Source organism: Catharus ustulatus, chromosome 10, assembly GCF_009819885.2.
Source record: "Catharus ustulatus isolate bCatUst1 chromosome 10, bCatUst1.pri.v2, whole genome shotgun sequence".
Classification (NCBI taxonomy): Eukaryota; Metazoa; Chordata; class Aves; order Passeriformes; family Turdidae; genus Catharus; species Catharus ustulatus.
The window spans coordinates 25,449,881-25,584,818 of NC_046230.1; the positions used below are offsets into that span (position 1 = coordinate 25,449,881).

At 49.6% G+C, this 134,938-nt stretch overlaps 5 protein-coding genes across 6 annotated transcripts; 4 read left to right on the plus strand and 1 right to left on the minus strand.

Annotated features, from left to right (window-relative positions):
- Nucleotides 1–6,322: 6,322 nt before the first annotated feature.
- Nucleotides 6,323–33,287, minus strand: GMPS (guanine monophosphate synthase). The gene is made up of 16 exons (XM_033068897.1): nucleotides 33,166–33,287; nucleotides 27,511–27,692; nucleotides 23,535–23,649; nucleotides 22,372–22,469; nucleotides 21,324–21,427; nucleotides 20,485–20,678; nucleotides 18,271–18,436; nucleotides 15,854–16,005; nucleotides 15,317–15,490; nucleotides 14,513–14,618; nucleotides 13,872–13,987; nucleotides 12,876–13,001; nucleotides 12,082–12,197; nucleotides 10,607–10,737; nucleotides 8,943–9,115; nucleotides 6,323–6,858 (listed from the first exon to the last, which is right to left on the minus strand). The coding sequence occupies exons 1-16, from the start codon at nucleotides 33,190–33,192 to the stop codon at nucleotides 6,757–6,759; spliced, it is 2,082 nt and encodes a 693-aa protein (XP_032924788.1). The 5' UTR covers nucleotides 33,193–33,287; the 3' UTR covers nucleotides 6,323–6,756.
- A 1,114-nt stretch (nucleotides 33,288–34,401) lies between these two features.
- Nucleotides 34,402–44,371, plus strand: SLC33A1 (solute carrier family 33 member 1). Of its 2 annotated transcripts, XM_033068904.1 has the most exons (6): nucleotides 34,402–35,125; nucleotides 39,098–39,288; nucleotides 39,871–40,055; nucleotides 40,461–40,578; nucleotides 41,313–41,528; nucleotides 43,166–44,371. In XM_033068904.1, exons 1-6 carry the CDS (start codon nucleotides 34,402–34,404, stop codon nucleotides 43,331–43,333), a joined length of 1,602 nt encoding a protein of 533 aa, XP_032924795.1. In that variant the 3' UTR covers nucleotides 43,334–44,371. The 2 variants fall into 2 exon arrangements, with proteins under 2 accessions (XP_032924795.1, XP_032924796.1); XM_033068905.1 differs by lacking the exons at nucleotides 39,098–39,288; nucleotides 40,461–40,578.
- Nucleotides 44,372–45,592: 1,221 nt separating this feature from the next.
- On the plus strand, nucleotides 45,593–50,935 carry C10H3orf33 (chromosome 10 C3orf33 homolog). Its single transcript, XM_033068935.2, has 5 exons — nucleotides 45,593–45,688; nucleotides 45,777–45,836; nucleotides 48,252–48,405; nucleotides 49,088–49,248; nucleotides 49,826–50,935. Exons 1-5 carry the CDS (start codon nucleotides 45,593–45,595, stop codon nucleotides 50,087–50,089), a joined length of 735 nt encoding a protein of 244 aa, XP_032924826.1. The 3' UTR covers nucleotides 50,090–50,935.
- A 2,567-nt stretch (nucleotides 50,936–53,502) lies between these two features.
- Nucleotides 53,503–109,827, plus strand: PLCH1 (phospholipase C eta 1). Its single transcript, XM_033068936.2, has 25 exons — nucleotides 53,503–53,517; nucleotides 63,524–63,658; nucleotides 82,885–83,031; nucleotides 83,329–83,572; nucleotides 84,773–84,902; nucleotides 86,453–86,623; nucleotides 88,138–88,231; nucleotides 89,811–90,014; nucleotides 92,119–92,239; nucleotides 93,019–93,190; nucleotides 94,589–94,696; nucleotides 95,240–95,401; nucleotides 96,477–96,548; nucleotides 99,076–99,170; nucleotides 99,795–99,892; nucleotides 100,866–101,045; nucleotides 101,134–101,241; nucleotides 101,731–101,855; nucleotides 102,295–102,379; nucleotides 102,869–103,015; nucleotides 103,414–103,493; nucleotides 104,732–104,791; nucleotides 105,263–105,623; nucleotides 106,401–107,842; nucleotides 108,095–109,827. Exons 2-25 carry the CDS (start codon nucleotides 63,580–63,582, stop codon nucleotides 108,887–108,889), a joined length of 5,280 nt encoding a protein of 1,759 aa, XP_032924827.1. The 5' UTR covers nucleotides 53,503–53,517; nucleotides 63,524–63,579; the 3' UTR covers nucleotides 108,890–109,827.
- A 19,553-nt stretch (nucleotides 109,828–129,380) lies between these two features.
- STRIT1 (small transmembrane regulator of ion transport 1) lies at nucleotides 129,381–132,489 on the plus strand. The gene is made up of 3 exons (XM_033069284.1): nucleotides 129,381–129,452; nucleotides 130,979–131,106; nucleotides 132,194–132,489. The coding sequence occupies exons 1-2, from the start codon at nucleotides 129,440–129,442 to the stop codon at nucleotides 131,071–131,073; spliced, it is 108 nt and encodes a 35-aa protein (XP_032925175.1). The 5' UTR covers nucleotides 129,381–129,439; the 3' UTR covers nucleotides 131,074–131,106; nucleotides 132,194–132,489.
- The last annotated feature ends 2,449 nt before the right edge of the window (nucleotides 132,490–134,938 follow it).

A 134,938-nucleotide genomic window follows, 5' to 3' on the forward strand; every position in this document is an offset into this window, starting at 1 on the left:
TCTATCCCTTTCTATCCCTTTTCTATTCCCTTTTCTATCCCTTTTCTATCCCTTTTCTATTCCCTTTTCTATCCCTTTTCTATCCCTTTTCTATCCCTTTTATATTCCTTTTTATATTCCTTTTTATATTCCTTTTTCTAGGCAATCATCTGTTAATATATGACATAATGTATGCATTTCTAACTTTCCTGCACACTGTATAAATGTACAGAATCATCTTTTAGGAGCTCTCTACCTGTTCTGTATTCCTTTTCTATTCCTTTTCTGTTCCCTTTTCTAGGCAATGATCTGTTAAATTAATATATGATATAATTTATGCATTTCTAACTTTCCTGCACGCTGTATAAATGCACAGAATCCTCTTTAGGAGCTCTCTACCTGTAGCTCATTGTGAGTTATAACTGACTATTGTATCCATAATGTAATATTATGGAACATTTATTTATTAATAAATTATGCCAGGTTTTGAAAATTTTTTTCTCTTCTTAAAACACTTTCTAAAATCTGATTTTTATTCCAGCTGCAGTGCCCAGGGCTGGAAGCACGTCCTGCCCAGGGCTGTCCCAGGGCATTTCCAGGGGATCCAGCCCAGCTGAGGGAGGCACCGAGGGGTGCAGAGGGACAGAGCAGCTCCAGAGAGCTCTGGAGCCCCCAGGGCTGTTTGTGCAGAACATTCCAGGAACACCCAGCCTGCAGCCCCCAGGTCAGAGCTGGGGATTAATCCATTTTCTCCGGCTCAGGCACCCTTTTAGCCAAACCTCCTGTTTTCAGATGTAAATAAGAGAAGCTTCTAAACCCCCTGCAGCAGCTGTTTTCTGCTCGGGGAAGCAGGAGGTCGCCTGGATGAGTTAATGCACTGCACACAGGGCCCCATTTAAACCTGGCTTTGAAATCCCCTGAGAGCTTTTCCAGCAGGATGTGCTGCTCCAGTGACACCTCTGTGAGACCCCAAAATGTCACTCACAGGAAGCCCATCCTGACTTTCTGAACCACAAATTTATTTTGGCAGAGTGAGGGAATGGTTTGGGTTGGGAGGGACTTTAAATCCCACCCAGTGCCACCCCTGGTGTGACAGGGACAGCTGCCACTGCCCCAGGGATCCCAACCCCAATGTCCAGCCTGGCCTTGGGCATTCCAGGGATGCAGGACAGCCAGAGCTGCTCTGGGAATTCCATCCCACCAGGAATTCCTAATTCCTGGGACACTCCAGGGATCCAGGGGCAGCCAGAGCTGCTCTGGGAATGCCAGCCCAGCCAGGAATTCCCAATTCCCAAATTCCCACCCATCCCTGCCCTCTCCATTCCCTGTGTCCTGTCCCTTGTCCTCAGCCCCTCCCCAGCTCTCCTGGAGCCCCTTCAGGTCCTGGTAGGGCTCTGAGCTCTCCCTGGATCCCTCTCCTCTCCACTGAGCACCCCCAGCTCCCCCAGCCTGTCATTGCCTCGTTCCAGAGTAAAGGAATGCAGGACACACAGCCAGATCCTGCAACTCCCAGTAATTCCACTAAAACTCATCCACTCCCTCTCTTACAGTGCTCCCCAAACCCACCCTGGCTCTGCAGCTCCCAAAATCTGCTCCCCACATTTTCCCAGCCCTGCACAAAGCTCAGCTCACACAATGAGCAGCAGATCAAAACCAGGAAGGGATGTTCAGAGGGATTTGAGCAGAGCACCACAAGCCTTGCCCAGGTTTGGGGTTGATTTGGGATGTGCCTGTCAGGGATCTCTGAGCAAACCAAGGAGTTTGGTCCCACAGGAGCACGGCTCTTCCCAGCTCCTGATCCAATCAGCCACAGAGCTCAGGCTCTTCCCAGCCCTCCTCTGCTCCAGGTAATTGAAAACCCATCAGGGAAAGATTCATTAAGGTGTTTAATTGGGTTTAAGTGGCTCACCCTGCTCTGGCAGCACACGAACCTGTGCTGAGGTTCAAAGCTGCTCCCACAGCCTGGAATCCTGGAGCCAGGCAGCTTTTCCCAGAGCTCTGAGAGCACTGTGAGTCCACCTGCCCACCCAAATCCCAGAGCAGCCCCTGGGAGAGCTCCCAGCTCCCTCCCTGAAGGGCAGAGGGTCACAGCAGCCTCACTGAGCCAATCTGCTGAAATTAAAACCCGAACTGGAAGTGCCTCTCTCCAGCCTTTCATCTCATCCAGTAATTTCTCGATGTGATTGTGGGGCCAAAGGCCAGTCCCAGCACACCCAAGTGAAGGGGAAAATTCCTGGTGTGTTAATTAACTCTTTTTTCCCCCTTGGCTGGGTTCAGGGAGGTCACTCATGAGCTGCTCTTCTGGGCTGGCTCTGAGCTGCACCAAGAGGTGACCAAGGAACCCGTGATGAGAAAGGGGAAAGTTTTCCAAGGCCAAGGAGAATCCAGGCACTGACTCAGAGCTCTGTGCAGGCACTGGCTGTGCTGGGCAGGGGCTGCAGGAGCCCTCTGAGCCTGATGAGCCCTGACCTGCTCAAACAGCCCCACAAGGTGCAGGAACACCCACACGGGTTCACTTTCTGCATGAATTTCAACCAAAGGCTGAGCTGCTGTAGCTGAGCAGGTGAGTGCTCCCAGGATGAATTCAGAACAGTGCTGTCATGTTCCTGGGCAGGTGAGTGCTCTCAAGATGAATTCAGAACAGTTCTGTCATGTTCCTGGGCAGGTGAGTGCTCTCAGGATGAATTCAGAACAGTTCTATCATGTTCCTGAGCAGGTGAGTGCTCCCAGGATGAATTCAGAACAGTTCTGGCCATGCTCCTGGGCAGGTGAGTGCTCCCAGGATGAATTCAGAACAACTCTGGCCATGTTCCTGTGCAGGTGAGTGCTCCCAGGATGAATTCAGAACAGTTCTGGTCCTGTTCCTGAGCAGGTGAGTGCTCCCAGGATGAATTCAGAACAGTTCTGGCCATGTTCCTGGGCAGGTGAGTGCTCCCAGGATGAATTCAGAACAGTTCTGTCATGTTCCTGGGCAGGTGAGTGCTCTCAGGATGAATTCAGAACAGTTCCGGCCGTGTGCCTGAGCAGGTGAGTGCTCTCAGGATGAATTCAGAACAGTTCTGTCATGTTCCTGGGCAGGTGAGTGCTCCCAGGATGAATTCAGAACAGTTCTGGCAATGTTCCTGGGCAGGTGATCCCTGCTGGGCAGGTGAGTGCTCTCAGGATGAATTCAGAACAGTTCTGGTCCTGCTCCTGGGCAGGTGAGTGCTCCCAGGATGAATCCAGAATTGTCACTCAGAATGGATCCTGTTCTGTCCCTGGAGGGTTGGTTTGGTTTCCAGAGGCTGGCTGGGAGCTGCAGCCCCACCCTGGAGCAGACAGGAGCTGTCATCCATCCCAAGCAGGGCCAGCAGCCCCGTGCCCACCCCTGGATCCTGCTGTGCTGTGGCATTGCCATGGCAATCAGCACCACACAGGGACTAAAAATAAACCCCAGCTCTGCAGAGCACAGAGATCATCCCAAATCCCAGCCCTGACTCAGCCAGCTCCCAGCCTGGGGGTGTGTGCTGCTGGCTCCCTGCTCCTCCCATTGCCTCTTTTCCTCTAAAACCCCCCAAATGTGATTCCTCCTGCATGCCCAGTCCTGAGCAGCATCCCCACCCCGGGATCCCAACAGCTGGGGCAGCTCCAGCTGTGGAGTCCTCATCAGGGACCTGGCCCAGGTCACCAAACTGCCACCAAGGTACTGCCAGAGCAGCACTGGGAGCAGTTCTGGGGGATAAAAGCTGCTCCAGAAGAGCATTCCTGGGCAGAAACCTGACAGGAGCCCTGCAAAGAACAGAGACCCTCCTCAATTAACAGACCCCACTCCTTAATTAACCCACAGCTCACACTTGGCTCTCCCCAAAGCTTCATTTACCCCACAGCATTTTTTTCCCACCCAAAATAACATCAAGAAAAGGAAGAAATCCTGCAAGCAGCTTTGTACTGATCTCTGTATCCCAAACCACTCTGGGAAAGGAGAAATATTCCAGCTCTAAAGGGGCTCTTCAGCAGACATTTAAATCAATTACATCCATAAAAACTGCTTGTTCAACCCAAAATACTGTCCCATTCACATAAGCCCTTAAAAAAAACCCAAAACAGTCACACCAAGGTTCAAACATAATATTTTTATTTGTGGATAAAAATTAAGGCTCACAGTACTTTATCATTTCACAAGCAGAAAAATGTTAAAAATTGAGACTGATGGGGAGTGCCCCAATACAAATTCCTCTAACTGCTGACATGTTTTACTGAAGACTCCAGGTGAACAATTGTACAGGGCAGCTACAGGTATTAGTTTGTAAACTAGGTGCTAAAGATAACTGGTTTTTAAGAAACGTGAACAGAGTATGGTGTTTCTCTCCACTCTGGCTGTCCAGTACCCAGGGACTCCCAAAAGCACCCAGGAGTGCTGGGATGAGCACAGCAGCCTTGCCAGAACAGCCCTGCAGGGCACAGGGGCTCAGGGGCACACACTCCACTCCACTAAGACATTTTCATTCATAGTGCAATAGTTCACTGCTCAAATGGTCAATATTCAACTTCCTGACCCAAAGGAGAGCACGGAGGTGCTGCCCAGCTCCAGAGGGAAGCAGCCCAGGGGTTCAGGGATGGTGACAGTGCACACAGACGTGCCCAGAGTTGGGGTGCAGCTCCAAGGAGGGTTTTTCCAGGGGTGCAGCATGCAGGGAACAAAAGGTTCCTGCCCAGGAGAGCTGCAGGGGGGTGTCCCAGGGCAGCACCTCCCCTGCAGCCCCCAGCCCTCCCTGGGAGAATGTTTTACCCCAGCAAAAGCTGCAGCTGCACAGGGACAGCCTGGGCAGAGCCCAGCAGGGGCTGGCTTTCAGAGCTCTCTGCATTATTTGCATTATTTTTAGTGATCCTTTCAGCTTTGCTTGTTTGCTGTCAAGGCAACACAGCCGTGGCAGCCACGAGGACGAGCCTGTTGCTGTGAGAACTGAGGGGGCTCTGCATCTCACCAGAGATTCAGCTCCTGTCTCTGCACCCTCCTGAGTGAGACACCACCCAGAAATGACAGCAGTGCCCTCAGCCTTTCCTGACCACAGCTAAATGCACTGGAATTTCACTGGGCAGCTCTCTTTGCACCTGCCAGGACAGGGGCTGCCCCAGCAAACACCCATGTGCAGGTTTAACAACCACAGGGCCCCTCCTGCAGCACAGCAATCGATAATCACTGACAGCACTGAAGCTCTGAGAGGTTATGACAGGTGTGGGTGCAAATCACCACCCCCTGTTGGGAAGGAGGTGGCTGAGTTATCAGTTCAGCTGGATTTGCCCACATCAGCTCAGCCTGCCCAAGCTGCAGAGCCCTCCTGGAGCAGGGCTGGAGGGCAGGCAGAGCCCCCAGCCCCAATTCCTGTCCCCACTCTGTCCCCAGCAGCCCTGGGAGCACGGCTGGGACATGGCACCTCCTCCCCCTGCTGCAAAACACCCCTCATGACACAGGCAAAAAAAATACATTTACACCAGTGGGCCATTTCCTAGGAGCAGAAATTTCCAAACCCAATTTCCATAACGTGTAGGCAGGGAATGTAAGAACAGGAAAACGTGTGCAACCAGAAATATAGAACAAACACTTTCAGTATTATTCCAGTTCACAAATCCAGGCAAGGGCAGAGAGGAGCTACAGCCATGAGACACTCCATGTTACTGAACAGTTTGAACAGTGTTTTACCCCATAATACTACAGTGATCTCACAGCTGAACAAAACACAGCTGCTTAAACTGAAGAACCAGGGCTGAGGGATGAGCCTGGATCACAGTCCAGGTGCCCCAGAGGGGGGAACCAGCAGGCACCCAGCCCCTGCTCAGGTGAGAATCCAGCTGTTCCTGTCCTGGGACAGGAGTCTCAGGTGGATGGAAATGGCTTTGCCTCAAAACATCAGAAAGCTCCTGTCCAGCAACCACCTCCAATTATTGCTTGACTACCAACAGCAGAACACGAGTGACAGGAGGGCTCTGGGGTGGGGAGCTCACCCCGAGCCAGGACTCCACACTAACACCTAGAATGATCTTACAGATGGAGCTAAGCACAACACACCCCAAAAAAACCCCTGTCAGAGCAAACACGTGGAAAACCAACTGTCCTCAAGGACAAGGGAAGCACAGGGGCAGCACTGGGACCACACAGGGCACAGAGCCAGGAGCTCTGCAGCTCTCCCTGTGCACTGCCAGGTTTGCCCCTCTGCCAGCCCAGAGCAGAGCTGTGCCCCAGCAGGGACAGACACACGGACACAGCAGTGCCAGGAGAGGTCAGCACTGCTCACCCTCACTGCAGGGCACAGAACAAGGGGACAGAACATACACAGCCACTCCACGACTCAACAGTACCCACTACTCCATTTGGCAAAATATTTATTTATAATAAATCCGTCCCAAAGCGGTTGGTCACAAAGAATTAACTCCTCTTACATGTTTGGGCTGTAACAATGCTTTTGGTAGAAGTAAAGAAACTGTCTCTTTTTCCACAGTGTACAAAAACAAAGAGACACCGAAATGACAGGTAACAGAACACGGGGGGAACTGGAGAGACAAAGGCAAAGCAGAGGGGCCTGGCCTGGCAGCACTGCCACCATCATTTACCCGTACAGTCCTCAGCCCCACGCTGCTCCCATCCCCAGCACAGCTCTCAGCTGCACGATTATGCTCCAGGAGAGGAATCTGATGCCATGTAGCAGCTCCAGTCACTCTTTCACAGTACTGCATGTCAACACTGGGAATGGTTTCTGATATGGTTTTGACTGCACACAGTACTTGGGTAGGAACAGTTCATTACTCCCACTCCGTAGTTCCTGGGGGCTTTGATGTCAAGTCGTACATCACCCGAGAGATGCCAGGGATCTTCTTGATCTCTGCCACCATCTTCAACACAACCTGTGGTGCAGGGGAAACAATATCAGAAAAACTGTGTGTGTGGAACAGACCTGATGAAAATCACCCCAAAAAGCTGGAGAACAAAGGGTTCCCACCAGTTACAGAGCAGAGCACATTGCCAGCAGGTACAAAATCAGCTCAGCTGAAGGAAACCCCTGCTCTCCAGTCAGAGCCATCTCCCAGAGCCCACAATAACCCACCTCAGCAGGAATATTCCAGGGAGAATATGATTATCCTTACAAATTCAGCTTCCTTAAAAACCCCCCAGTTCCCACCAGCACTGACACTGGTTACAGTGAAAGCACAAACTAACAGTGCACTGCTCTGTGCAGAAAAACATCATTATTTCCCCCATAAATATGGTTATTCTCTATAACCTCTATTATTTAGTCACCACACTACCACCTAGCCTTTCAATGACCATTTTTCATTTAGAGGAATGCAGGGTTTTTATTTAGGGGTGGGTTTTGTGGTGTTTGGTTGTTTGTAAACACAAACACTGAAGTCAAATGAATCCTCATTTTATACAGTGGGTAGTTCACATGGCAACCTGAATTGTTCTTTTCATGGACAGCCTGCCTTAAAGTAGAGGACTTCAACTGAGTACAATTACTAAGCAATGCTCCTGAAGTGTGTTTCAAATAAAAGGTCAGTCCTATTCCTACAGTGCATTCCCAGAGGGACAAAGTACTTGACTGGACATGGATAAAGTTTCCCTTTAAAAAAAATAAAAAAAGCTTGAACCTGACTCCCAAGTCCTTTCAGTGACCTAAAAAGCAAACAGGACACTGAGATGTTAAACTGCAAGTCCCAGTAAAAGTAGAAGTGCCAAACAAAGGCAATTCCTCACACCAGGAAATTTCCAGTTACTGATGCCAAAATTAATTCCAAATCCCAGGAATGGCTGGGGTTTTCTTCCTTCTTTACTTGCTGACATTTTGGCTCAGCTCTGCTGGAAACCCTTCAAGTTTGTTGTACCCATCTGCCACCCCCTCATTTTGTTAGGATTTTCTTTTTTTTTCCCCCAAACGCCATAACATTCTTTCTAATGACTATTTATAAAAGAGAAAAAAAAAGGCAAGAAAATCCAAATGAAGGTGGTGAGGGGGAGCTGGGTGGAGGGATGATTGCAGGGCTTGTTTTACTTTTGTTAAATTATTAGTTCTTGTGGTCAGTTTACTTATTAATATTTTTGAATTAGTTTTCTTTAAAACCCCCCATCCTGTTTTTAATATTTTAGTTAAGATATTTTTTATTTTTGAAGTGCGTTTATTTTCTGTAGTTATGCCATTTATTTTTAAAAGGATGTGTTTAGGAAGGAAGCACAGATTAGTTGTACTTTGGAGACATTAATTTGTATTAGCAATTTCCTATTTTTGAGAGATTACTTTGGATTAAGTAATAATCGTTGTTGGTTTGTATCTTTATATATAGATTAACTTTATACATTTAGTTATATTTATTATTTTATATATTCATATAAATATATTTAAATATATTTTTATTTACATTTATTTTTAGTCTTTTTTTACACTCACCCTTTTTTTTAATACTCCCCCTTTTTCTTTATACTCCCCTTTTTTCTTTATACTCCCCCCTCTTTTCCTATACTCCCCTCCCTTTTTTTCTATACTCCCCCCTTTTATTTCAAAATTCCCATTTTTTTTTCTGTACTCCCCCCCTTTTTTTTTTCTATACTCCCCTTTTTTTTTTCTCTATACTCCCCCCTTTTTTTTTTTTCCTACTCCCCCCCTTTTTTTCTCTATACTCCCCTCTTTTTTTTCTCTATACTCCCCCCTTTTTTTCTCTATACTCCCCCCCTTTTTTTCCTCTGTACTCCCCCTTTTTTTTTCCTCTACACTCCCCTCCCTTTTTTACTGGGTTGTGCAGTTTGGATCTGAGGGCTTATCATTAATTCAGCTGCTGTAATGCACGTAGCTGTTGTAGGGCTGGTATTTACTTTCAATTTAAGTGAGAGCTGGCCAGCATTCATAGCAGTATTTATATTTATAATTTATAATTATAATTTCTATTTATTTCTATTTCCAGTATCTACTATAACCACATCAGGGTGTGAGGCTGACCTCCTCGGGCAGCTCGCTGCCCGGCGTGGCGGCGATGCCCGTCATGAAGTCGCTGGTGAGGAAGGGCCTGATGACCACAGACCTCTGGCACGAGGGCTGCTTCTGCAGGGGGTCCCGGTCGAAGTGCAGCGGGGTCAGGATGATGGGCATCTGGCTGATCTTCCCAGCATAGCCTGCAGCACAGGGGCACACAGGGGGTGAGCTGGGCTCACAGAGCTCTGCACAATTCTCACCTGTGCTTCCAGCTCCAAAGCTGCTCCTACAGCACTGGGATCTGCTCCCTCTGCTGCCACAGCACTGGGAGGGCACTGCTCAGGCTCCCAGAGCAGCTGTGGGTGCCCCTGGATCCCTGGAAGGTCAGGCTGGACAGGGCTGGGAGCAGCCTGGGATGGTGGGAGGTGATCATGTCCCTTCCAACCCAAGCCATTCTGAGATTCTATAAATTGCCACTTGAGATGATCCTCAGCCTTTGCAGGCACGCAGAAAAATCCCAGCTAATCTCTGTTATCCCTGTAATTCACTGTGCATCAATTGAAGAGTCACTTCCCCTCTCAAATAACATAAAACCATTGGGTTTTATCAGTCCCCACATCAAGCCCAATAAAGAGATGCTCCCAAATAAACCTTTAAGTATTCTTTGCAACACTCAGGAGAAAGCCCTGCAGTGTCCCTGCCTGGTGTGGGTAGAACACTCCAGGCAATCACATCTCACTGATTTTCCAGCACCTCCTCCTGCAAGGCAACGCACAGCTCCCCAATTTCCCTGCTGCAATGAGCTGAAGGTGTGTGGAGCTCACACTGCTCAGGCTCTGTCCCTCTGCCAGCCCTGGCCTGAGCTGCTGCACAGGGAGCTTTTATCACTAAACCACAACTCCAGGCTTATTTTTAGGAGCAATTCATTCACACAAAGCCAAGTGTCACCAAAAGTTAGCAAGACACAGCTACAGCTTTACCAACACAGCCAACAGTGTTATCTCAGCCTTCTGAGGTTAATTCTGTACAAATCCTGCTCCTCTGCAAACTGAACATGGATCCTCAGAGGGATCCCTTGTAACTTGATTTATACCAAATGCAGGCAGGGCTGATGCAATGCTTCCCACACAGATCACATCTCCTAAGGTAATTAAGTAAAAAACTAAAGAGGCTGAACCTCAGAACTATTTATTCCCTGGCTCTGCTTGTGCAGCACATCCAGGGGACTCCACACTGCCTGGCTCTGCAGGGTTGGGCTTGCAGCTTTGACATCAAGTTGAGAAATCTGAAACCACCACAGGCTGTGAGCATCACCCCCCTGAGGAGCCTGGCTTTCCCCAGAAGCAGCACTATTTAAAAATTATGTCAAGTTTCTTCACCTCAGCTAAACACTGAGATCAGCAAAGAAGGGATTTGGGTGACTGAGTTACCTGACAGTGGAGCACCACAGCTTTGAGCTTTGTGATGTGTTAGAAGTAAATCAGTCTCCCAAATCCCCTAAAATTAATTCCTGGCCTTTAGCTATCAGCTTCCACACCTTTTCACTGTCATTCCACTAACTGGTCACTTTTTTGGAGATACTTTCCAGATATTTCTTGAGATATTTTGACAGTACCACTGTGATTGCACCCATTGGGTTTGAGGGATCTGGAAACACAGGTCTGACCCCTGGGAGGGGGTGGAGCACCTACCAGACTCCCTGAGAATGTTGTGAGCCTCAAAGTCAGCCTGACGTAAAGTGCTGAGGACTCCTGTGGTCAGGAAGGTGGGGGTGACATCCGTGGGGGGCTCCTTGACAGGGGGGCCAAACACATACACGACTCTGCAACACACAGAAAAAAAACCAGATTGCCCCCAGCCTGCTCCTGCAGTGCCACAGGGAGAAAACACAGCTAGGAAACAGCATGGTGCTTTATTCTGCTCACCATTTTAACAGGAAACCACCCAAACCTCCATTAAATGCTGCACATTATTGTTAATGAAGGGTTTTCAGCACAGGGTGCTAATTGCAGTTTATAAATCTACAGAAGTCAATCTGCAATAAAACATCTTCTGCATTCAGTCACATCAACTTAATGTTTTTAATCCTTCATTCCTCGTGTTTCAGATGCTGCAGAACAAGCAGCAGAGTTTGAGTGGCCTCGTGCATGGATTCACCAGAGAGTCTCACAGCAGCCCTGGGGCTGCAGCCACAAACCAGAGTCCTTCTCTAAAATCCAAAGCACACAGACCTGCCAGTTTATTCTGTGGGGATCTGTTTGGAACACAAAGGCTGTGAGCACAGCTGGGCAGGACAGCAGCTCTGCCAGTGCCCTCCTCAGTGTCCCTGGAGTAGCAGTGGAGCCTGCAGAGACCCTGGGGACAGCAGAGCTCCCAGAGCTGTGGGATGTTCCTGTTGGATGTTCAGGAGGGCAGTGTTAAACCCAGCAGAGCTTCAAGAAATCAGCAGTGCTCTGAAGCCAAAAACTGGCTTTTATTTTCATTTTTTTGACATGCTCCAGAACTGCACAGGCAATCCTGATTTATGCTTCTTTTGTCCCCTCTGCACTTAATTTAAACAGGTACCTTGCAATTCCAGGGCTCACCTTTCAGAGTAAAAGCTCTGTCAGTAGGTGTCACTTATGTGAGAAGATGAAGTTTTGCTATCAGCAATTCTAAGCAGTTATGGCAGAAATCCCACAGCCAGGCAAGGAGGGTATAATTCTCCAGAGCTGATTTCATGTCTAAGCACCTTCAGCTGCTGGAAAAGTGATGGACTCGAGCAGGTAGAAAATGTATCCTCAGAGAGCTCAATTAAGATCAAACTGCCCAGCTCTGGAGCCCTCCCTGTGCCACCAGAACTGACAGCCCCACACAAATCCCTTCCTGACACAAAGGCAAACCAAACTGCAGCACATCACAGCTCAGCACCAGGCTGGAGCCTTGCAGGAGAGATTTGCATAAATTATAGTGGAAGCTGTCTAATCCAAGGATATAGGCCAGCAATTTCTTTTCAAGCTGGAAATAAATCCATATTTTGATTTATTATGCTTTTGTGACCTCTGCATGATACACCTGTCCAACATATAAAAATACAACACCCCAGATTAAACAGGGGAATGTTTGCACCTGCTAAACTTCCATATATGAATTAGTTAATTAAAACTGAAGACTGTTCAATACTGACCTGTTGATGTTGTGGCACATGCGTGGTATGAGCCTGGCAAGGAACATCAGGGACTCCCAGTGTGGAGCATCTTTACTGGAGATGCCACAGACGTAGCTGTACGAGCGGCAGTCACCCTGCAGAGCACAAATAACCACACTGAGCCTGAGCTCTGCTGCCAGAGCCACTCACAACTCCTTCCTGCCCACCCTGCAGGTGACAGGAGCACAGCTTGGCCAACATTTAACAGACACTGAGCTGGTGACACCAGCGAGAGACTGAGTGGGTGAGAAAATAGAGAGCGAGACGACAGAAGTGTAAAAGGAAATATTCACACTGGGAAGACTCATCTGCAGTGGCCAGTGTTGGTGTTCTGGTGACAAAGCACAGAAATTTGCTGAAGTGTGCAATATCAGATGGTGGAAAACTTAGAATTTGGGGTTTTAAGATATAGTAATATATATAAAGCAAGAAGGAGGTTTTAGGGCAGAGGTTTGTCCTTCTTCCCCACCTTCTTCATGAGTCTGGGTGATCTTGTTTAATTGGATAGAAAAGCCCACATTGCAGGCCGTGGGTGTTTATTGGGTTAGAAGTAAAAATAATTTCAGTGGCTTTTCTTAATTGGGCAGTCTGCCCTTAAAAGGCCTTGTAGAGAGAGATGAGGTTCCATTTTTAGTTTGTTAGCTTGAAGTGCTGTAGAACTGACTGTAATACAGATAAGAATTAATAAACATCTGAGACCAAACAAGAAATACTGTCTGGAGCATCCAACCCCAACACTGAAAAAGAAGATAAAACACAATACAGCCCTGTACCTGCACTCCCACAGTTTTGATTGGTAGCAAGAAGGCATTCAGTGAATGTAGGCTTGTGATCTGCATCAGCTTCTCCTGGTCCTCCTCACTCGTGCACGCCTTCACCCTCTGCAGCAACGTGTGAGGCTGGCCAAGGATGCAGAACAACAAACTGGAATTAAACAAAGCTCCCAGCCCTCAGACAGAGCTTGCACGGCACAAATAAAATTGTTAAATTGTTATTTAAGTAACTGCTTGCTTAGTGTACATTTGCCCCTTGGAGCTATGTAAAAGATACCTCTCATCTGACAATTCAACATTAGCAAAAGCACTTTTCTGGGACTGCACTGCATTTTAAGCTGAAGGTCTCCAAGGCCATAGGGGAAGCTCTTTTGCTGTGCTCATCTTCTCATCACAAAGTTCACTTCTCAGTTTTACAACACCACAATTTCACATCTTCTAAAGTAAAGGCAGACTGAAATCCCTGCCCTCCAGGATTTACCAAAAAGGTTCTGGAAGTTGTTTTGAACTCACACCTCAGAGCAGACCCCTCCAGTGACTGACAGCCACCACAAAGGTCAGCACAGCTGGGAGATGTGGGAGTCAAACACCACCCACTCAGAATTCCAGGTTTTGGATCAGGGCACCTGGCCAGCACCAGCTCCTGGTTCCTGCACTTGCATTTGCACACCCAGTGATTTCTGGGGTGTGCAAACTCCTTCAGGGAGGGAAGATCTTTTCCTGACACTATGTGAATTCATCTGCATGAAGTTTAACTACAACAGAATTTGTTTATTGTTTGAAAGGTAAATAATGTTCCATTTTCCAGAAATGGTTCAACACTTGCAGCAGTCCCAGCACTAAAAATTCCACTGAACAGCTTCAGCTGAGCTGTACTTGGAGGCAGCACTCCTTAAGGAGCACAAACCAGTCCTTTTTAAGCTTTTAGCAGACTAAACCTCACTGCAGGTCACTACAGAACCATCACTCAAAACTAAAATTTAGGATTTTCTTTACCTTCTTGACACTTGCAGAAAAATCTGCCACTATTTTCAAGATGTTGTTGGTTTCTGGGAAGTCTTTGCACACATAAGGTTCCTCAGCACAGATCACTCTGATTGCTAGGCCAGGACCTGCAAAGCAACATTGAAAAAAGATTATACAAATAACAGGAAGGTGGTTTTCACCTGAAATTGTGGAACAGAGTCAGTTTTTGAGCCCTGTGTATTCTGCCACTGTATCCAAGCTTCAGTTGTCCTAACATCCTCCAGGACAAAAAGAAACCAACCCACAATTACTGACTTTCTTGTTTTCTAGTGGAGAACTCATGTTAGAAATGTTGAGCATTTACTTTCATAGCAGCAAATGTCCCTTGGAAAGGCAGAGTCAGGCAATAATTCCAGGGCAGAGCCACGTGGCAGCTCAGGCAGAGCTCAATGCACCTACAGAGAACTCCTTTGGCTTCTCCCAAAGCCAAACAAAGGTTCAATTATAAAACATGATGTGTATTTATCAAGCTGCTCTCAAGTCATCTTTTCCTGAAAGATTGTGGTTAAGTGAAAGGCTAAATCAATTTTTTCTGTGTTTAAAGATCAGTTTTATACTGCAGTTATTCCAGATCTGCTGAAGAACACTGCTGAGATCCAGCAGCTCCATACCTGGGAAGGGATGTCTGGAAACCAGCTCCTCAGGGAGACCAAGCTCTCTTCCCAGCACTCGCACTTCATCTTTGTGAAAGTCTTTCAGTGGTTCTATTACTTTGCCCTAAAAAGAAAAAAAAAATTTTAAAAAAGCAATTTACACTCCAGCTCACATATCCAAACAAAAAGCTTCAAATGTTTATGTTCTGGCACCCAAACTGGCCTGACCTCACAGGATCAGTGCCAAGGATTCCATAAACACTGGAAAGGAATTCCATGTGAATGTGGGCTTTGTAGAGCAGCTGCAGGACAGAGGGTGAGACCAGGAAGCCCCAGCTTGTGCCAGAAGAATCTGTGGCTCCAGCAGAGCAGACTGAGCTGTAAGGCCAAGCTGGCCCTGCCTGCATGAATTCAGACCTTTCTTTTCTCTGCTGGATGTTCAAACCAGCCCCAGAACACTTTGTGCAGGTATCAAGATTAGAAATGGGGATTGTTAGTTCTCAGAGTTGGTGGCACCTTCATTTTGCTGGGTGAGGTCTCTCTCCTGTGCTGGTTCTTTCTTAGAATATAACACAGATAACTCACCATTCCAATGCCAGAAAATCAAACCAGGCAGTGTCCCACCTTTGCTGCACATGCTAACACTGAGCCGTGCACAGACAAAGCTTTTCTGGGCTTCAGATGAACAGCAATTAAAGAAATGCAATAAACTACACATTACAACAGACTCAGGGGCACAGCAGGCTCCTGTCAGTGACAGCCACAGCAGCAGCAGTTTTTGGTTGTGCTGTTTGTGCAGAGGCAGCAGCGTGGTGCCCTTACCTCCTCGCGCAGCTTGCGGATCAGCTCGGTGTCGTTGTGGTGGGTTTTGATCACCTCAGCCTTGCCACTGGCCACCAGGGAAGCGCTCTCAATGAGGTCAGGCCTCAGGGTGCCCTGAGCAAGAAAAACCTCCTCGGGTTTCAGGTTCATCTCGCCGATGACCTCGTTGGCAATCTGCAGGGGGGGCACAGAAAGGAAGAGTTCAGCACTCCTGGGGTTGGCAAAGCTCTCAACAAAAATGAATTATTGTCTGACCCGTGGCAGGGAGCTGTAAAAGCACAAATGACCAGCAGACTAACAATGCCACTGTCCCCCTGCTGAAACACTCCTGCAATCCCATCTTTTGATGAACAGAAAAAGGCAAAAATGTCTCCAGAGTACAGGAACATCTGTTAAACACTGTCCCTGTCACTTCCCAAAGAATTCTGGGGTCACCCACAGCTCTCACAAGCACCAGAGCCATTGATTAAACAGTGAAAGGTGTACCCAGGAATCACAACATTTAAAAACTTCAACCCAACAACAAATAAACATTACCTTAACAAAGGTGTCACCAATAATTTTTCTCTTTTCTTCAGGACTTGTAGTCATATTTAAGGTCTTGCTAATTCTTTTACGTGGAGTTCTGTCCTCATCTGAGATGGGCAGAGTTGTTGTGCCATTATAGAATGAATGGGCTGCATTCACCACTGCAGGAAATCACAGGGATTTAATTTTATATATTTTTTTTTTACAAAAAAGATTTTCATGCAGGTTGCAAAACAAGTTTCACTTTATCGCTTAAAAAAATCCAACCAAAAAATAAAAATAATTTCCTTTGACTATTAACTTCATTGCATAGGGCTGCTCAATACCTTAATTTCAACAAGAGCCTTTTATTTCTCTTATTAACCTCTTACTTCCTCCATACTGTGAGATTAGACAGCCACATGCAAGTCCAGTTCTCGCTTCCCTCTCAGACTATAATTTACTTGCTTTAAATAGTTTACAGGATGGTGTTTCCCCAAGGCCCTTCTGCAACCAAAATTAAATGATGCACTATTTACTCATGCTACATTATACCTCTTAATTTAGAGAGGCTCCCAACCCAGAGATCAGCTGGGAGGCTCTCTGGCATCTTTTACCAGCACTGAACTCCCTGACCTACAGAGGAGCATTTGCAGCAAAGGGAATCCCTCAATTTGTTCCTCTGGCTGCCTGCCAGAGCCCAGGTTTATTGCTCCAGAGTGAAAGAATAAGACATGGATTTTCCACTTTAAAAAAAATAAAAATAAATGTAGAAAAATCCAGCTTGTGCTCTTGGCACAAACTTGGTGCTCTCTGATCTCCTCATACCTGAGGTACAAAAATCCTCTGAGCCTTCTCATCAGCCAGTCTGGGCACCTTCTGCTCTCTCAGTTAATTCCTTCACAGAACCACAAAGGCTGGAAAAGACCTCCCAGACCATGGAGTCCAACCTTTGACCAACCAACACCTTGTTCTCAAAAATTCACTCTAAAACCCTTAAAACACACCTTTCAAAGCAAGAAAAACTGCCTTGAAAGTAATTTCGGCTATAGTAGCATTCCATCACCCAAATGAGCTCACAGGTGACAAAGAAAAAGACTCAGGATAAGAAATAGAAGTTCAAAGTGTTAATAAAGATGGTGGGGAAATGGAAATTCAGTGAGTTTTGCAGCAGAGAGGTGACCAAGGCACAAATCCACTGCTCTGCTGTGTCCCACCTGCACAGACAGCAACACCTGAGACGGGGCAGCTCGTGCAGGCTCCAATCAAATAAACAAGGGCTAAATTTCAGGTTCAAATTTTGTGAGCAAGTTTGCTCCAAGCAAGTAAACAAGGCCTAAATTTCAGGTTTAAGTTTTGTGAGCAAGTATGCTCCAAGCAAGTAAACAAGGCCTAAATTTCAGTTTGTCAGCAGGTCCAGGTGGCTTCACCTCACTGACCTGGTCTCAAGCAGGAACAGCAGATCAATGAAACACAACCCTGAGGGTAGAATTTGTGAAAACCACCACAAGCACCAGCCCTGAGGGCAGATTTTGGGAAAACCACCACAACCATCAACCCTGAGGGCAGAATTTGGGAAAACCACCACAACCATCAGCTCTGAGGCAGAATTTGGGAAAACCACCACAGCCATCAGCTCTGAGGCAGAATTTGGGAAAACCACCACAGACATCAGCCCTGAGGGTGGATTTTGGGAAAACCACCACAGCCATCAGCCCTGAGGGCAGATTTTGGGAAAACCACCACAACCATCAGCCCTGAGGGCGAATTTTGGGAAAACCACCACAAGCACCAACCCTGAGGGTGGATTTTGGGAAACCATCAGTCCTGAGGGCAGATTTTCGGAAAACCACCACAGTCACCAGCCCTGAGGGGAGATTTTGTGAATACCACCACAAGCACCAGCTCTGAGGGAAGATTTTATGAAAACCACCACAACCATCAACCTTGAAGGTGGATTTTGGGAAAACCACCACAGCCATCAGCTCTGAGGGCAGATTTTGGGAAAACCACTACAACCATCAGCCCTGAGGGGAGGTTTTGGGAAAACCACCACAGCCATCAGCCCTGAGGGTGGATTTTGGTAAAACCCACCATAACCACCAGCCCTGAGGGCAGATTTTGGGAAAACCACCACAACCATCAACCCTGAGGGCAGATTTTGGGAAAACCACCACAAGCACCAGCCCTGAGGGCAGATTTTGGGAAACCATCAGCCCTGAGGGCAGATTTTGGAAAAACCACCACAAGCACCAACCCTGAGGGTGGATTTTGTGAAAAACCACCACAGCCACCAGCCCTGAGGGCAGATTTTGGGAAAAATCACCACAGCCACCAGCCCTGAGGGGAGATTTTGTGAAAAACCACCACAAGCACCAGCCCTGAGGGCAGATTTTGGGAAACCACCACAAGCACCAGCACAGGAGCACGGAGCAGGAGCGAGGTACCTTTCACCTGGATGCCCAGCTTCTTGAGGGCCTCCTCCACGGCCTGGCTCTCCCTCTTGCGCATGAAGCCGTTGTCGATGTGCACGGCCATGACCTGCTCGCGGTTCAGCGCGCGGTTCAGCAGCGCCGTGCACACCGTGGAGTCCACGCCGCCGCTGAGCAGCACCTGCCAGGAGAGGGGAAAGGGGAAAAAACCACAGAGGGTCAGCAGCACCCACCAAGAAGGGGGAAAAACCCCACAGAGGGTCAGCTGGGCATGGGGAAGTGTGGAGGCACCGAGGAGTCCAGGTCGCTGCTGAGCGGCACCCGCCAGGAAGAGAGGAAAAGGGAAAAAAAACCCCACAGAGGGTCAGCTGCACCTGCCAGGAAAGGGGAAAAGGGAAAAAACCCCATAGTGGGTCAGCAGCACCCACCAGGAAAGGGGAAAGGGGAAAAAAAACCCATAGTGGGTCAGCTGGACATGGGGAAGTGTGGAGGCACCGAGGAGACCAGGCCGCTGCTGAGCAGCACCTGCAAGGGAAGGGGATAAAACCCAGAGGGTCAGCAGCACCCACCAGGAAAGGGAAAAAAAAAAAAAAACCCACAGAGGGTCAGCAGCACCAACCAGGGAAGGGGAAAGGAGAAAAACCCCATAGTGGGTCAGCAGCACCTGCCAGCAAAGAGGAAAAATCCCATAGTGGGTCAGCAGCACCCACCAGGAAAGGGGGAAAAAAAAAACCCACAGAGGGTCAGCAGCACCCACCAGGAAAGGGGAAAAAACCCCACAGAGGGTCAGCAGCACCTGCCAGGAAAGGCGAAAAAAAAAACCCACAGAGGGTCAGCAGCACTGACCAGGGAAGTGGAAAGGAGAAAAACCCCATAGTGGGTCAGCAGCACCCACCAGGGAAAAGGGAAAAAAAAACCCACAGAGGATCAGCAGCATCCGCCAGGAAAGGGGAAAAAACCCCACAGAGGGTGAAGCTGGGCATGGGGAAGTGTGGAGGCACCAAGGAGTCCAGGCCGCTGCTGAGCGGCACCTGCCAGGAAAAGAGGAAAAGGGAAAAAAAACCCCACAGAGGGTCAGCAGCACCTGCCAGGAAAGGGGAAAAGGGAAAAAACCCCATAGTGGGTCAGCAGCACCCACCAGGAAAGGGGAAAGGGGAAAAAAAACCCATAGTGGGTCAGCTGGACATGGGGAAGTGTGGAGGCACCGAGGAGACCAGGCCGCCGCTGAGCGGCACCTGCAAGGGAAGGGGATAAAACCCAGAGGGTCAGCAGCACCCACCAGGAAAGGGAAAAAAAAAAAAACCACACAGAGGGCCAGCAGCATCCTCCAGGAAAGGGGAAAAAACCCCACAGAGGGTCAGCTGGGCATGGGGAAGTGTGGAGGCACCGAGGAGACCAGGCCGCTGCTGAGCAGCACCCATCAGGAAAAGGGGAAAAGGGAAAAGCCCCACGGAGAGTCAGCAGCACCCACCAGGAAAGGCAAAAAAAACCCCACAGTGGGTCAGCAGCACCTGCCAAGAAAGGGGAAAAACCCCACAGAGGGTCACAGCTGGGCATGGGCAAGTGTGGAGGCAGGTCGCTGCTGAGCGGCACCCGCCAGGAAAAGAGGAAAAGGGAAAAAAAACCCCACAGAGGGTCAACACCACCTGCCAGGAAAGGGGAAAAAACCCCATAGTGGGCCAGCAGCACCCATCAGGGAAAAGGGAAAAAACCCCACAACGGGTCACAGCTGGGTATGAGGAAGTGTGGAGGCATCCAGGAGTCCAGGCCACTGCTGAGCGGCACCCATCAGGAAAAGGGGAAAAGGGAAAAACCCCACAGAGGGTCAGCAGCATCCACCAGGGAAAAGGGAAAAAAAACCCCACAGAGGGTCAGCAGCACCCACCAGGGAAAAGGGAAAAGAAACCCCACAGAGGGTCAGCAGCACCCACCAGGGAAAAAGGAAAAAAACCCCACAGAAGGTCAGCACCACCCACCAGGGAAAAGGGGAAAAAACCCCACAGAGGGTCAGCAGCACCCGCCAGGGAAGGGAAAAAAACCCCACAGAGGGTCAGCAGTACTCAAAACCTCCCCCTCAACCAAGCCTGAACACAAGAAATTAATGTCCTTTGTGTTTTTAATCCTGACTCTGAGTGAAGGCAGAAGAAAATGAAGGTGAGCCACTAATTAGGGGGTGCAGTTACCCCATTTACACCCAGCCACTGTCAGCTCAGCTCTGACTGCACTCACCAGGACCTTGGAGGATCCCACTTTGTCTTTGATGGCCTGGATGCACTGCAGCTCCCTGTTCTGCACGGTGAAGGTGCCGCTGCAGCCCGCGATATCGTACAGGAAATTCTTCAGGATCATCTTCCCGTTCACTGTCAGGCTCACCTCGGGGTGGAACTGTGCTCCATAGAGCTTTTTAGACTCGTTTGCTATGCCTGGTACACACAACAAAACAAAAATAAATAAGTCAGCTGGAGCTGAATGCACACCCAAGTCAAGCACAAGACTCAAAGTGGTTCTTTGGGATTTGCTAACTCTAGCAGCTTTCAAACCCCAAATTCCAAGGTGCCACGATTTCCTGTGACAATCTGTGTGATGTTCAAGCCCTGCTTTCAGTACCTACATTACTCTTGCTCAGTTGAACATTCATGCAATATTAAATACAGTAACAAGTTAATAAAGCTTTAATAATTAAACAGTGCTTGGCTTGCACTGTTACAGAGCACATCCCAAACCCCACTGGCACTGCACAGCACAGGTCTCCCTCTCCCCTGCCTTAAGGGCACAAATATTGTATTTCTAAGACAAACAACACATGCATGCTTTAAAATAATATAAGCTGCATAAATATTGTTAGCTTCAACCACATTTAAATCAGGACCATTCCTTTTAAAGTCTATTTCTTTATTGCTGTGACAGCTCACAATACAAACACACACCACAAATTGTTAAAAACAATTAATTTATTTGGCAATTAAATAACAAGAGCTATTACTCTGTTCCCATTTGGTTCTAAGTCCTGCCTGCCACGATTCTTTACCAAACATTATCAGAAGACAAATTCAGGATAGGATAAATACCTGCTATGATGTTCCCAGACTGTGCCACCACTTTGAACCCATCAGCTACTTTATCCACACTATCTCCATGCGTGAGGAGCACGAGTTCTTCCTTCTGAAGACCCCTAAACCAGGATTAAAAACTAGAATCAGCTCAAGAAAGAACAAAGACACAACACCCTGCCTCTCCAAGAGATGCCCTGAGGGATTCCAACAGAACCACATCTCCACAGACCAGGACAATGGAAATGTCTGCAGGATTTCCTTCCCGCAACATCCACCTGCAGCTTGGGGATGCCTCCCCTGGGAGCTGCCTAAACCTGTCCAACACAGCCTTCCTGCAAGAGGGAACTGAGCTGAATCCTGAAGGGTTTGTGGGTTTCTCCTTGTAAACACCCTGAAGTCCCCTCTTAGACATGGGAGCCATCTGGAGTCAACCAGCATACTAGCAGTCTTTTTATTTCAACAAAGTGAACTTTTCTTGTTCAAAATTGTGTTTTCAGGACAATTTGAGCACATCAGACAGTTCTGCAGGAGCCCTACAGAAGGAAGATAATGAAACTGGAACACCAGGGATGAGTAAACTGTCAGACCTTCTACAAGGAACTTAAAAGCCATCAACAAAATATTCAAGAGATCTAATTCTGGTTTATAAAACATCACAAAGCAGTTTTAAAGAAAAGTAGAAGAGGAATGGGTTTGGATTTTCTGTGCCCTTTCCAAAATTGGATGAGCACCAACAAATACAAGAGCAGTGCACTGCAGGAGACAAGAGCTTAACTCAAATATTCTCAGATCATGGTGCACTCACAGTGTGTCAATGAGGACTCTGAAGTAAGAGGTTTATACAACACTCCCAGCAAACACACCTGCTTTTTAGAGCCAATTGGAAAGTTTTCCCTAAGTATTTGTGTCAATGAGTAACCTGCTTATTTGTGACCACACTTGTAAAAGTTTTATTAGAAATTATCAGCTAATTTTGCCTTTTTTTTTTATTTAAATAACCTTCCTCTCATCCAGACACAGTTTCCCAGACATATTGCTGTGAGAGCTGGAAATGTGTGAGCACCTGAAGAGTGAGCAGGTGTTGTCCAGGGTGATGCTGAACACTCCATCCTCCCGAACGCTCTTCTTGTGCACCGTGCCTCCAAACACCTTGTTCATCATCTGCAGAGCACAAGGACCCCATGAGAAACCCCCTCAGAGCCTGCACCACTGCACCCCTCACCAGGACTGGCAGCACCTCACCACATTCCTGCTGCTCTCCTAAGAATTCCCTTCAGAATGAATCCCTGCTCTGTGCCAGGCTTGTTCCCCTCTGCTGGGGGAGTGCCACACACAGGGAGCAGAACCCCACAGGCAGAGACTTGCACAATAATCTATATTTCATAGTGTGCAGCTCCTTCCCTAGAAACTCTGCAAACCAGTAGAGTGCCCAAGGCCACAGCAAAAACCTGAATTTATTCCCTTAGTTCTGTTTTGTGACTAACCCGGAAAAAAGGATGCATAGGCAGAAATCATACACCTAATGCAGCCCTTGTCTCCCTGGAAGTCTGTTCTGCTCAGCTGGGATCTACCAGATCCCTGCAGGATCAGCAGTGATGCACAGGTAAGGAAGGGTTATTTCCTTTTTGGTGAGGGAGAGCTAAGCACTGTTAGGAACTGCTAGAAACAGCCCATGGCTGAGACACTGCTGCACTTGTTTCCAGGAGAGGTGCCTTTCTCAGCACCAGCTGGGCAGAACTAGGAGTGACTGACAGGCTGCATTTACTCTGACAAGAACAGGGAGTGTGGCACTCAATTCACAGCACTGCAGCAAAGAAAAACCATTTCTGCAACTGATCCCAGACTGGTTTGGGTTGGAAAAGATCTTAAATCCCCTCCAGAGCCAGCCCTGCCATGGCAGGGACACCTCCCACTGTCCCAGGCTGCTCCAAAACCAATGTCCAACCTGGGCTGGGACACTCCCAGGGAGGAATTTCTCCCTAATCTCCAATCCAAATCTAACCTCCTTCAGTTTAAGGCCATGACAAGACGAGGCACAGCCAAAAGAGGAACACAAAATTTGGTAATTCAGGTTATCAAGGGACTACTCCTGTGGCACTGCCTCTGTTTGGAAAGTAGCTCCTCCAGCTCTGCCCCTTCAGGTCAGGAGGCTGAGGACAAGCAGATTTAATGGCTCCTGGAGATGTTCCCCAAGGCCAAGGACTGGGTGTTATCCCCCAACAGCACCTGCATCCCATAGCAGATCCCAAGCACTGGTTTTCCTATTGTGAATATGGCTGGGTCGAACCATGGGGCATCTTCTGCATACACAGAGTTTGGTCCTCCAGATATGATGATGGCTCTGCAGACACAACATAAAGAAATCATTAATACAAATACACTGCTTACTTTGCAATCTATTTACTTTAAGCACTGGAATTGCCTCATAACACTCTTTAGAACTGATACTTCCTAACAAACATTTTAACACAGATATCATCACATGTAGCTTGACTTTTTGCTGTCAAACCCAGCAGGTTTTCAGGGAGGGACTTCCCCAGTTCAAACAAAGTCAAACACGAACCCTCAGTGCCTGTATTTTAAATTCCTCATAGCCAACCATCAGCTACAAGAGAAGCAGGATGGCTGGGACATGGGGAGTACTAGCACCAAGATATCTATTTTTATATACATATATACACACAATTTATGAAGTCTGACATCTGGAGAAGACTTGCAGTCAAAAAATCCACTCCATAACTCCTAAATCTGCTGAAAAAAATGTCCCTTCATCCATCCTGGTTATGCAGACACGGCATTAGCAACAAGTTGAGAATTACAAGCTCAATACACAGGATCATGTAGGGGTTTGGAGCTAATGCTTCACACTGTAAAAGAAAATTAAACCATCTCAAAGGGGAAAAGAGGGTTTTTGCAAACCATAATGATTTACAAGATCATGAACAGCAGAAGCACCAGTTGGGCAACACTTCTGGCCTTAGCCCAGGACAGACCTTGGACTCAGAACTGTTTGTTTCACAGAGAACACCAAACTTGTTCCGAGCCAGAAACGCAAAGCCAAACGAGACAGAAGTTGCATGAATGGGATTAAATGTATCTAATAATTGTCCCAGCATCAGCTGCATGCAGGTACTGACAAAGCAGAGCTTTTCTGGCTCTGAGCAGCAGAACAGGCACAGTGTCTGTGCCACCAACAGAAAAGCCCTGCAGGACCAAGGTGCAGGAGGGATGGAGCTGCAAGGGGCAGCCTTTGTTCCCCTGCCTGCTCTGGAACCAGCACAGCTGACGTGGGTGTAGTTTTACCCAGAACCATCCCGAAAGCTCCTCCCTGCTGTTCTTGCACAGGCACTCCTGGCCAGCCTGGGGACAGGGTGGATTTCCTGAACCTGAACCCTCTCCATGGCTGCTGTGTTACTGCTCCAAATAACTCCATGCACAGAAGCATTTGCTCAAGTAGTGCCAGATGTACAGAACACTGTGTAATATTAATTAGAATCACAGAACATGTTCCTGGAGCTCTGGCAGCCCTGGGGCTGTGCCCATTCTCTGGGGAAGAACCTTTCCCTGATACCCACCCCAAACCTCTCCTGACAAGGCTCCAGCTGTTCCCTTGGGTTCTAGGAAGGAATTAAAGGAATAAAAGGAATACAGCCACACTTATAGATGGAAAATTCTTATGGCAAGTCAAAATAGTTACACACTGCTCTAGTCAAAAAATAGTCTTTAAAACCTGGGGTTTTTCAATACCAATTGAAAATTTGACACAATACAGAGAGCTTTGCAATGTGCCCAAGCACTGAAGTAAAAAAAAGGGATTTGAGGCTGAGAGGAGGGCTTGCATCTTCTCAGCTGTGCAGGAGAAGTCAGAAGCAGCACAGGACGCAGTCTGTGCAAGAGCACTATGTGATTTCCTGCACACTTGTCTGTTCTGGTATGAATATCCCTTTCTCTGCTTTACCCCAAACCCCTTCCCAAACAACCTAAGCCAGCTCTGGATTACAGGCACCTCAGGAACCCCAGAAACTGCCAGGGGGAAATGTGTGCATTGATACCCCAAGGCCAGGACTCCTGCCAGAGCCCAGACTAAACCCAGAGCCAGGATCCTGTAAATACTCACATTCATGTCACATTCAGGTGACAATTGTCACTAGAGTGTTCTGAGGAGCTGGCTTTTTAAACACAACATGTAAATGTGATTTAGCAAAACGCTGGCTCTTGCTGCCCATCTCAGAGCTCAGCACAGCCCCTGCCATGCAATGTGGGGACCTGACTGTCCCCAGGACATGGAATATGCACCAAAACCCTGTAGGAAAACCACAAACTCCATTTCACAGTGACCACTGCTGCTGAGCTGCTGGTTTGTTGACTGACCAGCGCTGGACACAAACAGGTTTTGTGGACACACAGTTACTGACCAACCTGGGTGACCTGAAAGCACCACCCCAGCCTTGAGCAGTGACCTGGAGGAAGAGGCTCTGCCACATTTTATTGTCATTGCTATCTGCAATGACAAGTCCTACAGGTCTAATCCCAATACTCTGAAGATCTTTGATCTGTTCTGAAGCTCTTCCCACTGCAAACCTGCACCAACACAAATTATTTACTGCTTCACTAATTATCATTGATTGGTGAAATGCACTTCTGCAGCACTGTCTTATCTGTTACAGAGCATAACCAAAGTCCCACGTGCACCGTATTTCTGGATTTGTACCAAACTGACAAGTAAATACAAATCTTTGGTGATTTGTACACTTCAGGGTATTTATTCTCCACCCACAGAAGAGATGTATATCCTAAAAACCCTAACAAAACATGAAAAATTAATGTATAAAGTACTAAGTAATTCTGAGACCTTTCTTTGCTGCAAACAATGAGTGGCAATGTCAACTACAGGGCTTTTTTAGCTGTTTCCCAGAAACATCTGGCATGATTTACCACAACCATCCAAGTTAGCTAGCTTTAAAAAATTAATTAAAAAAAAAAAAAAAATTTTTAGAAGTCCACAAAAATTTCAACAGGTAAAACAGCAAAATTATCTACATTCTTGCAGATATTTAAAATGCAGCCTCTTGAATGGTACTTTAAAATTGAAATTATTAAAATGACATTAAGAAACAAATGTACACAAAGGCATTGAGAGACAAATGTACAACAGGGATCTCCAGCACAGCTCAGGGGTTTCTGCAGTTGTTGCACACAGGTAGAGATATTATAAAGGAAAGGCCTTATTTTAAAAGGGTTAGGCCCTGCTTGCGTCCTCCCATGTGAAAAAAATCATAAGAATGGAAGTCAGTTAGCACAATAAACTCCTCTTGTAGAGAAAAATAGTCTGCACCTGTGAAAAGCAAGGAAACTGTCCCATGGGAATCAGTGAAGAAAATATGTAAACCAACCAAAAATAGATTTCACAGAAATACTCCCTGGCCATTTACTGACCAACAAATGAGTGTCAGTGTATTCTTATCCAGTGGGATCTAACAGTGCCTGATGATATTTCCTATAAATATGAGCTTTGAGAATAAAGAATTGGTTTTTCCTGCATGAAGAGTCCCATCTGCTCGTTACTGCAGCACTCAGGCAGGATCACTGACACCTCTGGCATCAGAGCCACTGCCCAGGAGAAGGCAGGGGAGAGTGCTGGAACCCAAAACCTGGGAGTTTTCAACTTTCTGTGCTTTCTGACACTGATCCCCAGGAGAACACTGCTTTGGATTGGAGAGGCTTCCAAATTTGAGCGATGGAGTTAAAGTCACGAGTGTGGAATCAGAATAAAAGTGTGTAATTTCACATGGTGAAGGGTTTGAAATTTAAGGTTTTTAGAATACAGTGATAGGTATGAGACAAAATTGAAGTTCTTAAACGTTGCCCCAGCTTCCTTTTCTTGCTCCTTCTTCCTAGTTTCAGGTAATAATTTCTGGTTGGATAGTTAGTGCTGCACAAGTGTTTAGTTATTGAGTCAAAAGCATAAATGAGTGCTAGTTCTTTATTAAAGTGTTTAGCTTTAATAAAGCTAAATTCATCTCCATTTTGCTGACTTTTAGCTGGTAGCTAGAAGTGCTGTGGAAGTCTGTACTTTAGACAAGATTTAACAGACAACTGAGCCCAAACACAAAAAAAAATCAGCTCCTTCATGCTTTTAATCTAAAAGAAAACCAAAATAAAATAAAAGCAGAGCAGTAATGAAGGCCAGGGCAGGACGTACCGGAAGCCCTGCTCGCGGATGGCGAAGGCCGGCGTCTCCAGCGGGAAGATCTCGGACTGCACGAAGAGCTCGCGCACGCGCCGGTCGATCACCTTGCCGTACTGAGCGCCCGCGTCCAGGATCACCACGGCGCCCTCGTAGTGGTGCTGCCCATCCTTGAGCTCTGCCGCGGCGTTCTCGGGCTGTGAATGGCACCCGTGTCAGAGATCCCACAGGGTCACCCATACCCATGTCAGAGATCCCACAGAGTCACCCATATCCACGTTAGAGATTCCACAGAGTCACCCATATCCACGTCAGAGATCCCACAGGGTCACCCATATCCACGTTAGAGATCCCACAGAGTCACCCATATCCACGTTAGAGATCCCATAGAGTCACCCATATCTGTGTTAGAGATCCCATAGAGTCACCCATATCTGTGTTAGAGATCACCCATATCCACGTTAGAGGTCCCACAGAGTCACCCATATCAGCATCAGAGATCCCATAGGGTCACCCATACCCATGTCAGAGATCCCACGGAGTCATCCATATCCATGTCAGAGACCCCATGGAGTGACCAACACCCGTGTCAGAGATCCCATGGAGTGACCAACACCCGTGTCAGAGATCCCAGGGAACCACTGATCCCTGCGTCAGAGATCCCATGGAGTCACCCATACCCACGTTAGAGATCCCATGGAGTGACCAACACCCATGTCAGAGACCCCACAGAGTGACCCATATCCAAATCCCAGGGAACCACTGATCCCCACGTCAAAGATCCCGTGGAATCACCCATATCCACGTCAGAGATCCCACGGAGTGACCAACACCCACATCAGAGATCCCGTGGAGTGACCAACATCCACGTCAGAGATCCCACAGAGTCACCCATACCCATGTCAGAGATCCCATGGACTGACCAACACCCGCGTCAGAGATCCCATGGAGTCATCCATATCCACGTCAGAAATCCCAGAGAACCACTGATCCCCATGCCAGAGATCCCATGGAGTCAATGGCACCCATGTCAGAGATCCTGTGGAGTCACCCACACCCATGCCAAAGATCCCACAGAATCACCAACCCCTGCACTGGAGATCCCATCCCACAGAAACACCGTAACCCACTCAGCAATCCCACAGAACTGCCAACACCCACGTCAGAGATCCCATGGAGTCACCAACACCCACATCAGAGATCCCACAGAATCACTGACACCCACTCAGCAATCCCACGGAATCACCAACACCCATGCCAGAGATCCCATCGAGTCACCCATATCCACGTCGGAGATCTCAGGGAATCGGCCACATCTGTGTCAAAAATCCCAGGGAATCGCTGACCCCATATCAGAGATCCCAGAGAATCACCCATCCCCATGTCAGAGATGCCAGGGAATCACCCATCCCCATGTCAGAGATCCCATGGAGTCACCAACACCCGTGTCAGAGATCCCATGGAACTGCCAACCCCACGGAGCCACCCACACCCATGTCGGGGATCCCATGGAATCACCAACACCCACTCAGTAATCCCAAGGAATCACCCACACCCAGGTCACAGATCCCACCGAGTCACCCATCCCCATGTCAGAGATCCCAGGGAATCGGCCACATCCACGTGAGAAATCCCAGAGAATCACCCACACCCATGTCAGAAATCCCAGGGAATCACCCACACCCATGTCACAGATCCCATGGAGTCACCCACACCCACTCAAATCCCATGGAATCACCAAGACATGAGGCTGGACGAGGTCTCTGCCAGCAGCCCAAGTCCAGCTGGCCACCAACCCCAGCACCACTGAACCGAGCCCCCAGGTGCCACATCCACACGTTTTTGGAGCCCTCTCAGGGATGGTGTCCCCAGCACTGCCCCGAGCAGCCCCCCAGTGCTTTACAAACCTTTCTGTCAGGAAATCTCTCTTGATTCCCAGCCTAAACCTCCCCTGGCTTTACACTGACAGCCCACTGACTAAGCCAGAGCTCTTTAACAGCTAACATGTGCAAGGCTTTGCTAATTAGCTGTGCTAATTTATGATAAGAATGATAAACACCAGCCAAGAAATGTCAAAATGGAAAAGAAAATCTTGAAGATTATGAGGACCAGTTGAGGCACTGGCAAGATAAAGGCAGTGGAACCAAGCATCCACCCCAAGCATCCCCAACCCCCAAACCAAACAGGGCACAAATTAGGGAAGAAAAATGTTAATGATCTAATGGAGGCAGAGCACAAGCAAGAGCTCATATGCCCTGATCACCATCTGCAGCCTCTCCATCTTTTTCCATTTTCCAGTTCCACACGAACCCAGCACAGCCCATGAGAACCAAGGCCTTTTTCTCAGGCAAAACAGCACAAAAATCAAACAAAAAAATGTTTTTTCCCCATCATACTGCCTCATATGGTGAACTTCAATTGACATTACCTCCTGGAGGGAATAAAAAGGGGAAATTGAGAACAAATGTCTCTGCTAAATGATTAAAAAAAAAAAAAACCAACACATTTTGAGCGCAGCATTTGAGCAGATTGCACATCAGAACAAAGCAGTGGTTCCCTCTGAGCCCCTCACATCTGAGCTGCCCAGCCAACTTTGGCTAAATCTGAAAGAGTGCTAAAAAACACAAGGCCAAGTTTCTTCACTAAAATAACTTGTGAGAAGAGGCAGCTATTCCATGGAAGTGTCCTTATCAGAGCATTTCCAAGGAAGAGTCAGCAGCCATGCCCCAACACCAAAAACTTGCTGCCTAAAGAATTTATTTCTCTTAGGCTGCTCTTCCCCTGACTTAAAGCTCACCCTGTTTCCTTGCCAGTGCAGTTTGGTGAAGGACAAACTGGGAAGGGTTTTGATTTGGCAAATGCTGCCTCCAAAATTCTTGGAGCTCCATTTCAAGTTTTACTGACGGCGGGTTGTTGTTCTGCTGGTTTGGAGCAGGCAGCAGAACCTCCAGTGTTCCCATCACTGCTGCTCCAGCATTTCCACCTGAGAGCATCGTCCTGCTGGGACACAACCTCCCAGCAAACACCCTGCAAACTTCCAAAGTTCACACCAGCTGCAAGAGGTTTTATTTTAATTAAAGGATATAAGTGGAAAAAAAAGAGTGCTAAATCCCTCAAAAGCCTAAATCCAGGCTAAAATCAGATATTTAATTTTTGTCCTTCAGCTGGCAGCCAAGTTGCCTGATGGGGAGCTCTTAATGGCTTTTAGTCCTGGGTTACACAACAAAAAGTGCACATTTTGGAGGACAGCAGACTTCAGCAGCAAAGACCCATCACACCCTAGTGAGGCAGAGCCACCAGAACTGTCCTCCCTTCCAGTGCAAGGCAGGGAATCACTTTTAGAGTGACTCTGGGCATTTTCACCTGGCAAATTCTAAATTAACAGCTCTTGCAAGACACACCAACATCCTTATTCTTTGCTGAGCCCATCTTGGGGAAAACACTATTCCTTGCAGTGCTGTTTTTTTATTTCAAGTCTTTCATTGTTTCAGAGTAGTAGGTTGTGTCATTTAGGGACAGAGCTCAGCAGCTCTCACACAAAAAAAAAAGATTAAACACAAGTTACTGTTGGTGTCAGCTCAGCTGGACTGACAATCAAGCATCTACACTTGTAGTTAATAAATAAATCTGGTTTTCAGTGCACTACCTCAAATATTTTGGGCAGGCAGGTACAGTTAATGGGGGCATCTGTGGGGGAGACAGGAGAGTGAAAACAGAAAGAGCCCAAAGTTACATCAGGAGTAGTTTGAGAAGCACGGTTAAAGAAGCATAAGCAGCTCTGTGTCCTGAATCTGCACCTCCCTCAGAGCCCAGCAGAAGCAGGACAGCAATCCAGACAAGCAGAACTGTAAGGGGTTTCAGGACTAAGAGAGCCCAACACACACCACCATAAATCAGACAAAAAGGGGAAAGGAAAAAAAGGCAGAAAAGTCATTGCAGGATCTGGTTTTACTTATAGAAACGCACAGTTCCAAGGCTAGAGGTTTTAACCCCAAATTTACCGGGGAAAATCTCATCTGATGAAATCCAAAAAGGAACAGATGCTGCTCATGTGCAGCTGAGCTCTGTACACCACAGGTGTGCCAGCAGAGATTTAGAGGACAGCAGACAGCTCCTGCAGGGACAGATGGGCCACAGGGAGCCAGCACCTCTCCTGCTGGGGGCTCAACAGCCTCCAATGAAAGCTCTTTTTCCTCTCAGTACAGGTACACCTAGGGCTCCTTGTCTGCTGGTCTAGTCCCACAAAAACCTGGAGAACTTGCTGGTTTTGAGACCTCCCGTGGAAGGTACTCTGTCCCAGGCAGGACTAAAAACAGAACCAAAACCACCAAACAATTCCGAGTTCTCCAGTGAGCTGAGGGAGAACTGGAGCCAGGATTGAGCTACCAGCCAAGGACACCACAAATCCTGTTCCTCACCTACCTGCCTAGTGCCTCAAACTGAGTGTGCAGGCTCCTCACAGCCCACTTGTGCAGAATCAGGGGATTTTTCAGCATTTCACACACCCACATGCCTGCAGGTTGGTCATTAATGCAATTTGGAAACCACATTTCCATACAGACCAGTCCCATTCTGGAGCACTGGGAAGGAGCAGCAGCTCCTCTGTCCAAGCCCTGAGCTTTCACCCACACTAGGAACTCAGGACAAGCCTAAACCAGGAGCCTTGATCTCGCACTTTCAAGCCAGCACAGGTTTTACAAGAGTTTAATTGTTTCCCTGTGGTATTAAAATTCAGCAGGTCTAAGAATGCTCACTCCTATTTCCAAATATAACAGGAAAGCAGCTCCCTCAGACCCAGGCCATCCCCAAAACCGAGACAAGAGCCCCCCAAATGATTACAGCAGGGAAATTTTAACAGAGATGATCTGATGCCGGGAGCCAGCCCCTGCAGAACCTGCAGGATGAGCCATGAGCTGCACATCCCATCTCCAGCACTGCAGGGAGCCCCCAGAGCAGCCCTAGCCAGGAAAATGTGCCTCCAAACTTACACAGGGACGAAGTGAGCGCTCAAAAACCCTTCACGGCTTCTGGCAAACCAGATAAAGAGCCGAGAAGAAGGGAGCAGAGGAGCAGAGGTTGTGAACAAGAAAAAGCGTGTCAGAAAAGGACCCAAACACCGAGCACTCAAACCCCTCCAGAGCACGGTTGTGACAAACTGGATAAAGAAACCAGAGCAGGCGATTAATCCTGCTGGAGCAGGCTGGCGGCAGCTCGCAGGGCTGGGCTCAGGAGTTTCACTATCGGAAAGAGCCGCGAGTTCCTAAAGCACACGGGTCGCTCCGAGCCCTTGGTGCCACACGGACACGTGTGTGCCGTGTCGCTGTCGCCGCAGCGGGACTGGGGGCCAGGGCTGGGGGAGCGCTGCCGGTGCCGCCCAACGAACGGAACCGAACGGAACCGAGCGGAACCGAGCGGAACCGGCGGCCCGGCGGGCACACAGGCCGGGCAGCGCGCCGCACAACAGCCGCGCTCGGGGGATTAATCAGTTAATTAATGAATTAGCGCTCTGCGAGCGGCCAGCGCTGCGGCTGCGGCGCGGGCGGTCCCCGCTCGTTCCCCTCCCGGGCCGCGGGGCCCCGCCATGTGCCCGGGCGGGCAGCGCCGAGCCGAGCCGAGCCGAGCCGGGCCGGGCCGGGCCGCACCGCCCGAGCCCGCGGGCGCAGCACTGACCTTGGTGTCCCCGTTGCACAGGGCCATGGGGGCGGCGGGCAGCGCGAAGAAAGGGCCGCGAGGAGCGCGGCCGCGATGAGCTAATGCCGCCCGCGGGAGGAGGAGCCGCCCGGCACGGCCGCTCCGGCGGAAGGGGAGGAGCGGCGGCGGGGTCAGGGGCGGGACGGGGACGGGGCTGCGGGCACGGCGGGGACAGGGGCGGGACGGGGACGGGATGGGGCTGCGGGCACGGCGGGGACAGGGCGGGACGGGGCTGCGGGCACGGCGGGGACAGGGGCGGGACGGGGCTGCGGGCACGGCATGGGCATGGGACACCTTCCAGCCACCAGGTTGGTCCAAGCCTGGTCCATGCTGGCCTTGGATGCTGAACCTGCTGTGCCCGCTCGGTGAATTCCCCATCGGACACGGCAGAACCGGACTGCACCCGTGGAACCTTCCTGGAGTGGGTTTGGTGCCTTTCTCTGAGCGACACTTTAAATCAAGGGAATGGAGCAAGGGGTGAATTAAGGAATTGTGTTAAGGTGAAATCACACACCCGCGTCTGGTTCTGCAACCAGCTTCCAAACAGCGAGGCTGATAGAAATGTACAGGTTTTGTTCAAAATCGGGGTTTCTGGTCTGTTGTTTCTTGGGATGTGTCATTCTTTTACAGTTCTATTTACACTGGCATTCAGGCAGGATCATCTCGGAGCACATGGCACAGGATTGTGTCCAGATAGGTCTGCAATACCCCACTGAGGAGACTGCACACCCTCTCTGGTCTCTGTTCCAGTGCTCGCAGGAAAGATCCTCCTCCTGTCGAGGTGGAACTCCCTGGGCTCAGTCCCTGCCCGTTCTCCTGCTGCCAGTGCTGGACCCCCGGAGCAGAGCTTGGGCTCGGCTCGGACCCTCCCTGCACCGGGGACACCCGGGGACAGCTGGGGCTCCTCTTAAGGCCGAGCAGCCCCAGCTCCCGCAGCCTTTCCTGGGCACGGAGCCGCTCCAGTGATCCCGATCCAGTGATCGCGATCCGATCCCGGTTCCTGATTCCTGTTCCCGGTTCCGGTCCCGCTGCCCCTGCCCCATCAATCAGTGCTGGTGGGCGGAGCCACGAGTGACGTCACCCGCAGCGCACCAATGAGGCGCGGCCACGCCTGGCACGCGCGGCGCGGGGCGGTTCCCTCAGCGCGGCGGCGCCGGGGCCGCTCCCGGGCCGTTCCCGCCCGCGCCGGGGCCGCTCCCGCTGCCGCTGCCGGACATGGCGCCCGCCATCGCCGCCGAGGAGGGCGGGCGGCAGCGCCGCGCCGGCACCCGCCGGCACAGCCTGGACCTGACGGGCGAGCCTCCCCCCGACGGGCTGCCCGGCGACACCGAGGCGCTGCTACCGGCGCCGGCGCGGGCGCGGGGGTACCGCGCGGAGCTGGGCAGCATCCTGCTGCTGCTGGTGCTGTACGTGCTGCAGGGCATCCCGCTGGGGCTGGCGGGCAGCGTGCCGCTCATCCTGCAGAGCAAGAACGCCAGCTACACCGACCAGGCCTTCTTCAGCTTCGTGTTCTGGCCCTTCAGCCTGAAGCTGCTGTGGGCGCCCTTGGTGGACGCCGTGTACCTGCGGCGCTTCGGCCGCCGCAAGTCGTGGCTGGTGCCCACGCAGTATGTGCTGGGGCTCTTCATGATCTACATGTCCACGCAGGTGGACGCGCTGCTGGGCGACGGCCACGGCCGCGGCCCCGACGTGCTGGCCCTGACCGTCACCTTCTTCCTCTTCGAGTTCCTGGCGGCCACGCAGGACATCGCGGTGGACGGCTGGGCGCTCACCATGCTGTCCCGGGAGAACGTGGGCTACGCCTCCACCTGCAACTCGGTGGGGCAGACGGCCGGCTATTTCCTGGGGAACGTGCTGTTCCTGGCGCTGGAGTCCGCCTCCTTCTGCAACAAGTACCTGCGCTTCGAGCCGCAGCCGCGGGGCATCGTCACCCTCTCAGGTACGGGCACTGCCGGGGTGCTGGCACAGAGCCGGGGAATGCTGTGCTTTGGAGGGGGCTCCAAAGATTCCCTGAGCTGGGACACCTCCCACTGTCCCAGGTGCTCCCAGCCCGTGTGTCCAACCTGGCCTTGGGCACTGCCAGGCATTCAGGGGCAGCCACATCTTCTCTAGGCACCTGTGCCAGCCCTGCCCACCCTGCCAGGGAAGGATTTTTTTTCCTAATAATAATGGTTATATATTCCTCAGCATGCTTCTTCCCTGAGCCTGGAGCCCTCTGTGTTTTGGCGTTGGGAACCAAACAGGTTTGGGTTGTCCCTTGCCCCGTGGCCTGCTTGGAGGCTGGCAGAGCCCACTGCTACTGCTACTGAACTTCAGATTTTTCAGATCTGCCTTGTCATCATCTTGGTTGACCTAAGTACTTTGGAGAACTTCTTTTTTTTTTTTCCTCCTGCTTTAATGGCCATGGACTGGATTACTCTTTAAAAAAAGCAAGACAAAGTCTCCATCTGGTCAGAAGGAAGAGGGGAATGAAACAAAAAAAGATTATTGTAATATGATATTTTTTAGAGAATAGAAGTGAAGGTGTTCAGGGTTGAGCATGAGGCCAGTTTCTGAAGGAAGACCTTTTAGTAAATTAAGGGAGATTTGCTTTTTCTCTTCAGTGTGTGGTAATCCAAGCATAACTAGCTGTTAGTGGAGGGATGTTTCTGCTTGCTGGGATTTGGGCTCTTTCTCAGAAAGGTTCTGTGTGGTGGTTGATGTCAGGGGTGTTACCCAGGAGATGTTTTGAGTGCACCTGGTTTGGCTGCAAGTTTGAGGGAGGACAGGCAGCCCTGGCACCACTCTGGCTCTCTCAGGGTGACCCTGGCAGTGAAGAGCAGATCCTCACAATCTCATCTCTTCCCCTCTCACACCGATTGCCTTGCCCTGTCTCAGAGATCAGGTATGCCAAAACAGGCTGGAATTGAGTGGAGTTTTGCTTTCTGTCCTGCCCCTTGCTCAGGGGTGAATCAGGACTGCAGTTTCCAAGGTTGCTGTGCTTTCCTGGTCTCTGCAGCTCTCACCTCTGACTCGCCCTCCTCTTTGCTCCTGTGCCTGGCCCGTGTCAGGGAGCAGAGAGTGGCCCTCCCAGTATCCCAGCTGTTCCTGGCTTTCCCTGGAGCTGTGCTGGCGTGTCCCTTCCCTCTCCCTGCAGTGCACACTGACGTCTTGGCTGCTGATGCAACTTGCAGGCACTGCTGTTCAGGCAGCTTGGCTTGGCTGTACTTCCCTCACTGTTTGGTTTTTTTTCCTCTCAGGGCTGTTGGTACAAATGGATTTGTTACTATTACAAAAGTGCTGGTTTTAAAAGATACTGTCCCAAACCCAAACAGCACCAATGCAACCTCTCTAACCTGCCCTGGAGTACTGATGTGGGTGGGGTAAGAACAGCAAATAACTGACACTGGAGTTGCAGGATATGTTTTTTCAGGTGGTGAAACTGTAAGAAATTTCTGTTTCCCAGTGGTGTGACTGGCACAGTTTGGTGTTTCCCTGGAGCAGCTGAGAGCAGCCAGCTCACCAAGAGCACAGGGACTCACTGTCCTTGTCCTGGCTGCAATGGGCTCCTGATGAGCAGGTTTGGGCAGGTAAAGCAGCAGAAAGCTTCACTGCTGGAAAAGGTGAATGTTTTCTGCCAGCTCAGAGCTCTGAGCACTTTTGTCAGAGGATAAGCTCAGTGCCAGGGAAAGAACAATTCAACACTGCATGATCCAGAGGGGCAGCACCCAGAGGGAGCAGCTGGAGCTGTGTCAGAAGAGGCTGAGGTGGATATCAGGAAAGGCTCTTCCCCCAGAGGCTGCTGGGCACTGCCCTGAGGCTGCCACAGCTCCAGAAGCCTTTGGACAAAGTTCCCAGGGTTGTCTTGTGCTGGGATTGTCCTTGTGAGTCAGTCCCAGCTCAGGATATTCTGTGAGCCTAAGTCGGGTTTGAGTTGTTGAGAAGCAGCAGCAGCATTCATTGTTCTCATTAACTTGAGGAAATAATATGGACAAACCTAAAACCATCATCAAATTCACCAAACCAAAGGCTGTGTTGGGCTGTGTCAGGCTGAAGTGCCAGAGAAGGAAATGGGAAAAACCCTTCTGTGGGCTGATTGTCCTGGCACATCCAGGGGTTTGTTTAGCACTTGCTGTTGTGACTTCTGGTTTTGTCAAAGCAGGGGAAGCTCCCTGGCTGGGTTTGTGATTCCTGCCTGGTTTGCCTGTTCCAGCATGAAGGACAGGGAAGGAATGAACATGAGCACAGGACAAAGGTGCCCCTTCAAGGCCACCCCCACTCCCCTGTGCCAGGGACTGTCACAGTGACTGTGGCACTGCTGTCCCTCCTCCTGGGAGCAGATCCTGCTCACTCACAGCTGTTGGGACCTGCACCACCTGGCTGTCCTCAAGCCTGATGCATCTCTGATCTAGTTCAAAAACTTGTTTTGCCCCATCTCAGTGGTTTATTTTGTTAGTAGCAGTGCAGCTGCAGAAACAAAATAGGGACAGGGGAAGCAGCAGTGGTACTGCAGGAAGTTTATGCTTGAGATCTCTTATGTAAACTCTGATTTAAAAGTTCTTTTGGTTGTAGCCTGTTAGTGACATTCCTTGTATTTGAAAGGAAATGTTCCTTATTTTTGTGTAAACTGCCTACAGCCTCAAAACCCCAAATTTTTCTTGTCTGAATTACTATATATATTTATGGTGTGTTTTTTTCTTTTTTCTTGCTTTGCTTTGTTGCTGATGCAGCCCCTGCAGTGCTGTGCTGCAGCTGACAGGGCTGGCCTGATCAGGAGCACTCATGTGATGATGCTCTGAGCTATTTCTATCTCCATCCTTGCACTGTGTCTCACTGCAGTGATAATGCTCAGGGTTATTAATAGAGAACTCCTCTACCTCCTTTGTAGCCAGCAGCTGTGGTTAATGAGACTCTCAGAAAATGCATCTTTCCTTGAGGATGTCTGTGTAGGACACCTTTTTTAAAGGAAGAACAATCTGACAGTGTTGCTTGTGATGTTTATTTTAGAAAAGGGAAAAGTAACAGAAATTGTGTGAAAAGCATTTTTTCTGTTACCTGAGAGTGGGACACACCTGGAGCAGTCCCTGCATGTTTTCTTGCATGCTTGCTGAGCCTGTTCCCCTCCTGTGCAGGAGAAGCAGGCGATAATGGACTGAACCTTTGTGCTGTCTCTGCCCTTTCACCAGCCCTGCTGCTCCTTCCCAGAGTCTCCCTGAGGCTGCTGGAGCTGCTCCTGACCAGGAAGATTAAAGGCTGCTCCTGTCCTACCCTCTGCACATGGCTCAGTTCTTTCCTGCCTCTGTTATCTCGAATTGACCACTCATTAAATCCAAAAGTTCTCTCTTGGTGTTTTTTACTGCCCCCCTTGAAGGCTGGCCAGTCTCCACTTCAGGCAGACAAATCTGAGGACTCCTTACACTCTGTAAAAACTTTTCCTTGGGCCATCTTCCCGCTGCTAAATCACATTTCCTGCAGGTGGGAGATGGGTGTGAGATAGGGCAGTGAGCTGAGGCACAGAGGTTCCCTGCCTGCAGGGCTGGGGAGCTGGAAGGAGCTCTGCCTCTGCAGGTTCTTCCCTGGCTCCTCACCCTTCCATGTGGTTTTCCTCCTCTATCAGCCTGTGGTGCTTGTGTGTGTAATCCCTCAACACATTAATTTTTGCCTCTGTTCCTCCTCCAAGGTGCTCACTGTGGTAAGAACCCAGCAGACAGCAGGGAGGTGACCTGGTTTGCTGCTGCTGCTGTGCCTCAGCTCAGCAAACACCTCCTTTCAGAGCAGGGCAGAGCTGTGTCACTGTGTGTAGCTCTGTGCTCGTGGTTTGCTTTTGCTGTTGTTTTTATTCCACTTTGATTATTAGGTTTATATTCTACAACTGTCAGTCATGACTGCTACAAAAAAAAAAAAATTTATTTCATTTTATTTTCCCCTCCAGATTTCCTGTTTTTCTGGGGAGCTGTCTTCCTAATCACCACTACATTGGTTGCCTTTTTGAAAAAGGAAAACCAGGAGCTAATACCAGCAAAGGAGGAAACAAAAGGCATCACTGACACGTACAAGCTGCTATTCTCAATAATCAAGATGCCAGCAGTTCTTACTTTCTGTATCTTGATCCTCACTTCAAAAGTAAGTAAATACATTTAAGAATTGTTAAATGCTGGAAGGCTGCTGAGTCCCTGGGATATAACTTAGTTTTGCTTTTGGCTGTCCTCAGAGTTGTGAATTTTCACATGAAATTGGAGCAGAATGGCTCATCTCATTGTGCTGAGCAGGGCTGTGCAGCAGGAAAGCTTTGTGGGAGCATTGAGGAGAAGCTGGGTGACAATGTGGTGGTATTAAACCAAAGTACATTTTTAACAGGCTGTGTAGCCTGCAGTGAAGAGGACAGAAAATGTTTCTTTTTAGCTCAGAATGCCCAGCTCTGTCCAAGCTGGGTTTCCATGGCTCCTGGTTGGACACTGAGGATGCCAGCAGCAGTGAAGGCACAGGAATGAATGGCAGTGCTACTTAATGTTCTTGGAATAGTTTTGGCTCTGATGACAATGAGAGTGTGCAAGTGTGGAACATGTAGAACTAATCTGGAAATCAAATCAGGCAGAAGTGCCTCGTCCTGTATCCCATTTCTCAATTTACATCATAGAGAGTAAATTGAATTTCTAGCCAAACTCCCTGTTCTGCACAGCTTATTTTGTCTCCTTGACATTGCAGGTTGGGTTTTCAGCAGCAGATGCTGTAACAGGACTCAAACTGGTGGAGGAGGGAGTCCCCAAAGAGCACCTGGCTCTGCTGGCAGTTCCAATGGTTCCTTTGCAGATCATCTTGCCTCTGGTTATCAGCAAATACACAGCGGGCCCCCAGCCCCTGAACACCTTCTACAAAGCAATGCCTTACAGGTAAAGGCTCATTTTAGTGAAACACAGTGTGTGCTCAGTTTGTGTGCTCAGATCACCTGGAGGGTTTTGTGTGCAACTCTCTGACTTCCAGATCCAAAGAAGTGTGTCAGGATTGCCACAGTGAGTTGATCTGTGATTGATGCAGTGTCACTGTGTGGAGGCAGAGCATGAGGTGCTTGGGATGTGCATGTACAGCAGCATTAGAGCAGTGCTCTCCTGCTCCTAATTAACAATGTCACTGCTTGACAAATTCTTGATATCTAATTCTGATACTTGATATCTAATTCTGAGATAGATATAACTATTTTAGTGTACTCTCTGTGATTGTTCAGTGGTTGCTTTGTATGGAGGAAACACAGGGGAAGAATAACTTGGAATAATAAATCATCTTTCTCATCTCTCCAGGTTGCTGCTTGGCCTGGAATTTGCTCTCCTGGTGTGGTGGGCTCCTAAAGTAAAGCATGAGGGAGGATTTCCTGTGTACTACTACGCTGTGGTGGTGCTGAGTTATGCACTACACCAGGTAACACTCACTGTGTGGTGAGGGGAAATGCTGTTCCCTGGCTTGTCCTGGGTCTCACTGGAATCCCTCCAAGCCTGACCTGTGCTGAGTGGCAGGATTGACTTCTAATACTCTAGGAATACTCTAGGAACAACACTTGTTCCTCCCTATTCCCTGTGCTCCACTGACACCATCTGTGCAGCTACTGTCAGTTGTCTGTGTCTGCTGTAGTTCCCCAAATTCTTTTTTCCCCAGACCCAGAAGCTCAAATGCCCAGAGCAGCTGGAGAAATCTCAGAACTATGTCTGAGCTTGATAGGCATGGTGATGAATGTGCTGGTTGTGCAGATAAATAAAGTTATGTGATCCTAGTCCTAGGGAAAAAACGTGATTGTTGGAGGAACATCATAGAGGATCTGATCCAAAGACCTGGGAAACAAACACCTGGTACAGCGTGGTGTTTGGATCAGAACTGAAATGTGTGCAGTGCCTTGAGAGGTGATTTTAATTGCAGAAAGGTTGTGTTCAGTGCTATTTTAGCTGGCTGATTGTATTTCAGTTTGATAACCCAAGTCATGCCAGTGCATGTGAGGCTGGGTCTGTTGCAGCACAACTTGAGCCAAGCAGCAATGCCACTCCCCGTGTCAGCACAGGGACAGGCTGAGGAGGAGCTGCTGTGCTCAGGGGATGCCTCAGCAGGGTTTTCTGCTGGGAGTTTGAGCTGTGTCAAACAGAGGGCTGTGTTTGTCCCCTCAGATCACCCTATACAGCATGTACGTGGCCATCATGGCCTTCAACGCCAAGGTCAGCGACCCGCTCATCGGGGGCACCTACATGACCCTGCTCAACACCGTCTCCAACCTGGGGGGCAACTGGCCCACCACGGTGGCCCTGTGGCTGGTGGACCCCCTCACTGTGAAGGAGTGTGCTGGGGCTCAGGGCCACACCTGTGCCACTGCAGCCACTGCAGAGGTGAGTCTGGGGGCTGGGGGAGTTCTCTGCTCGATCTCTCAGCTAAATGGCTTCTTGCAGTATTTTTGTTGCCTTTGAAAAGCTTCACAATGTGTAGCTTGTGCTTAAAAATTCTCACTGCTGGAGCTCATTTCCTGTCTGATAAAATCCAGTCTGTTAGCACCTGCACACTCTGAACAACCAGCCCCTCACTCAGGTTTGCAGCTGCAGGGTAGTGAGCCCTTTCTTCCTATGCTGAGCTGGGGGAAGCAGCAGGCAGGTGCCCCATTCTGTGCAGAGTGAGGAGGCTGTGGCTATGGCTTTGAGCTGTGCAGTCAGGGCCTCTGTCCTTGGCAGCCTCTGTCCCCCAGGGCCCTCCATTTCTCTGGTAGGTTTTTCTTCCTCCTGTCTCCCTGGAGGCCTCTTATCTGCCTGCCTTGATACCTTCTCCAAGATGCTGCTGTGCTCTCTGATTTTGGTGTCCACTTTCCCCATGAAATCAAGTGGGACTGGCAGGCTGCCCAGTTCTGGGAGCCCTGTGGAAGAGAACAAAGAGCTTGCTGTACACAGATCAAACAACAGGACACAAAACTGCTGGGAAAGCAGCATTTCAAATTCACCTCCTCACAGCAAAGGAGACATTTGACATGGCTGAAGAGTGGAAATGTTTGGGTTTTTTTTTTTTGTCTGTGCTCATGACTGAGATTTATTTCACTCCTGAATGCCAGGATGCCTTAGGATGTGGAGGTTCTGTAAATGATCAAAGTGTTCTGGAGTCCAGCATGACTTGTCTGAACTGGAGTTGCAGTTTTTGCTGGTGCAGAGGGGAGGTTGCTGCTGCAGCAGATGATTTCCCAGCCTCTCACTCGTTAGCTTGTCCCTAATTAGGTTCCTTGTGTCTCAGCCTGTACTGAACTTGAGTCCTTCCTCCTTCACTTCACTCCTCTGATCTTTTCTCCTGACATTCCACCACCACCACCACTCCCTTCTTATTCCTAATCTGATCTTGACATGTCTCAGAATAATGAAAATACTGGCAGAGCCTCAGCTCAGAGACTGGATTAATCCTGGGATTAGAGCAGTGTTGAAAGCCAAACAATAGCAGAAACAATCCTGGGCTGTACAATCACCCTGTGAGTGCTGAGGGTTTCTCTTCCAGTTCAGAACCATCCTGGGTGTGTTTCTTCCAGATACAGAATCCAGAACCATGGAATGGTTTGGGTTGGAAGGACCTTACAGCCCATCCAGTGCCCCCCTGCCATGGCAGGGACACCTCCCACTGTCCAGGATTGCTCCAAGCCCCAATGTCCAGCCTGGCCTGGGGCACTGCCAGGTCTGGGCAGTCTACAGCATGGATGGCTATGAAATAAATAATGTTTCTCTCTGAGGTTGGCAGCAGTGGCTGCACCTCCAGGCCCACATGGACAGTGGGGCCATCTGTGTTTTCTGCAGTTTGCCCTCTGGGCTGCTGTGCTCCATTTCCCACTTTTACAGCAGGTTTGGTTCTTTGTTACTTTTCATGCTGCTGATAAGCCCCAAAGCCTCTCTGCCCAGCTGCATAGGAAGCAACAAAGAGTAAACAACTGTCTGTAGTGCTGCCCAGGAGCAGGGAGGCTGAGGGTTGTGTGCTCAGTGCATTAACCTGTGCTCTGTTTTAGCTGTGCACAGCAGCTGGGGGCTCCTGTGTCACCACCCTGGACGGCTACTACGTGGAGTCTGTCATCTGTGTCATCCTGGGCTTTGCCTGGTGGTTCTTCCTCGGACCAAAATTCAAAAAGCTGCAGGACGAAGGACAGTCTTCGTGGAAGTGCAAGAGGAGCAATTGATGCACTTAGGTGTTGGATGGACCAGCAAGGTGGTTTTAGTTTTATTACAAAGACATATCCCATAATCAGCAGCCCGGAATCTCGGAGTTCCTGTGCCACACCAGATCAGTGTGGCTGAGGCAGGGCTGTGTGTGGCACCACAGCACAGGGTCAGTTCAGAAAGGAATGGCTGAAGCAGCCCCTCAGTGCTCCATGCTCACCCCAGGTTCCACAGGGCACCTCTGGGAACGCTCCAGAGGCAGCAGCATTGCCAGCTGAGTGCCAGCTTTTATTTTCACACAGAAATGATCTGAAGGGCAGCTGACCCATGGAAGGATGCCCAGGGCATTCTGACTTGGAGGCTGAGCATGGCACTACGGAATTCCTTGTGGGAAGATCGGTGTGAGATGTCTGTGGGCTTTGCTGCTTCTCACTTTCTGAACTGTAGCCACGCCTCAAAGGATGAAATCTTCCGGAGATTCTTTTAAATGTATTTTCTGGCTTTTATAAGCTTTAAAGATTTATAAGAAAATATTTTTATAAGCAAATTACATTTGTTTAATTTATTTCCGCTGTTTCAAGGCAGTTTGGTTTACGTTCAGGGTACTTTCTTGACGGCACAATGCTGTAAGGTAGGACTGGAGTAACGCACAATCCTCTGAGCCTTGAGTCCTGCAGCTGGAACTGGAGGTGCTTCCCACGGGAGGGCACTTTGGAAGGGGTGAGTGGAGAGAGGAAAACCAACCCATTGGTTTCCCAAACTGTGTTACTACAATTTGAATATCCATCCTGGAAAGCAGTGGGAACACCCAGACTTCCCCCAGCGGGGCTGAGAAGAGTGAGTTGGTGATGACAAAGTTGCCAAATCCCCAGGGAGCTGGTGCAGGACTCGCTGCTGGCGCAATGTGGAAACATTCCCGCTGGATTTCTCCCACTGAGCTCCCTCCTGAGTGCCTTAGGGACCCACAGGTACTGCAGAGGCACTCGGACCCCGCTGGGTGTGTGTGGAACATCGGTATTAAAAAGGAAAAAAACTATTAAACATCCCTTGGAAAGGTGCTCGAGGTTCTCTGCTGTGTTTCTTGTCAATATTTACAGGATTGGGCTGGGAGGGGGTTGGGATCTGCTGTTGCTGTGGTGTGTTTTGGGGGAAAAGTGATACACACTGCCTTTGGGAGGGTGGGTGGGGGCACAAAGGCTCTCCTTGGCAGCAGGAGGAGGACACTGAGGTGCTGGACACTGCTCCTGTCCTCTGTCCCCTCCCTCTCCCTTGGGGCACACACCTCCCACTTCCTTAAAGCACAGCAAAACCACTCCCAAGTGACATCACAGGGGTTGTACTGCCCAAGCTGAACAAAATCAGCATTAAAATATATCAGGTTTATGGCTGCACCCTTCGGTCCCTGTCCCACCATCTCCCCTGCATTAGCTCTGTGAGGCTCTTCAGGTCTGGATCCTCACTGGAGCCACGGGCTGCTCATTTAATTGCATCTCGGGGCTTGTTCCAGCTTTCTTCACTGTGAGGAAGAACTTCAAGTGCAGCAGCTGAGAAATTAAATTTGCTGTGTATCAGATTTGGGTTTTACTTTGCAATTTTTTTTCACTATTTCTAAAGGTGCCAGTGAAGGTGGAACAAGTTATGGTTTGGTGCTTTTAATTTAAGTAACTGTTTCGTAAGTTGGAAATGTTGCTGCTGTGCCAGCCCTTTAGCAGGCTCCTGAAGAGGGCCCATAAAATTTTGATCCTGCTAGTTTTTTTCTGCCAGCTCTGTTTGAAAGTGATTTTGCTTTTTAACATTAGAATTATTGTGGACTTAAACATCTTTAACATTTAAAAAAAAAAACAAAAAACAAAACAAAAAAACCCCAAGAAGAATTAAAACCAACCAAATGTAAAATGTCAAGGAGAAAGGAGGACGTGTGGTACAGGTTTCAGGAGCACAGTGCAGAGTTCAGCCTGGAGAAAGGAAGGCTCCAGGTGGAACTCAGAGCCTGGACAGGGACTGGGACAAGGGCTGGAGGGACAGGACACAGGGAATGGCTCCCAGTGCCGGAGGGCAGGGCTGGGTGGGATCTTGGGCAGGAATTGTTCCCTGGCACAGGGTGGAATTCCCAGAGCAGCTGTGGCTGCCCCTGGATCCCTGGCAGAGCTGCTCGGGCCGATGTCGCTCCATGGCAGGGTGGCACCTGGCTCTGTCCCCCGTCGTTCCCCGTCGTTCCCCGTTGTCCCCCCTCGTTCCCCGTCGTTCCCCGGTGCTGGCGGGGGCGCTCGGGCGCGGCGATGCCGGAGCAGGGCGGCAGCAGCGGCTCGGATCGCGCCGCGCTGGCCCTGGCCCGGCTCTCCGAGTGGGCGGACGCGCACCTGGGGCTGCTGCGGGTACCGGGGCAGGGCGGGCACCGGGGCTGGGCGGGTTCCGGGCCAGGGGGCCCGGCTGGGCCCGGCTGAGCCCCGCTCTCCTCCGCAGGGCCTGATCGCCGGCGCGGCCGTGGCCGGGGTGCTGCTGCTGGCGCGGAGCCTCCGCGTGGTGAGTGCGGGGCCGGGCCCGGGGAGAGCCCGGCACGGCTGCTGGGAACCGGGGAGAGCCCGGGGCGGGCCTGGGGAATGCAGGGGGAGCCCAGCACGGCTGCTCGGAACCGGGAAATGCAGGGGGAGCCTCAGAGTCTGGATCAGCCCGGCACGGCCCCTCAGAACCGGGATCAGCCCGGCACGGCCCTTCAGAACCGGGGTCAGCCCGGCACGGCCCCTCAGAACCGGGATCAGCCCGGCACAGCCGCTCAGGACCGGGGTCAGCCCGGCACGGCCCCTCAGAGCCGGGATCAGCCCGGCACGGCCTCTCAGAACCGGGGTCAGCCCGGCACGGTCCCTCAGAACCGGGGTCAGCCCGGCACGGTCCCTCAGAACCGGGACCAGCCCGGCACGGCCCCTCAGAGCCGGGATCAGCCCGGCACGGCCCCTCAGAGCCGGGATCAGCCCGGCACGGCCGCTCAGAGCTGGGATCAGCCCGGCACGGCCGCTCAGAGCTGGGATCAGCCCGGCACGGCCCCTCAGAACCGGGACCAGCCCGGCACGGCCCCTCAGAACCGGGATCAGCCCGGCAAGGCCCCTCAGAACCCGGGAGAGCCCGGCACGGCCCCTCAGAGCCGGGACCAGCCCGGCACGGCCCCTCAGAACCGGGATCAGCCCGGCACGGCCCCTCAGAACCGGGATCAGCACAGCACAGCCTCTCAGAACCGGGGTCAGCCCGGCACGGCCGCTCGGGCCCGCGGTGGAGGCCCGGGCCTGCCTTGCTCTGCCCTGAGACCCAAAGGGTCCCTTTGTCCCTTTGGCCTGGGTGGTCAGTGGGTCAGTGGTCACTGGTCGGTGGTCAGTGGTCTTTTGCCTTTCCCCAGGGGCTCAGCCTCCCCTCCTGGTGGCTCCAGACAGCCCATTCATCTTGGCATTGTCTTCCCTTTGCCTTAAAACTAAAGATTAGCCAAGCGTGCAAGGTTCACAATGCGATTGCTTAATCATAACGGTCCTGCTGCAGCTACTGATTAACAAGTGAAAAAAGCAGCTAAGTTTATCCAGGTCTTGAGGGGCTGGATATCCTGTCCTGCGGCATTTCCACGGGTTCCTTGTCTCTCCTGTTCCCCTGGGAGAGGTGATGGTCCCTCTGAAAGTCCCACTGTGCACCCTCCCTTGTCCAAACACAGCTGAAACAGCCGCTTGCCTCGAGTATTCTCTGTCCTTCCACACACAGAACTGCTTGTGAATGCTTTTAGCGTCACCCAAATCTTCCCTCAGCCCCAGGATTTTCAGGTCACACTGGACTAACACCACTCTGCTCGCTCCTGGAGAAGCTGAACCTGCTCCCACAGTGTTCAAAAATCACAGTTACCTTCATCTTCCCCCTGCACAATTCCAAGTGGTACAAGGGAACATTTGTGTGGAGTTTTTACTTTAAAATCCTACCAGAAAACACTACAAATTCTTTTTCTCTGTTTTTTGTTTGGTTGGTTTTGACCCGAGGGCCTGTGTATGCATTAACCTGGCTGGTGGAGCTTCCAGAGCAAATGAGATCAGCTTTGAACAACTTTTGTTCCTAGAAACCTCCAGGCTTCCTGCCTGCAAGGTCCCAGATTCCCACGTTCCCAGTGGGAGGCCCTATGGACCGAGGGGAGGTTTGCTGAATAAATAACACACAGCACACACATCTCGAGTTGTGTTTTGGGGGTTTATTTCCAGCAGTTGTACATCAGTGCTCAGCGGGTTTCACAGCTCTGTAGAAGCAGGTCAGTGCTCTGCTAAGGCCTCTTACAGTGAGACCCCAATAAATTAAGACCTCCAAAATTTAAGACACTTCTCCCTCACCCCAAACCTGTGGCTGCTCCATTCCTGTGCCACGGCCCAAGTCTTTGCTGCTGCTCAGCTTGGTTTTCCTGTGAGATCACATAGCCATTCCCTTTGGACCCTCCCAGGCTGTAGTATCAAATTTAATCTTCTTGTGATCTTCTCAAAGCTGTTCACCTGCCTTTGTCCCTCTCCCGGTTGCCTCTGGCATGAAAGGCGGGGTTGTTTCTGCCCTCCCTGCTCCGCCTTTGTTCCCAGCGTGTCTGTCCTGGCTTCCTTTCACCCCTGTCCCAGCCCCATTCAGGCTGCTTCTAAAACACTCTTTTCTCGGGGAATCAAGTGAACTTCAATAGGCATTGCTGGAAAAATGGCAGCTTCTGTTCTTCCTCTAAACCTGGTTTTTATGTCCATGCCGGTGTTGCAAGTCCTGTAAAACAGGGAAAATGGTAAATGTGGAGAGGCTGCCACAGCTTCTGCAGCTGATCACTGTTCAATATATGTCTGTATTTACATGCCACGGTGTCTGATAATAGAGGTGTCATTTCCCAAACTGGTTTAAGAAGTTGGATTTAGTGTGGCTGTAACTGCTCTATATTTTTTCTTTCAATAGACAACAAAGTTCATAAATCCTTTGGACATACCTGTGGAGTTTGTAGAAAAGAATGTGAAACTGAGAGGGAAATTACATCACATCACAGAGAAGGGCCTGGAAATTGAGCACATTCCCATCAGCATTCCTTTCTTCACAGCCATCCAGAGAAAATGTGAGTAATGAGGAAAAGAGTGCGAAGAGCAAGGGCAGAAATGAAATGTGCTGGCCTTAGAGTGGCTGCAAGCTTGAGAGGAAGGGCTGAGGCACATCTCCAGCTCTGCCTTTTGGTCTTTCTGTGCTTTGCAGCTGGGAAACGGGAATAAAAGACGTGGAGAGACCTCTGCAGAGTTTGTCACTGCAGTGTTTGTGTTCATCCCTACGGTTACTGTGATATTTTCCAGCAGCAGAAGTGAGCACTCAGGCAGTGCTGCTTGCACAGCTCATCTCATTCCTGGCAAAAAGCCTCTGTTGGGATTGTGCTTTTATTTGCAGACACCCATTTTTGAGGACAGTTTTGCTACCAGAAACAAACTGTCCATCAGGTCTGTGACTCTCACACTGGCTGTGCAGATACCAGCAGGTGCTGATGCTCTGCCCCTTTGGATGGATGCAGGGCTGAGAGTGGCAGCAGATCTTTTTCTTTGAATGCACAATAAACCAAAACTCATTTTGAATTAGGCAATCTGGAATTTATATTTTTTTTCCTGAAGAAGAGATGAGACCAAATTCCTGTTTGCTTAGAGGAACTAAACGGAATTCTGTTATTCCACAGGAACCAATTCATTACCAACAGCTGAGGGTCTGAGCAAAGCCTGAGCTTTGCCCCAGCCCCAGATGTGTCCCTTTCTTTGCAGGGCAGCCGAAGGGGCTCCTGCTGATCCGCCTGGCCGGGGTGGAGCTGGCTCCAGGTGCCACAGCCTGGCTGCAGAGGGAGCTGCTCCCCACACAGCCCCTGTGGTTCCAGCTCCTGGGGAGGGACAGCTCGGCCTTGAACTGCCTCGTTCTAGTCCACAAGGTAGAGACACAAAGCCTGGCTCTTAGCTGCAGTTTTGGATGGGACTGTAGTCATACAGTTATCTCAGCACATTTAACAAATGTTATTGTTTATGAGTTATCCTCCTTGGTGTGAATTTTAAATGTTAAATTTGCAAGTCTGATTGCAGGAGCAGTTTTTCAGACTGATTCATGGCAGGAATGTGTTTCTTTACCAGTGCCAAAAAGGCATCCTGTAATTCTGATCAGCCTGATGTTTGTTATCCACTGTTCCCTCACAAACGCCTTGCATTACAGAATCACAGCATGGTTTGGGTTGGAAGGGACTTAGAGCATCCAGTCCCAGGTGTCCCATGGGCAGGGACAGCTCCCACTGTCCCAGGCTGCTCCCAGCCCTGTCCAGCCTGGCTTTGGACACTTCCAGGGATCCAGAGCCACCCTCACACTGGCACTGGCTTTTAAATCACCTGGATTCCTCTTCACTTCTAACTTCTGCCAAAGTGTAGGCACAGCCATGAGCAAAGCTTGTCCCTCTGAGGGAGTTCACACCAAACAGCCCAGTTTCAGCGGTGAATATCTATTTATTGTGGTTTTCACAGGGTGGATTTCTCAGCACGTGCTTGAATGAAGAGCTCTTGAGGCAAGGGCTGGCCAGAGCAGCCCGGATTGAGGGGCTGCCCCACCACTCCCGCCTCTACTGGAAACTGCACAAAAGGCTCCTCCGGGCGGAGTTAAAGGCTGTGAGGAAAAAGAAAGGCATATGGAAAGAGCAGAGCTACTCTGAAACACTCCAGGAGCGTATAAGCAGCAGTAAATTCCTGCAGAGGCTGAAGCAGTTTGTTAGAAGCTCGGCTGAGAGGTGAAGAGGTGGGGAGTTCCCCAAGTTGTGCTGTGAGCACAAACAGTGCTGTGATGTTGAGGGTCCCTGTCTCAAACACAAACCCCCCAGTTCACAGGTTACACAGGATAAAACCTCCAGTTCATGGTTATTTAGAATAGATCCCATATCACAACCCACGTGGGATTGAAGTTCAGTAGCAGCATGCAGGCCACCAATGAAAATGTTCTGATGCCAAACTTCCCCACAGTTATGTCCCAATTTTTTCAATTTCCCACCTGCTGAACTCCTCCCAGCTGTGCTGCTCAGTGCAGGTTTGAGGGGCAGAGCCCCTTCACACCTCTGTATGTGCCACTGCTGAGCCCACACTGGACAGAAACCCCATGTCAGGCCTTTGCAGAGCTCCTGGGATGGGTTTAAACACACCCTTTTTGTTTGAATCCTGCTCTTATGCCACTTCTTGGTGTAATTTGTGGTTTGAAACTCATTCATCTTGAATAATGGGTTGCATTGTTAGTGATATAAAAGGTGATTTGTTATGGCTGATCTTAAAAAGCTGATAAGGTTGCAATAACTAAAGTTCCTCAGGGAAAAAAACATCACTTGGTGTATCAAAGAATAGGGTGTCAGGAATCCAAAATTTTCAAAGACAACTTCCATTTGAAGAGGAAAAACCTGTGTTGTTTCTTTCTGATGGTTCTGTAAGTACCTAAAATTAGATGAATAAAACTTCAACATGAAATTTGACAAGGAAGATCAGACTGTGCTAAGAACTTGAATTCTTGCTTTATTTTTGATACACATCTGAAGTATGTGAGTGTATTATTATTTATGTTGTAAATATTCTCAGAATAAAGATTCAGTTTCTTAAGTTTGCTGTTACATGTTTTATATACCAAGCCCTTTACCCTTGTTTAACCTTCCACAGTCACAATGTTTATTTAAAGTGCAGTGTTTTACAGATTTTCTTTTTTCTGTGTGATTGCTTTCCAGTGAAACACTGGAAACACTTTCCAGTGGTACAAAAAATCCTTAATTGAGCACTGTCTGGCAATTAGTTGCTACATCAGCATTTTCTCCGCTGACTTCAGGGCAAAGTTGTGACTGTTAAAATCTTTAAAAACAAAACAGTTTCCTTGGGTAAGAATAGATGTCAGTGGTTCTTTACTCCTTTTGTTCCTGGTGCTCCCAGGGTGAGGCTGGAGCTGGGAGCAGTGAGCCATGAAATACCTGCAGTGTGTTGGAGCCCAGCTGGGGGAGAGGAGGCAGCTCTGGGGCAGCAAACCAGGGCTCTGTGCCTGATGGAAAACGGAAAATTGGGAAAGAGATTCTGGTTTGTGCCTAGCACAGCGAAGGGCTGAGCCAGCACCGTGGCTCTTGGACAGTCTGGGGTTGGGGTTGGCTGTGGCACCTCCAGAGCAAAACCCAAAGCTGGGTTTTAACCCCAAAGTTACATTCAGGCTCAGCAAAAATCCACTTTAGTGGGAGGTTATAGGTGTTCCTGGGGAGTAGGAGGAGCTTTTCCAAGCTGGGCATCATTGCACACTTCTGATTTATTTGCTGTAATAATTAAATATAATTCTGGACTTTGCACTTCTGTTCTGTAGATGAGTCACAGGAGGATTTATCACAGAAATCCACTGTAAGGCTGAGAGAAAAGTCTCAGGAAGCCACATGCTGCATTTCTAGCAGGCAGGGGTGAGGTGTGGGCGAGTGTGAGCCGAGTGTGTTGTTCCCTCACATGGATCTGGGGTTGCAGTGACAAATGATTTCTTGAGGGTCAGGTCCTGTAATTGTTTGTTAATGCTGTTTTCCTTATCACGCAGGGCTTATCTTTAAAAAAAACCAGCCCAGCAGCACACCTCCCCCCTCCGAAGAGCCCAGTTCAGCTCAAAGCTGGGCTTTCCATCTGTGCGGGGCTTGAGAGGTTGCAGATCCTGTCTCTGTGGGAGGCCTGGCTGTTGGAAAAGCAGCAATAGGAGCAGAGACAAATAAAATCTGTCTGAGTACCCGGCTGGGCTGGCTGGGGCAGAAGCAGCATTTTCCCCATCCATAAAACCCCAGGGCTGCTCTCAGGAGCTCCATCCCTCCTTTCACCAACAGAAAAGGCAGTTCTGTGGCTGGGAACAAGGACAGGAATCAAACCTCAGCACTGGTGCCTTTGCCCCCGCAACTCTGATACAACATCTTCAAAGGACCACAGGGAGTGAAAGGAGCCTCCAAATGGTCTGAGAAAACAGCTCGGACCCTGCAGACTTTTTATTGCTGGCATGTCAGGCAAACGGCAACAAACACCCCCGGCCCTGGGGGTGCTGTGGGCATCCCTTGGGAACGAGTGCTGAGCAGGAATAATGCCACAGGAGAGAGGAGAGAGCAGGAATGAGCGGGGCTAATGGCACAGGAGAGAGGAGAGAGCAGGAATGAGCGGGGCTAATGCCACGGGAGAGAGGAATGAGTGGGGAATGAGTGGGGAACAGCGGGGCTAATGCCACGGGAGAGAGTCCCGGGCCGTGCTGAGGGGAGCGGGCCGGGGCTCGGTCCCGGGATGTGCTGAGGGCAGCGGGCCGGGGCTCGGTCCCGGGGGCTCGGTCCCGGGGGATTCGGTCCCGGGGGCTCGGTCCCGGGCTGTGCTGAGGGCAGCGGGTCGGGGCTCGGTCCCAGCCCGTGCTGAGGGCACCGGGCCGTGGCTCGGTCCCGGGGGCTCGGTCCCGGGCCGTGCTGAGGGCAGCGGGCCGGGGCTCGGTCTCGGGATGTGCTGAGGGCAGAGGGCCGTGGGTCGGTCCCGGGCCGTGCTGAGGGCAGCGGGCCGTGGGTCGGTCCCGGGATGTGCTGAGGGCAGCGGGCCGGGGCTCGGTCCCGGGCCGTGCTGAGGGCAGCGGGCCGGGGCTCGGTCCCGGGATGTGCTGAGGGCAGCGGGCCGGGGCTCGGTCCCGGGATGTGCTGAGGGCAGCGGGCCGGGGCTCGGTCCCGGGGGCTCGGTCCCGGGATATGCTGAGGGCAGCGGGCCGGGGCTCGGTCCCAGCCCGTGCTGAGGGCAGCGGGCAGCGCTGCCCCGCCGCTCTCGCCGCACACAATGGAGCAATGCAGCAGGTTGAACGGGTGCGGGGCAGCGGCAACACCAGGGCTGGATCTCGGCCGGGGCCGCCGCAGCCGCTGCCGGGCGCACGGGACGCTGCGCTCCGCTCCCGCCGATCCGCTCCGGGTTTGGCAGGGACGCGGCGGGGGCGGGCCGTGCCGGGCGGGGCGGGAGGCAGCGCTGGCGTTTGAACGGCGCAGGTTGTGCGGCCGCACCGGGGACAGCGCCGAGCCGGAGCGGAGCGAGCCCGGTGAGTGGGGACAGCGCCGAACCGGACCGGACCGGAGCGAGCCCAGCCCGGCGGGGACAGCGCTGAACCGGAGCGGACCCAGCCCAGCCCGGCGGGGACAGCGCTGAGCCGGACCGGACCCAGCCCGGTGAGTGAGGACGGGCGGGACTCACACCCCGTCCTGTGCCCGGTTCCTGCGGCCGGACCGGACCGGACCGTGTCCGTGCGCGCTTTCCCGTGCGGGTGATGCTGTTTTCTCCCGGGGTTTGCGGCTCGGAGTCTTGGTGGGGATTAGCGAGGTGTAACATCTTTTCTGCCCCTTCCGGGGCTCTCGTGGTGCCGCTGCAGCCGCCGGTCACGGGAGATTGGCCGGGACGAGCTCCAGCCGCTCGCCATGTGCCAGGGCAGCACCTGGGCTGCGGGCACTGAAACCGGAGCGAGCCCAGCCCGTGCTCAGTGAGGCTGGAGGGAAATCCCGACCCCCCTGGGGACAGCAGCCAGCAGGGGGTGGGAGCCTGTCCCCACCTGGACCGTGCTGAGAACAGTCCAACCTCTCTCTGCATTGAGTCCTCCCTAAAAATCCCTGATTTCTAATTGCCCTCTCCATTAAACCATTTTTAAAATAAGTACAATGAATTAAATTCCACGCACGTTTTGTTGTAACTAAGCTACTCTGTGCAATTCTGGGAACTTCAACTCCACCTGGCCGAAAAGTGTTTTAGAAGAAGTGTTATTAAATTCCAGGGAGAAAGATATAAGCCTTATCTGATGGACCGGTCATAGGCTCTTTGTTTAAAGTGTGCTTTAACTCCTGAGTTATAAAACACAGTGTTTGCCTGTTTTCAGGGGGCCCTCCTGATTTACTTGTCCTTGGGACTTCTGGCCCACATGTTGCAAAACTTAGGAAACGAAAGAAAAGTTAAGGTGTTATTAAAGAATAATTGCAGGTAACAGTGCTGAAGAGAGGGGCGGCGCTCAACCCTGCAGTGAAGCACCTGAGTTAAAGATAATGTGGGATATAGAAAGAAAATTTGGGGTTTTTTGGGGGGTAAGAGGCAGCAGAGTGCATGCACGCTGTTAAAAACTCTTCCCGGTTCTTTGAGCATCAGCTCCCTGGGATAAGTTTGAGAGTGCTACCTTTATAAAATTTGTTTTTAACTCTGAAGGATGCTCTTTTCCTACTAAAAATGCCTGTCGGCTGTTAGAGAAAGAAACGTTAAGTTTTATCAGCTGAGCGAGAAGTGATAAGTTCACGGGTGCTTTCTGGTTCTGTGCTACCTATTGTCTGTAGAAATGGGGATCAGCTGGTGGGTTGGGATCAAGTGGTGCACAACTCATTATTCGAACAATAGGGGCTCGGCTCGGGAGGTTGCCTAGGGAATTGATTTAATGCTGCTGTCCTTTCAGCCGTTGAGGCGGGTGTCCCGCCATGACTTTGATCAAAATCACCGCTATTTGAGAAGGAGAATAAAATTTTCACTCCACAGAAGCAAAGGAGAGGCCATCCGCTATTAACAGCTCCCAGTTTTGCATGAGCTGATCTGTAATTTAAAACGCTGTCAAGAAATACCCGTGGCAGTAAACAGTTTCATCAAAATACAGAATGAAAATTAGTCCTCTGTTCACGATTTGGCTTCCTCTTATTTCTGGGAAAGACTTTAAGCTCTGTGTTTTCTGTTGGCTTTACAAAGTAACCTTTCTGTAAATGGAGCAGTTTTCCTTTAATGAAATCTGAAGAAGCTGAGTTTTTTTCTAAAGTGTCACCCAAGATCCCATTCAATTTAAATTGATAACGCTGATGGCTCGGCCACGTGGGGTGGTGTGGAGATTTGTTTTGTTTGTTTGCTCTGGGCTTTTTAGTAAGTTTGAACAATCCTGAACGTTAAAAAAACCCGAAAACTCTCCAAATTAGGAACGCAAGTGTCTGTTTGCAGGTTTGCTGGAGAGCTGCTGTATGTCTGCAGCAGGACAGCACTCTGTGCCTGTGCCTGCAGAGGAGGTGAGGCACTCACGCCTGATTGCGTTTTTAGAGAAACTCCTGGATGAGTGCCTCAGATGTACTGGGCTGTGAGTGAGGGTGCTGTACCAGCAGCTTTGTGGCACGGTGGGATGCACAGCATGCTCTGAGCAGTCCTGGCTGCTGTTTTGGGAGGGCCAGCTGGCCAGCAAAGCGTGCTTCCTGGGCAGTGATGCGTTGGTTTGAGCTGTGGCTCTGGGATGAGCCTGGCTGTGCTGCCCTGCCCACAAGCAGAAGGTGCTGCTGGTGGTGCCAGCCTGGTATAACGGCCAGGAGCGAGCTGTGTGTTCTTGTGTACTCCTCTGCGTTTGTTTTCCTCCTTTCTTGTTTATTTTGGGAAACTGGAGCTGTTTCTTAACAAAGGTGGCTTTCTTGTCCCAGTCTCCATGGACACGGAGGGCACTGCTGTTACTCCAGAGATCTGAGCTCGCCCTCTGCTCCCCTGACTTGGGAGCCTTTTGCTGCTCAGCTGACACTGCAGGACCATCCCGGTGTCCTGGGTGGCTGGAGTGATGTGGAGCACAGATGAGAGGGATGGGAGGGCAGGCTGGGGGATTCACAGTGTGAGGAGGTTCCCAGCAGTGCAGATGGGTGCTCACAAAGGTTCCTCAGGGCACTGAGAGCTGGGCAGGTCTGGAGCCTGCTGCAGGGCTAGCAGAGGCCAGCACGGCATGCTGAGGATGCCACCTGCCCTGCTGGAGGCTCAACAAGCACTGAAGGGTGTAAAACCACTCAGGGTGCTTGGCTGTGTGTGTTACAAGTCTTGGCATGAGGTGCCCATGTGAGTCTCTTCAGGCTGAAGTAACTCGGGGTAACTTCAGGTGGAGCCAGGCTGTGGTGCTCTGTTCCAGTTGGGATTTATTGGAACTACCTGGAGTTCTGTTCCTCTGCACACTGAATGTGACCCAGAGTGTGGCTGGGATGGTTTGGGTCACTGTGCTGAGCCTCAGTGAGCTCCTCCTTCTTTGCCTGGTTGTTCTTCCACCCTCAGGTGAAAATAAAAAGGAAGAATGTTAGCAATTCCCAGCTGTGTTAATTGCTGTCCTGCACAGAGGACAGAGGGTGTGAAGAACCCACTCCTGGGGAACCACACACTGAGCAGTGGCCAAGGACACAAGGTGCAGTGCCTTGGACATGGGCAATGCCTTGAACATGGCAGCATTGGCACAAGTCCTTTCCAGGTGTCCTATTTTTATTTCCAGACTTTATCACATTGTGAGTTGTCTCTGTACATTGTAGATTTTCATTTACAGGAAGACTCCTGCATTCATCTGCAGTTTGAAGCCCTCTGTGCAGCGAACCCAAACCTGATTTGGATTGGTGAATGGGTGTCCAGAGCTGGCAGGGGCAGCAGGAAGGTGTGTCAGAAAAACATGGATGGACTGTCAGTCGTATTTACCCATCCCATGTCTGGTGGGGTGAGTGTCACCCTGAACAGAGGGTGCCAGGGGGTGTCAGCTGAAGCTGTGCCTGCTGCACCTCAGAGGCAGCAGCACGCTGCCCTCCTGCAAGTAATTCCCTAAAGAGGAGAAAAATTCCATTTAGCTTCTGGAGGAATGGGGAGCAAATGCTAATTCCCTTTCAGGGTCCGTTGCCATGGGGAGTCAGTTCAAATCCTTTCTAATGCCTTCCTCAGCAGCAAGTTGTGCTGACACATGCTTTTCATGGCTTCCAGAAGCAGTGGGGAAACTGGGAACAAAAGCTGCATGGGAATGCAGAGCCCCAGGAGGAGCAGGGGCTGTTCTGGGCTGGCACAGGTACAGGTGTGCTTGGCACAGGTACAGGTGTGCTTGGCACAGGTACAGGTGTGCTTTGCACAGCCCCAGGAGGAGCAGGGGCTGCTCTGGGCTGGCACAGGTACAGGTGCGCTTGGCACAGGTACAGGTGTGCTTGGCACAGACCCTGCCTGGTCCTCTTGCTCCTGAAGAGCAAATCCTGGCAATTTGTCCTCTAGCAGGACCCAGACTGGATGCAGCCAGGGTTGGGCTGAGCCTTGTCCTCATCTGATGAGCAATGCAAGATGTGCTCAGTGGAGGAATAGGCAAAATACCAGATTAAACCCAGTAACAAAATTTTAAAATCTGCATTTTCAATAAGTCATCTCTCTAAGAGCACACAAGTTCAGTATCTGCATCCCAAGCTCTGTTGTGACTTTCCCCCTTTGATGAGACATCTCTGAATTTGGAGTTTCCAGCAGTTCCCAGGGAAATCCACAGCATTCTTTGCTCCTGTTCTGGCTTGTCCCTTCTGACACCTCTGGTGCCAGCACAGCTGTTCTGGCCTCATGGTACATTTGACTGGGGAACTCATCTGTCAGAAAAATAAACCAAGCAAAAATCTCTGCTTTTACTCCTCCAGACCAGTTCCTAGAGAAATAAGAAAAGGATCTCCTGCTGGATAGTTTTGTTTCCTGTTGCCAAGCACTGTTGATGTTTTTTCCATGCTGGTAATATTTATGGTTAAATATTTGCTGTTCACAAGAGACTGTAACTTTGAGGATATTTTTAAAGCCTTTTCTTTTATACAAGATACTTTAACTCTGCAAAGTAGCCATACATTAAGGACATAGTTAATACCATAGGTTGGTAAAGTTTTGTTTTGTAAGTATGAAAATGATATCAGTTTGTGGGAAAAAACGTATTTTTGTGTCAGCAGTATGGAACTTCCATCTTGTGTGCCTTGCCTGTTCTGCCTGGCTCCCATATGTGTAACTTTAGCGATGTTTATGCAAGTTATTTTGAGTGAATGTTGATATTTGATGCTGATTAAAGTGGAGATTTGCACAGATGATGTGTGGAACCCTTGGAGCCTGGCTTGTGTGACAATTAAATCTAAATCTGCATCAATTTAGACCAGCTTAAATGCTTAGCAATATTTGGGTGACTGGTAGTGGCTTAGTGGAATAAGAAGCCCAAGACTGCAGATGGGTGAATGCCCCATGGAATATTGTAACATTGAGGTTTTGTAATCTCTTCAGATTTGTTTTTTTAGGTCTAACTGAGGCTAAGCTTTTCATCCAAGAACTTCTTTGGTTTGTGGATACTGTTTTCAAAAAATCTCACCCACGTTGGTCAGAACTGGTCTCTGAAAGCTCGAGGGTTGTTCCACCAGAGTTGTCACTTTGGTTAGAAAGTAAAAACATGGATTGGGAAGTTCCTGTTGATGGTTACTGATTAACTAGGAGAGAACCTGCAGCACATTTTAATCTGGTCCAAGGAAAGGAAGTTGGTGAGGGCATTGAGTTTCCTGGTTGTATGTTGTGGTGTGAACAGAAATGCAAATGCCTCCTCTGCCTGTGGTCAGTACCTGTTATTTCTGATATCAGTGTAACAGGGCTGAGCCCTGGGCTCTGGAGCACGTCCTGGGGAAGTGTCTGTGTGCTCTGCACAGTGATTGCCAAGCTGCTGAGTGCTGCTGGGAGATGATGGAGAGCTGGATGAGGAACAGTTCTTTATCGAGCTAAGGAAGTGTAGAGAAAGCCAGGGATCCCCTCTGGGCAGCCTTGTGCTGCTCCTCAGAGCAAGTGAATTTCTTACTTGCTCTCCAACTGAAGATAAGGCACTTCCCTTCCTCCCTTCTAATGACACTGCAGGTTTGTTGTGAAGCTGAATTGCTGAGGTTTTCAACACCACTGCAGGATTCTCCAGGGGAAGTTCCACGTGGTATTTGTCCTTTGGTGTTTATTTTCTGTGTGCAGTGACTGGTTGCTGCCCACACGAGGTGGTGTCATCAGAGATGCTGCATGCCCCCACCACAGTCCCAGCTGCCACACTAAAGCCCAGCCTTTCTCTCTGGACTCTGTTCCTGCTGCTTAGTGCCAGCCAGATGGTGTGTCCTCCCTCCCACACTGAGATCTGTAAAGCTCATCAGAGAGCTCTGGCCATAGCTGGGGCCAGTGCAGCATCATTTCCATCACAGCATTATTTCCACCACACACTTGGGGTGGCCTTTGTGTGACTCTGGATGGCTCTTCTCATTTCTTACCTTTTTAAAAAATTAATATTATTATTTTGTTATACTTTTCCTTTATGTAAATTGTAGATCCCAGTATCTCTGAACTATTTTTCATGCTAAGATTTGTCATTAACAGGCACAAACTTCCAAAATCAGTAGCCTGTTCAATATTCAGTGTTTTCTGGACTTGCCTTTAATTACTTGGAACATTAACTTTGTACACCATTTGGGGCTGAGGAAAGGAATCAGTTTTTTCTGTGTCATACTTCCCATGTGTGTTCACTGGGTAGATATGAGCTCTGAAACTGCTGAGAGTGGAGCTGTGGCTTTGTCTGAGGGCAGTGCCAGTGTCCTGCAGGACCTGCCTTAGGAATGATCCCTGGAGCTGTGGTTGTGTCTGAGGGCAGTGCCAGTGTCCTGCAGGACCTGCCATCAGGAATGATCCCTGCTCTTGGAGCTGTGGTTTTGTCTGAGGGCAGTGCCAGTGTCCTGCAGACCTGCCACCAGGAATGATCCCTGGAGCTGTGGTTGTGTCTGAGGGCAGTGCCAGTGTCGTGCAGATCTGCCTTGGGAATGATCCCTGGAGCTGTGGTTGTGTCTGAGGGAAGAGCCAGTGTCCTGCAGGACCTGCCACCAGGAATGATCCCTGCTCTTGGAGCTGTGGTTTTGTCTGAGGGCAGTGCCCGTGTCCTGCAGATCTGCCATCAGGAATGATCCCTGGTGTCTGATGGGGTCCCTGCTGTCACCTGTGGAATGCTCCAAGCAGCAGCAGGGCACAGGGCAGGTGAGGAGGGGCAGGATCAGCAGTGTCAGCCCTGAACCCCCTCAGTGTGCTGCTCTGAGCTGGCAGCAGGCTCAAACATCTTCCTGGCCGTGTGCTGTTCCCTCTTCACGCTGGGGACCTGCTCAGTGTCCAGGTTAAATGTGCAGATAAATATTTGGGTTGTGCTGCTGCCTTCCAGGACAGTTCCATGCTGAGCCTTTCCAACAGCCTGAGCTGAGAATGTTTCTCTGAGTGCAGCTCAGGCTGCAGCTGCTGGTGATTCCCTGGAATGAGGGAATTCCCTGCACAGTGCAGAGAGGAAACTGCAGAATACAGTGAGCCTTGAGGGGGTCAGATGTTCTCCTTGGTGCTGTGAGAAGCATCTCTCCCAGCCCAGGCAGGGCAGATGCATCCTCTGCTGCATCCAGAATCCTTACACATTCATTTCCACAACTTCTGGAACCAAATCACTTCATAAAGCATGTACAGAATGAAACCTTCCCTGTGAGGAGTTTGCCCACTTTCTGATAACAAAGAGATATTTGTTCATCTCTGCTACATCTTCACTGTTCATTCATGCATGCACACGTGAATATGTAAGTGAACTTCTTGTTGCATCAAACTCTGAGCAATATCAGCTTTATTAATAACAAGCAATACCAGTTTATTTCCATTAATAACTCTCTTGTAAAGTACAGCTCTGTACAGCTAATCTTTGGAAAAGTATCTCTTATGGAACTCAGTGCTCAAAGCACTAAAATAAGGCAGCTGACAGGTTTTATAGAAAATAATCAGCAAAAATATCAGATACAGTTCTCTCAAGGTGCTGTGTTTCTGCACAGCCCATGATGGACTCCTTGCTCAGCTTCAGGTTAATGCACTTTATCCAGATAAAAGCAGGTGGATTCCTGGTGCTGCAGTAGCATCTCTGCTCTCAGGCAGGTTTTACCTTTAGGAATCAATGTGGCAGGCTCAGGGCTGAACCTGCAGGAATTTTGCTGATTGTGAAAATGATACCCCAAGCTGAGAAACCTGCAGAGTGGAAAAGTGAGGAGTGTTTTCAGCTCTCTGAATTGGCTGCTTTATCAAGCTGGTTTTGAACTCAGATTTATATCTGGTCAGGATTTTGGTAGCTTTTTGCCAAAATAACCTTGTTGTTACAGTCCTAATTAAACCAAATTATATGCTTAGGGGCACTTTTTACTCTAATAGTTTATTCTGTGTGTATAAAATAAGTGATACAGGTACAGCCCACATTTCAGTCGTTGGCATTGACAGAACGTTCTTTTTTTTCCTGTACTGAAATGATGCAAATTGGTGTGCAGTTAAGTTCCTAAGTGCATGCTCCTTTGAAATGATGGTATTTGGCCCAAGTGTGGGGTTGGTTGGGATTTTGTTTGCTTTTTCTTGTACTGTAGGGTAAGGCATGATCTTGGCTGAGCTCTCCTGGAACCCTGTAAAGCAAATAACTTCGGGGGCTGTCCAAAAAACTGCTGGTGTTTCTTGGGAAGGTTTTCTTGTGGGATGTTTGTGGCAGTGATGCAGCCCCTGGGGACTGTGCCTCCATCCCTGAAGTCCCGGGAGAACCTTTGTTCCAGGGGCCACCGAGGAGTGGGAGAAGCCTTTGTGCAAGAACAAAGGGGGATTGTGTCAGAAGGGGGAGAGGGAGGGCAGGGGGCTCGGGGGCTCTTTCAGAGGCACTGCAGGGATGGATCCACAGCCGCAATTCCCTGAGAAATCCTCCCTGTGATCCGGCTCCTGCGTGGGAGATAAGATCTGCTTTTATTGTGTGCAAATTCTTGGCGGTGAATATTTGATACGGTTTCCTTAATTAAAACACCACGCCTCTTGTACCGCTGTAGCCTAAAGCGAAAAGGCAGGCAGGGGGCTGGACTGTGGTGTTACTGCTGTGCTTTTAAATAACCAACAGCTTGTGTCTCACTGACTGAGGCTGGAAGAGTGGCTCTAGTGCAGGCTGGAAGGGAAGCTCGTGGGTGGCCAGGGTGAAAGTGCAGGAAATGTAGAAGATGAAGCCTGGCAGAGGTAGTGGGTATTGCTGCTTGGGTTCCAGAGTTTGGCAAAATACACTTTTAGTGTAAACAACACACGGGCCATGCCTAAAACACCCCCGTGGAGCCTGGGGATGGTTTGAGATGGAGCAAAGCACAAAGAGCAGAGCATCCAGACCATCCCTGCTCCTCAGGGTCACACTGGACTGGCCTGTGGGTCTCTGATGCTTGCAATCAACACAGACATTGAGGCACGAGTTACTGGGAAAAGGGGAAAAGTTCTCCAGGTTCTTGTGTTCCCTGGATAGCCAAGTGTGGTGGCTGCATCCCAGGAAATGACTGTGGCTAAACTGGTCATTAAGCATCAGAGGAGTCCTATTGGCTGGGATTTCAGATTATTTGTTGTCCTGTTTTGAATAAAATGGATCTGTGTCCCTCAGCAGAGCTGGAGGCCGAGCACTTCATGTGTGCTGTGCTTCACTGGGGTGGGTTTGTCACTAAGGCCCCTGGCAGTAGTGCTGTGGGGAAATTTGGGTGGCAGTGTCCTTACATCCTGCTAGAATCGCTTGGATAAAGACAGTGGAGCCGTTTGTGCCAAGTGTGGGCGAGCAAGCAGCTGGGTTGACCAGAGTGAAGGTGGGAGGGAGATAAAATGGGAGACCAAAGTGGGCTTGTAACAGGAAGGGGAGTCTGGATTGCTGAAACCAGAACCTGAACTTCATCACATAGCAAAGGGAGAAGGCGGATCCAGTGACAGGATTTGGTGTCAGGACCGGAGATTAAGAATTCCATGGCTTCAAAGCAGTGTGAAATGCTGGTGTGTCTGCCTGTCACTATCAGTGTTAATTTGAATTTTGGGTGGCTGGTGTCACTGCTCCTCCTCAGGCTCCAAGTGTCCATGGGCACTTTCATCATTGCCACAGGGCAGTGTCTGCCGAGGGCACAGGGACCCTGCATCCTCAGAGCCCTGCTCTGGCCTCAGAACCAGCGGGTGATTACCTTTGAGTCACCTTTCTAATTACTGTAACCTTCACTTGGGGACGATTTATCGTTCTGTGCTGTGCTCAGCCGTGTCTGTAGCCTGTTAAATATGGGACAGCATCACAGAATGGATTACATCGATCGTCCCTGCAGCCCCAGAGCGGCCCTGCGGTGGCTGGGGGTGATGGTGACAGGGGTGACAGAGGTGACAGTCACTCCCTCAGTACCCTGGGGCTCGCTGGCTGGTGGCACCAGCACAGGGCAGCTCCGGCTCTGTCCGGGCGGTGTGTCCGTGGGGATGGGCGCGTTTGAAGAATGAAGAACTGCATTTGTTGTCACCTCTGTGTGAAGCCAATGGGCCGTTTTGCATAAAGGACTCAGCTACAGTGCTTGCAGCAGCTGGGGGCACTTTTTGTGAATTAATTCCCAGTTCCCCTTGCCTTGCAGGGTCCCAGCCCTTGATGGTGAGCGGGCAGCTGCCTCACCATGAGTTACTGGAGTCTGGATAAGAAGAGCTGCCTGCAGTACTGCCGCCACTTCCTAGCGGACAACGGCGCGTTCCACGGTGAGTTAAGAGTTATTCTGCATTTGCGGCTCGGAGTTATTCTGCATTTGCGGCTCGGAGTTATTCTGCATTTGCGGCTCGGAGTTATTCTGCATTTGTGGTGCGCGTGTTCCCTGCTCCGGCAGCCGCTGACACTCGGGACCCATGTCGGCATTTCCTGGGGGGCTGGGGGGCCGTGCCCCGAGCCCGAGCCCCCCCGGGCCGTGCCCGTGCCCCGAACCCCGAGCCCCCCGGGCCGTGCCCGTGCCCCGAACCCCGAGCCCCCCGGGCCGTGCCCGTGCCCCGAACCCCGAGCCCCCCGGGCCGTGCCCGGTCCGTGCGGGACCCCGGGAGTGCGGGGGGAGCTCGGCGGGGCTGCGGCGGTGCCGCGCGGGGGCGCCAGGGGGCGCTACGGGACCGAGCCCCGCCGGTACCGGGTCCGACCCGATCAGACTCGATCGCCCCTGGTACCACCGACCCCCCAGTCTGATCCACCCCTCCGGTACCACCGACTCCCCTCCGGTGCTGGATCCGACCGATTCCCCTGGTACCACTGATCCCCCCCAGTCTGATCCACCCCTCCGGTACCAGCGATCCCCTCTGGTGCTGGATCCCTCCGATCCCCCCCAGTCTGATCGACCCCCCCAGTCTGATCCACCCCGATCCACCCCTCCAGTACCGGGTCCGATCGAGCCCCACCAGTCTGATCCACCCCTCCGGTACCACCGATCCCCCCGTCTGATCCACTCCTCCGGTACCAGCGATCCCCCAGTCTGATCCACTCCTCCGGTACCAGCGATCCCCTCCGGTGCTGGATCCAACCGATTCCCCTGGTACCAGCGATCCCCCCACTCTGATCCACCCCTCCGGTACCACCGATCCCCCCTGGTGCTGCGGGGGCTGGACCCACTGTGGTTGCCCCGGTGCTCATAGCCCCGGTGCTCGCAGCCCCGGGGGCAGGCAGAGCTGCTGGGCTCACTGGAGCACCGAGCCCTGCAGAGAACCGGCACAGCCGGTGGTGGCAGAGCCGGTGGTGGCAGAGCCGCTCGGGTCACTGCTCCCTGTGCTCCAGGTGCCACGGGCTCGGGGCTGCAGCAGGTCTCATCTCACAGCTGGACCCGTCTGCTGCCGAGGGAGTGGCTTCCTAAAGCTGTTCTTGTATGCTTTATTCCCTCTGAGGTCAGTAATTAAAACCCGTCACTTTAGGGCAGATTTATGGCACTGTTAATACCAGCAGCATGGAATGGCTGTGAATTAAAGATAGAAATGCTCTTCTCATTCAGAGCAAAGGGTTTGTTTTCAGTAGAGAACATACAGCTCCATTTTCAGTGTGTTTGTCAGGACTGGAGAGGTGAGCAGCCCACTGTAAAACAAACTGGATCTGTGTTTTTCTCACTGTGGTTATGTCACCATCAATGAAATTAATGGCTTAGTGAGAGAATTAATCACTTGTCAGTCTGTGAATCTTCCTAATGAAAGCCAGTTTAGAGAGAGCCCTGATTTTCCCTGTACTGCTTTTTTCCCTTGCCCATGAGCACTTCTAGTTCTATTTGGGACACCATAAGAATGTTAATAATTTTCTGTAAGTCAGTCTGTCAGTGCTGTTGTCACATTAATTTGTGTGTGCTGTGCTTGGGACTTGTGTTAGAGGGAAAGTGCTGCCATCTCCAGAACCATTCTATTCTCCAATGAAATAAATCCCAGGAATGAATCCATCAGGCCACCCATGGGGTCCCAGTGGTTTTGGTGGGACCATGTTCCTTCAGAGCTCCCTCTGACCCTGTGGAAGGGATGTGTTCACCCTCAGCACTGTGGCAGTGCTTTGGCAGTGTTCATCCCTGCTCTCCTGCACCAGTGTGTGACTGCAACAGCTACAGGGATGTGTGTTTGCAGCTCTGCTGTTCCAGAACAGTGAAAGAAGAGTCAGGTCCATGCTCTGTGACCTGAGGTGGTGTTTCAGCACAGAGCAGCACCCTGTCTTTATCCTGCTAACGGTGCAAAGGCTGGATAATGATCCATCAGCACAGATTCCCAAAATCCATGAACAGCTATTGAGGGATGAGTCTGTAAAGTGATAATCATCTACAGCCCAAGGATAATTAGCAGGAATCCTAGACCAGAAAGATTTCATGGCCTAATTTATTTCTCTTTGATTGATGACCAGATAAGATTAACCATTTTCCCCTGACAGAATCCATCAGGGCTCCCCATTTGTCTCCTTTAACCTCAGCAGACACTGCAGACAGTTCCTTTGCCTCTGAGTGCATGGAGGGGCCGAGTTCCCCTGGGCAGTGACAGAGGTGACAGCCCCACAGCATGGGCTGAGGATGTGTGCCTGTCCCAGGAGTTGGGGTGGTGTTCTGGTGCTCCTCCAGGGCTGTGCTGCTCATTCAGGCTGCTCACAATATCCAGGTGGGACAGCTCAGAGGTGTCAGGGCTGTCTGCAGTGATTGGAACTGAACCTGGGAGCTGCAGAACTGGGAAAAGTGTCCCACAGGGCCAGCCAGTGTTCTTAAAAAGCATGGGAGTGTCTTTAGAAGGATTGGAAGTGCCTGCACAGGTACACAAGAGGAATTTTGCTGCCCAGCTGTGCTCATCTCTGGTGTTTCCTTCACACCCTTGTGACATCTGCATTGCTTTAAGCACCTGAGATGTTCCATTTGTTCACCTGCTGAGGAGTTCAAATGCAAGAATTCATGGACTGCATTAATAAAAATGCTGAAGCTCTGTGTTTTACTGGAGTGATTTAATTGTTCTGTAAAAAAACCAATAAAAAACCAACCACCAACACAACCCCAAACAAAACCAAAGCTGCCCAAAAAAAAAAAAAAAAAAAAAAAAAAAAAAAATCAAAAAAAACACCAAACCCAAAAAAAACCAAAAGGAAAAAAGGCTCAGCATGCTGCAGGAGCTCCCAGCTGAGCCTGCAGCCCTGTGCAGTGCAGGAGGAGGACAGCACCTGCCCCCTGGGATGCATTAGTGTGGGATGTCACATCCCTGCAAGGCTGGAGGGGGCTTGGAGCACCCTGGGATAGTGGAAGGTGTCCCTGCCCATGCAGGGGGTGGAACAAGGTGAGTTTTAAAGTCCCTCCAACCCAAAGCACTCTGATTTTGTGATCAGTCAAAGCAAGATGCAATTTTGAGTGTTCAGGAGGAAGATGAAGATGTTTAATGCATTTCTGGGCAGTGTTTGAGCAGGGGGAGCTCAGGAACAGAGAGAAGGGTACAGAAGTGGAGATGAGGTGAGTCAGGTTTGTTTACCTTAGGAAATCAAAGATTGAGAGGGGATGTGGCTGCTGGCTCTGAGTGCATTGCAGAGGGGAAGCTCAGGGAGGAAAAGGCTTATTTGAACTGATGGGGGAAGTTGGCACAAGAGCAATTTGAAAATTGTCCATGAGTATATAAAACAGGCCCAGGAAAAGCCAAGGTATTTTGAGTGGGAGATTGACAAGTTTTGGAAAAATTGTTCCAGCATTGTATTTGTGCTCTTGCTCTGAAGTTGTAAATGTGAATTTATTGAATAATGGGAAATAAGGAAACCTATCTGTGGTCCCAGTTCAGATACAACCAGCAGTGCTCCCCTTCCATGCTGTGCAGGGACCAGGCTCCTCTGCTGGGTTTGAGTGGTGCTCTGAGACACTTGCATGTTGTTAGACAAGAAGTGTTTATACACAGCTGTGGGGCTTTCCACAGGCTGTCTTTAAATAATGACTGAGATTTGTGTGTGTAATGAAGTACTGTGTGCACCCACACTGCCTAAGGCTCTCTCATAATTTCATAATTTTTTAAGGAAAAGTTGCTAATGGCCACGTTTGCAGGATATTAAAATTCTTATCTGTTTATGTCTGAGATCTTTGGTTACAGAAGTGGAGGTTGCTGCTGTGCCTTGTACTCTGGGGAGTCTTATCTGCCCAGAAGCAAAAATGTCAGTTTTCTTCAGCAGCAGCAGCAGTGAGATACAGCAGTGTGTGTGCACACAGAGAATAACAGACCAGAGACAGGCTGGGGTGAGCTGCTTTAGCAGTTCCTGCAGAACAGAGAAGACAAGCAATTAAAATGTTTGGAATAGCCTTGAGGATTTGATGAACCCACTTTCCTTCCTCTTGCAAGCAGTTCCCAAATACTAAGTACAGCATCCCTCGAGGCTTGGAAGAAGAGATTTTTTTTTCATGGATTTTAAGCTGTAAATGTTCATCATGTTTTGTTTGTTTGCTGGCAGTAACAATGTAGGAATGGCTGTGCTGTCAGAGCAAACATCCATTTAACTTTGCTACTAGATGGTCAGGGCAAAAAGTATAAAGGGAAAATCCTGTGGCTCCCAGTCAGGCAAGTGCTTCCCCAGCCAGAACTGCATCTAGATAATTGCAGGTTTTGTCATTGCATCTGATAGGTTTTTTTTTTTCTGTAACATTTTTGGAATTTATTTGTGCTTATGACCATCTGTGTGAATTAACCCCAAAGCTTGTGGTGGTTGGTGTGAGTGCTCTGGTTGGAGGGAAGCAGGAATTGAGGCTGTCAGGGATGAGCAGGTTGTGCTGCCCTGTTGTTTCCCCTTGGAAAGGAAATTGCCTGGAAGGTGACACAGGTCCCCAAGTCATCCTGGGCTCATCCTGGTGGCTTTGGCTGTGCAGCATCCTGACAAGGAAACCCCAGAGAACCTCACCTTGCTTCAGTGACCTTGGATTTCTGTGCCCAATGAGAACATTAAATGCCTTCTGTTCTCCTTTTTTACAGTCAGATGGACTGTTTTGGTTATTGGAGCACAAGATTTTTGGGGAGCAGTTGCAGAGCTTTGCCAGATTGCACAAAGCCTTCAGGCCTGACGTTTGCTGGATAATTAGCACTGCTGAAGCCTCGTGCAGGGCTGGGGGCACAGCTACAGATGCCAGCTGTGGGCTGCAGGATCCAGCCTCTCAGAGTTTCATAATGATGCTGGGAAAGCAGAATGAGTTACTAGTGCAGGAATTAGTGTTTGGGTTCATGTTCTGATGTATGTGGTGAAATACCACAGCTCATTCCTTCAAAGAGATGTGAATGGAAACGTGTTTGCAAGAAGAGCATTAAGGAATTGATGTATTAAAGTCCACTTAGATTTAAAAAGGGCCTGAAGAAACTCTGGATCTGTTCATGAAAGGAGGAGTCTCATGTGGGATCTGTCTCCAGACAATGTTTCGGGTGATTTTGTTCTCATGCCAAGTATTTTCCCCCTTTCATTTTTGTGTTTCTCGGTTTTCCATAGAACCATGTCTTCATTAACGATAAATGAGTTGATATCATTTTTATCAGATTAAAGCTTTTAAGTTTTCCATGCAGTTACACAAAGTTTTATTCATTGCTGGCTGACTTTTCACGAGGAGATTGTCTCACAGTTCAGATCTAGGATTACACTTGGCTGATGATTATGAAGATGTTGTTATCTCCTTATTTCATTATCTATTCCCTGTAAGAGGTGTTAGTTCTCTAATCAGCTTTTCTTGCTCTTTAGCAGAATTAGGCTTTGTACTGGTTTCCAGCTATTTTGACAGTGATAAAGGAAAACCCAATGAGCTAGAAAATGAACCTTCCTCTGATGCTGTAATTTCCAAACTGTTAGTTAAATCATATTCTCATTTATTGGATAATGGATATTTTGCAGTAGAACTTGCAGGGCTGTGTCTCTGTCCAGTAATCTGAGCCTGGTGAGGTGTGGGCAGGAAACCTGAGTGGGAAGGACAGGCGTGGAGTGAGGCTGCTGTTACCTTTCCTGCCAGACCTTAGCCCAGGACTGTGCAATGCCCTTGGGACAGCAGTGGTGGCTGGAAAGATCTTGTGTGATGGTGATTATTGATGTCAGTCAATTACAGGTAAAGGAAAGTGAGTTTTTTGCTCAGAAAGCTGGTTTGTCACCATCACCTCTGTTGGATCTGTGTGAGCTGTGGCTCTGCAGAGCATTCCCAGCAGGAGCCTGTGACCTCTGGGAGTGAGGGAAAAGCCAAGCACACTGACAGGGCTTGGGATTAAATGCAGAACATGCAAAACCTGGCTCGACACTGTGGAGTTGTCATGGGGATTGATTTTTTTTTTTAAGTTAAATAAACCCATAGGTCTTCTTATACCATTTGGCATGCCAGCTGAATTACATAACATCTTCATTTGTTTGCTGTAATGTTCTTCTAACCTATATAACATGCTTGAATTTCTAGAGGCATGTAGCATTTAAGCATGTCTGGTTTTAAAAGGGAGTTTATTTTGGGGACAAAATAATGAAGAATGTATTGGTGATTGTGTAAGGTTTCTTACAGAGCAGCTGTGGTGTTGAAGGTGCTTTTGTATAGCTTGTCTTATAATTACCAGAACAGTAGGAGTGTGAGTAATTTGCATTTAACACATTATCAAGTGCAATCTGATCTATCAATAATTAAACCGTACAGCAGTGACAGTTTATTTTTTGCTGTTGAACTGCAGCTATAGCACATCATTTCAATGTACATGAACTGGTAACCTTCTGGAGGCTTCAGAGTGGTGATTCCAGATGAGCACGGTGAGCTGAGCTGGGAGCCAGAGCTGCCCCATCTCCCTTGCTGGCTGGCAGTGGGTGACACTCCCTCCTCAGAGTGGGACTGGTGCCACCTCCTGCTGCCATCCCAGCCTGGCAGTGCCATCAGAGCCACAGCTGAGAGCTCCTATGTGGCTCTGGGCTCCTGTTTCAGGGTGCTGGGCATGGTCCATGGATACCCTGCAGAGTGCTGAGCTCTGTCCTGGGGCTGGGGGAAGGTTCCCTGTGCTAGCAACAGCTGAGAAATAAACATTTTTCAGGAGGTAAAACACTCAGCTCCGCTTGGATCTTGTCTCCCATCCCACTGAAGTTCTGCAGCCATGTGGATCTATGAGGGTTTTATTTTTTAGTGGCTTTTTTTGTTTTTGTTTTTGTTTTCCTCCTCTGTCACATCGTCTCTCGTGTAACTTTTTCCCGGCCTGAGCTAGACAAACTCTGTCTCTTTTATTGTTGTCACAATGTTTGGGAACACTGCTGGGAATTCCTTTGGTGTGCTAATGTAAATGTCACAGTGGAAGAGCCAGCTGAAGAGGGAAAGGATTAGAAAATGCACTAAGTGAAAGATGTGAGCCATTGTATGTGGAGCTGACTTCATTCTTGCTGTGCTTTCCAGCCCTGCGAGCCCTTGGGCTCCGTTGTGAGGAAGTGCGATTTATACGAGTCTGAAAGCAAGGCTTGCAATTTGTACAAGTCTGAAAGCAGGGCTTGCAATTTATACGAGTCTGAAAGCTCCTGCCCGTGTTCCACACCGCCTGTAAACCCCGATTTCGGGTGCTCCGGTGCACATTAAAGCAGCCCCGGGTTTCTCCAGGGGTTCTGTAGCTGCATCTCCCGGGGGTTCCTGCGCTGTCAGGGATGCACAGCCCGGACCGAGTGCATTACCGAGTGCTGCAGCTGTCTGAGCCTGCAGGTGGCTGTTCCCGGCTCGGGGACAGCGGCACAGCGGCAGGAGGAGGGGCACAGAGCCCGGGCAGAGGCGCTCGGGGCTCTCCGCTCCCGGCTGCGGATGCCGGGGTCACTCCGGAGCGGGGCTGGGTTTCCCCTCCCGCAGCCAGCCTGCGTCACTCGCCGTTCCCAGCGTGGTAATCCCTGCCCGAACGGCCCCGCTGCTGCCCGCGGGATTCCCGGAGCGCGGAGACAAGGCTGGGCTGTCAGTGAGTGAGGACTGAGCAGGGCGGTCAGTGAGTGAGGACTGAGCAGGGCGGTCAGTGAGAGCACGGACAGGACAGGACAGGGCAGTCAGTGAGTGTGGACAGGGCAGAGCAGGGCAGGGTGGCCAGTGAGAGCACGGACAGGAGAGAACAGGACAGAGCAGGGCGGTCAGTGAGTGCGGACAGGACAGGGCAGGGCGGTCAGTGAGTGCGGACAGGACAGGGCAGGGCGGTCAGTGAGAGCACGGACAGGACAGGACAGTCAGTGAGTGCGGACAGGACAGGACAGGGCGGTCAGTGAGTGTGGACAGGACAGGACAGGGCGGTCAGTGAGAGCACGGACAGGACAGGACTGAGCAGGGTGGTCAGTGAGAGCACGGACAGGGCAGGACAGGACAGGGCAGTCAGTGAGAGCAGACAGGACAGGACAGGGTGGTCAGTGAGTGAGGACAGGACTGAGCAGAGCGGTCAGTGAGAGCACGGACAGGACAGAGCATGGACAGGGCAGGACAGGGTGGTCAGTGAGAGCACAGACAGGACAGAGCACGGACAGGACAGGACGGTCAGTGAGTCAGGACAGAGCAGGGCAGTCAGTGAGAGCACGGACAGGAGAGAACAGGACAGGACAGTCAGTGAGTGTGGACAGGGCAGAGCAGGGCGGTCAGTGAGAGCACGGACAGAACAGGACAGCACAGGACACTCATCGAGTGCCGGCACCGGAGCCGCGCCGCCCGCAGCTGCAGCACAGCTGGAGTGAGCACAGCTGGAGTGAGCACAGCTGGAGTGAGCACAGCTGGAGTGAGCACAGCTGGAGCTGCCGCCGCTCCCTGGCAGCCCCTCGGCACGGACAGGAGTTACCTGCTGTCCCCTCCGCGACTGTGCCATGGCTCATCCCGAGCAGCAGTGCCCGGCTCTACTCCCAGGGATTGCTTTCCAAACGCGCTGGCTGTGAAGGCACGAAGATCAAACGGAGCCTTTGCTGCAGGGAGGATTTCCATTCTGCTCGCCGATAATGCCCGAGTTACAAATTTAATGGCAGACCTTGAAGTATATAAAAATTTAAGTCCAGAGAAAGGTAAGGATGTTTGAGTTTGGAATTGCCATAATGTGAATGGAAATGCTTATAGAAAAATGGGGTAACTTAACCCCTGGGATGAGTAAGTTGCAGTGTTTACGTGGATGTTGTTGGTATAACAACTGTGTATCTGTTCCTGAATGTTTAACAGGAAAACCTGGTGGGTTTGTATGGGCTGGAAAGTCAAGTCATTTCCTCCATGAAAACATGTAGTTTGTGTTTGAGATGCTGCTCTTTTGATGAGGACAAACTGCACTTCTGTGTTAGCCTAAATTATTACAAATGTGTTTGCCTTGAATAAAAACATTCTTGACCTTTTCATCTGTTGAGAATTTTGCTGTGGCTTTCAGTGGAGAGGAGTCTGATTTTTTTTTTTTTTCCTAGTAGCACTTATAAATAGTATAACACATTTGCAAGTGGTATGTGAAATTTGAATGAAAGTACTGGAATAAAAGATATCTTTCCAAGAATTGCAGGAGATGGTACAGAAAAGGAAGACATCTTGAATAACTTTCTTCAGTATCTTCTAGTTTATAACATCTAATTTTGTTCGAGTCAGTGCTCAATGGAAAGTGGCAATTAGCTTAAGCCTCTAAGTGGATAGATAGTAAATGCTGTAGATAGAAGGAGAAATCATGGTGGATTAAAGTTAATTTTTGTATTTTACTCATCCTTAAGGGTGTTGGATTATGTTCTTTTAAAGAAAACACTTAGAAAATACATTTAGCAGAAGAGCTTTCTTGCCAGATTTGTGTAGCTCAGAAGAAATTTTTGTGACAAGATTATCTGTAATTTAAAATCAAACTAATCTAAAATAAAGCCACCAAAAGTCATGAATCATACTTAGAAATATCGTCTTGCCTGTTACAAGGTGTTAGAAAATTTCAAGGCAGTGTTGGGGATTGATACACTTTTTTTCTTTGTATCTGTCACGGTCGATGTTAGTGGATATTTTTTATCTAGTGGAAGCCACTGGGAATAGACACAGCTATTGTATAAAAAGCAGAGCCTATTTTAGGCAAAAGTGAGTTATTTGTGGATGCTCTGCAGGGAGGGCTGTGCTGGGGCTGCTGTTCTGTCCCAGGTGCTGGTACAGAGCTCCCCACGGGGCTGAAGGAGGGCAGGTGTTACTGCCAGTGCAGCAGGTAATGGATACAGCCCCACTGAATAATTCACAGCTCTCTGGAGGGGCTGGCAGCAGGCAGGGTGTGTGTGGAGGAGCACATTGCACATGGAGAGCTCGGCTGGGGTGGAGTTCCAGGTCATTCTACACCTTCCTCACCAGATGTGACAGATTCCAGTCACCCATCCTTGGCTGTGGTGGTGGCACCTCTGTGTGAGGAGGTCAGTGAGGGCTCTAGGGCACTGAGTGGGTGTCCCTGGGTGTCCCTGCTGTCCCTGGGTGTCATTGGCTGTCCCTGGGTGTCCCTGGGTGTCCCCACTGTCCCTGACTGTCCCTGCTGTCACTGGCTGTCCCTGGGTGTCCCTGCTGTCCCTGGGTGTCATTGGGTGTCCCTGGGTCTCCCTGGCTGTCCCTGGCTGTCCTTGACTGTCCCTGGGTGTCCCTGCTGTCCCTGGGTGTCCCTGCTGTCCCTGGGTGTCATTGGCTGTCCCTGGGTGTCCCTGGGTCTCCCTGGCTGTCCCTGCTGTCCTTGACTGTCCCTGGGTGTCCCTGGGTGTCCCTGGGTGTCCCTGCTGTCCCTGGGTGTCATTGGCTGTCCCTGGGTGTCATTGGCTGTCCCTGGGTGTCCCTGCTGTCCCTGGCTGTCCCTGCTGTCCCTGGCACTGAAATTTGGCCTCTCAGAGGTGGGGTCCTGGCCAGGCTCCCCTCTGTAGCAGGGGCTGTGGCAGTGCCCTGTTAATGTCCTTATTAAACTGCTGTGGGACTCCTGTGCCTGCAGCTGGCCAGGCACTGAGTGCAGGCTCTGGAATACTGGTTTGTAAAGGAATTAGCCTGGAATATCAAACTGGTATGGAAGGCATCAGTCTGCTGGGAAGAACTTGGTCCTCCACATGTTCCACTCCAGTGACAGCCTAAATCAGCATTGAGCACACTCACAAGAAGTTAGCACATGCACATGGCAGCTGTGGCAGAGGGAAAGCCTTGAGGAGGTCTGGCATGTCCTGAGGAGGTGGCCCAGTGCCCCCTGACCCCAGTGGGGCACCACAGAGTGTCCCTGGCACGGCCCTGCTGAGGGCTCTGAGGGTGCTGGATGCTGTGGCTCAGTGTCTGCTCAGGTCTGCAGAGGATGTGGCTGGCCAGGCAGTGACGAGGTGATGTGCTTGCTGAGCACTCTGTGCCTGGGTTTGGTGCTTATGAATGAAATCTGCTCTTTCTTCAATAAATCTACAGAACGCTGTCATGGTGTTGGGGGAAATGCTGTTTACTGGAGAATGTTGTCTTTCCAAAGCTCTGGGCATAGATTGGAATTGTTGAGGTAACTCCTTCAGTGCTCTTCTGGAGGCTGAGCTGCCCCAGTGCCACCCTGGGGTCAGTGCTGGTGCTTGGGGACACCAGGGGTGAGCAGAATGTACTGACACAACCCTTCCCAGCTCTGTCCAGCACTGAGCCTGCTGCAGGGGCTGTGTGTGCTGGATTTTCCTCTTTCCTTCAGCAGCTGATGCCTCAGGGAGCATGTGCTGCTCTGTCTCCTTGCATGACTGAACTGGGAGCTGTGAGGAGCTCCAGGCTGGCTTTTCTTTTCCCTGGAAGTGCCAGCAAAGCTGGCTGTAGGGCAGGGAGCTTGGGCCTGTGCTGGGGCAGGTTATCAATGGCAGCACAGCAGAGAACGGGCTCAGAGGTGTTCCCACATCACCAACAGAAACATTGATCAGCCTGAAACTCAGAGGCACGGAACAGCATCATTTCCAGTCATAAAACCACTTGGGTGTTTGAGACTGTCAATTCACTGTTTGCCCACAGGTGACTCACTGTCGGTGACTTGCACTGAGGTAATTTAAAATAGAATAGATAAACATGTTTCTTTAGCAAAATGACTGTTTCTGAGGAGGGTGAATAAATTAGTTCGTATCATTTGTTGCACTGCAGTCTCCATTCATTACTTTTAAAGGTTAATTAACTTCACCTTCTGTTCTATTCTGCTTTTTCCCCTCCTCGAGTCTCTAGTGCAGCCCCAGATGTGGCTTTGTGTGGCAGCCTGGAGGGGAGCAGTGCTGGCTCCAGCCCTGGGGACTGATCCCATCCCAGCTGCTGTCACACCTGGCTCTTTGCTGCTCAGACATCACAACTGATGGGGCTGGGGCACTTCATCCTCTGCACAACTGTGTGAGCAAGCTGTAGCAAGGGCCTTTGGGTGGTGGGGTTTTTTTTCCCCTATTTGTTTGTTGAATTGGTGAAGTTAAGTGGGAGGTGTGACACATAAAGGGCAGTGTGGTGAACGAGGGGGTCTGCCCTAGCTCAATATGTTGTGGTGGGAATTGTAATTTATTTTATCACACAGCACAGGCAGGCTGAGAACAAGGTCTGGCTCACCGATGTATGATCCTTATTTATGTACTTATTGATTTTTTCAGAGGGCAGATATGGCATTCTGGCAGGGAAGGATCATGGTTTACTGTTCACCTCTGCATCCAGGGGCACATCCTGGGATGCTCAGCTGCTCTCTGCCGGCTGGGAGGGCTCGGAGGAGGAGCCCCAGCTGCAGGGAGGGGGGGATTGCCCGCCTGAGCAGAGCTTCCCTGGCCTGGGGAGCCCTGGCCTCTCCTCTGGGGCCATGGCACAACCCCTGTGTCTGCTCACACTGGGGAGGGTGCTGCTTGTCTCTAAAGCCACCCCGATGGGGCACAGGGACACCACACCCCCCTGTGTGCCCATCCTCCCCTGGCAGGGGCAGCAGAAACTCCCCTGCTCCTTTTCTTCCCACCTGCTTTACCCACAGCTCTGTAGTGTCACAATCAGCTGCTGTGCCCTCCCTGCTGAGGGATCCTCGAGGAAGAAAGAGGATTAGGATGTGCAAACTGAACTGTGTTTGCCTAATAAATCTGTGCTCCTTGTTCACCCCACTGATGTGACAAAGTGCTTTGGCACTTGGCCATGGCTGTGCTTAACCGATTGTGCTTTTCAGTGTTGACAAAGGGCTAATTCCATAGTCCTGATGGAAAACTCACAGTCCTCAGCAGCTGTGCTGCAGTGACACCAGGGCTCTCACAAGGGACAGCTCTGGTGGAGCTGTTCCTGAAGAAAGGATGAAACCTGGGCTAATTGCTTGAAGAAATAAGTGGAACTTTGCTGAGCTGGCAGGAGAAGGGGTCCTGGGCTGGGGTGGAGAACGTGAATTATTCATGGTGTCCAGCTGGGGCACTGGCCTGGCAGGACATTTCTGCACTGCAGTGCTCTGTGAAGTCTCAGTGAGGGAACAAAGCTTGCCATTAAGGATCACTCAGGCTCTTTTGGGATTATACTGTAATGCCAAGCTTTTGTTTGGATGCTTCTGGTTCCTTTCTGATCTCTTAAGAGCAAAAGAGGAGGCGGCCTCAGTCTGGGAAGAAACTCTGGGTTCTGGCATTGCAAGAATAACTGGGGGTTGTCAAGGATCAGCTTGAGAAGGTGGAGAGCAGAAACCTTTGACTTGTGATGTGAAAATAAGATGAATTATTGGAGATCCTGGCAGCACTGAGCCCACGGTGTCAATAGGGGAGGCTGGAAGAGCAGTTTCTGTGAAATATGTGTTACTCAGACGTGACTTCTGGGACCTACTGCTCCCAGGTTTTTCCATTTGTTTTGGTTTTTTTACTGAAAGAAAAAAAGACACTGCCAGGGAGCTCCCAGGCTTACAAAGAGCTGAAACATGCTGGTAGATCTTGGTTGTGCTTGGGGTTGTTTCTCCTTCTGGGTAGTGAATGGTTTTGTTCTTAAGCTTCACCCCTTTTTAGTTTGCATATTATTTAGTGACTTTACAAGCACGAGCTGCCTCCCAGAGCTGGGGATGTCCTTTGATTAGACACCACTCATGTTTGAGTGGTCTCAGCTTGTGTTTGGTTACTTGCTTTGATGCTCTGCATCTCCAGGGCTGAGATGAATCCTCGTGCCCTTTCCAGCCTCTGGTGTCTCTGCTGGTGCTGTGTGGCTTCCTCGAGGGTTCCTTGAGAAATGCACAAGTGTGAGAGGTTGATTGTCCATCTCATGTCCGTGGACTTGGCAGAGATTACCGTAAATCCTCTGTAAGAAGCTTAGTGTGAAATTCCGTGAGGCTGGAAGAGCTGCTGCGGAGCAAATTAAAGTCTGGCATAAAATCTGAGCTGTGGCATTTAAACCAAAACCCAATCCTGCCTGGGGCTGTGGAGGGCCCCAGAGCTGCACCTGCCCTCTGTCCCAGCCTCTCTGGCTGTTATGTAACCCCAAGCATCAGCACCCTGATGGCATTAGCGCTGTTCTGTGGGATTTAGATAAAATGTGTTCTCTGGGGGCAGAAAATGTGTTTAATGGCATTGCTGGAAGGGCAAAGGCAGAGCTCAGGATGAGTGAATGATGCAGGGTGGGGGATGAGGAGAGTGCAGGCAGACAGAACACTGGGGGCTCTGGGTTTGGGGTATTTTCACTGCTGGGACAGGGACAGTTCAGCTGTGTGCTGGGCTCCAGTGCATGGGGGCTCTTTGGGAAAGGGCCTTTCAGATCATGAAGTCCAGGCACCAGCCCAGCACCACCACAGTGTTCACCATGAGCTGGGTCCTCAGGAGCCACATCCACTCCTTTTTGAAATGTATTCAGGGACAGTGACCCCACCACTGTCCTGGCAGCTGTGCCAGGGCTCCACAGCCCTTCCCAAAATACAGAGTGAACCCCAAAACTCTGAGTGCAGGGGAGGAGAGCTGCTGCTGCTGCAGGTATAAAAGTAACTCCTGTATTTTATGGGTTCCTTTTATCTCTTCAAGCTTAATGTTGGCTTAATGCACTTGATGCCTATCATTTAGAAACCCAGTTTATATCCTCTTTCATAATTATACTTCTCAGTGTTTGCTAATGCTCTTTGTACCTTATTTAATCTTTTTGTTTTGTCAGATGGCTGTAACAGTAAGTCCATAAAAGCAAGATGAGACCAGACCTTTTGTCATTTGGTTGCATTTTGGAATATTAATTTCTTAACATATAGGAAAACAAAAAAACTGCTAGTGGACAGCAATAAGAAATTTGTTTTGATCTTTGATTTAAAAGTAAACTGATTTATCTCACCACAGTGGTATAACCTTTTGCTGTAGACTCTTGGCAGTAGAGTTTTGCTGCTAATGAAAAGGTAATAGTGTTTTCTTGAATAACTAAACCTCAAAGTAGCAAAAATTGGCCAGGATATTTATTTAACCTCAGAGAACGTGTTTTATGGGAGGAGGTGTTTTGTTTCCCCGCAGAGATGTGCCCTGTATAACAAAATGCTCTTCTGTTTGCCTGAAAAGGCTGCTCAGTGTAATGTCTTAATTCCCTAAATAATTTCCTTCTGCTGTGGGCTGCAGGGTCCTGAAGTCTTTGTGCTGAGGCACGAGAGCAGGCAGATGTGCACTCAGCACTGTGACTTAATGCTGGGAACTAGATTAAATTAAAGCACAGGAATTCCAGCCCAGGACACAGGGAGGTTTGTGGGGATCTGGGGGCTGGTGCCGAGCCATTCCCTGGTTATTAAAGGCTGAGGGCACGGGGATGGATTAGAGAGGGGATGGATGGATGGATGGAGGGCTGATGGGGATGGATTAGTGCTGCTGGAGCTGCTGCCAGGCTCACAGGGCAGCTGGGACCCACAGCTCTGCCTGGCATCCTGGGGCTGGGGGACATCCTGGGCTCCTGGAAACTCCAGGGCTTGGGGACACCCCTGGGCTTGGGGACACCCCAGGGCTCCAGGACACCCCAGGACTCCAGGACACCCCAGGGCTTGGGGACACCCCAGTGCTCCAGGACACCCCAGGGCTTGGGGACACTCTGGGACTCCAGGACACCCCAGTGCTCCAGGACACCCCAGGGCTTGGGGACACTCTGGGACTCCAGGACACCCCAGGCTCCAGGACACCCCAGGGCTTGGGGACACCCCAGGGCTCCAGGACGCCCCAGGGCTTGGGGACACTCTGGAACTCCAGGACACCCCAGGACTCCAGGACACCCCAGGGCTTGGGGACACCCCAGAGCTCCAGGACACCCCAGGCTCCATGGCTCTCCTCCTGGCCTCAGAGGTTTCCCACGTGCTGGGCAGCGTGGCCACCACGGAGAAGGTCGAGCTGGCACAGATGGGTTTGTATCTGCTCTACCCCTGGGGACAGAAGCAGCTCCTCTCCCTGAGCAGAGGTTTGTGTTAGGAGTGCTTCTCATGGCTGAACTAAATCAGAAAGTGCTGTTGGAATTCAGGTCTGTATTGCTTTGAAGGGTTGTTTTGGGAGGAAAAGAAAGTAGACTGGTCTTTCATTATTAAATCCCATTAAACTTAAGGATGTCTGTTGGGATGATTTTAGACTGTCAAGTTTATATAACTCTGGAAACAGAAGAGAGCTTAGTTTCCAGGGGTTTTTAATTTTAAATTGAAGCTTCAAATGTCATAGAATCATGGAAGGGTTTGGGTTGGAAGGAACCTTAAAGAACACCCAGTTCCAACCCCCTGCCATGGGCAGGGACACCTTCCTTATACATTGCATAACCGTAATATTTTATTTAAACTTTCAGATTAATGTTCTTTGATCTTGTAACATAAACTACATTGTGTTCTAGTTTAACTTCATTCATTTTCAGACTTTGAGCAAAATTGCACAGCTAGTCCTTGTGTTAGAGTATCTTTTAATGGGAATCATGTCTTGCTTCCTCAAATTTTAATCTATTGTCTGCATTGAGGAGCTGCTCCTTTTACTCTGTACTCCTGGTTTATCTATGGGACTGGATGTTTTTCTGGAACCAGCTTCCCAATTCCTTGGTGAAATCCTTCCTGAACTGCTCTTCTGGAGCTTTGTTGTGCCCTGTGCTGCTCGATACCTTCCCCGATTCAGATGCTAATGTGCGGTGTCTGCCAGGGGACCGGCATTAGCATACTGAGAATAGATTTGAAAAAGACCTTTTTTATTTGCATGCTTATATTTTATAAATAGCCTGAAGGGGAGGATGGGGTGTTTTGTAAATGGTTTGCAGAGCTGAAATCCAGTCTGTCCGTGATTGCTGTGGCATTTCCATTACCCCAGTCCCTTCTAACGTGGTGCCTTTGTTATTAACACCTACACAGCAGGAATGATGCCACGAACTCTCTTACACTTTTACTATTTTTTAAATGTTTGAATTCTCATGGTATTTCCTTGGAATTGGGAAAGTGCAGGCAGCAAAGATGGTGCTCCCAAAGATGGGGCACTGGAGCTGCTGCAGGTGGGGTTTGGGAGGTGGAGGCTGAGATATTGGGCTGGGTTTCACTTTGTGAAAGAGTGTTTTAAAATCTATTCCCTACAACTGAAGTGTGCCTGAAGCACGAATGTGACTGCACCTACAGCGATTCCAAACGTGATGTAGAAATGTTTAGGCAATTGAAATGGTGCAGAAGGAACTGAATTGCCTTTCATGGTTTTTATTTCCCCCACAATTTTGTTGGCTGCAGTTACCTGACCCATTCTCTGTTTTTCTTGTATTGAATAAATGCAGGCTTCTGCCTTTTGCTGGCTATCCTCAACAGCATCTTGGTGAAACCAGGCTGGGATTTTTTCAATGACAGCTGAGCTGGTGCTAATAGAGAGACTTATTTGAGAATTAGTTCTTTTTGTAAGACTTTCACCAGTCACTGCTAGCCTTAGGTGCAAAGAAGCAGATTTTCTGTGCTGAGTAGCTTGTTGCTAAACCTCTTACTGAGCTAAAGCCCTGCTGGAAGTGATCTCTATTAGTGAAATCAAAAGGTGCTTGTGGTGTGTGTGGAGCAGGGCTGTTTGTGTGTCCACACTCACAGGGAGAACCTCATTTCTGTGCTGGGACAGCTTGTGTTTGTCGTGGTAGGAATCCAAGGCAAGCCTGGTCTAAACTCAGTTCCACAGGGAAAGGCTGGGTCTGCCAAGGAAAGGCATTCCTGTGTGGATGTGCATAGGGAGTTTTAGAGACTATTTTTGATTCAGTTCATCTTTCTTCTCTCAGGTTCTGAGTTTTCCATCCCTATACTGTAAATGTTTGCCTTCCTGGTGCTTTGTGCATCTTCAGGTAGATCCATGTTAATGCTGCCCCAGCCAACATGTGGATATGATATATTGGATATATTCTGGCTCGATTTATGTCACATTAGTGGTTTATCTTAAAGCCCTTCCAAACTCACCATCATTCAGTGTGTGCTGATCCAGGGGCTGCCGTTATTAATGGACAAAACAAAGGACACATTTATTGCCCTCAGGTGATGCTTTCAGAAGAGTTTGGTTCTGTTCAGCTCAACCTCAGTTCCCTCTTCCTCCAAGAAGGAGAATTCAGGGAAAAGCCTCCTTCTGATGGGGTTTATTCTATGTGGGGTTTGCCTGGCCAGCTCCTGGTGAGTGAGGCAGCCAGGGGAGGTTATTCCAGTGCCAGGGGCTGCTCATCCCTGCTCTGCCCAATGTTTAGATGCTGCTCTGACTGCCTGTGTGTCAGAGCTGTTGGGAGCTGGGAGAACAAATAAATAAATCCAGCTCTGGCAGTGGGAGCATGGGTTAGTCTTTGCTGTGACACTGAGGAGCACTGGAGAGAGAAGTGCTGGAGAGAGGAAGGGTGATAAGAAATAAAGACAGACCCAGAGAGTTTATCTGGGAGCCAGCCAGAGTGTAAACAAATCACCCAGGGAGATGAATTTGGAGTGATACCAAGTGAGGAGAGGCTGTGAATGGATAAAACCAGAAGGTAATTTAAGAACATGATATATACTGAGATCAAGAGGAAATGTTATCTTGATCCTTGTCTTTGGAAGGCTGCAGGGGGGAGGATGTGAGATGAAATGGAAGAAATGGGTTTATTTTAGCCAAAACACAGAGGAGGAAAAAAACCCTTATCATCCGGATGGGATGGGTGGATAAAAGGAAATCATCCCAGTGTGTGTGTTCAAAGGTTGGTGGCAGCCTGGAGAGGGTGTGAATGTGTCTGTGTCGTTCTGTGAGCAGCTCTGCCAGTGCCACAGCATGAGGGACAAACTCCAGGGCTGCTGAGCCCAAAGGACTGCAGGGTTTGAATGAGGATCTCACCAGTCCAAATACACAGAGCGCTGGGGTTTAAAATTACAGCACTGTGTGGTAATAGAGAAAAATGTAAATAAGATGAGCATGAAACAACTATATAATGTTTTCCTTCAACACAAATTTTCTTTGCCCTTGTGGTGAGGGTGTTCAGACTGATGAGCTGTTCCATTTTCCCGTGTGGAGAAGGTGGCAGTGAAGGAGGAGCAGTCTCCCAGCACTGCCCACTGAGGCTCAGGGCAGAGCTGCTGTGTGCCTGCCAGGTGCTCGGGAGCCCATTAGTCATGTCATTAGTGGCTGAGGTGGCCTTCAGCCGAATTTATTCTGCTCTGCCTCACAGTTGAAAGATGCATGAGTGTGATGCAGTCTGGGACGCAGATGGTGAAGCTGAAGAGTGGGAGCAAGGGGCTGGTCCGGCTGTTCTACCTGGACGAGCACAGGACCTGCATCCGCTGGAGGCCCTCCCGGAAGAGCGAGAAGGCAAAAAGTAAACTGCTCATGTTTCTGCTGGTAATGGGGCAGTTCACATTGGAATGTGAATTACAGAGCTGGGGGGCTCATGGGCTGGTGGGACACACTGGGTGTCTGTCTCCCCTGCTGTAACCTCAGCCCTGTGATGCTCTGGGGAGCCGCTGGGACAGGCAGGGCAAGGAAACCTTCAGCCCAACAGGGATTTGGGATGTGAGGGTGTTTAATGCCCCTGGCCTGACTAACTCAGAGCTGTGGGAAGCAGGAAGAGGCTGGCTGGCTGTCCCAGCTGTCCCTTGGTTTCCCCTTGCCCCAGTTGTCATCGACTCCATCTACAAAGTCAGCGAGGGCCGGCAGTCGGAGATCTTCCAGCGCCACGCCGAGGGCAGCTTCGAGCCCAGCTGCTGCTTCACCATTTACCATGGCAGCCACCTGGAGAGCCTGGACCTGATCACCTCCAACCCCGAGGAGGCTCGCACCTGGGTCACGGGGCTCAAGTACCTGCTGGCCGGGATCAGCGACGAGGACTCGCTGGCCAAGCGGCAGAGAACGCACGAGCAGTATCCTTTGGGCAGCCAGGCTCCCTCCTGCCTCTCACTCCTGCCTTGGTGTGCACTCACTGCAGCACAGGCTGTCCTTTCTCCTCCTACTGAGTGACCAAAACCTTCCCCTGGCTGCAGAGGAAACCTGAGCAGTGGGTTTGACATGGGCACTTAATGTGTGCATAAACCATGGGCTGTGCCTGGGGAATGGATCAAACTGCAGGGCACTCAGGGGGCAGGCTTGCATTTTGGAAATGAATTCCTTTGTGAAGGGGCAGACCAGTGATTTCTAGTTATCTCAATAGCTCAGTAACTCCTGGCCATCTCTGTGCTCTTGTGTAAGTCGGATGTCTGTGTCCTTCCCAGCCTCCATTGTTTGTCAGGAGCACAAATCCTTAAAGCTCCTTCTATTTTTGTTGTAGCCCAGTAGCCAAAGTGAACCTCATGTCCTCTGAATATTTTCTTAATGTGCCTTTTTTTCCCAACAGTGATGACTAAAATGTTATACACAAAGAGCACTCTTCCCCCAAAAACCAAACCCCAAGGCCCTCTTAATTAAAGTTGTAACCTGTCTGTTCTTCTGCCTCACGGAAATCTGCAGTGGTACTCCTGGAGCATATTCATATTCCAGGTATTTTTAATTTATATCTCCCGTGTTTGATTCTGATCCACAGCAGGCACAGGTCCACTGGGGCTGTGTTGCATGCTCTGTTGCACCTGTCCTCAGCTTGCCATTATTTAACCATGACTTTTGTGAGCTGCTCCTGGCTGCTGTATCTTCTCTCCTGGTGAAACATCACTGCAAGTCCTGTTTGTTTTATCCATTGTGGCAGCTGGAGCCTGCACACAGAACGGCCCTGTCCCACCCCCAGCTACTGCAAGAACTTAGCAGGAGGTGCTGAGGGATGTCTGTGCAAGGAGGGGGAAAGGTGCTGGTTGGGAAGTTCAGGTAGAATGAAGGGATGGGTGGAGGAAGATCCCAGAGTAAGCCCAGCAATATTTGAGAACTTTGGAGCACATTCTCAGAGGGGAACAGCATCACAAATGGGAGTGCAGAGGGCTGGGGCTGTGAACTGAGCTGTGAACAGTTGCCATAAACCAGCTGTGCTTTGAAGCATTTGGCTGAGCTGTGGCCAGGGCAGAAGGGATCCTTTCCTGAGCTGCCCTGCCTCCCCTGTGGTGAGGAGATGCCTGTGGCTGTCCTTGACACGCTGGCAGCTGGGTGAAGCAAACCTTCCAGGAGGCTGACAAGAACGGGGACGGGCTGCTGAACATCGAGGAGATCCAGCAGCTGCTGCACAAGCTGAACGTCAGCCTGCCCCGCAGGAAGGTCCGCCAGATGTTCCAGGTGTGTGCCGGGGGAGCGGGGCCAGATCCACATCTCCAGATCCAGAGCAGGGTCTGCAACTGGGGAATAAAACCCAGCACCTCCCAGGCCCTTTCAAAGTCTTGCCTTTTGTAGCCAAAGAGGTGTCAGAGCATTGTTTGAATGAGTGAGGCACACAGAGAAGTCACCAGTGCTCCTCTTCTGCTGCACTGCTGGTTTCAGTTCTATGAACTGAATTGTGAACTGAACTGAATTGTGAACTGAACTGAATTGTGAACTGAATTGTTCAATGCTGCCATTGATGGACAATGAAGTTACTCTGTTACTATGAAATATTTTTTTCATTTCCTTCATGGAAAATTATTTAATAGAAACTGGCTTTATGCAAGTTAGGTTTTCTTTAACAACTTCCTCAATATTTAGACATTCAGATTTGATTGATTTAGCATCAATTTTTTACTTCTGAAAACAGCTCCCATTTTTCTACCAGTCCTTGTGTTTACTCTAGGAAAGGAAAGATAAGCCAAGGACATAATGGAGAGCAAAAAAGTCATCTTTACTTTTCTAAACCAGTACCAGCTCAAAGCTGGTTTGCTGTAAAACATGGGGAAGTTGAAGAATCTTCTATGGTCAAAACTGCTTTGCTTGTCTGGCATAAAATCCCCATTAGAGATACATCTTTGGAGTCTGGAGTTACTCCCAAAGACCTGGAAACTGCAGGGGTGGTGTGGCAGAGATGAATTTGGGTTGTACTTGTTCCCACAGATTATAAATATCATTTAAGGTATGCAATAGATATAAAATGATTAAAAGTCCCATGCAACACCATTTAGCCGAGAATTCTTTTCCTCTCAGCTGCCTTGCTGTGATAGGAGATTACAGTTGTTTTTTGCATGGAGACCCACACAGTGCCTGCCAGCGTTCTCCAGAATATATTCTTTGTTTTGAAAATCCAAAGCAATCCTCTTAGGCAGATGTTCACAGGAAAAAGCTTGTATTAGTGTGTGCTAAGTACTGCTTTCTTCTCCTCCTACCTCTGAGGAGAAACAGCAAATCAAGACTGGAGGTGCTGGGTGGATGATTTGGTGAGCAGTCTCAGTGCTGCTGCAGAGTTGTCCCCTCTGCAGAGTGCTCAGATTGAAAAATGTGCATTTAAGAGTCTGCTATTGTCCTGAATGTTTTAAGATACCAGACTGTTGTTGGGGAAGCCTTGGGTGATGCTGTTTTGTCTCTTGCTGTGTTTTGATCCAGGATAACTGCAGGGCATACAGGAGGGCAAGAGATCAGAATGAAGCCAGGGTGAGCCTCTTTCTGGAGTAATAAATTTGTAATTAAAGGAGGAAATTAGAGATTCATAGAGAATCGGTGGCTTTAGTTTAGTAACTGTTTCCACCAAAACCCCAGAGATGGTGATATAATTTTGCAGTTATTTTAGCCTGTTAGGATCTGTGTCTGAACAGTCCTGCAGATTACAATTTACTGTTTCTGTTGGTGTACACGAGTCCTGCTCTGTTTTATTCCCTGATTTCTCCTTTGCTGAGCCTTTTAACATGAGTGCTGTTACCCCCTAGGAGGCAGACACAGATGAGAACCAGGGAACCCTGAACTTTGAAGAATTCTCAGTGTTTTACAAGATGATGTCCTTGCGCCGAGATCTCTACCTGCTGCTGCTGAGCTACAGTGACAAGAAGGATCATCTCACTGTGGAGGAGCTGGCTCAGTTCCTCAGGGTGGAACAGAAGGTATGGCAATGTCTGCATCCATGGCTGGGGCCATGAACTTGCATTCAGGTGTAAGGAAAGGATCTTACAGAAAATATCAGCTTGGGACAGAGGGCAAAGCACAGATGTGACAGATACTGGTTTTTGAAATGATTCTAGAAAGAGTTTGAGCTGCTTTGGATGGTTTTTGAAGTGGTTTCTGAAGGATAGTGGCCCCTTCCCATGCCCAGCTTTGGGAGATTCCCCTGAATGTTCCCAGTGCCAGCAGCACCCTTGGGCAGGGCAGCACTGCCCCAAAAGCTGGTCCTGCTCCCAGCTCCCCAGTGCCCTCACCCAAACAGCATTTTGCTTTTGCTGTTGTCTGGATGCTTGGAAATCTGTGGACAGTCTGTTCTGCTCCATCTGCTACTCGTTTGGCAAGATGTGAAATATTCTGCAGCCTGAGGACAGAACAAAAGAGGGTTGGGGTTTTTGTTAGCTTGTTAAATTGGCTTCTTTTTTAGGAGAGCTCCCTGTTTAGGAGAACACCCCATATTATTTTTAGTGGAGTGCTTTAAAGTGTAACAAAAAAATGAGTGGCTGAAGTCATAATTCTCAAGCTACAATTAACAAAAGCACAAATTAATGGGTCTTTCCCCAGCAGATGCAGCTTTGGACTAGATTAGACATTTCCATTCCTAGAGCACATGAACCCCACACTGGGCCAGCAAGGAGCCATGGGGGATGATAGAAAAGTTAATTTGAGCCAGCTTGTACCAGAGCAGGGTCTGCAATCAAACCCCAATCTGAGCAAGGATAATCACTTGTTTTTTCCTACTGAATTGTTCTTTTTTCTATTTATCCTGTGTAATTCTGCAGCATCTTAGGCTGGTGGCTTAGCAGGGACAGTACAAACAGTGACCAGGATGATGGCACAAGTAAATTCCAGAGGTCTGAGTGCCAGCACTGTCCTGCTGTGATGCTGGGAGTGGAGAAATGAAATCCTCCCAGTCCTCCTTATCCTCCTGGCTCTCTGCAACTCAAGGCAGTGAGGAAAGATGAGATGAGTGATGGGAGCTACTTTCCTTCAGTTCTGAGGGAAATATAAGTGTCTGCTTCTAAGTGCCCCACAAATCAGTTAGAACCTCAGCTGTGGGCTAGCTGAAGCTGTTGACAAAATTCCTATTTGTTTCAGAAAAGCTGCTGTTTTTCATTTCAGAATTTAATTATTTCTCTCCTAGCCTGTGTGTTATAGTGAACTCCCTTGGAAGTAATGAAATCATAGAAGTGGAAAACGCATGAAAATGAAATCCAAGCCTGCCAAATCTTTTTGCATGTCTAAGAAGATTATATTAAAGAATATAATGTCATAGTTCTCATTTCAGCAGTATTGGCCAGTACAGCTATTAAAGCTGCTAAACAGTTAACTTTGAGACTAAAATGACATAGGTTTTAATTGATGGCTACCTCTCACTCCTGTCTGTCTCCTCCAAGTTAGATTTCCACATGCTGGTGACATTTAAACTAAGTGTACCTCCACTCTTGTTTCTGTGCAGATGAACAATGTGACACCAGAATATTGCCTGGACATCATACAGAAGTTTGAAGTGTCAGAAGAAAACAAGAAGCAAAATGTCCTTGGGATTGAAGGTAAAAGTTTTGATTTCAGAGTGAATTTTGTCTTGCTGTGCTGCAGTGCAGTGGAAGGTCTGTGGTGGTGCTTTGGTGAGGATTTTGCTGCAGGGGATCAGCAGTGGGGAGTGTGGGTGTGTTTGTGAGATGTGAGCAGGTGTGCTCACCCATCCCAGCCACCCTCAGCAGTGGGGAGGGAAGCCTGAGGCTGTGGGCACTGTGGGCATTCATTGCTCACTCTGTGCTGTAAGACAAACACAAACTGTCCTGCACCATGCACTTTATCTAGAGCTGCTCCCAGTGAGGCAATGAAAGCCAAGTGTTCATTCTGCCTTGGCTCTGGAGATCTGGGATCCTGCACAGTCCATTCATTTATGCCTCTGTGAAATAAAGGATGGATATTGCATTTTCATTGGGTTTAATACCCAATTCCCATTGTTAGTGAAAGCAGTTGTAAATGGTGTGTTTATTCAGAATCCAGCTTGGTATCAAACCAGCCTCAGAGCTGGGATGGAATAGATGAAATGCCATGGTGTGCTCTCTGCCCAGGAGGAACCTTCCTTGGAGCAGCAAATGTTCCTTTGGGGAGGAGGGAGCAGGAATCTTCCTGCACGTGGTACTGAAACCCTCCTGAAGGGATTGGCCTCCCTCAGCAAGCTCTGATGTGACCCAGGGCGCTGCACTCAGACTGAAATTAGGAGAGTAAAACAAACCAGCTGTGACACTTCAGCAATATTTCTGCAAGCACTTCTGCTCCTCTTAACCTGCTGTGCAGCTGCTGTCAGGCCTGCACTGTCCTTTGCAAATATTTTATGTTTCATGCTCAGAGGAGGTATTTTTAAAACTTGCTCTGTTCAGTGCTGCTCTCATTTAGAGGGTTATAAATCAAGCACCATCTTCTTGAATAAACTTGCAGAAAAAAGAAAATGGTGAAGATGGCTGGGTCAGTGACTTGGCTGCTGATCCATGGCTCTGCTTTGGGTGGCTGCTGCCTTGTGTGCCCCATCCATGCTCAGGGCACTGCCATCCACTTTTAAATTTTAAACCTGCCTTGATTTTACTCCTAATCCCATCTCACAACAAAAATTAAATATATTTAAATTAACAAAAGTAAACTTTTACACTAATTAATGTTTCTGTTTCAAACTAAAACCAAAACATCATTTAATAAATTCAAACAATTAATAAAAGTTGTGAGATAGGATCAATTAAAAGGAGTAAAAACAAGGCATGTATTAAATCATAAAATAAAAATAAAATAATAATGAAAAATTTATATTATAATAATAGTGAAATATCTAAAAAATAGTAATTAGTGTAATAGTAAATTAGTGTTTAATATAGTAAAATAATAATTTAAAAATGTGTATTTATGGAGGCGAAAAATAAATTGTACTAGTTTTACATTAATTAACATTTTAAAAAATAACAACCACAGAAGTTTTCTCCTTAAGGAGTGCCAGCAAGGAACTCTGTTAAAAAAGGTTCTGGTTCTGTGTGGGCTGTGCTGTCCCTGGATCCCTCCCCAGTGGCAGTGTCAGCTTTGGGAGGATCTGGGGATCTCTGGTGGCCGTGGCTGAGTGTCCCCTGTCCCCAGGCTTCACCAGCTTCATGCGCAGCCCGGCGTGCGAGGTGTCCAACCCCCTGCACGGGCAGGTGCACCAGGACATGCAGCAGCCCCTGTGCCACTACTTCATCGCCTCGAGCCACAACACCTACCTGAGCGGGGACCAGCTGCTCTCGCAGTCGCGCGCCGAGATGTACGCACGGGTGCTGCAGGCCGGCTGCCGCTGCGTCGAAGGTGGGCTGCAGGGGGGATGCATGGGAATGCATGGGGGCTGCAGGGGGGATGCATGGGGGCTACATGGGGAATGCACTGGGAATGCATGGGGGCTGCAGGGGGAATGCATGGGGGCTACATGGGAATGCACTGGGGCTGCACAGGGAATGCACTGGGAATGCATGGGGAATGCACTGGGGGGCTGCATGGGGCTACACTGGGGATCCATCGGGAGCTGCATGAGGGGGCTGCACTGGGAATGCACTGGGGCTGTATGGAGACTGCACTGGGGCTGTATGGGGCTGCACTGCAAATGCACTGTGACTGCACTGGGCTGCATGGAGCTGCACTGGGAATGCACTGGGGGGCTGCACTGTGGCTGGCTGCATGGGCCTGCATGCGGTTGCACTGGGAATGCACTGGACTGCACTGGGGCTGTATAGGGCTGTATGGGGTTGCACTGGGAATGCACTGGAACTCATGGGGTGGGCTGCACTGGGGCTGCATTGGGGCTGGTTGCACTGGGGCTGTATAGGGCTGTATGGGGTTGCACTGGGAATGCACTGGGACTCACAGGGCTGGCTGCACTGGTGTAGGCTGCTATCAGGGTCCATGGAGGTTTGATGCTCCAGCCTTCCCAGACAGAGAGTCCCACCAGGGCCAGCCTTCTGAGGGGGTCTCTGGCAGGTCCTGGCCGCTGGGTAAACCTCAGCAAGCTGTGGCTGCCAGTGATCAGCTCTGATCAGTGATTTCAGCCCAGTGGTCTCAGCTCTGCTTGTGAGGCCATCCCAGGCTGACTCAGGGACAGAGAGACAGAAGGAATGTTTGGCAATTCCACAGAGATTCCTTCATTGCCCAGCAGCTCTGTGAAGGGATGACAGCTCCCTGTGAACTGGGGGAAAAGCTGGGGTTTTATGGGGAAAAGCAAGGGTGGGACCAAGAGGCAAAGACCAGTGGGTTACAAAGGATTATCCTGGGTACTGGGGCAGGGTGGGATCACTGAAGCTTTGGGAATTGCTCACCATGATAAGGGAGGATGTGCCCCTCTCTAGGAGGGCTGAGATAACCTAATCACAGCCCAGTCAAGGGCCAGCCCTCCAGGGCAGGGCCATGGGCAAAGCCATGGCAGGGCCACACTCCAGCAGGATGCTGGGCTGGCTCAGCCCCTGGAGCACTTTGTGACCACTCCAAAGTGGATTTTTCTCTTGGGAATGATCACCTCGAGGCACCAGAGAAGCACAGAAGGGCTGGGGTTAGAAGGGGTTCTAAAGATCATCCAGTTCCAACTCCACATGGGGGAATGTGAAGATCACACTGGATTCTTCTTTAAGCTCTGCATGAGTCAAATAATAACAAATTATTAGTGTTTTTATATTAGTATTAATATTTTTCTTTTCGTTAGACTCAATTCTTTATGACTAACATTACAAAAGGTCATCTGAAAATAAAATATTGTTAATCTCTATTTAAAAATTAATTAAAGAGAATGAACCTGAGAAGACTGGGTGATTGCCTCTGCAGAACAGCTCCCAAGAGCAGCAGTGTTATTTTGCTTGACCTCAAAGCTATTGCAGCTACTTCAGAGCCCAGGGAATAGCTCTGCAGCTTTCTTCTTGGGAAGTCTAAGTGCCTGTAGAGGCAGCAGCAGTGACAAGTTTGGTACAAATTCAGGGTGCAGGTATTCATTAGGAAAAGCATTCTTATGCTGGTCCATTCTACCTGCACTGGATTTGATGCTGCTCTTCATACAGTCAGTTATAAAGCTGCAAGTTAAATTAGGAGAGGGAAAAGAGAAATTCTTTTTAAATAGTTTGTCCTCAGAAGCAAAAACTGCTTTTCCAAGGTAGCTGTGAACACGATTTGAGCTATTATACCTTTGTAGTTTTATATATGAGGAAAAAACCTCAAATTAATACAAGGGAAAAAGCAGTTGTAGGATGCAGAATTCTCATCTGACCTAGGAAAGGACTGTGCTGTTAGTCTGAGCTCAGCTGGGAGGAGATGGAATGAGGGGTGGGGTGAGCCTGCATGGCTGGGCAGGGGAGCTCTGCTGGCAGCAGGAGCACAGGAATGGGTGAGATTGATTGGGGACATCTGTTAACGTGGGGCTTTTCTGTCTCCCCAGTGGATTGCTGGGATGGCCCAGATGGGGAGCCAGTGGTGCACCATGGCTACACCCTGACCTCCAAAATCCTGTTCCGGGACGTGGCAGAGACCATCAATAAATACGCCTTCATCAAAAACGAGTAAGTGAGCCGGGTTTGAACACTCTGCTTTCTGTAGGGAACCCCTCATGAGAACAGCATCCAGCCCAGGAAGTGCAAATACTCCTTAAACACATCAGGGGTGATTGTTTCCCTGTTTATTGCCCAGGTTGTGTTCACTGTTCAGCAGCAGGAGCTCTGCCCAAGTTGAACCTTTTGTGCTCTTAAGCTCAGGAAGGCTTTGGGCAGCCTGACACTGCTGGTTATCTTCAATAGAATTCCCACTCACATCCACAGGGAAATTCTCCTGGAAAATCAATATTGTGATGTTCTCTACCTACTGAAAATACTTTATTTCAGCAGAAGAATTGAAAAGCTGTCATGGGTAGTGTGAGGAAATGCTGAGGTGTGGGGCAGTGTTCTGAATCTGTTTTATTTGCCATGGTGCTTCACAACAGTTTATTATGAAAATTGTGGACTTTGCCATGCATATATTTACAAACAGTAGTCTCAAATCATGAGTGAGTGTAGAGAATTTTGAGTAGTTTAAAGACAATAAAAGGAAAATACTTCCTTTTCTTTATTTAAAAAGAGAAAAAAACCAAAGCACCCAAGAGTAGATGTGTGGGGAAAAAAACAACCAAGCCCAAAAGTTTGGTGTTATTGATGAGAAATTTCAAGGTGGTACTTTCAAAACCAAAGAAGGTGGTTTTCAAGAGTTTAGAAAACAGTGGGGCAAATCTGTGGAAGAGCTCAGCTGTTCCATTGATGGGTGAGATGGTAAAAGTGCAGCTGTGACAGTGTCTGGGCTTTGTTTCCAGGTTTCCAGTGATACTGTCCATTGAAAACCACTGCAGTATTCAACAGCAGAAGAAGATTGCCCAGTACCTGAAGGAAATATTTGGTGACAAACTGGACTTGTCATCTGTGAACACTGGAGATCCCAGAGAGCTTCCCAGCCCTCAGGATCTAAAAGGGAAAATCCTAGTGAAGGTAACTTGCTGCTGGGCATGTTCAGATTCAACAAAAGTCAGCTTGTGGTATTTACTGTAGATTTTCTTTGGAGGACCAGTTCATGTCCCTTGAGCAGTTAAACATTATCTGACAGCCCTTCCTTGGACAAAGTACTTTGGAGTGACAGAGAAGTGAAGATTTGCTGCCTTTCCCCTGACCCAGCTTGTGGGATGGAGCTGTGTTCATGGTTCAGCTGCTGTGTCTGTGGGAGAAGAGCAGCTCAGGAGGAGCTGGAGCAGGCCCTGGAGTTGGTGCTGTGTGCAGAATTAATGGTGTGAGCCTCTCACTCCCAACAGAACTGCTCTGAGAGGAATTCCAGAGGCAGGATGGATAGAACAGGCAAGGAGCACCAGGCAGACCCTTGGGAGGAGGATTAATGCAGTTCTGCCCCATTAGATTGTCTGATTTACCAGGACACAGGGGGGCAGTTCTGCTGCAGGGTTCACAGTGTGTCTGATGTTGGTTTGAACATGCTGCAGTGCACAGTGCAGAGCTGACCCTAAATCAGGAGCCCTTTGATGCTCAGCCAGGATTTTGCATTTCACTGCATCAGTTTTCTGGTGGCTGCTGGTTGGTGAGCTGTGCAAACACGTGGGGCTGGAGTTTGAGGGACCCAGAGGAAATGGTGTGGAGCATCACTCCTGGGAGCAATCCCATGGCCCTGCACTACAGGAGCAGAGGCTGGGTGCTCTGGGTTCTCACCTGGCTGCTGAGCTGCCTTCCCAGCACATCTGAGGCTGTAATTTCAGTGTGATCCTCCAGCTCTGACTGCTGGAGCCCTGTGGGTGCAGGCTGCTGTGGAGCTGAGCTGTTTGCAGAATGAGAATTTCTATCTGAAGCATCACAGGATCCCTGCACAAAGCCCTGTCTCCCATCCCCTGCTCTATTTAGGCAGCTCTGTTGGAAAAGATAAAATCAGATTTAGATTTGTTGAGAAGTAAGCCAGCCTCTCATCTTTTTGCTATTGTTTTTTGCTCTTTTTATACATTTTTCCTTTGAAAGGCAGTATTGATTCACTAGCCAAACAATTTCAAATAATGGCATCATTTTCATCCTGTAAGTGTATATAAAGGGATTCTAATAACACTCAGGGATTTAAGTCATTGGAAAGGCACCAGCATGAAGTGAATCTGACCCACTCATTATTAAATTCAAAATACAGCCCAAAAATCAATCCTCTGCATTTCTGCAGAAATGTGAGTGCCATTCCTGTCTCCCACTGATGAAGCAGGTAGGCTGAGAACATTTCTGTGCACAGAAGTGATACCACAGAATTTTAGGAGGTGATTTACTTAGGAACAGATGGTAAAGCAAGCAGAGCAGACTGGGTGCACTAACACTGACCACGTTTATTGGGGGTGTTTTTCCTCATTTTAGGGTAAGAAGTTGCCCTACAGCCTTGGAGCAGATGCTGAGGAGGGAGAAGTTTCAGAAGAGGACAGTGCTGATGAAATTGAGGATGACTGCAAGTTAAAGCCCTGCTTTGTATGTGCACACAGTCAGTTCCCAGAGTGTGACAGCTCTGCATTTCTTACATGCACACTCCATGTCCTACTTACAGCTCTTAGCAGAGTGTTTCATTCCTAAGTTTTTAATTCCTGTGTCAGGTTCATGCTGTTTGTAGGGTTCATTTTTATTTTAAGTTCCTTATGTAAGAGACTGGTTTGAGTCTGTGTAGTCTGGATGACTGTTAACAGGAATTGCTTCCTCTTTAACTGTTTGGAGCAGGAATGTAATGCTTGGGGTGTCTGTAAGTGCATGAGCTGGGAATTCATGCTCTTCTGAAAGGGAAGGTGGGGTTGTGACAGCAGAGAGAGCCCGTGGGGCTCCTGGGGATCTGTGAGCTGAGCTGGGGCACTGAGGGGACAAGGACAAGGGAAATAAATGGCAGTGAAAGCCACAGGCACAAAGGCAGGATTATGCAAGGAGCCTTTTCCTGCAGAGGGGAGGCAGTGGGAGCCCTGTGTGACCCTCAGAGTGAGGGGGAAGGACAGGAGCACCTGAGCTGGGTGTCCTGGTGTCTTCCAGAGCAACGGAGCCACTCAGCACCAGGTGGAATCTTTCATCCGAACCAAACTGGAATCGCTGCTGAAAGAATCCCAGATCAGGGACAAGGAGGATCCTGACAGCTTCACTGTGAGGGCCCTGCTGAAGGCAACCCACCAGAGTTTCAGTGTGAACCTGAGGCAGGTACGTGGGCTCTCCCCACAGGGGAGGGGACACAGGGCAGTGTCACACCCTGATCCAGGTGGGACAGCCCAGAGCTGAGGAATGGATGCAAACTCCAGGGACATTAAATACAGAGTGGATTTTCTGTGGAGATGTGCCTGCTCTGGAGTCACAGAGCTCTTTTCTGGGAGTTACTGTGTCATTGATGGACCAGAAAGGGAGCAGTTGGGATATTTTCCTATTTTTTTTACTGGTCATTTATTTGTCTTCATTACTGATCTGCCTTTGATTTTTCCCAAATAATTGCTATTAAAAGGAGTAAAAATCTGCTAAAAATTCTTTCTACATGTTACAGAGAGCCTGTTCCAGCCTGGGCTCTGAGCAAATCTCTGAACACAGGTTATTGATTTTGCTGGGCCCCCAGTGCCCTCATCATCTGAAAGCCCAGAGTGACTCCAGCTCAGCACAGGGAATAGCTGGAGTTCACTGAAACACTCACCCAGCTGAAATGCTGGGGGAATATTCTTCAGTTTTGTTTTGCTCTTCAGAAGATGAAGGGCTGTGTGTTCCTGACAGAGGGAGCGAGATGCTGCCAGGAGTTATCCAGCTGATGTCTGGGGGCATGCCTGGCAATGTGGAACTCAGCCTGCAGGCTGCCTATGAAAAGTCCACATTTATCTGCTAGGAGATTCTTTTTCCTCTCTCCTCTCCCTTTGTGACTGCTTTCAAGAACACTCAGATGTCTTGGTTTGTTGTTTCCTGCCTGGTTTTGCTAGACTGCTTTTTCTGCATGGTTTGTTGTTGTCTGAGTGCTAATGTTAATATTTTTCTTTACAGTTAGAGGATTCTAAACTATGAAGTGTACAAAGAAATTAGGAAAGTCCTGTTATGAGATTCTGGATTTCAATTTGCTCACAAATCATCCTTAACTCACTTTGTCTCATTTGCAATAATTTTACTTTCCTAACAGTGAACCAGGGTGGCATACAAGACTTGTAGGAGGTTGAAATGCTGCCTTTTGGAGACTGTAGCAGACTCTTTAAAGACATTTCTGAAGGGATTTAGTTACACTTTTTACTGCACTTTTTCTGCACAGAACCTGGACACAAAAGAAGGTGGAAAAAAGTCTCACGGTCGATCATTAATGGGCAACTTTGGCAAACACAAGGTGAGTGAAATAAATGAGAGCTGGGGTTGCTGTTCTAGGACTGGCAGCATTGAGAGACCCTGGCAGTGTTTTACTGTCCAGACAGGTGTGGTGGGCATGGGGGCAGCTGGGTGGTTACACTTGGTGTCTTAATTCTGTTCAGAAGGCAAAATGAACAAAACCTTCTCACCTGGCTAAAAGATCATCTTTACTCATCCTGGGGAATTGCTGATGTTCTGTTTGATGATCAAACTTGTAGCAGTGGCACAGACAAATGTCTGGGCACGTCTTGTTTGCCAGAGAGCTGCCAATGCCTGGTTCAGTGCTGGCCCAGTTGTGCTGTGTCCCACCCTGGGACTGTCCCTGCTCCCAGGGGCTGCCCCTGGGCTCCTGCTCTCTGCAGATGTGCTCTTCCTCATCTCCTGCTTTTCATGTCCTGGCTGTGTTTGTGCAGCTGCTGGGTTGGATTCTCTGCTCTGCTGCTCCTCAGTGGAGTCTCCCCTGTCCCAGGCAGGAGCTGAGAGCTCTCATTTCACAGCTGGGCACAGAGCAGCCCCCACAGGGACAGTGCCCTCGTTCCCTCCCGTTCCCATATCCTGACAAACGTGCTCCTGTCATCTGCCTGCCCTGTTCCCACACTCCCAGGTGCCCTGAGCCTTGGATTTACACTTGCAGCTGCCAGCTCCCTTCCTGCTGAGGCACTGAGAGCTGCCCTGGGTGGCTGGCAGAGAGGCAGGACCACAGCCCCATCCCTGTGCCCCATCCCTGTGCCCCATCCCTGTGCCCCATCCCTGTGCCCCATCCCTGTGCCCCATCCCTGTGCCCCATCCCTGTGCCCCAGCCTGACCCTGCTGTTCCTGCTCTGTGCTCTCATGGTCAGGACTGTACCCAGCTTTGGGACTGATCATCCCAGCAGTTGTTTATGATTAAGAGGCATTTCAAAGAACTTAATCAGCCACCAGTCCATCTGCCCTGAAGCCAGCTAGGAGCCATCAGAAATTCCCTAAGCAGACGGAACCAGACTCATATTTACATTCAGCTCCAGGCTTACATCACTTTAGAGTGCTGGTGTTTCCTTCAGCACCTTTAGCTCAGTGCACATTCCCCCCTCAGGGTGTGTGAGGAGCTCCTGTGGTCCCTGGGAGTGGGCAGTGCCCTGTGCTTGCTGCTGGCCACACAAATCCTGGGCATGTCACAGGCAAACGTCAGCCACTGCAATCTGCTGGCTGTGCTGAGGGCTGGGAAGTCTGTCAATAATTTAATTACTTCAGCTAGTTATCCTAATGGGTGCAGCAGCTTGGAAAGCCCATTCATTTCATCTCTGCTGAAAAAAAAAAGAGTATATATAGATTTTTTTTTTTACAGTGATTGTATTGTAGACTGAGGCAACAGAGATATCCAGTAACTGCCCCTGTGCCTCTCCAGCTGAAGGGAAGTCTGGTTGCTATTGATATTTTTGTGGATACAGAATAATCCACCAACAATACTGACACATGCCATGTTCAGCCAGCTCTTGTGCCAAATGAATAAACTCTTTAAGAACTGCCAGGGGAGGTACAAGGACACTAAAGCTGGCAGTTCCTGAAAGTTAACTGCATGGAACATGTTCAGAGCAGACCTTCAGCCTCCAAAGTGAACCATGCAAGTGATTTCCAATACAGTCAACTCCATGTCAGCACCAAACACAGCAAAATAAATGATATCCAGTAAGGTGTGTGACAATAGTGAGCTGGATGCAAAGGGACAAGGAGCTCTCAGTTACATTAATCACCTCTTGATGAGAAGGGAATTAAATAACTCTCACCTGAAGCTGTGTTTAGCATTACAAAAGATGTAGCATTGTAATTGGAAACTCTTAAATCATAGGTGCTATGAAAAAAGGAGAATTTGAGGTTTCAATCTTTTTTATCATAGCTATTTTCTCCATAGTGAAATAATTTAGAATCACTCCAAATGGAGCAGGAAGTTGATGTTTGAACCTTTTGCCCAGACTCTGTTCACACCTCCACTAATGAATATGTTTAATTTTCTAACTGGGGGGAAGCACAGGTGGGCAGAAGCAATGCTCTGTGTATTTAGACCCTGCTGTGTGTTGCTGTTTGTTAAATCTGACACAATCCATGGGGATTTCAGCAGGAGCAGTGCCCTGGAGCCAGGGGAGCAGTGCTGGGGGGAGCAGGGCAGGTGCAGAGCACAGCAATAATGCCCTGAGGCCTGACCAGCACCCAGAAATAACCAACACCCTGAGGCGGGCTGGGCTGGCAGCACCCAGAAATAACCAACACCCTGAGGCTGGCTGGGCTGGCAGCACACAGAAACAACCAACACCCTGAGGGTGGCTGGGCTGGCAGCACACAGAGCTGCCCATGGCCACAGCTCAGTCCCTGCCATGGGCTGCACTGTGCTCTGTGCTGCTTTCCCTCCCCACAGCAGGGAAACTCAGCCCCAGAGCTCCCTTCTGTCCCTGGAGCTGCAAACCCAGCAGCAAGCCCAGTTCTGGGGTGCCCAGAGCCCCACCTGACTGACCCTGCTTGGCTCTTTCCCACAGAAAGCTGCCAAGGCAGCAGCCAAAGCCCCCAGTGCCTCTGATGACGAGGAGAGCCAGCAGCACCCTCCTGGCAAGGAGCTGGGGCAGCCCCACAGGTGAGCTGGAACCCCCAGGTAAGGCAGGGCTGCTCAGTGCCACAGCTGTGAGGCTGTGCCCAGAGCAGGGGACGTGTCTGTGTGTCACATCTGTCACTCCTGACAGCTGTGCCTGTGCTGTGAGCTCCCTGTTTTGGCTGTGTCACTGTCACAGGCTGAACTGCAGAGAGGTGTGACAGCTCCAGTGCTCGTGGGAAGATGCCAGGGCCTGTTTCACCTGCTGCAAACAGTGCTCAGAGCACACTGTGCAGGTTAAAGGGGCACCACAGCCAGGCAACCTTATTGTATCTGAGAACAGAGAGAAAAAGCAATCAAAAAAGTGCCACTGAGAATGTGTCTGCTCTCACTGAAATGCTCCTTGGTTTTGTCTAGAACAGCCATGGTGCTGCTATTTCATTATGTTTTAAATGAAAAGTTTTGTTTGTGTGGATGGGCTGTGGAGGTGGAGGGGAGCAGTCATCCCAGAACCTTCTCCAGGGAGGTTTACCACCCAGGGCTCCCTGCTCAGTTCTTCATTTCCTTGCTGTTGAACAGAACAGAAAGGGGATTGAGAAGAACAGGAAGGGGGACTGAAATGCCCCTTCAGTCCTGCAAGTTCCCCTTGTTGTTTGCTGTCCCCAGCAGGCTCGGCCGCCGCAGGAAGACGGTGAAGCTGTGCCGGGCCCTGTCTGACCTGGTGGTGTACACCAACTCTGTGGCTGCCCAGGACATCGTGGATGATGGTATGGGGCTGGCACAGGGCTGGCATGTCCCTTGTCACTCAGAGAATGGAGCTGAGTGCTGCTGTGAGTGTGGCACAGGGCTGGCATGTCCCTTGTTCACTAATGAGAGAATGGGGCTGAGTGCTGCTGTGAGTGTGGCACAGGGCTGGCATGTCCCTTGTCACTTGTGAGAGAATGGGGCTGAGTGCTGCTGTGAGTGTGGCACAGGGCTGGCATGTCCCTTGTTCACTAATGAGAGAATGGGGCTGAGTGCTGCTGTTAGTGTGGCACAGGGCTGGCATGTCCCTTGTCACTCAGAGAATGGGGCTGAGTGCTGCTGTGAGTGTGGCACAGGGCTGGCATGTCCCTTGTCACTCAGAGAATGGGGCTGAGTGCTGCTGTGAGTGTGGCACTGGGCTGGCATGTCCCTTGTCACTCAGAGGAGGGGGCTGAGTGCTGCTGTGAGTGTGGCACAGGGCTGGCATGTCCCTTGTCACTCAGAGGAGGGGGCTGAGTGCTGCTGTGAGTGTGGCACAGGGCTGGCATGTCCCTTGTCACTCAGAGAATGGGGCTGAGTGCTGCTGTGAGTGTAGCACAGGGCTGGCATGTCCCTTGTCACTCAGAGAATGGGGCTGAGTGCTGCTGTGAGTGTGGCACAGGGCTGGCATGTCCCTTGTCACTCAGAGGAGGGGGCTGAAGCTGCTGTGAGTGTGGCACAGGGCTGGCATGTCCCTTGTCACTAATGAGAGCTGGAGCTGAGTGCTGCTGTGAGTGTGGCACAGGCTGGCATGTCCCTTGTCACTCAGAGGAGGGGGCTGAGGCTGCTGTGAGTGTGGCACAGGGCTGGCATGTCCCTTGTCACTCAGAGGAGGGGGCTGAGTGCTGCTGTGAGTGTGGCACTGGTTAAAGTAAGTAGCCAGGTAACGAGGTGTGGGCTCAGGCCGTACCCTGGCACTGTTTGTCACCTGTCTGTTGGCTGTACCATGGCACACAGGCTCCACAGGGAACGTGCTGTCCTTCAGTGAGACCAGAGCCCACCAGGCAGTGCAGCAGAAGGCCGAGCAGTTCATGCTCTACAACCAGAGGCAGCTGACCAGGGTCTATCCCTCAGCCTACCGGATCGACTCCAGCAACTTCAACCCTGTTCCCTACTGGAATGTGGGCTGCCAGCTAGGTAGGAGCTCATGAAACACCTCCTCCCTCTTGCTGTGTGTGCCAAGTAATATCATCTTTATTAATGACACCCAACTCCTCTCTTTCAGTGGCCCTCAACTACCAGTCTGAGGGACGTGTGATGCAGTTAAATGAAGCAAAATTCAGGGTAAATGGCAACTGTGGTTATGTCCTCAAACCTCAGCAGATGTGCAAAGGTAAGGTTATCACTGTACCTGCCAGGCCTCTCACAAAGTGTCCTTCACAGTGAAGGCACAGGAGTGCAAACAAATACAGAATTTCCATGTACTCATAGCTCTTGAACTTGTACCAGTGTGCAATCTCTTATTGTGATCATTTATAGACGTATATATATGTATATATGAGGTCTTTGCCTTATTTACATGTGTTTAAAAAATAAAAAGGGCTCCTAGGATGACCAGCTGCAGGAAAGTAGAACAAGCTCTGCAGTGGCCCAGGAGCAAGTATCCAGGGCTTGGTCCATTCTGCCTTGGAATCACATCAACAAGGGCTGCTCCACTCAGAAAAGGCCGTAAGAAAGAGGAGGAGAATTTTAAATTTAGTGGGCAGCTGCTCCATACTCACAGTTTCTCATTTCTGATTGAAATTGTCTGTCTGTGTGTCTTGGGGATGAGGATTATTGTGTGTATCCTATTCCTTACCCTCTCATTGTTGCCATCTTTCAGGCACATTCAACCCCTACTCTGCGGATCCACTTCCTGCCTGTCCCAAGAAGCAGCTCATCCTGAAGATCATCAGTGGGCAGCAGCTGCCCAAGCCCCCAGACTCAATGCTGGGGGACAGAGGAGAGGTGAGATGCTCTGCTCCAGCAGCTTCCAGGGGAGCTCCTGCAGTGACAGGGCAGTGTGTGACTCAAACCTTCTCCTTGCTCAGATACACCAGTACCTTTCAGATATTGCCAAGCCTTTGGTCACTAAAAACTACCCTTCCCCCAGCCTGTGTCCTGCTTGTGCTGTGTAAGAACTGATTTGTTTTGTATTTTAAAGAGTGACTTTTATGTAAATTAGTCACAGCTGTCCATAGCTCTTGATGCAAACCCTACATCAACATGGATTTCATGGAGCCAATTCCCATGATAGTGCTGGTTGAAAATTCATGTCAATCAGAGGGGTTTGAATTCTCATATGAATTTGAATTAACTCTCTCCATTATCTTTTAAAAATTCACCTTCATTTGTAGGCTTGCTTTTAAAATACCGTGTTTTAAAATAGTGTGTTTTTGAAAAACAGATAATAGATCCCTTTGTTGAGGTGGAGATTATTGGGTTACCTGTTGACTGCTGTAAAGATCAGACCAGGGTGGTGGATGACAATGGTAAGATAATCTAAGTGATTTCTTCTTCTTAGAGTAAAATATTAAATAATTATAAATGAATCAGTGTCTGTTATTGCTTTCTAAATTGCAAAGCATTTTATCTGATGAAATCAAATGGTTGTATTTTAACAAATTATTTCTGCTTCCCAGACAGAATTTCTGGTATGGAGACAAGTTTGAGGTGAAGGGCAGGAGTTGTTCCCCACATTGTCTTTTAACAGAATTGTTCTTAAATCCCCTTTACACAGAAATTCCAGATTTGTCTGTATCTGTATCTATCTCAGTGCTTGCCTGGGTTTCCCTGCCAGCTCCAACCAGGCCCATTTTGTTTGTAAAGCAATCCCAGAGGCAGATGTGTCACATGCAATGAGTGACACGATGGGACTGTCACTGCTGGTGTCAGTGTCACTGCTGCTGTGACCTGTGCCTCTTGGGAACTGAGGCCAGCCCTGACTTTGTGTCCCCAAGGGTGTCCTGTTTGTCCTGCAGGCTTTAACCCTGTGTGGGAGGAGACGCTGACCTTCACCATCCACATGCCCGAGATGGCCCTGGTGCGCTTCCTGGTCTGGGACCACGACCCCATCGGGAGGGACTTTGTGGGGCAGAGAACTGTGGCCTTCAGCAGCCTCGTGCCTGGTGAGTGATGGCCCTGCTCTGCTGGCCTGGGAACCCACCTCAGAGCCAAGGAGGGCATTACCAGATTGTAGATTTTATAAATGTTTATCTCTGTGACTGCGTGTGGAGCTTACAACTCTTCTGTTCTCCTAGGGTGCTTTATGCACCACTCCTCAAAGGAGTTTGCTTGACTGTGCTTTTGGAAATTACTGCACTTTTTTTTTTTTTCAATAAACTTGGATACAACTTGTCCTGGGGCCCAGAAAACCAGTGAGGACACCAGAGAAGTTTGCTAAAGGCACCAGGTGGTTTCCTGTACACATCACTTGTACACAGTCATTGCTAGCTGGGCACAAGATGCACACTGCAGCTTCTTGGTGGTGGTTTGTGGGGAATTATTTCTGTTTCTGTTTCCCCAGGCTATCGCCACGTGTACTTAGAAGGACTGACAGAAGCTTCCATATTTGTTCACATAATGATTAATGAGACCTATGGAAAGGTAGGTACAGCTGGGAATTTACATTTTCTTTGACAAGAATGGATTTAAATGTACCCCAGAACCTCCCAGGGTTTGTGTGGAGTGCCCAGGAGGCTCAGAGTGTGTGGGGAGGATTTCCTTGCAGGAGATCAGCAGGGAAACTCCACCACACCATGACTCCACTCCTGCTGTGCACACACTTGCAGATGTTCTCACTGTTAGCACCTAACAATTATCTTGTCAAGGTACATTTCTTCAGTGGGCTAAGCTGATCTAATTCTGGAAGCAGATCTTCAGAACTATGGCCACACCAAAACCTGATATTTGACAAGCTATTTTTAGCAGCTAATTTAATTAATTAATTTAAATTAACCTAATTTAGTTTTAGGTTTTAGTGCATAGATTTTGCTTTTGTGCAAGTGTGCTAATTTTACAATGTTTTTAAAGTGAAAGCACAGTACTTTTCCTGGGTTTTCAGCTGCCTTCCTTAGCTGTGTCCATGTGGAGATAAGCAGCACCAAGAAATGAATGTTCAGCATGATGCTAAAGTAAAATAGCAGTTTTGCAGTGATTTAAGAAATGAAGATAAACACAAAAACCTGACCTTTGTGAGGTTTGAGGCTGCAGAGGACACTCAGCCCTCAGTCTCTGTGCCCTCTGAGAGGATGCAGAGAATGTCCTGACAAACATGAACCCAAAGTTGTGCAGCACCCACAGAAATCTCAGGGGAACAGAGAGAGAGCAGCAGAGAGAAGGGCCCAGGGCTGTTTTCTCTTGTCCAGATCCTCCCAGCTCCCCTTGCTCTCTCCTTGCTGATCCCATCAGATCCCAGGATGGGATCAGTGTATTGGAGTGTGCACATCTGTGAAATCCCATCCCTTGGGGACAGTGTGCCTGTTTGGCTGCTGCCCTTGTAAGAAAAGATGTGCTCAAGGAAACCAGCAGAGTGTAACTCCAAGGGGAGGCAAGAGGAGCAGGAGGGGACACCCACTGGGATTGGGTCCCCGTCTCACCTGGGGTCTCACCTGATGCTGCTCTGAGTGACAATGGGGCTGCACTGCTGTTTCTACAGGCTGGGTTTGCATCCCTGCCTGAGATCTGATCACTTCCTGGGAGACACATGTTGAACTAAGAAATAGTTCTAAATGGTTTGCTGTGGAGTGGTTCTATTTACAGCTGATGTACTGTTACCTTATTTGCTCGTGTGGCAGCCTTGAAAACATGAGCCAAACGGATTTGCATTTCTTTTTGCCTTTCAGTGGAGCCCTTTAATCCTCAATCCCAGTTACACAATAATGCACTTTCTAGGAGCCACAAAGGTAGAGCTCATGAGCATGCACTTTGCACTTGCTGGGCACAGACTTTCCAGTGGTTCCCAGTCGCATGATCTGCAGCTGCCAAACTGGAACCATTCTCCATGCAGGCTCTGAGACATCTGAATATTGCTTTGATGTAGCCCATGCATAGAAAACTCCACGTTAATGTGCAGCCTGTCACTGCTGAGCACTTCCTAGAGCCCTGTCAGCTCCCATTAGGAGGCTGAGCAAAGTCTCTGGTAACTGTGGCAGGCTGCCATCCTAATGAGGAGCGAGGCAGGCATGCATGAATCCATGGAGACCTGTGCTGGGAGCTCCTTGCTCAGAGTAGCTGTGAGTGGCTTGGTGTGAATTTTTGCTTTGCTGCCTTTTGAACTTTGTCATCATCGCTCATACAAGCACTGTGAGAGCAGCTCTGTGGCTCTGTGGGCGAGTGTGGGCTCAGGCCAGGCTGTGCTGTTGCTGTCCCTGCAGAGCAAGCAGCTGATGGGGCTCCGAGGGCTGTTCTCCAGGGCGCCCAAGGCGGGCACCGCCGAGCCCAGCGGGCACCACGTGCGCAAACGCTCCATCGGCGAGCGCATCCTGCGGCGCACGGCCAGCGCCCCGGCCAAGGGCAGGAAGAAGAGCAAGATGGGCTTCCTGGAGGCTGCTGACATCAGGGACAGTGCCTCTGAGCCAACCGACCTGAAGGACAAGGAGGGGGTGGTCCGGCGGCCCAACCGGACCTTGCAGGCGCGCCCTGCCTCCATGCCCGTGGACAGATTCCTCATGGTGGAGCTGCCCTGCCCGGCAGAGGACACTGCCCAGGAGGCCAAGGAAGAGGAAAGCACATCTGGTAAGATGCTTCCAAAATTACTTCTGGTGAATGGTCAGGGCTCCCCTTGCTCCTTCCAAGAGTACCTGATTTCTAGCAAGCATTAAAACCGGTATCTATTATGCCGAGTTTACTTCTGTAGTCCCTGCTTCATTAAATCTCCAAAGGAGTGAGTGAGTCACAGGGCTCAGATTTGCCATAGAAAGACAAGAGGATTTGGTGGAGAAAACATCCAATACGTGCTTTTCAAGGAATTCAAACCCTTGCCCTTGTGAATGCTGCTTGCTGGTAGAAGATCCAAATGAAATCCTTGTACTGTAACACTTGGCAGTAACCACGTGTATAAAGCAGTCTGGAGTCCATGCACTCGATGTTTGGACTCAGCTTGAAGCATGCATCTTGTTTTCAAGTGTTGTGTGTTTTAACAGAGCTGTTTTGTTCTGTCTTTATTGCCACGCTTCTTTATAGTACAAATGTGACTAGGAACACAGCTGAAGGTAATGCCACGTGCAAGCTATGATGTGGTACCTCATTAACATTACTTACAACAAATATTACATCACCTGCTTGATGTAATAGACATCCCAAGGAAATTCCAATGAAGTGCCTGCAGTTGTATTTTTCCATTTATTCATGTCACTCAGATAATTTGTACTAAACCTACGCAACCCCATGGTTAAGTTCTGTCACAACTGTACCTAGTTTTGCGTTCTCCATTTGTCTGTCTGAGGACAAAATAGCTGTTGACAGACAGGGCAGAGTCTTGTATGCCACTAACATGTTTCTCATTTAATTTAGCCAACAGTGATGACAATACAAATGAGAAGGAAACAAGCTTGAAGGAATTGGTTTTTCCACGTTCCGAGCAAAAGGCAACAAATTCAGCATCTCAGTTCAAGGAGAGTGACCAGAGGGATTCTACAGCTGTCTCTTCAGTACCACCTCCACAGGAGCAACCTGAACATTTGGTTTTTGCAAATGGTGTCACTCAAGCAAATCACCTCGTGGACTACCAGGAGAATCATCTTTCTGATGGAACTGTCCCCCTCATGCAAGACTCTGACTCTGAACTTCCCACAGAAAAGCCACACCACAAAACCTGTGCAGACAGTAAAAAGGAAGATGACACAAAAGGATCTAAGGAAGGGAAAATCAGTCTCACAGGGACTTCTCTTTCTCAGAAAGCACAGGCGGAGAATCACAAATACGACACAAAGAAAAGCACTGCAGCATCTCTCTCCCTTTCTTCTGCCGTGTGCTCTGAGGGCCCTGACTGTCACCCCACGGGGGCCCTGCAGGACAGTGACATTTCTCACCTCATTGATGAAGTCTCTCTGTCGACTGAGAGCGAGCTGGACAGCGCTGTGTCCGCTCTCATCGGGCAGCTCGATGGCACAGATGACCAAACTGCGCTTGCCCCTGTCCCCAGCCCCCCTGGCAGCAGCAGCCAGACCCCCAGGCTGGGGGCTGCACTCCCACACCTGTTTGCTGCAGACCTGAGCAGCCCCTGCAGGCACAACTTCACTCCCAGCAAATGCTCTTCATTCTCCACTCCGGACACAGCCAAGTTCTCCAGCCTGGAGGATGCAGAGTGCTCCACGTATACAATTATCCACGAGGCATCTCCAGCTTCTGAATGTAAGAACCACAGGGAATTAGTCTGCAAGAAAAGATTAAATAGTCTGGAAAGCAACTTGCCTGACTCTTGTTCTTCATCCCTCTCTTTGCTGAATGCAAATCCCAAAAGGAATTGTGCTACAAAATCTGGACCAAGCTTGGAAGCCTCTGAGTCTGCCAATTCTTTGGGTTCCAACAGCCTCATCTTTGAGGAGGCGCTGGGTCCTGGGGAGCACTCGGACAGCAGCAGCCTGCTGGAGGTGGATGGGGACTGCCAGGAGCTCCTGGGGAGCACCTCTGAGTACAGACGGGAGGACTTGAGCCAGCTGGCTTCTGCTCAGAGCCCGAGGCAGCAGCAGGACCATGGGCACGCTGGGGACAGGACCTTGGGGAGCAACTGCACTGCTGCATGCTGCACTGCTGCCCAGCACTGCTCTGAGAGCTGCAGGGCTGCGGGGAGGCAGCTCCCTGTGCCCGGGTGTAACAGCACTGGGGGTTTGGGACAGCAGCACCAGCTCCCTGTCCCTGTGTGTGACAGCACCAAGGGCTTGGGACAGCAGCACCAGCTCCCTGTGCCCATGTGTGACAGCACCAAGCGCTTGGGACAGCAGCACCAGCTCCCTGTGTGTGACAGCACCAGGGGTTTGGGACAGCAGCACCAGCTCCCTGTGCCTGTGTGTGACAGCACTGAGGATTTGGGACAGCAGCACCAGCTCCCTGTGCCTGTGTGTGACAGCACCAGGGGTTTGGGACAGCAGCACCAGCTCCCTGTGTGTGACAGCACCAGGGGTTTGGGACAGCAGCACCAGCTCCCTGTCCCTGTGTGTGACAGCACCAGGGGTTTGGGACAGCAGCACCAGCTCCCTGTGTGTGACAGCACCAGGGCTCTGTGGCAGCAGCACCAGCTCCCTGTGCCCATGTGTGACAGCACCAGGGGTTTGGGACAGCAGCACCAGCTCCCTGTCCCTGTGTGTGACAGCACCAGGGCTCTGTGGCAGCAGCGCTCGGAGGAGCACAGGGCCCCCCAGCTCGGCCCAGCCTGCCCCCTGCTCCCGTTCCCCCCACACCCGGCCATCCAGCACAGCAGCCCCTGCAAGTCCAAGAGTCTGGGAGACCTGACCTCGGAGGACATTTCCTGCAACTTCGAGAGTAAGTACCAGTACATCAGCCGGAGCTTCATCTCGTCGGGCCTGCGGGACAGGAGGGCGGCCGCCATGCAGGCCGTGAGGCCGCACTCCACGGACGCGCTGACGGAGCAGCTCCGGCGGCTGCTGTCCCTGGAGCAGGAGGACAGCCGGGAGCCGCTGTGCCCCCGGCAGACGGAGCAGGACTGCCCGCGGGCCCTGGTGAGGAAGCTGTCGTCCCGCAGCCAGAGCCGGGTGCGGAACATCGCCAGCCGCGCCCGGGAGCGGCAGGAGGCGGCGGGCAAGCAGCGGCCGTGCGAGGGCAGCGCCGTGCCCGGCGTGGTGCTGCGGAACAAGGCCGGGGGGCACGGCGTGAACCGGCACTCCACCGGCTCCTACATCGGCCGCTACCTGCAGGGCTGTGCCGGGGAGCGGCGGGGCGCGCCCGAGGGCTCCTGCTCGGATTTACAGCACGGCTGCGGGGAGCTGCCAATGCCGCCCGCAGCAGCCGAGCAGCCCGAGATTTATTTCCTGCTCCGCCTGTGAGTGCCACGGCAGGGACAGCCTGGCCAGGAGCTGCTCGAGAGGTGTTTCAGGAGCAGCCTGGTGCTGACTGAATTCTTGTGTCGGAGCTGAGGGAGGGAAGCGCCGCCGCCCTCAGGCCGGGCCCGAGCTGCCCGAGCTCGGCTGTGCGTTTGTGTTCTGTCTGTAATTCCACACTCCAAAAGCCTCACATTGCACTGAAAGCACTGCTGCTTTCCTTGTGTCTTGTCCTCCTGCTTGGATAAACACTTCTGGTGATCACTCCTGGCCTTTTGTGAGGATTCTCCGAAGCACTGTGGTGTCTGGAATGCTGGACTGGGCTCGCTCTGCCCGACCCTTCATCAGCATCACTTGTTGTGGATTGTTATTATAAATTTTACATGTTTTCATGTATGAACTGTGATTCTACAGCAAGTGGTTTGTAGAGTTAGGGTTAGTCCAGATTTGTGAGTCCTGTGTAGATTTGTCTTCTGCCCTCTCCACAAGTTGTCTTCCTTTTTGGTTACTGTGTTGGTTTGGGACTGAGTGGAATGTGGGAGTAATTCTGCTTTTATGAATGAAAACACTTATTTTCTGCTCGTTTTGTTATGTATTTTTGCTGTTGGTTGTGTGAGTAGCTTCGGTACAGCAGATCCATTTTCTGTACATTTGTAATTTTATTGCTAAATTGTTGACAGTCAGTGGAATATTTAAACTGACATTGTAGAGTGACTATTTTGGCTGTTCACCTTTTTCTATGAAGGCTAAAAGTGAAGTGTGTGAAGGAATCTCAGACACCTAAAGCTTCCCTGTAGGGAACACCATAGCTTTATTTTGGTTGGAAGATACTCTTTGCCTTTGCTGTAAGTTTTTCTGATATGTCAAAGACGTACCTTTTACCTTTTTTTGTAATGCAGAGTATTATTATTCTTGAAAACGTCATTAAAATAGATTTTTAAGCACTTGGTTACATGTTCTCTGAGAAAAAGTATCTGTCCAAATAGAGGAGCAGAACCAGACACTGCATTAATCCCTTAAGGTTTTACCTGGATTTGTGTCTCACAGCCAAGTTGGCAGGTGTGACTGAGGCCTAGGGAAAGTGCCTTGTGAGGAAGCAAATGAGAAGATCTCCACTGCAGGAGGTGAAAAAACTTGCTTTAATTGGAATGAATTTAGAGAAATTGTATGGTGCTTGCAGGAGGTCAGCACAGATTATTGCAGCAGTGTTTTATCACATAATCTCTTACACTCTTCTCTTAATTTTAGAGGTTAATCCAGATGGGGACAGTGACATTTGGCTAATGGAGCAGGGCAGGGTTTCTGTAGTGCAGCTGAAGCCAAATACACATCAGCCATTTTATATAGAAATAAATATATAATATTTCTTCAGTTTTAGTTTAAATGAACAAGCTTCATTTTCTTTCCTGGAGTGGAAGCAATGCACACAAATGTACCTGTGCCCATGCAGCTGCTCCCAGGGGGATGTTCCTGCCATGGAGTGTGTGGGATACTGAACCACACTGCTCAGCCTCCCTGCCCAGCTGATGTGGTGCTGCTGCTGAGTACTGGTGATGGCAGCCCCTGCTGTGGGACACTCTGGGGCAGAAATGTTTGTGTCACTGTGAGTTGGGCTCCCAGAAAATCCAACCTGGGGCTCACATGCTCTGTGCAGCAACTCCAAATTCCTGGGAGTGGGACACTGGGAAACGTGCAAACTCCTCCTTCTGCAGCTGTGTGCCCTGGATCATGAGCTGAAGGGGCACTGAGTTCAGGAATTCAGCACTTCCAGGGCTCAGCCTTTAAACTCTGGGAACATGTGGTGTGTGGATCCCAAGCAGCATGGTACAGAGCCAGGGGTTTCAGACATAGGGGTGGGACAGAGCAATCTGCAGTTCAGACATCTAGAAGGCCATTCAATTCATTCAGCACTTCCAAATTAATTTAACTGTCTGAACAAGGCTGCAGCTTGTTGAAAATCCATCTAGTGAGGACTTTTTTTTGGTGCAGAATCTGCACCAAGGCAGAATAAACAATCACTTTAGCCTAGAAAAGGCTAGTGGCTCACATTCTGGGTGAGCAGGCTTAAATTGCTTTGCTAATTCATGAAAGAGGGCATAAATTAAACTGCTCAAGAATCTGCAGAGAACAGATGGGTTTGGAATATTACTTTTGAGAAATTGTGTATTTTCTAATTCAAAGCCAAAGTCTCCAGTTCCATTTCTGTGATTGTTTGCTGGAATGTCAACTGCCCCTGCTTTAAAGAGCTGTACAGAATGTTCCAGGTGCTAAGGAGCCATTCCACATCCCTCTCTCCTGGCACAGGATCTCCTCTTCTGACACTTTGGTAGGAGGGATTTCATCCTGAGTTTCCCAGTCACGTCTTAGGTAAGATTAAGGTATGTAAGAATAAAACATTTTGTGAAAGAACAGCCACATTCTCACCCAGGAGCATGTTGGGTCAATTTTGTTCTTGGACTGATGCTCATTTGGATTTGTTTTGATAAGATTTTAATGCTGTTCCTTTTTGCAGCAGGGAAAATCATGTGCAGGACCCTCAGTCACACAGGAGACAGTGGCACAGTGTTTACACTGATTACAGATCTGCTTAGGCATGCAGGAGGAGAAATAAATTGAATTTCTACCAGAGATTATCTTTTAAAGTCTTGTGTTGGTTGAGACAGAAAGAAATTAAAATAAACAGTGCCTGGCTGGCCTAGCTGAGGTGGAATTGTGTGTGTGTAGAAAGCCATGGAAGTGGAAATATCTTCTTTTTATGTGACTTTAGTTGAGCTATGGGCCAAGACAGGAGAGTTTGCAGTCTGGGTTACCTGGCCTTGCCTGGCCTGGCAGCTGGGCAGGGCAGTGTTTGTGTGAGGGCAGGGATGAGGGATGCAGGGCTTTGTTAGTCCTTGCTTTGGGAGCTGTTGGGGTTTTTATGGGCCCTGCAGCACAGCCTTGTCCTTGCCCTGTCACTGCTGCAGTCCCAGCAGGGTTTGGAGGGCCCAGCTCCAGCCTGAGCTCTCTGCAGGTGGAGCCACCTGGGTTTGCTGCTGTGGTTCCCTGTGTGAGTGAGTGCAGTGAAAACACAGGAAGGGGATGCTGAAAAAGGAAAAGGAGTTTCTGAACAGCCTGAATTTCACTGGTTGCTTGGCTGGGCACTTGTAAATACAGATCAATCCCATTCCTCCTGGTGGGTGCATTTGAAAGAAATATGAACTGCCTTGTCAGACTTCATAATGACACAGAAATAGTTCCTGTATATTCAAACCAGTGAGGTCTTTTCCAATTCTCTGGTGTAACCCCAGCACAGGGAGTGCAGGGTACAGAGTGACACCAGGCCTGGGAACTGTGGTGGCTGACAGCCCAAAACCTGGGGCTGGCTGGGGCAGTGATCCCTGGAGCTGCTGCTCCACTGCACCCCCCTGTTCTGAGGCATTGCTGGGATGGGGAAATAAAGTACAGAGTACTTTAGTACAGACTGCAGTCCACCAGAGCAGTCAGACAGTATTTGTGAGATCCCATTTCAAGGACTAATAGACTTAAGGAAGCACATTCTTAAGGGAAACAGATGTCTGGAAGCAGATGATTAATTTGTGCTGAGTTTTCAAGCACTCATTTAAGTTACAAGCTCTTTGAAGTGGGTTCTTTAATTTAGTGTTTCACATCTTAAACATTTATAGTCAAAATCTTATTTCAGTTAAAGATGTGTTTGTCTAAAGTGATACTTTTAAATTCAGTGGAGTTCTGCAAATGAACACTGCTCAGAGAACAGAATATGGAGAGTTGCAGAGTGCTGCAAGTCATGTTAATTTGACTTTCTTCTTTCCAGGGCTGGTAACATTTTTTCAGTAACATGAATATTTGAATATTCAGCTGCATCCAAGAGGATCCTCTTGCAGTGCAGAGTTCAGCAGGATGAGGGAGCACACCTAGTGTGGGTGCTTTAGGCAGGGTGAATGCAGTGGATGGTTTTCCCAGGTGTGTGCTGGGATCTGTTTCTTGTCTGCTTGTCCACACTTGGCCCATCTAAAGCTGTTCCAAAGGCACCTGAGGTGCAGGTTTGGTTTAAAGCATGTGTCAGGTTTTTGTACTATTTCATATCTGATTGCCAGAGGTGATGCTGGGTGAGCAAGATGGCAATTAAACTATTTTCATTTGTTACCAAGTGAAGGAATTGTGGGCTGTGATGGCAGCCCTGTGGTGCTGATCCACCAAAGCCTTCCCAGGCTCAACAGCCCAGAGGCTGCAGCTGCTGAATGCATTTCTGTCCATTTTTTACTGAAATGCTTTTAGAGTTAGTCAAACCATTATTGATTGATTGGTGAGAATTGGAATATGGTATCCAGTTTTCTACCAGCTGTTCTCCTGCCCACAACTTTCCTTCAGTCTCTTAGATGGAACAGGACAGACAATAATGGAATGTTATTAGGGGTAGATATTTGTCCCTTGAAGCTTCTCTAGCATTTGTTAGTTTTTGCATTCCATTTCCACTTCTTCCAAGAAAGTTACTCCAGCAGTGATTTTTGTGACAAGTGATCAGGTTAATTTGTTAATTAAAAAAAGTTTGAGTAGTTACCTTCTTAGAGGCTTTCCTTCCATGGCTTTCCCTGCCATGCCTTGTGCCTCCTGTCCCTATCACTCTGATGATCCAAGCTGTGGATAACATTTCATCTGTGCAGGCTGCACCAAATCCTGTTTGTGTGGAGCCAGAGAGACTGAATTTTCACCCCCTCCACACCAGAACAAACCCTGGCTGCTCTCAGGTGGTCAATTATCTTAATTGAGTTCTCATTATTTATTAATTCATCTCTCACTCTTACCTTCAGCTTTGTCCCCAGTCTCTGCCCATGTGTGAGACGAGGTGATTTCCATGCAGGGCTGTGCACTGAGCAGATGGATCTGACAGCAGTGCCATATTCTCCCACCAGAATTGACAGGATAATAAGTGGAGATCTTGTTAAACTTGGCTGTGTTACCATCAGTGCTTGTTTGCTAATATTTCCCAGCAAGGCAGACTGGCTGACAGGGCTTTGCTGAAGGCATTGGCAGCAGCCTTTCCTTAAGCTTAAAGAAATAAAGAAGAAGAAAGAATCAGAATTGCCAGAGACCTTGCCAAGACCCATCCAGAACAGGATGGGGAATCTCAGGGCCTGAGGGAGCCCAGGGCTGCCCATCTGACACAGACCTGACCAAAGCTGAGCTGATCCTGAGCTGCCCAGTTACACACAAAGCTTTGTTTGGCAAAAGCTGGGAATCTCCAGGTCGTATATCCATTCAGAACTGCAGCCTCTGCTGGATTCTGGGCCAGAGGCAGCAGGAATGGAACAGGGATGGCAGCAGGAATGGACAGGGATGGCAGCAGGAATGGAACAGGGATGGCAGCAGGAATGGAACAGGGATGGCAGCAGGAATGGAACAGGGATGGCAGCAGGAATGGAACAGGGATGGCAGCAGGAATGGAACAGGGATGGCAGCAGCAGTGGGGAAAGATTTAACAGAAACCCCTTGGGTCTGACTTGTCCCCTGAGCCACACAAACACCTGCCTGAAGCTGGGCACAAGAACTAAATAACTGCCAGACAGACACTCATTAAACTTTAATTCATTAATCACTCACACACTGAGGGTGGGCCCAGCTCTGAGCACACCTGGGTTCTGTCCCTGTCCCATCTCTGCTGCCAGGGCTGCCAGGGACCCTGAGTGTCTGCACAACAGATCTGTCACAGCTGAGGTGTCACCCTGCTGCCTTGTGCTGTGTGTTATTGCTGTCAGTGTCTGAATAACACACAGCTCCTCAGCCTGAAATGGATCCTTTGGTCTCCAGGGGACAGCTGAAACCTCAGTGTGTTTAATAAAGCTATTTGGAGATACTCAGGGGTGTCAGCTTTGTAAGAATGAAGTCATGTTAATGAAGTCATACATTTGCTGGGGTTGGAATTTGTCTGGAATTTTTTCTCCTCCATTTTTCCTGCATAGGTTTTTTTTTTTTTTTGGCTATTCCACACCATGCTACAGGCAAAATTTTTTTTAAACTGGGCTGCCCTCGTGGCCTCTCCATGTGGCATTCCTGGCATATGTCACTTTTCACTGCTGAATGTCACTTCTCACTGGTGAATTTATTATGTTGTCAAGACTCTCTGCACGTGTTGATCAGCAGGGATAGCAGGCAAACAAAAATCACCTGCAGAAGCAGTTAGCATCTCCAGGAGCCAGAGATGAGTGGATTCTCCTTGGTGGCACATGTGAAGCCAGTGCCCCTCCACGCTGGGGACACTGATCTCTTGCTCAGCCTCACCCCTGGTCTGGGCAGTAGAGATGAGTGTCCAGCAGGGGTAAGGCAGTGTCCAGCAGGGGTAAGGCAATGTCCAGCAGGGGCAGAGCAGTGTCCAGCAGGGGCAGGGCAGTGTCCAGCAGGGGTAATGCAGTGTCCAGCAGGGACAGAGCAGTGTCCAGCAGGGGTACAGCAGTATCCAGCAGGGACAGGGCAGTGTCCAGCAGGGGTAAAGCAGTGTCCAGCAGGGACAGGGCAGTGTCCAGCAGGGGTAAAGCAGTGTCCAGCAGGAGCAGACCAGTGTCCAGCAGGGATAAAGCAGTGTCCAGCAGGGGTAAAGCAATGTCCAGCAGGGGCAGGGCAGTGTCTAGCAGGGGCAGGGCAGTGTCCAGCAGGGGCAGGGCAGTGTCCAGCAGGGACAGGGCAGTGTCCTGCAGGGGTAAAGCAATGTCCAGCAGGGACAGGGCAGTGTCCAGCAGGGGTAAGGCAGTGTCCAGCAGGGACAGGGCAGTGTCCAGCAGGGACAGGGCAGGGTCCAGCAGGGGCAGAGCAGTGTCCAGCAGGGGTAAGGCAGTGTCCAGCAGGGTTAAAGAAGTGTCCAGCAGGGGCAGAGCAGTGTCCAGCAGGGTTAAAGCAGTGTCCAGCAGCGGCAGAGCAGTGTCCAGCAGGGTTAAAGCAGTGTCCAGCAGGGACAGGGCAGTGTCCAGCAGGGACAGGGCAGTGTCCAGCAGGGTTAAAGCAGTGTCCAGCAGGGGCAGGGCAGTGTCCAGCAGGAGTAAAGCAGTGTCGAGCAGGGGTAAGGCAGTGTCCAGCAGGGGTTAAGCAATGTCCAGCAGGGACAAGGCAGTGTCCAGCAGGGGTAAGCAGTGTCCAGCAGGGACAGGGCAGTGTCCAGCAGGGGTAAGGCAGTGTCCAGCAGGAGTAAAGCAGTGTCCAGCAGGGACAGGGTAGTGTCCAGCAGGGGTAAAGCAGTGTCCAGCAGGAACAGGGCAGTGTCCAGCAGGGGTTAAGCAATGTCCAGCAGGGGTAAAGCAGTGTCCAGCAGGGACAGGGCAGTGTCCAGCAGGGGTAAGGCAGTGTCCAGCAGGAGTAAAGCAGTGTCCAGCAGGGACAGGGTAGTGTCCAGCAGGGGTTAAGCAATGTCCAGCAGGGACAGAGCAGTGTCCAGCAGGGGTTAAGCAATGTCCAGCAGGGACAGAGCAGTGTCCAGCAGCACCTCGTGCAGCCCTGGGGGCAGGAGGGGCAGGATGTGCAGGATGTGGGGTCACACTCCACTGGGCTGTCAGTGCAGGGCATCCTGAGCAGAGTTATTTTTTCATGCTGGGTGGGAGCATTTAAGGTAACATTTGATGATTATTTTTCAACTCCTCTGTAACCATGGAGACCAGGAGCTTCCTAAAGCCAAGCAGGAGCTCTCGAGGTGCAGCTGGAGCTCTCTCAGACATTTCTGCCTCTTTTGGCCCCTTGTCAAATCCTTTTGCTTTCAGGAAACTGGAACAGAGAATCAGAGTGGCATATGCAGAAGATTACACTTCAAATTAAAGTTCAGTGGGATAAACGTGAGTGGATCTGCATTTGAAAGCAAAGGATGACCCAAAAGCTTCTCTCCCACAGCCCTGCTCTGAACATGGAGGGGATATGCCAAGAAAATGAGCAGGAGCTGCAGATCTCTTCCTTCTCTATAAAACAAAAGCAAGAGGACCTGTACCTGGAAATGACAGAAACTGAAGAGGTGGAAAACATGATGGAAAATATTTTCTTAGTCATATGTATTTGAATGTGTGAGCTGTTGGATAGGGATGGAAAAGTCTCTATCACCTGACTTCCCATGATGATTGTTCCCACTGTGCCAGGGTTGCTTTGTGCCAGGTCCAGCCTGAAGGCAGCAGCTCTGCTGGAGCTGTGCTGCAGCCTGACTTTGTTTGGCATTCCTGCATCTTCAGCTGATCATTGTGCTAAAGGTGCACATGGTCCTGCCCTGGTTCTGTTAGATCATCAACAACTTTGTTGTCATCCTCAGCTCCTTACACTGTGTTCAGACAGCAGAGTTTATTTCCTCAGCATTTGCTTTATTGCATTGCAGTGTGTTTAATCTTGGGATGGGGTTTTATTTCTGTAATTGATAGCAGGAGCTGAGTTTCACTGCTGTCTGTGGCAGATGAGGGCCCTCAGGAGCTGGGGTTTGTGCAGTCAGTGATGGATGTCAGGGTCCAGAGCACATCCCTGGGCTGGGAGCTCTCAGCCCCAGCAGTCCTGCCCTCCCTCCATGCAGGGAGGTAAACTGAGCAGGGAACATTTCCTGCAAATAGTTCTGTGAAACAGCAATAAAGGAGAGCCCCTGGATTCCTGCTCCTTGTCCTTGGCTTCACTTGTCCAGGAGCTGCCTGACTCCCCAGGCTGGGAATGCCAGCACCCTTCCCAGTGCCAGCAGGAGCTGGGAATTCTGCACAGTGTTCTACTGAATCACCAAAGCCCAGAACTGCACCAGCCTGCCTGTTGTGTACCAGAGTTGTTTACAGCTCCTGAGTGTGGCAGCAATCAGAGCCAGCAGGAGGGAGAGGGGATCAGGCCCTGTGAGCAAGGATGTGCTGGGAAATGCATTTGTGGCAATGAAAATTCATTGATTTGTGGTGCAATGAGTTGTCACATGTCAGGAGACACGAATAATGGATATGGATGCATTTTAATGGGATTTTTAAAGTTATCTGGAAACAATCCTGAGTCCCACTGCAGTTCTGTGAGATTTCAGCCCACACAATCATCATCTTGTTCAGAGAATTGTTATACATAAAGTTTGAGTAGCTATGGGGGAATTGTTTTCTTTTCTCTGTATTATACAGAAGACTGAATTTAATGACAGGAGAGGAAATGTCAGAACTAAATAAATGACTAATTCCTTGCAGCAGTAGAGCTGGTACCATAAAACATAAGTTAATAAATGACAATTGATTAGACAGGCTTGAGCCACCCTTACTCTTTGAACATTTTAATGGCAGAGGGGGGTGTGAATGCTTTTCTCAGGAGCCAAGGAGCTGTGGCAGAACCTGGAATTACCTTGGGATGCTGTCTGGGCCGTGGGCAGCCTCAGGTGGGTTTTGTGCAGCTCCACAGAGGTGCTGCCACCTTCCCCTTCTCCCTGGGGAGCTCTGCCTCACTCCAGGCTAAAAAATACCTGCCTTGCTCTAAACCCAGCAGGGAGTGCTGGGATCACCAGATCCTGGTGTCCTGGGAGCAAAGCTTTCCCTGGGAGCCAGAGCAGACAAAGTGATGGCCAGCAGTGCTGCTCACCACTGCATCCTGCCCTGCTCCTGCTCCTGCAGCCTCTCCTGGGGCTGTCCTGCACTGCTCCGTGTCCCTGCCTCTGTCCCCTCCCTGCCTCTGTGTCCCCACCCCTGGGTGCCATCCATAACACACTGCACTGCTTTACATGCTTTCATTCATCTTTAAGATTAGATGATCAGCTTTGTATCAATAAAAAACAAAGTCCTGTTTTTCTCCTTAAAAACTCAGAGTGCAGGTGTGGCAGGGGAGCAGTCTGAGCCCCAGGATGTATCAATATCAGAATGTGAAGAGGGATCATTCAGCAACAGCTGTTTAAAAATGCAGCAGGCTTGGGAAGGAGATTTAATAAGGAAGGAAGAGATCTGTGTTTTGTTTGCCTGGAGCAGCTGCTGATTCTGAAATTGAGGCACACAGTGCAACAGCACAGGTAAAAGGTGGAGGAAGCAGAGTTCAGATCAAGTAGGAGCTTATGTGGGGATGTGCTTCTATTGGGGTGTTGTGTTTGGTGGAAGACAGATCCATAATTTAAGATCTGTAATGAGTTCAAGATCTGTATTATTACAAAGATATTTTTCCCAAAAGAGCCAATATACAACTTAATTTCAGCACTAACATGAGTTATTAGAAACTCCTTAATATTTGTTAAAATTGGCAGTGGAGAGTCAAAGAGGCTCTTTGTAGTTCTGGTGTCTCCTTCAGTGAACTCAGAATCATCTGTTAGCAGCAAATTAGTGAACAGCTGTAATTATGCTAAAAATATAATGCTGAGAGGATTAAGGCAGGCCAGGAGGTGGCACAGGGCAGAGGGAATGTGCCCAGAGCAGCAGCAGGAGCAGAGCTCCCAGCAGAACTGACCCCTGTGCCTGCAGGGACAGGGACAGAGACAGGGACAGGGACAGAGACAGGGACAGGGACAGGGCTGCAGGCTCAGCATGTCCTGGGGGTGCCTGGAGCTCAGGGCAGCACCAGGGTGACCCTGCACACGTTCTGCTTCAGAGGACATGGCCCTGCCAAGGCAGCAGTGTCCTCAGGGTGCTGCCAGGAGAGCTTTGCTCCAGAGATGAGCTCCTTGGTGAGGAGCCTGGGGAGCCACAAGTGTGCCTGGGTCACAGCCCAGTGTCCCTGCCATGGTGTGTGTCACAGCCCAGGGTCCCTGCAGTGCCCTGTGTCACAGCCCAGTGTCCCTGCTGTGGTGTGTGTCACAGAGCAGTGTCCCTGCAGTGCCCTGTGTCACAGCCCAGTGTCCCTGTCATGGAGTGTGTCACAGCCCAGTGTCCCTGCCATGGTGTGTGTCACAGCCCAGTGTCCCTGCAGTGCCCTGTGTCACAGCCCAGTGTCCCTGCCATGGTGTGTGTCACAGCCCAGTGTCCCTGCCATGGTGTGTGTCACAGCCCAGTGTCCCTGCAGTGCCCTGTGTCACAGCCCAGTGTCCCTGCCATGGCCTGTGTCACAGCCCAGTGTCCCTCTCATGGTCTGGGTCACAGCCCAGTGTCCCTGCAGTGCCCTGGGTCACAGCCCAGTGTCCCTCTCATGGTCTGGGTCACAGCCCAGTGTCCCTGCAGTGCCCTGTGTCACAGCCCAGTGTCCCTACCGTGCCCTGTGTCACAGCCCAGTGTCCCTCTCATGGTCTGGGTCACAGCCCAGTGTCCCTGCAGTGCCCTGTGTCACAGCCCAGTGTCCCTGCCATGGCCTGTGTCACAGCCCAGTGTCCCTGCAGTGCCCTGGGTCACATCCCAGTGTCCCTGCCATGGTGTGTGTCACAGCTCAGTGTCCCTGCAGTGCCCTGGGTCACAGCCCAGTGTCCCTGCCATGGAGTGTGTCACAGCCCAGTGTCCCTGCCGTGCCCTGGGTCACATCTCAGTGTCCCTGCCATGGAGTGTGTCATAGCCCAATGTCCCTGCCATGGAGTGTGTCATAGCCCAATGTCCCTGCAGTGCCTGAGTCACAGCCCAGTGTCCCTGCCATGGTGTGTGTCACAGCCCAGTGTCCCCCTCGTGCCCTGGGTCACAGCCCAGTGTCCCTGCCATGGTGTGTGTCACACCCCAGTGTCCCCCTCGTGCCCTGGGTCACAGCCCAGTGTCCCTGCCATGGTTTGGGTCACAGCCCAATGTCCCTCTCATAGTCTGTGTCACAGCCCAGTGTCCCCCTCGTGCCCTGGGTCACAGCCCAGTGTCCAGCCAGGATCACCAAACCCTCAGGCCACACCTGTAAGGTGTTCCCCATCAATCTTTGCCTTCCTGCTTCACCTGGAGCTGCCTTTTCCCTCTGGATCTGGGCAGGGCAGGACTGACCAGGTGCAGGTGTCCCCCTCCTGCAGCCATGCACTCCCACCCCCACTCTGCCCCAGGATTTGTCACAACAAACTGCGTGTACAGATGTCAAAAAGCAGCAAAAGAATCAATAAAAAGTACCCCCAATATAAATTTATGAGCAAGGTAATGGAATAGGATCATTCTGACACAAGGATTATTTTCTACTTGCATTTTTAATTTGAAACATTCAGAACAGTTTGAGAGTTTTGATGTGTAATAAAACCCTGACCTGTTTTCTGCCAAATTGCAATTGTACAGCCTTGGCTTAGCAATATATTGCCAGCTGGAACTGGGGCAAAGTAAATCCACATACATTATATAACTTGAATTGGTTTATACAAGGAGAAAGGGATATATCTTAAGCTTTTTAAATAAGGGATAAGTGCAATACTGGGAATTTGTTAATATTGTCTCATGCCAGACTCTGAAATGCATTTCCAGGTGCAGCATTTGAAGATGAGGCTGTTTGAGTGATGGGATCATTGGCTGCCCTGTGTCTGGGAGCTGGCACTGAGAGCTGTGCTGGGGGTGAATGTTGCTGTGCTGAGATAATGCTGGGAGGAGCTGGGTGGATGTACCTGGATGGGCAGGGAGAGCTCTTCCTCACAGCCAGAAAATCAGGGAAATCAATAATAGGAAATAGCAGTGGTTGTGTAATGTTCATTAGAGCCAGTGAAGAGCTCCAGAACCAGCTCCTTCTTCAGTATTATTGACCAACCTGAGAGAACCATCCAGAACTTCTAGTTTAAGTTTGAGAAAATTAATTTATTGACATTTTAAAGCTTATTTACTAGGTTGGGGAAGCTAGAGGATAATACTTTGAAATATCTCAGTTGTGCAGGTTTTTTATGTCATCATTCCAGGGTCAGACCTAGGGCAGAGCACACAGAGACCAAAGCTGTGATCTCAGTGACCCCTATGTGCACCAATGTATAATATATAGCATATAAAATGTTATTTATGCCTAACTTCTTGCTTCTGGAGTGCCTGGGGGGCAGTGGGACAGGGTGAGCCCTGCACTGGGAAATGCAGTAAGTGCAGTACAGACAGCAAATTCAAAATAAATCAACTAAAAATAGCCAGTCCATAACAAAGCTGGAGCTGGACACGCTGTCACCTTCAGTCCCTGCAGAGCCCCAGCCCTGAGCAGGAGGGAGGGCCCAGCCCTGCTCAGCTGAGCTGCCCAAAATGCAGCTGGGAATTGTTTCCACATGAGGGCACGGGGCTGCTTTGGGAGAGCTGGGTCACAAACCCCTCTCAGGCTGGCAGGGACATTGTCAGGCACAGGACAAAGGCCAAGGAATGGCCTCTGGAGAGTGCTGTGCTCTGTCCTCAGTGGGTTTTTAATGCTGTCCTTGAGTGTTGGCACGTTGGAGGTTGAGATTTCACTAAGTCTGAATGTTGGGGTTTGTGCTGCCCTTGCTCTTCCCCCAAGGAGAACAGGGAACAATTCCTCCCCAAATCCACTAAATCCCATCTAACCCTGCCTCTGGCACTGGCAAGCCATTCCCTGTGTCCTGTTCCTCCAGCTCCTGGTGTCCTTTCCCAGTTCCTGGTGTCCTGTTCCTCCAGCTCCTGGTGTCCTTTCCCAGCTCCTGGTGTCCTTTCCCAGCTCCTGGTGTCCTTTCCCAGCCCCTGGTGCCCTTTCCCATCCCCTGGTGTCCTTTCCCAGCCCCTGGTGCCCTTTCCCATCCCCTGGTGTCCTTTCCCAGCCCCTGGTGTCCTTTCCCAGCCCCTGGTGTCCTTTCCTATCCCCTGGTGTCCTTTCCCAGCCCCTGGTGTCCTTTCCCAGCCCCTGGTGTCCTTTCCCAAGTTCCTGGTGTCCTTTCCCAGCCCCTGGTGTCCTTTCCCAAGTCCTGGTGTCCTTTCCCAGCCCCTGGTGTCCTTTCCCAAGTCCCGGTGTCCTTTCCCAGGTTCCTGGTGTCCTTTCCCAGCCCCTGGTGTCCTTTCCCAGGTTCCTGGTGTCCTTTCCCAGTTCCTGGTGTCCTTTCCCAGCCCCTGGTGTCCTTTCCCAGCCCCTGATGTCCTTTCCCAGCCCTTGGTGTCCTTTCCCAGGTTCCTGGTGTCCTTTCCCAGTTCCTGGTGTCCTTTCCCAAGTCCTGGTGTCCTTTCCAGCCCCTGGTGTCCTTTCCCAGCCCCTGGTGTCCTTTCCCAGCTCCTGGTGTCCTTTCCCAAGTCCCGGTGTCCTTTCCCAGCCCCTGCTGCTGTGGAGTTGTTGGAAGGACAAGGATGGGTGGCATCCTTGTGCCAGCTCCTGGCTCCTGGAAGGAGTCACAGAAGGGATGACCCAAAGGCTCCTTTAAGCTCTGTGAAGGACACTGTGTTAAATGAATTTTTTGGGATCAATTTTAACTCACCTGAGCTCATTTTAGAAGGACAGAGCTGTGGCACCAAGCCCTGCAGTGACCTGCAGAGCTGTCCCATGTCACCTGAGGGATGAGGACACCTGGCACTGGCAGTGTCACTGAATCCCTCCAGGAGCTGCAAACAGACCAAGGACATGGTCAGTACATTCTGGATCCTTCCTTTAACACCTGTACACCATGAAGAATTATATCCTAATGGATCAGCACAGAAAGACCTGACACTGAATATTAATTGTCTCCATTTGAATCTTGCTCAGTACATCCAGAATTTAAGGTCAATGAAATTACCTTTCCTACTAATTTAATTAGCATTCATTTAGAAGAATACATCCTTTGGCATTTGACAGCATTCAAACTTTATGTTGCTTGCTCAGAAATAACTCCCAAGGGAAAAAAGTCACTTAGGGAATGTCTGAAAATCCCAAACTATTTGGAAATTAAACTGTTGCTTTACATTCCTCCCAAAAATCAGCCTTGGGGTTTTACAATCCTCAATTTGCACGGAGGAATGTATCAGACAATAATAACAGTAACAGTCACTGAATATATTTGTGTTACTTACCAGCAGCATCAGTTTCTCTGGAGAGGAGAAATATGTGATTTTTGTGCTTTTTTTGGTTTTTCTTTTATATTCTAAACTATTGCTGCTGGTTGTTGATGATGATGATAACTGTTTGTGTAACACTGGAATATTTTGACTTCAGTAATTTTGGGGATCTTTGTGGCCTAGAGAAGCCCATGGCAGTTCACAGCATCTGCTGAAGTACTAAAGGCTGTGCCCAGGTAAAAATGCATCAAAAATTCTGACACACATTTAGAACCCGTGAAGATCTTGCTGTGTGCTCATCAGATATTATCACACTCCCAGGAGGGTGGTTTTCCTCCGTTTTTGCTTTAAACCTGAGCTTCAAGATAACTGATCAAAAGGCTATTTTTAGAGATTATAGCCCTATAAAAATCTTCAAAACTATCTTTTTTCCCAGCCTTCAGGCTTTTCTGCCTGTCCTTTTACTGGCAGCATGATTGTAAAGCTCTTAAGCCCTTACAAAAGATAACATGCTCTTGATGAGCTTTAAAGATAGTTTATTTCTGATTAATTTGAGTGAGCCCAGAATAAACTGACTCTGAGGAAAGCCTTTTACTGGGCTCAGAATTTCTGCATTTTTGCAACAATTAACTTAAAAGTGGAGTAATTAAAGTGGTGAGTTTCTGTGTGCAGGGAAGGGCCTGGAGAAGGGACTATTGCCTTTTATCTTTTGAAGGAGGATTTTATAAACCCATTATTCTTCAAAATATAACACCAGTTTGGGGAAATTTCACTTGTGACCTCTTTTGTCATTCGAGGAGCATTGCAGAACTGGCTGATTTTTGAGGTGAGTTCAGGCATTGCTCTTTGCTCCCTAAAACAAGGAGGGGGGTGGAGAGTGGGGTAACAGAAATGTGGATTCTGGAAATGTTTTCCAGGGCAGGGCTGTGGCAGGAGGAGCTCCCTTCCCTATGCTGGTAATTTGGAATAATTTCCTGCTGGCTCTGAGGTATCACTGAGTGCCTGAGGGAAAGGGGAGAGCTGCCCCACTGTTTCCTATCCTTAGGTTCTCTATCCCAACAGGAGGGGTTTGCATCCAGAAATCCAAGACAAAATAATATTTATCCTGTGTAAACACTATATAATGTAATTAATTCTAGAAATACTTCATTATTTTTCATTTTTTTTTAACCATTCAGGAGACTTTTCCCCAAAGGCTGTGACAGTGGCACTGCAGGCAGGGATTGCCATCTGCTGGCAGCCAGCCCTGCCTGGAGCAGCAGAGGCTCCAGCAGAGATGCCCTGCTCAGCTCCTGCTCCTGGAGGAGCTGTGCCAGCTGCTGGGACCCAGCAAGTGTCCCTGGGCTGGGCAGTGACACCAGTGACACAGGCCAGGGTGCTGTGTGCCACAGGGGATGTGGGGACACAGCCTGGGGTCACCAGAGTGTGCCAGGAGCCAGAGTGGGGGTTCATTCAAAAAATCAGCACAGTCTGTGTGTGTGTCAGTGCTGCTCAGGGTTACAGAGTGAGGATTGGTGTCACACAATCAGCACAGTCTGTGTGTGTGTCAGTGCTGCTCAGGGTTACTCACAGTGAGGATTGGTGTCACACAATCAGCACAGTCTGTGTGTGTCAGTGCTGCTCAGGGTTACAGAGTGAGGGTTGGTGTCACACAATCAGCACAGTCTGTGTGTGTGTCAGTGCTGCTCAGGGTTACCCAGACTGAGGAATTCATTCAAACAATCAGCACAGTCTGTGTGTGTCAGTGCTGCTCAGGATTACAGAGTGAGGATTGGTGTCACACAATCAGCACAGTCTGTGTGTGTCAGTGCTGCTCAGGGTTACAGAGTGAGGATTGGTGTCACACAATCAGCACAGTCTGTGTGTGTGTCAGTGCTGCTCAGGGTTACACAGTGAGGATTGGTGTCACACAATCAGCACAGTCTGTGTGTGTGTCAGGGCTGCTCAGGGTTACCCAGAGAGGATTGGTGTCACACAATCAGCACAGTCTGTGTGTGTGTCAGTGCTGCTCAGGGTTACCCAGACTGAGGAATTCATTCAAACAATCAGCACAGTCTGTGTGTGTCAGTGCTGCTCAGGATTACAGAGTGAGGGTTGGTGTCACACAATCAGCACAGTCTGTGTGTGTCAGTGCTGCTCAGGGTTACAGAGTGAGGATTGGTGTCACACAATCAGCACAGTCTGTGTGTGTCAGTGCTGCTCAGGGTTACACAGTGAGGATTGGTGTCACACAATCAGCACAGTCTGTGTGTGTGTCAGTGCTGCTCAGGGTTACCCAGAGAGGATTGGTGTCACACAATCAGCACAGTCTGTGTGTGTGTCAGTGCTGCTCAGGGTTACAGAGTGAGGATTGGTGTCACACAATCAGCACAGTCTGTGTGTGTGTCAGGGCTGCTCAGGGTTACAGAGTGAGGATTGGTGTCACACAATCAGCACAGTCTGTGTGTGTCAGGGCTGCTCAGGGTTACCCAGAGGGAGGGTTCATTCAAACCAGCAGCACAGTCTGTGTGTGTCAGGGCTGCCCTGGCTGCTCAGGGTTAACCCCAGAGTGAGGATTGGTGTCACACAATCAGCACAGTCTGTGTGTGTCAGTGCTGCTCAGGGTTACAGAGTGAGGATTGGTGTCACACAATCAGCACAGTCTGTGTGTGTGTCAGGGCTGCTCAGGGTTACAGAGTGAGGATTGGTGTCACACAATCAGCACAGTCTGTGTGTGTGTCAGGGCTGCTCAGGGTTACAGAGTGAGGATTGGTGTCACACAATCAGCACAGTCTGTGTGTGCCTGTCAGTGCTGTCCTGGCTGCTCAGGGTTAACCCCAGAGTGAGGATTGGTGTCACACAATCAGCACAGTCTGTGTGTGTCAGTGCTGCTCAGGGTTACCCAGTGAGGGTTGGTGTCACACAATCAGCACAGTCTGTGTGTACCTGTCAGTGCTGCCCTGGCTGCTCAGGTCTGAACTGGCCAGGCTGTGCCATCCCCTCAGAGCATCCTCCCAGGACCTGGGGCTGTTCATTCTGTGGCTGCTGTGGGATTCCTGTGCACAGGGACAAAGGCATTCCAGCATGGGGAGCCTCCTTTTCCCAAGCCCCAGAGCACATCTGTGCTGAGGAATGGTTCAGAAGCAGCAGGTTTGATGGTTCAGAATGCCCAGCCCACAGCTCTCGGTGTGCCCTGAGCTGCAGGGCTGTGCTGGCTGAGCCTCCTGCTTCCCTGCCAGCAGGAATTTGCTTGGCTGTCACCAGAGGGAACTGCAGCACCAGTTTGGTGCAGCACTGCTCTTCTTCACACACCTTCTCTCTAAGGACTCCCTGGTTGCTGTCATGGTCCTCCTAAAACTGCTCTCTTCTTACTAATAAGCTTTTCTTTTAATTTGTGCATGAAATTGTTCATTTTTATTGCTCTTGAGAACTTAATTTCTGCTCAGGTAAAACTTGGTAATATCTTCATGGCTTTTCAGTGCTTGCAGAGCTTTTTTGAATTTACTGATTTACCGTGGTAAATTTAAAAGTGCATTTTTCCCAGCACAGAGGGTTCATTTGGAAATAAATATGTAGGCTATATACAGTTTATATAAGCTATATATAGCCTTGGAAAAGTAAGGACAAGGATCCCTCGTGTTCTCCCTCAGGTGGATGGACTGCTAAAGGAGGGTGTCTCAGCACCCAGCTGGGTGATGCTTCTCTCTGCCAGTGGAAATGATGTGTGCACCCTGGGAAGCAGTGTGTGAAATTCAGTATTTACTACCTTAATACACGGATTTTTTTCAGGTCTTCGGTTGCATAGTTATCAAATAAATCAGCCTTTGTTTTCGTGATGTAAATGTGAGTAGAAGTAATGTCTAGCAATTTGTAAGGGAGCTTTCAAATGCTAAGATTGGTGTGACTAATAAAATGCATTTCATTAGACAAATTTTCCACACATAAACCTGTTTTGTGAAAGCAATAATCTGATATTCTCATATGTTAGTCTGCAGGTCACAAGAGAGTATGGGAAAGCCATAAAATAATTCAAGGCACATAAACTTGGCTTTTGATTTGCTAGTAAATCAGGGCTTTTCCTTAAAGGGAAAAGATCAATTGGAAGAAATGTGATTTAAAAATTAATACAGTATTACAAAGCTATAAAGATTTGATGACTTGGAGCATTCCCTTTGTGAAGAGGAGCTGGTCTGTCCTTGTAATCTCCTCTAAAGCAGTGTAGGCTGCAGTTGTTTATAGGGATCATGCAGAACCTGTAAAACAAAGGGTTTCTTTGCCAGCCTCCTGCATGTGGGTGCAGATTCCCAGAGGTTACAAGTACAGCACCAGAGACAGAAATGTGACATTCCAGAATCTGATCTCTGGCTGCTGAGGCAGTGCTGAAGGTTGGGATGTGCTTTAAACATATTGAGTATTTTAACATTAAAAATGGCCAATTTGCAAAGTGGGGGGAGGTCAGTGAGGTTCTGACACTTCCTGCCCAAACACCAGGCACTAAAAGGATTTTTCCCCCTTAAAATCACTTCTCTCACAGAAAGCCTTGCAGCCCTGCTGCTGACCCTGTTCCTCCTAATTTTGGCCCTAATTTTGGCCCTAATTCCCTTAAAGCACTGTTGCCATTCAAAGCATTTGAGGTGATTCCCAGCTTTGAGCAGTTACTGGGGATGAAGTCCCAGAGGCTGCCCCAGAGGTTCCCCTGAGACCAATCTGATCTCAGTGAGCTGACAAGGACTCTCATTTCTGAGCCCAGCTGCCCATCCTAGTGCAGCTCTGGGTATTGAGTATCCCAGTCCCAGCACAGAGGGGAGAACATAAACTGAGCTCACAGTTGGGAGCACAAATAGAAACGAGGGAGTTGTTGTTCTTGTGTGCTGTTCTTCAGCAGCAAAGCAGTAGATGTGTTTTGCCACAGATCATTCTGAGTATTTTCTTAAGCCTTGTGTCATCTCCTTGTTTTTATATTTTGAAACTGCCCCTCTGCTTTTTTTTTGTCTGTTGGACTGAGGTCTGTTGTAGAATTGATGTCTGCAGTTCATTCCTCAGTTCCCAACAGAAAAATGTGTTGTTTAAATTAATGTCTATATTGTTACTCTGCTCTTTGCTGCAGTTACAACTTTAATCTGCCTTAAGTCCAGCTCTGGACATTCAGGACTCACTGGGGGAGCAGGGACCCAGGCTGTGTGAGCAGCAATCACTCCCTGCCCCTGTGGCAACTGGGCCTGGAAGGATCCCAATCCCTGAAGGTCAGATGCTCTTGTCAGGAATACATGATTCCTGCTGGAAATTATTTCCATGAGATCAGATGGATGGATATAATTAGCAGAACCAAGCCAGATAGGATTCTTACAGGAACAGCTGTGCAGCCTACAAAGTTATTGTATCAGATTTTTTTTTTCAATAAATATTTTGCACAGAATCATATTTCTTTTCACAGCAAACTGGATCTTATCCCAAAAAGATTTGCTTTATAGAAAAAACAGACAAAGGAGGTAAAGCTAATGGTTTATTCTCCTGTCTCAAAATGTGATAGGCTGAATTGTGCATGGCATAGTGAAGTGTTACACAGTTTTATGGTAAGATTGCTCCCATTTTGGAAGCAGCAATGAACTCCCCCTCCTCAGGGGGTGCCTGGGGAAGGTAACCTTGAACCCCTGAATTCCTGCCTTTTGAGACAATGGAATGCTTATAGCCAACCCCTGGCACAGAGAGCCAGGCAGCTGCAGCACATTCCAGATATTGCTCTATTTAAAGCATCCCAGGGCTCTCAGAGCAGCTGCAGAGGCAAAGCCCAGGCTGCCACTAAACGTGCACAGGGGCAATGGCAGAACCAGGTAAGAGGCACAATTAAATGTGAATGTAATGATATACTGAAATTAATAGATCTGACAGCACAGTGTGAGTATACTCAGCTGCCTATATTCTTGTCTGATACACTATATATATTTTACTTTCAATAAGAAAGTGTAATCACTTTAAAAGCTAATTCTATTAACAGCTTGGGTTCCTCCTGTATTTTTTGAATCCTACCAGTTTTGTTTTCTTTCTTTTTTGCAGTTGTCATTCCAAGTTAGCTGACACAACAGGACAGTGTGTAAAATGAGTTGTTTGACAGCATTTTTGTTATACTGGGTGTAGCTGAGCTCCAAGTGTAGTGCCAAGTGAACACAGAGGAAATTAGATTTTAACCCCACAAAGCTCAAGCGGCAAAGCAAAATGAAATTTTAATAATGACTTTTATATTGTGAGCACACTTCACTGTCTCCAAGGAGAAAAGGCAGTTTGTGAAAATGCATTTTATATCTATTGTAATTTTTTATTTATTTCACTTGAATTTACAACTGTAGCTGTGCTGTGTGTACAGTTACTCAGGTAAACTGAACTGAAAATAAGGAGAAGTTTTTATTACATCTTCAGAGCTACCTTCAGAGTTTTTAAAGACTCATCTCCTGGTTTTTTGCACCACTGACTCTGGTATCTATGGAGAGTGAGTTTCTGCTAAAGTACAAAAGGACACTGAACACTCTGAGTTTTTATTGATAGCCCTAGAAATTACCCTGATACTGGTTTAAAGTGGAACTCCAGAACACAACCCCACGGTCAGCAGCATCAGCAGAGCTCTGACCAAGCTCTGTGCCCCCAGCAGGACCCAGGCACACCAGGTTTGTTTGTGATGAGACCTCAGAGAAATGGCAAGGGCAGGGCAAGCATCCCAGTGCCTCACCTGGCACGGTGTCACAGCAGGGAAATTCCAAATAAAACAGGTGAGGGACTGCCCTGGGGCAGAACACCCCCAGTTCCAGGACAGGATTTCTTTGCTGTGTGGTTCTTTCTGTGTTGAATATTTTCATGGCAGATCTGTCCCTCTGGCAGGCACACTGTGCAGTGTCATGGTGAGACAGGTTTGCTGTGCAGAGCTCTAGAAGAGCAATGTGGCAATCCTGGAATTATCAAGCATCCCTCTGAGTCTGCCTGCTTGATCTAAGCTGTGCAAGGTGGTGTGAATAGTTTTACATAATTTATTAATCCCTTCAAAAACCTGTAATGCTATTAACTGTGTAAAGATGTGCTGTAAGAGATTGTAATAAATTGGTAAGTAATAGGCTCTCAAAGGTTGTTGTTCTGCTCTCTGGCAAGAGTGTGCTGTTTGCAGGAAACTGAGAGGAGAGGCTTTAAAATTCTGATTTTTTATGGGGATGTATTTATGTAAAGCCAGTCCTGCTTCCCGTGTGGAACGTGCCCTGGGCTCCTCTGAGGCTGTCCTGGTCCTGCTGAGCAGCCTGAGCCTGGCCCAGCTGCCCTGGCATGGCCACGTTCAGTGGGGCTGTTCAGCAGGAGCTGACGCTGTGTTCTGTGCCAGCCCAGGTGCCACTGTCCCGCCTGCTGGTGCCCGTGCTGCTGGCGCTGGGCTGGATCCTGGGCTGTGCCCTCATGGTCTACATCGTCTTCTCCTGAGCAGCAGGGCTGAGCCACCGCGGACGGGCTCTGGTGAGTGACGGGGTCACACAGAGTGTCACACGGCAGGGTCACACAGCAGGGTCACACAGGAGCCACCACGGACGGGCTCTGGTGAGTGACGGGGTCACACAGAGTGTCACACTGCAGGGTCACACAGCAGTGTCACACAGAGTGTCACACTGCAGACACCACGGATGGGCTCTGGTGAGTGACGGGGTCACACTGCGGGGTCACACAGAGTGTCACACAGAGTGTCACATAGCAGGGTCACACAGCAATGTCACACAGCAGCCACCACGGATGGGCTCTGGTGAGTGACGGGGTCACACTGCGGGGTCACACTGCAGGGTCACACACAGGGTCACAAAGCAGGGTCACACAGAGTGTCACACACTGCCCTGCGGTGATGGCAGTGTCACACAGCAATGTCACACAGCAATGTCACACAGCAGCCACCACGGATGGGCTCTGGTGAGTGACAGGGTCACACAGAGTGTCACACACTGCCCTGCGGTGATGGCAGTGTCACACAGCAGGGTCACACAGCAGCCACCACGGATGGCCTCTGGTGAGTGACGGGGTCACACAGAGTGTCACACTGCAGGGTCACACAGCGGGGTCACACAGCAGGGTCACACAGCAGGGTCACACAGCAGCCACCACGGCCTCTGGTGAGTGATGGGGTCACACAGCAGGGTCACACAGCAGTGTCACACACTGCCCTGCAGTGATGGCAGTGTCACACAGCAGTGTCACACAGCAGTGGTGGCAGTGTCACTCAGCAGTGTCACACAGCAGGGTCACACAGCAGTGTCACACAGCACCCTGCAGTAATTGCAGGGTCACACAGCAGTGTCACACAGCAGTGTCACACAGCAGTGTCACACAGCACCCTGCAGTAATTGCAGTGTCACACAGCAGGGTCACACAGCAGGGTCACACAGCAGAGTCACACAGCACCCTGCAGTGATGGCAGTGTCACACAGCAGGGTCACACAGCAGGGTCACACAGCAGTGTCACACAGCACCCTGCAGTAATTGCAGTGTCACACAGCAGCCTCCCCTGCCCTGCTTTGGCACTGCCACCCTTTTAAATGGAATTTTCTGTGTCTTACAGGTCAGAAGAACCTGCAATGATGTTGATGAGAAGAACATGGAAGTTCAATTTAGATTTCTAATTACTAAAATACGCATAAAATGAGTTATTTTTAATATCAACGATGTAAATGTTGTGCACACTTTGTATTCCTTAGGAAGAATCACCAAACCAATTTCCCTGCTCTCAGATTATTTGCAATGGAGGCAGTGTTTTTCAGAATGCTGTGGCAGGTCAGATTGCTGCTGAAAGTCTGCTTGCTGAGCAGCCAACTTTTAAACTAGCTATTACCAGCTAAGGAACTTCAGGCTTGCTAGAAACAGGCAAGGGTTAATTTTTTATGAGTCCTGGACAAGTATTTTTAGCCTTATTATGGGGAAAATCTCTTGGACTCCATTGTTATGAAACAGAAAATGTGTTCTTCACAAAGCAAACCTCAGGCTTGTTCAGGCTGGGAGGGTTTCACAGCTGAGTGTGTCTGAATCCCAGGCTCACCAGGGGCCCCCAGTGTTTTGTACTGGGGGTTTGCCTTTTTAATTATAATTGGAGATAATTACATTGCCCTTGTGAACTTCCAGTGACTTTGCCATTTAAATCACAACTGAGCATCACATCACTGCATTTTCACTGACACCTTTGGGCCTTTGAGCATGAAGATTTTTCTACTGAAGAAGTGCAGTTCTGAGAAGATGAAATCATTAATAATTCAATCCTCAGTTAGAGCAGAGGATCCATTGTGAGAGGCATGTCTGGAAGATCCCAGCAAGATGTGTTTAAGGGAATGTGAGAAATCTTAATGACCCCTGATGGGGTTAAATAGAGAAAGAAACTATTTTTTTGACTCCTGCTCACACAATCTGTATAATTTTGAGAATGTGAGGAAGGCACATCAGTCAGACATCCTGTCTCCATCTGTGGGCACTGTCTGTTGAGCTTTGGGAATGGAAACACAAATAGATTTTGTTGTAGTGCAGCCACGAACATTCCTGGGCCACTCCAGCAGCCAGCACTGTCACTGAAGTGTGACATTCCGTTTGGGAATTGTCCTAACACCGGGTTTCTTCACCTGTGGGGGGGATGCAGCCCCATCAGATGTCCTGAAGGAGAGGGACCAGAGCCCGGAGGTGGCCAGTTCTGCAGGGCTGTGTGTGCTGGGAGCACCTGAGCACACTCAGAGCATCCCTGCAGCTTTGAACATCCCCTCCTGAAGGGGCTGAGCCCAGAGCCCACCCTGAGCACTCACCCCAGGCTCTCACCTTCAATTCCTCGCTGTCTGAGCCCACCCAGACCGACCCAGCTGTGCCTCCACATCTGTTTCTACAACTCCCTTCATTTACCAGGCACAGAGGGAAATAGTTCTGCAAGGTCCCGCTGGCCCAAACAGCCCTTTGGGTGTCTCACAGCACTGGAAATCGAATGTTTCCAATTAAAATGTTACCGAGATAAAATGTAAACACTGCAATCTGGTTTAGCTTTACCTGATTTTTGAGATCTGATTTGGCAGAGCAAACCAAAATAACTTTCTAGGCTGGCGTCAATATCGCCGAGCTGACTCGCTGTACACAAAGCAGAAGTTTCTGCCAGTTTTATGGGCTAATAAAGAGAGGATTATTCCAAGAAAATGTGCGTCCCCCACGTTGTTGGAAGATCACTGAGTGACCTTTTGTAACCACCTTCAGCCAGCCCACTCGGCTCTGTGCTCGTGGTGCAGCTGTGAAGCTGCCTTATGTGCTGGGGTAAAACGGGCACCAAAAGGTTTGGGATTTTTCATTCCTGAAAAAAAAAATGAGTGTTTGAGAGCCAGGTTCTTTTCTCCCAGAGAGGTGCTGGTGATTGAGGGGGAAAAGCTGTGCACATTCAGATTTCTTGCAAAATGCTGGTGCTACACTGTTAAAGTGAGGTGATAACTTCAGTTCAGTGACACTAAAATATTGTCCCAGTATGATGATAACACCTGTGTGTGCACCAGAGTTTGGGATATGGACATGGATAACACCTGTGTGTGCACCAGAGTTTGGGATAGACAGGGATAACACCTGTGTGTGCACCAGAGTTTGGGATATGGACAGAGATAACACCTGTGTGTGCACCAGAGTTTGGGATATGGACAGGGATAACACCTGTGTGTGCACCAGAGTTTGGGATATGGACAGAGATAACACCTGTCTGTGCACCAGAGTTTGGGATATGGACAGAGATAACACCTGTGTGTGCAGCAGAGTTTGGGATATAGACAGAGATAACACCTGTGTGTGCACCAGAGTTTGGGATATGCACAGGGATAACACCTGTGTGTGCACCAGAGTTTGGGATAGACAGAGATAACACCTGTGTGTGCACCAGAGTTTGGGATGTGGACAGGGATAACACCCTGAATTGCCCAGGTACACCTGAACTGTGCAGGTACACCTGAACTGCTCGGGCACACCTGAACTGCCCATGTACACCTGAACTGCCTGAGTACACCTGAACTGCCTGGGTACACCTGAACTGCCCAGGCACACCTGAACTGCCCAGGCACACCTGAGCTGCCTGGGTACACCAGAGCCGCCCAGGCACACCCGAGTGCCGCGGGGCACAGCGCAGGTGAGGCGATGCCTTGGTGCTCTCTCACCTGTGCAGGGCCCGTCTGGCTCAGCTCTGCCTCAATCTCCAGCCCCGAGGCTTTTTTTGGTCCTTGTTCTGTGCACAGCTGTGCAGAATGCTGGTTGTTGTGTGAAATGTTCGTTTCCCTGTGAAATGTTGGTTGTTGTGTGAAATGCTGGT

Bases quoted from the DNA above. Each gene is read 5' to 3' on its own strand.
- GMPS (XM_033068897.1), bottom strand. From the start codon at position 33,192: ATGGCCCTGTGCAACGGGGACACCAAG. The intron at 22,470-23,534 runs GTGCTGTTGGGG...TGTGCTCTGCAG, and splicing joins GGATCTGCTATGGGATGCAG to ATGATGAACAAGGTGTTTGG. The intron at 14,619-15,316 runs GTAAGGGCACCA...TTTTCTTTTTAG, and splicing joins TCCGCAAGCTGCGCGAGGAG to GGCAAAGTAATAGAACCACT.
- C10H3orf33 (XM_033068935.2), top strand. From the start codon at position 45,593: ATGCCGGAGCAGGGCGGCAGCAGCGGCTCGGATCGCGCCGCGCTGGCC. The intron at 45,689-45,776 runs GTACCGGGGCAG...TCTCCTCCGCAG, and splicing joins CGCACCTGGGGCTGCTGCGG to GGCCTGATCGCCGGCGCGGC. The intron at 48,406-49,087 runs GTGAGTAATGAG...CTTTCTTTGCAG, and splicing joins CACAGCCATCCAGAGAAAAT to GGCAGCCGAAGGGGCTCCTG.
- PLCH1 (XM_033068936.2), top strand. From the start codon at position 63,580: ATGAGTTACTGGAGTCTGGATAAGAAGAGCTGCCTGCAGTACTGCCGC. The intron at 101,856-102,294 runs GTGAGATGCTCT...TTTGAAAAACAG, and splicing joins TGCTGGGGGACAGAGGAGAG to ATAATAGATCCCTTTGTTGA. The intron at 103,494-104,731 runs GTAGGTACAGCT...TTTGCCTTTCAG, and splicing joins TTAATGAGACCTATGGAAAG to TGGAGCCCTTTAATCCTCAA.
- SLC33A1 (XM_033068904.1), top strand. From the start codon at position 34,402: ATGGCGCCCGCCATCGCCGCCGAGGAGGGCGGGCGGCAGCGCCGCGCC. The intron at 35,126-39,097 runs GTACGGGCACTG...TTTCCCCTCCAG, and splicing joins GGGCATCGTCACCCTCTCAG to ATTTCCTGTTTTTCTGGGGA. The intron at 39,289-39,870 runs GTAAGTAAATAC...TTGACATTGCAG, and splicing joins TCTTGATCCTCACTTCAAAA to GTTGGGTTTTCAGCAGCAGA.